The 144,179-nt window shown below is 46.1% G+C and overlaps 1 protein-coding gene across 1 annotated transcript; it reads right to left on the bottom strand.

Annotated features, from left to right (window-relative positions):
* Positions 1–301: 301 nt before the first annotated feature.
* On the bottom strand, positions 302–120,658 carry LOC146785205 (uncharacterized). Its single transcript, XM_085633006.1, has 4 exons — positions 120,517–120,658; positions 116,833–117,383; positions 881–1,243; positions 302–585 (listed from the first exon to the last, which is right to left on the bottom strand). The coding sequence occupies exons 1-4, from the start codon at positions 120,656–120,658 to the stop codon at positions 541–543; spliced, it is 1,101 nt and encodes a 366-aa protein (XP_085489132.1). The 3' UTR covers positions 302–540.
* Between the last annotated feature and the right edge of the window lie 23,521 nt (positions 120,659–144,179).

Here is a 144,179-nt window from a genome sequence, read left to right on the forward strand (position 1 = left end):
TGATCACACGCACTACCGGGGGGTCGCCGCAGGGGTGATTAAAGCTTGGTGACTTGACTATGGCAATCACGGGGGTGATTTGAGAAAGCACTATTTTTGTGATTTGAGAAAGCGCTATTTTTGTGATTGGGAAAACGCTACTTTAAAAAAAAAAAAACTTTATTTTGCATTTTAATAGTAAACAATACAATACATTCGTAGTATAGCAGTCATGTACGCAAATGACGATGTTTTACAGCTTACAGTTAATTGCATTTTCAACGCATTGATGTGAAGGGAAATATTCAAAATTTCTTATCGCCTACACATTAGCCAATCTCTAATTACACATTAGTTGCCCCAACTAATCTGTTGTAGTGTAATAAGAAGGTGTTTGTGGCGGGGTAGCAGTGACAGAGTCGGAAACCAGACTAGAGTGGTGTAACGTGGGCTTTATTTTTGAGAACACTTTCTTTTGACGAGCTGTCAGTCTGAAGCTAGCAAAGGAGGAAGAGTCCGGCTTGCTCCGTCTTGGGGACTCCAGAGTGAAACAGTTTGTGTTCAATCGGCTGGATTTAAGTTCGTCGTGTCCTCAGGATCTCGACGCTGTCCAGGATCCAAAGACCAATGAACCATACGAGAGAAACAACAAAAAAAAGAAAGAAAACCAAGGGTTAGGACGGTCGTCCTATGCTGTATTTGAAGGTGCCGGGAGTGAGGGAAACCGAGTGCTCTGGTGTTTCTACTAATTCCGGAAGAGAATGTGCTCCAGTGCTCGGTGAAAAGGGGGGGTAGAGGATTATACGATATTTACAAGCGAGAGTTACGCTGATGCGGGTACGTGCTCTCACACAGACGGGGGGTTCCTTCTTCCCACCCAGCCCGCTACTCTGCCCCGTACCTGTTCAAGCCACGCTCCTCCCCTGGGAAAGTGGCAGGGCGGCTCGAGGAATCGGTGGCCTCTTGGCTCGTCGGGTGTTTCTCCGGGAGTTCTCCCTTCGTGCGCGTCGTTCTCTTCTTCTGTCCGGGTCTCAGGTATCGCTTTTCTTCTCCACTCCGGTTCGCCTCTCTCCTCCAGGAAAACGCCGTCCGCCCCCTTCCGGGATTCTCCGATTTTTAAACGCCCCACAAATGTGACGTCGTGCAGGGGAGGGGCTTCGTCCTGCTGGAAAGCTGCGTTAAAGGAACCGCGTCCTGCTTCTGGAGCCCAGTCTTGCGGGGCATACGAGTACCACTCGTCCTTTAGGAAGGGAACATCCGGCTGCTGTAAGGGGATACAAGGGGGCAAAGAAGCATCTGTTGACCACCAGTTCGATGAAGACTCTTGTGATTTGGGAATATCACCTGCCCCGTCACAGTGTTTAACAGTTGTGATATATGGGAAAACGCTACTTTGGGTGATTCTCTGACTCAAAGAGTGCAGCTGGGGCATTTTTGAAAAACATCTCAGTCACATTAGTTTTGAAATAACGTTCCACACGCTAGGAGCAGGAGTCCTCCAAGCCGAAGGGCTCAGTTAATTTAATTAATTACCACGTTTAAGGGAACATTATCCAAGTGAGCATTTTTAAGAGAGTATTATCCAAGTGAGCATTTTTAAGAGAACATTATTCAAGTGAGCATTTTTCAAGAGAACATTTTCTAAAACAGGAGTGATTGTGTATGTGCTGTTTATGACGTTTTGATCTGCCTAATCTATTTAAAGTAATTTATATTTTTATAAATACTTGGTGTAGTGTCCATTTGTGGTGTTGCGCTATGTTACTGTGAGTGTTGGTACAAATACTTTACACATTGCCATGGGGATAAGCCTGTCTGCTCGTGCCAAGCTACTAAGGGGGTGAGCAGGGGTTATCTACAGTGTGTAAAATAATATTTATTTATTCGATGCAGTGATGCAGTAGGATGGCAGTGCCTCAGGATATTCTTTATTCCATGCAGTAGTCTATTCTTGTTCCACTGCACAATGAGAGATCCTTTCAGGAGCAGCACAAAATGAAAAGTAACATCTGGCTGCCAAATGGCACTCCAATTAAACATTGTTGATCACTGGAGTAAACTATTCAATTTTTGTTGCAGATAAGAGGCTTAATATTACCGTTGCGTGACGCAAGGCCTTATCACCTGGAAACCAAAATCAGCAGAGGAAATCAGCAGAGGAAAATTTTCTTTTCTTTTTCTGATATACCAGTCCAGCCTTCAAGAAGGAAGTTCTACATTTTACCAAGGCTACTAGTGGCTTATCTGCTTCTGCTCTGAAGAGCACGTCTATGCAGTCTTCAATTATTTACTTCCTACCGTCACTGAAGCGCCAGCGTGTCATAGGGGAGTCTTGTCCAGTGCAACCAACTAGTGATGGAGTTAGTAAAACTCAGCAAGAGTCTACCAAGGACAGTCCACCTTTACAAAGACTTCAACGTGTGCCAGAGAAATAAACCGTCAAGCTCCCTGACTGCTGGAGCACTAAACAGTGGTATTACTTTCAAGAAGAACATAAATGGTTGTATCTTAAGTCAGGCAATATTGGATGTTCTTCCTGCAAATAGGCTAAATCAACAGATTTGGGGGCAATGTGTGATGCACTTCAAGAGCTCAAACACTCATCACTCTCCTTACAGAGGAGGGACATTACAATTGTTAATGCCCACAGACTTTTGGTTAGTCGAGTACGTATATTTAGAGCAATGGAGGACTCACCAGGGGAGTTTGCTTCTGCGGCTCAGAGAGCAGTTGACGAGGGAAAATTCAAGAATGTTCCTCTTTTCCATGGTAGAAGTAACTCAGTTGCCCGTAATCAAAATCAGTTTTACCAAAGTCTGTCTGTAAATATCAATAAACTATGTGCCCCGGATTCTGAGAAAGAACTTATAGCCAGCTTCAGTGTGCTAGATGCAGGCAACTTGCCTTCTGGTGATGAATGCATTCTTTATGGTGAAACAGATATCCAGAAACTGTGTTCAGAGTTTCAGCTGCCAGCAAGAGACACTATCCAAGCTTTTAGACTTTTCAAAGATTTTGGTGGAAAGAAAACCCCTGAAGCATTAAAAAAGATAGTAGTTTCCATGGAAACCCTGCCAGCAAGTAATGCGGATTGCGAGAGTGGTTTCAGAGCAATGAACTTAATTGCTAGTCCAACAAGCGCCTCTCTTCTTGTAGAGACCATTTCTTCATGCTTATGGGTAAAACTCAATGGTCCTCCATTTGAAACATTTGACGTAAAGCTGTATGTAAAAAGTTGGCTGGCAAAAGGTAGAAGGTCTGCTGAAGAAAATTGTAGTGAGAAACCCCAGCAAAATAGACACAGCGAATATCTTCAAGGGTTTTGGGAAATCCTGCATTAGATTTCTAAGTAATGTAAATAATTTTTGCATGTTTTTAAAGTGTTTGGTATTTTATGGCTTATACTTAATAAAAATACCTTTTTGCCTATTTTATTATCCTTTGCTGGATGCGACTTCATGATTTTCTTAAGCACACAATGCTAGTTATCTTGATTTAGACCATGCCCCTACTCAGATAGGCCACACCCCTTTAAGAAATGTGCCACGCCCCTTTTACAGCACCCCCAGTTTTTCCCCCCACTTAAAGCCCTGTTCCTATCCTTTCAGGACATTGGGGACTCTTGTGGCATTCCAGCAGGACATTTCCTGACATGTCGTGCGATATACCTGGCGGTAGCAGCACACTGAGAGCAGGGACGTGCCGAGCTTCCCACGGTGCCCCCGCTACATATGGCCCTAACCAATGGGGGTGCGTGCAGATTCATAACGGCTCTCTATATGGCTCTACTAGCTCAGGGCTGCCTGCCAGACACCTAGGCTCGCGATCGCTGGGCATGTGATTTGTGAACACATCTGACAGAAGAGCACTGGGCTCAGACCCTCCATCAGGTTTGCTGGGTGTTGCACAATCCGTGCTTCCATTACACACAGTTTAACTTTAGTTAGTATAGTGCTCATGGTTACACCTGAAGTTTGCTTGTTGGGTATACGCCCAAGAGCTAAGGGGAACCAATATCTACATAGCTTTGTAGACTTGGTGCTCGTCCTATTCAAACGTCAGATCTCCGTGTCCTGGATACCTCTTGGCTCGTTCTCTCACGTGATTTATTTCACCTTATTTCCAGGCACTTTTCTCATTTCATTTATTTTAGCTTATTTCCAAGCACTTTTCTCTTTTCATTTATTTTAGCTTATTTCCAAGCACATTTAACGTGCTGATTTTTAGGGGCTCTCTGAGCCCATTTTGATTTTATAGTGTACAACTCTCCGTGGCTGATCTAATAATGTGTTTATTTAACTATGCCTTTCTAATCCGGCTTGTTTATTCTTTCCTTAAACAATTTATGTGCCGTGTGCATACAATTTATTTATTGAGTCCCACTATTTTTGCTGGTTTTCTCACTACTGTAATGGAAATAACATTTATTGAATGAATGTATTAATATATAAAAAGAACAAGTGAGAGCCTTTGGTAAATTATTTATGGCAAACTTTCTGAATCCACTTTGTGTTTATCAGGACTGACGACTTATAACCAGGTGGCTATCAGGATTCTTTGCGAATAGAGTCCAGTCTTTCTCTGCAAATATGATCTCCTAGTAAGCTAATGGGGTTTGCCTTGAAAGAAATGTGTGAGTATTTGCTCTAAAAGAACTACTGGATTTCTGTCCATCAGTCGCGCTGCACTGATACCACAAGCACAGTTACACACCTTGAGCCAATGTGGTTTTGGGCCGCTGAAGGACCACAGTTGTGGAGTTGTTTGCTTTGCCAGGAAGGGAAAACCATTTCATTCTGCTCCCCACTCTTTCCCTCCATTCTCTAAAGATATGTGTGTACAGTGTGGGAGCACTAAAGGACATTTCCCTATAGATTAAAAACACACAGGAATCACAAGGAGTTACGGGGCAAGTTGGGAAGTAGGTGTGAATTTAAGGTGGAGGCATGAAAATACATTTTTAACTAACCGTGCTTTAAATGAAAGTGCAATTGAATGCTCTCTTTGGTCTGGGGAGCAAAATATGCTGGGTGAAGCTGTGGATGCACATTTGGAGAAGCCTGTAGGATCGCCGTGGACAGAGGAGACACGGACACGGGGTTATCTTTGCTCAGCTTCTTTAGTTACCTCCTTCCTCATACAGGGCTAACGGCTAACTGCCTTCCCTAGCCCTCTGCTCCTCCCTTTCCGCCCGCCCTGGTCCCCACTCAGGCCGGTCCTAGTGCCTGACCAGTTTGGTCAGTGTACATCATTACATCTCCCCCCTCTGTAAATAAAACCAAATATGCACAACACCGCAACTGTCTCTTTTTTAAAGTTCCTCAATAAGGCGAGACGGTTTTGTGATGACCCGTCTAGGGCGTGACTGTAGTTCAGCATTGTCACGCTCGTTCTCGTCGGCCATTTCCATCAATGCCTGACTGTGGTGGGGCAGTGTCTCTGGTTCTCTCTTCTCCATTTTCAGTTCAAGTTAAAGTGCGTCACATTCCTGGTGAGTCTTCTTCCGTCAGTCTCTGCAGTGATCATAGTTCCTTTTTGTTGTATCACCTTCAGCGGAACCTCATGGTACTTGCTATCAGTCTTCCGGGGCTGCTCTTGTCGAGCAAACACCCAGTCTCCTTCTTGTATTTGAGGGGGCGTAGCACGTTGCCGTTCATCAGCATAGTCCTTCATCTTTTCTTTCTTTATCTTGTCTCTGGCTGCCAGCTCCTCATGGTCAGAGTCGGGATACTTTTCGTTCGCTGCCATAGTCATCATTGGTAGTCTGGTGCGCACTGGGCATCCCAGCATGAGAGTGGCAGGACATTTGCCTGTGGTGGAATGAGGCATGTTTCGGTATGCTCGTAATACCTCGTTGAGTGCCATTGGAATGCTCTTTCCGGTGAGTTCTGCTTGCTGAATGGCTTTCTTGATTGTGGACATAGAGCGTTCGACCATTCCGTTGGCCTGAGGCCATAATGGTGTGATCTTGCGGTGCTTGAAATTGAGGTGTTGAGCAAAATCAGCAAAGTCATGGCTGTTGAATGGAGGCCCGTTATCTAACTTCACCACTAGGGGAATGCCCCATGCGGCAAAGACCTCCTCTAATATCGGTATGGTACTCAATGCTTTCGTTGATGAACACAGTTGTGCTATGGGGAATCTGGAGTACTCGTCCATGATGACTAGGACATATTGGCTCGATTTTATTGGCCCAAAGAAGTCAATGGTAATGTGTTGCAAAACACCCTCCGGTAGTGGAGACATTTGTAGTGGTGCAGGAGGATCCGGACGGCTCACCAGTTGACATTGCGGGCAGTCTTTCAGGGTTGTCTCTACCATCATGTCTAGTGTCGGAAACCAGACTCTTTCACGGAGTGCTCTTTTTGTGGCTACTATGCCCCGGTGTCCTTCATGAGCTAAATTAATGACCCCTTGTCTGAGTTGTCGTGGGATCACTATTCTGGTGTCTCGTAGGACGAGACCATTTGCCGCTATTGACAGTTCGTCGTGGACATGTTTGAACGCCGCCATTTCTTGGTCGTTTTGTTCACTGCTTTGCGTGTGTCTCCAGCTGTTTGTTTGAATCCGACGTTTCACCTCTTGCAGGGTGGCATCTGTTTGCGTCGCTTCCAGTGGAACGGCCGGAGGTCTCGCTTGGTCTACTACGAAGTGAATGTATTCATCCGCGATTGATTGTTCTGATTTGCTGGATCTGATGGGGTGCCGGGACATGTAATCTGCAGGGTTTGCAGCTTTTCCTGGCTTGTGGATGATGGTGTAGGTGTATTCCTGGAGCCGGAGGCCCCATCGCTCTATTCTTGGTGGCATTTTTGCCCGCGGGTTTCCAAAAATTGTGGTCAAGGCTTGATGGTCAGTCACTAGTGTAAAGTGTTTCCCAAAGATGAAGATGTGGAAGTGTTCACACGCCCAGACAACGGCCAGGCTTTCTTTTTCTGGCTGTGAATATGCTCTCTCCGTGTCTGTTAAACTTCTGCTGGCGTATGCTACTATGTGTCGCTGATCTTCTTCTCTCTCATATTGTGCTAGGATAGCTCCTAGTCCTACAGGGCTGGCGTCCACTGTTATCTCTGTTTTCTTTTTTGGATTAAAGTAGGCCAGATTTTTGGCCGACTCTACAGTTCTCTGAACGCCCCTTCACATTGGGTGGACCACTGAAAAGGTTGTCCTTGCTTGGTGAGCATCCTCAGAGGGTAACTTAACGTGGCGTAGTCAGGTATGTATCTGGAACAGTAGCTGGCCATTCCTAGGAACGATCGTACATCGCCCACGTCATCTGGCCGTGGTGTGTCGTTTAGCGCTGCTACCTTTTCTGGGTCTGGTTTCATGCCACTTCCAGAGAATATGTGTCCGAAAAATTTCAACGTTGTTTTGTGAAATTCACACTTGTCTTTGTTGAGTGTGAGGTTGGCTTCCATGAGTGCATGACAGACCTGATCTAGTGCTTTGTCGTGTTCTTCAGTCGTTGCTCCATATACGAGGATGTTGTCGCTGTAGTTTAGGACATGTGGGATATGATGTATTGTTCTCCTGATTGCCTTTTGGAATATTTCCGCTGCTGATGACACTCCGAAACTTAGTCTTTTGTATCTTTTGTTGAGATCTAGTTTTGAAAATATCTTCGCTCCGTTGAGTGAAGTGATCATGTCACTGATGTGAGGGCCTAGATGTCTTTCTCTCTCTATCGCCATGTTGGGCGCCCTCATATCCACACATAGGCAGACTCGGCTGGTTTCCCCTTTCTTCGGGACTACCACCACCGGGGAGACCCAGGGAGTCGGTCCATCTGTTCTTTCTATGATGCCTTCTTCCAGTAGATCCTGGAGCTCCTTCTCCACGACTTCCTGCAGGTGAAACGGGATTTTCCGGTGATGCTGCGCTACCGGTGTGATTTGTTCGTTTGTGTGCAGTCTTATTTGGCAGTCCTTCATTTTTCCCAGGCCTTGAAAGAGTTTGGGGAACTTTTGGATGATCACTGGTTTGTCAGCCACTCGGTATAAGATATCCACCAGTTTCAGTCGTTCTGCGGTGGCCAGGCTCAGGAGGCAGTCGGCCTCAGGCCCCTCGATGACATGGATGTGGGGTAATATTGTGCGATTTTGGTACGACAGTTCGGTTGCAAATTTCCCAAGACACGTTAGTGGCTTTTTGGACATCCACGTGTATACTCGTACATGTGCGTTATCCAGCTTGGGAGGTGATTTCATTCTTTGGTATTCCGTGACGGGCAGGTAGTTTAGTGATGCCCCACTGTCTAGCACGAACTTGGTGGGGTGAGTCCCAATTCTGATGTCCAATCGCGGGTACTCTTTCAGCCGATCAGGGTCAGCTACACAATAAATATATTCCTTTCGGTCTTGAGAAATCGGTGATGTGGATCGGGATTCTCTTGATGACGACCGTCGAGATTGATATGTCCTGAAAGAGTGGCAGCTGGATTGTGACGACCCCGTGGATGAGTCTCGTCTATCCTGGACTGCTCTGACATGTGATGACTACTTGAAGGCTGATGTTGCCGGTGCCTTCCCTTTTGATCACCTTTGGGTACCGCCCCGCACATGCTTTCAAAGTGGTTGTCTCTACCACACTTCCGGCATTGTTGTCCTAGTGCTCGGCAGGCGTCGGCATGTGGGAAGTCGTAGCCGCATCTGTAACATTTGAGTTGTCTGTCTGATCATTCCTTGGTGTGGGTTCTGCCTTGGTGTCCTTTGCGTGACTGGTGGTGGTGTCTCTTGGATCTGGAGGAACGCACCTGTGGTGGTGATCTTCCATGCATTTGCCGAGACTGCATCCTGAATGCTTGTTCCCGTCTCTCACCTTTCCCGGCTTCTATTCTCTTCGCATGTTCATCGGCTTGTTCATCTACTCTCGTCATCTCTTCTATCTCTTCCAGCGAGTAGCTTCTCTTGAGCAATTTGCGTCTCAGTGGTTCAGAGAGGCAACCTTCTATGACTCTCAGCCGAAGGGCGTCTTCAGTTGAAAACTTGTCAAAGTCACAGTATCTCGCCAGTCGTCTCAGACGTGTGACAAACACCCCCATTTGCTCACCTTTCTCTTGCGCGGCCAGATTGAATGTGTACCGCTCATAGTCAACATTCCTTTTGTGTAGGAAATTGCGATTTAGTGCTTCGCGAACTTTGTCATAGGCACCAGAGGACTCAGCAGGCCGTTCTTTTATGATTCGTCCAACTTCCATGCCAATCAGGTTCTTGAGGGCAAACAGTTGTTCTTCAAGGTCCGTCACCTTGGGCGCTTTCATGAAGTCCTCGAAATCTTCTATCCATTCTTGCCATCGCGGACCCATGCCCCCACCCGATTCAAGAACGAGGGGCTCGGGACGGCGCAGGAATGAGGCTCCAAACATACTTGCGGGAGCTGGGTCGGGCATTATTCAACTGTTATTGCTGATTGCTTTTACAAACTTTGTTTGCTCTCCATTACACTCACCAGTGCTTGTTTCTACTATTTGTTGCAATCGCCAGTGCTTGTTTGTTGTGCCTGTTGCACTCACCAGTGCTTGTTTTTGGGTTTTTGTTGCACTCGCCAGTGCTTGTTCATTACTTCTGTTGCCTTTACCAATGCATATTTGTTGCTTCTGTTGCATTTACCAGTGTTTGTTTGCTATTTTGTTTTCTTTGCCAATGCTTATTTGTTACTTCTGTCGCATTTACCAATGCTTGTTTGTTGCTTCTATTGCATTTACTAATGCTTTTTTGTTACTTCATTTCATTTACCAATGTTTGTTTGCTGTTTGGCTCATCCGCCTGACTTAAAGATGGCCGCTGATGGTCCTTGACAGGGGATTGGGCAAATCTCGCGCCTGACCTCAAAATGGCCGCCACTAGAATCTCGTGTGCAAAGAGATTTCGTCTTTCAAATCACCGGAGACACCGCGATCAACAGCGCTTGAACTCACTCACCGGGGCTCTGCTTTTGGGCACAGCTGCCATGCCAGGTGAGATTATTTTCTTCTTTCGTGGGCACCTTTCACCATTGCCGCCGGGGTGGGCTCCCGGTAGGCTCTTCTGAGATCGCGCTCCAGCCCCACACGCAGGGCGAGCAGCTCCGGGCCAGACGCCGCCGGGGTGGGCTCCCGGTTGGCTCTTTGGGCTTCACGCTCAAGCCTCCACACGCGGGGCGAGCTCCGGATATGTTGCCGCCGGGGTGGGCTCTCGGTGGGCACTTCTGTAATCGCGCTCCAGCCCCACATGCAGGGCAAGCTCCGGTCCCTTGTTTTTTTTTTCTTCTTCGTCGGGTATCTTCACGCACACGTGAGGGTTCTTAACGCCTCGTCGCCAGTTGTAGGATCGCCGTGGACAGAGGAGACACGGACACGAGGTTATCTTTGCTCAGCTTCTTTATTTACCTCCTTCCTCATACACTGCTAACGGCTAACTGCCTTCCCTAGCCCTCTGCTCCTCCCTTTCCGCCCGCCCTGGTCCCCACTCAGGCCGGTCCTAGTGCCTGACCAGTTTGGTCAGTGTACATCATTACAAAGCCCATAGCTTGTTTGACATGTTTATTGGAGGCTGCAACACGTAAAGCATTGCACCCAAAGCATTTGATTTTTCAATAATGGGGGGCGGTGGTGGGGCGTGAAACGTTTTAGTCTGTTACAGTATTTTAGAGCTTGACAATTGGAGAATTATATTTTTCGGCAAAATGAGCCTCGCTCACATTTGGGGATAAATCTAAACCTACCCCCTTTGAAACAAGTTTCAGAATTGTTACCAAATGAACAAACACCAATTGTGGCATATTCAGCCAGTCCTGGCTTTTTAGTGAGCAGCATGCTGCATCCTGGGACTTGTGGTTCCACTTTTAACATGGAATCAATAATACAATCTTGGAAAATGCTGTGGTTAAAAAAGCAAGGACTGATTTAAGGTGTAACTCATGAAATGAAGACACGTTCCAGGTTTGCATCAAGAGTGGAGTTAATGTTCCTGGAGTATCCTAGGTCAGTACTGGGTGGTGAAAATATTCATAATGTGTGTGACAACACCACAAGCCCTGTGACATAACAGGATCAGGCACTCACAGATAGTTACTATCCAGTTGTTACCAGGAAGTCTCAGAGACAGCCACCTGTGCTCGTGAGCGGTCTTTAGACAGTAGTAAATGGTCTTCCATCTTGCACAGCCTAGGGAACTAATTTACCATTGGTGGATAGCTGAGAACCCCGTATCTCGAAAATAGACTACTCCTTTGTTAGGGAGGGTGGAGTCGTTGAGGAGTAGACTTGCGCTCAGGTGTCTGCTCACAGACACAATAGTTAACTGGACAACAGGTAAGTAAAATATACAAAGCAGAGAGCATAGAGAATGGAGAGTTGGTTATAGAGAGAGGGATGCTCATGCATGGTGAGCACAACCCACTGCAAGGTATAAACAAATCTGTCATAAATATTGACTGGCATAAGTACATTTTTTTGCACATTAGCTGTTGGCTAAAATGGACAGCTGTAGGAATGGGATTGTCCCCTGCTTGATGTACCATAGTGACCCCTGCCATGTGTGCCCAAACTGCATACACCTGTGATCCTATTTGTTTTATTTTTGATCTTGCCACACACTAATCTAGTGTGCATACATTGACCTAGGCCTGGTTTTGGACAATGATTCTTTCTGGGCAAAGTTCTGAACTGGGAGCGGCGCATCAAGCACACCCTCATAGTCATAGAGGATTCCCTGTTGTGGGCTTCATGCCTGAAGTGTGGTAGTGGCAGCATACGGTGCTAGTGAATTATAGTAACAGGCCTTTTTCATGTGAGACATCTATGCACGCCCACGGGCCCATCCTTTTAAAACATTCTGCTACTTAGGAGGAACCCTGAATCCTGCCCGCCGACATCTTGATGCATTGTCCATGTGCATGTGTGCTAGGATTAATAGTATGCCATGCATGAGTTATACAGGCCTATGAGTTCCATTTTGAAAGCCCGTAGCCTGGACCAGAGTACAAGATGGAGGAGAGGTTGCTTTCCTCAAACAGCATATGTGTATTGCTGGCATCTCCTAGATGGGAGGTGGGAACACCAGATGCTGTGGTTAGGAAAGATGTGACAGGCTTTCATTAGAAGTGCCAGGGCCCTTCCCGATACATTGGGCTCTAAATGACTTTGACTGCAGCTGCCATTGGTTAGATGGCAAGGGGTGCAGGGTGAGGTCTCAAATATCTGTTAACAAAAGGAGTCTTTTGAAGGGGAACAAATTCTTGTCTCTTTTTCTGATTTCTGTAAAGAAAGGACGTCAATAGCCGAGTGCAGCCTGCTGAGACTTCTTTGTACTTCTGTGGTTGGCACTCCACGAGGTACTGGGTACAGAAGCATTACAGAAAACAGTCAGATCTGGAAGATGGCCTGAGAGGGACACATAAAAGGGGAACTGACCCAAACCGGCTCCAAAGAAGCAGACTAGAATTCACATCCTCTGTCTGTGAGATCGGTATAAATATGGGCACCCAAGACCCATCGTTGTTCATTGTTGTGGTCTCTTCTACTGAGGAGGGGGTACTCCACAGAGTACTCAGGAACTACTATACAGCCACGGGTTGGTGTCGCACTGACAGCCAACACCCCAGAGGAGAAGGAACATCACCTAGAGTCCAATCTTAAGGAGGAATTATTGGACTGTCCTGGGTGCCAAGACATCCTACCTATGAGCAAGGAAGGAAATGCTAACCCAGAAGGAAAAGGGAATAGTTGTACATACTGCGGTACTTCACCCTGGTGTAGGGTCCATCCAACAGAGTCTCACTAAGCAGCTGCATAGACGTAATCGCAGTACTTCTGGACCAGGAAGTGCAATCGTCAACACTTGTCCCCATCATAACTTCCAAGGCACCTGGAGCTGTGCGCCTGAGTGGTGGACCAGACTGAAGCTGGGATATGCTCCTGCTCGTGGGCTGTATGCCCCACGTGGACTGCATGGCCCCAGCACTGCCATTGGATTGGGACCAGTCCAGAAGACCACGTCACCAGAGGGGTGCTGTGGGGTGCCTCAAAAAGAATAAAGCGACTTCCAGGTAAGTTGGCGACAAGGTCAGACACGTAGCAATCTGCTCCCCCCTGACCCGCTGCCCTGTATCTATGCAGCGCCCGATGTGAGACCCAGAGTACCGACGCTGGCCCTGAAGGAACCACCCACCCCTCAAGAGAGTGGTTACCCCCAGTTTGGGGGTTTGGAGAAGGAGTGAGATCTGGGGCCGCACTGAGCTGCGAGAGACCGCGTGCTATTACAGAGAGCTGCTCTTGGAGGAGAGAGGGACAGCGCAGAGGGAATCAGTTTGTGGTTCTATCAGATGGGGTGGAGACCCCAAGGAGCCATGCACACATGCCTGGAGGAGGCTGGCTGAGTGAGTGTGCGGTCTTTTTGACCCCCTAAAATAGAGGGAGGGCACAAACTGTTCAGGAGGCAGAGACAAAATGAGAGCCACTACGACTGGATGGAGCTGCAGGGAGAGGTGAGTCTCAACACCAACCCCTGAGGGGCAGAGGTATCCTTCTGCACCAGTTCAAGAACTATTTTTCAAGTAAAGAGAGACTAGTAGCTGTGGGACTTGGAGGATCGCAGTGTCCCATGCTCCACCAGCGGCCCTACTAGCATAGATGGGGGGAATATCTGATGCAGCTGTGTGAAAGAAACAACAAAATGTCCAGAACCCCTAGAGCACCCTGAGAGGTAGGCCACTGGTTCTGGAAATCTTTAGGCCCACTGACTCACAATAAGCTGAGACTGATGGGGGTCTGCCCGCTCATGATCAGCCCGGTCAGTTGACCGAGGGCCCGCCTGGTGCTACAGCTAGAGTGTGCACACCACTGGCACATGGGGGACATGCTGAAGAGCAGGGGATTGCGCACAACCATGCAAGTGGTGGCAGTGGATGACGATACATTTCTCGCTCACGGAAACAACATGAAAAGGAGATCAAAGGCTACTTCTACAGGAAGTCTAGTGTCAGCGCAGACAATCAATACCTACAACAGGCCATGAAGGGGAAGGGGCAGTCCCTGATGAAAGTGGACGTAAAACTTGCCTTGCTGAGGTGAAGTTAGATATGGAAAAAACCTTTCATGAAACCCTTAATACTCTACAAGCTGAAACTGTAAGAGAAGTGGCAGAGATAAAAATGGGCCTGCAGATGCTGGGCCAATGAATTGAAAGCATGGAGGTCTATATAGCAATGGCGACGAAAGCTGACCAACTGGTCACCATCACCATATGTCGTTTTGAGTCCCAAGTGTGGTGGTTAACAAGCAAATGCGAGGACTTGGAGAATATATCCAAACAGGAGATTATCCGTATCTGCCATCTGTAGGAGGGTACAGAGGGAGATGATATTGTTGAATGTGTTACGGAGCTCTTTTTAGAGATGTCCTACAGGCAGATGTGATTCTCAGCATAGAGCAAACCCACAGGGTAGGACATAAAATGCAAGTGACTAAAGAGACGCCGCAAGACATCATTGTCAAGCTCACGTTTCCCCCTGAAAGAACGACTAATGATGATGGCACGCAAAACAAGGAAAGCTTCCTATGGAGATAGTGAAGTTTTCCTCTTTCAGGACCTTTCTCCAACCACTCTTCAGAAATGTAGAGCTTTCAAAATGGTGACAGTGGGAGTCAACAAGTGACAGATTAGGTATTGCTAGCTTTTTCCAGAGAGTCCTCAGTTTCTATGGAAGGACTCATAGAAATCTGAGAAAATTCCAGGGGAAGGTTGTAGAATCCTAGGTATTTCTACCAGGAGTGAAGATAGCGATCACGAACGGAGACCGCTGTGCTTCAAGAGGAAGCAACAGAGGAGACCACCACTGAAAGGTGATAAACGTCAGACCCTGCACTCGCTCTGCTGTTGAGAATAGGAGGAGGGGGGCTTTAGTGAATGGTCCTCCAGACTCAGCCGGATGGTGGGACTGGCCTTCGAATAGACATACAACTTGCCAGAAGACAGAGCCGCCTTACAGTGGAGGTAAAGGGGGGCCAGGAGGGGGGCTAGACCTCGTGCAGGGGAAAACACTGTGTGTTTGGGGGGTCTTGAAGTTGTCAAGAGGCTGAGGGCAGGGATTTTGCATATGCACCCTACAGAGTATGGGACTTGCTGAGTTATGAAGCGGGGTGCAGGAATGGTGGGGGTATGATGGCACCTTTTAAATCTTTCTGAATGCCAGATACACACTTAAATACTGTGCATACCAGCTGCAGGTTATCACCTAGAGGCCGAGAAGATCGAGTTGGGGATCAAATTTGCATAGATTCAGGTGCCCCCCTACCTATGGAGGGAACACGGTAGTTCTGTTAGCTGTTTTTGTTTTGTTATAAGGGATTGACTACATCACACTACTTTTGAGAGGAAGAGCAGCAGGGACTATGGTCCCCTGGGCAGTATAATATTGCACACCGCACTAAATATATCACCTTGAATGTATGGGGTCTATATTTGCCACGCATAAAATGCTGGCGGTATCTGAACCAACAACAAGCTGATATCATTTTCTTGCAGGAGCCCCATCTCTTGAAGCAAGACCAGTTTAGAATGAAACACAAAAAGTACCCAATTCAGTACTGGGCCTCAGGTCAAACTAAAACTGTGTGGGCAGAGATCTTTTTCAAGAGAGACCTTCCTGTCCATATTCAAAAGGTGAAGAAGGACTGAGAAGCCTATCATTGCACGTCTTAATAGCTAACTCTCTTTTCACAATCATCAATATTTATGCACCCAATACACACCAGGAAGCCTTTTTAGAACATATACTATCTACTTTAGTGGGAAGGGTGGAAGTGAGCATATTTTTCGATGGATATTTTAATCTGTAAGGGAACCCAGAACTGAACAGATCTCAACACAACACGCAAGCTACCAGGGCAGCTTCCCATGAACTGAAGGCAAATTTTGAGGAATTCGGCATGATAGCCTGTTTCCACCCACACACAGATGAATTAACCTTCTATTCTCAGGTCCACAAGTCGTATACTACCCTGGACATGTTTTTAATTTCCAAAGGCATGATTAGTTGAGTTGCAGATACCTGTATCAAAGGGGCTCCATGTCAGATCATAGTCAAGTGGCTATCCAGGTGGAGAGGCTCCGATGGAGGCTAAACACATCATGGAGGTTCCGCCCTGATATTGTGAGGGATTAGGTCCACCGAGAACAAACGATTCAAGACTTTTTTTTTAGATATTGATCCCCAAGATACCGCCTACAATACGCACTGGGATGCTTTTAAGACAACCTTTAGGGAGCAACTATATTGGTAATGACAGATAAGAGGAATCAGCCTAAGCTCAGGGATTAGCAGCTCCAAACAGAGCTGGAAAGAATAGACGGCCTGCTTAAGCACTGACACACTAGGCAAAGTGAAAGAGATTGAAATAAATTGCAAGACAAACTCAGGGCCCTGCGAATTGAAAAGGCAGAGATAACCTATTGAGACTTAAACAAGATTTTTATGAAAAGGGAAATAAAGCACATAAATTCTTGGCCAGAAAATTCTGGGTCCAAAAAATGAAGGAACATATATCTACATTAATCTCACCTGAGGGGAGAGAGGTACATTACGAGGTGGGAAAACGAGAGGTATTCCTTAACTTCTATAAACAACTCTACACTGCAGGTGGGGAAGACAGGTCAGCAATTGCTTCTTATCTTGATAAACTCCCATTACCACAAGTTTCTCCAGAGTGGAAACAATTCCTGGAGGAGCTTAGAACACACCAGGAGGTAGCTTCACCCCAGGCTAAGATAAGGAGAAATTTCATAAATGGAAACAGGGGGATGCCTTACAATAAGGGACGTGTTCCACTAAGGCAAGATAAAGTCCTTCGTCACCAGCAAGAAAGACTTTAAGCTGCCGAACATGGCCTGCTGCAGTATGCTCAAGTACGTCACTGGGTCATGCAGCCGGATATCAAAAGTCAACCATCCAGAAATCTTTCACCATTTGAGAAATGACTGTGAAGGTATGATACCACAAAAGGGCTTATAGAACCAAGGTATGTAATACCGATAGACAAGGCAGCAAAGCCACAGTGGTCCTATAGAGGGGCATGGGAAAGGGAGCTGGAACAGGCCTACCGAGATAAAAAGTGGTCGTCAATTATGGCAAGCTATCCAAAAGCCCTTCAGGTGCCTGAATCATAAAGAGTCGGAGTATAAACTATTCATGAGGTGGTACCTCATGTCCAGCAGGCTCAGGCGCATGTATTCATAAATGTCGGATCATTGCTGGAGATGTGGACAAAAGAGAGTGCGTTTAATCATATCTGGTGGGCGGGAGGGGAGACAGAGGGATAAGGGAGGGTAGACCAAGAGCGTTCTTGGTACATCTCTTAGGGTGCTGCCAAATGGTTGTTCACAATATACTGTATAAATCAATTGGCAGTGCCACCAGAGGTGTGGATATGGAATCCGTGGCAAACTAACATATAACTTGATGGACAACAGTGTAAACTTCGAGAGAACCTGCCCCCCTACAACGGTATCTCACCTCTTTACCTAGGAGACAGTCTATGCCGGGCTATGCCCCCCACTGGGCTTGGTCCTTAATTGACTTTAGAGAGTAAACACTCATATAGGAGAAGCATTGATGTGGGTGAGGAACAACTCCGCTATGACATTGAAGATGGACAGAAGGCAGCCGGACCGTGTCTGCTGTGGGGTTGAGGGAGGTGTGAGGGAGGTTGTGGGGTTGTTTGTTGTTGGTTCTTTCTACATGTAATGCAATGAATCAAGAAACGGGGCATGGGGAGGTGGCTGCTAACTGTGGAAGATGGACAAAACCTCTGCCCATGCCCTGTTTCGTAGCTGGCTAGTTTATTTACAAAATATTAATAACATTTGTTAAAAAAATGTAAAAAAAAAGATCAAGGTAGTCCCTGGCTACCACTGCGCCAACAATCCACCACCTGCGGGCATGTATCCATCGCGCTACTTAAGAAGCGCCAAGTACCCACAGGAGTGTCGGCGTGAGCTGCTACCCACAGAAAGCCACCTGCAAGTGGGCCACCAACAAAAGCCTCAACTCCTGCTGTGACCTTCCAAGTGACATGCTACATGGCTGTTTGCCACTCAGCTATCCGGAAGAGTGTTGACTGCAGACTGGATAACCTGAGACCGGTAAGATCCTGCTACTATGGAAGGATGAAACATTGCCCAATGCTGCTACTACGAACTGGGCAAGAGACTGAGCAGGGCAAGGCATTAGAGACTAGGGGCCTTATTTATGAAAAGGGACGGATCACTGCGTGGAAACAGTGATGCATCTCTTCTCAGTGAGTCCTCCTTGCGACATGAAGGATGCATCATATTTACTGTGTGACACATCAGGTCGCATGGAATGACAGTGGCGTCAGTATTACTGACGTATCTGCTGGCGCAAAAGTGACGCATTGCTGGGGTTTGTCTGAAAACAGACGCAACTCCAGAAATGTGTCCTTTCACATGGGCCAAGCCCCATGTGAAAGGGCCTGAGTCAGTCTTACACCTGCTGGGAGGCAGGAATAAGATATTGACGCAGTAGCATCCTAGAAGTCGGCAGTGAAATCTGATAGATTTCACTGCGCCACTTCTACAAAACTTTTTGCAGAGGAACGCCCACCCTGCATACATTATACCTGATGCAGGTATAATGTAATGCAGGGTTTTACAAAGTGACGCATCTGCTTGGATGCTTCACGTTGTAAATAGGGCACAACGCGGCGCATTTTTTACACCGCCGGTGCGTCTCAGAAAGTTACGCGATGGCCGCGTAAAAGTGTCCCAAGGCCTCATAAATAAGGCCCTAAGGGCTAAGACCAAGAAGTACCTATAGACCTTACCTTGAAATCTGAACCTGTGGGGTGGCACCCCGGGAAGGAGGGAACCCACAAAGGGACAAGTGGAGGGGTAATTGGATTAGCCGGCCTTGGAAAGCACACAGACTCACACCCGTGAATTGAGTATTTGAACATTACTGAGCTGTGGAATTATATGTTTTCTGAGTAATAGCGTACTTGTCTTTACTACGAAGCACTGGGCTGATCTTATTGCACTGCTGGGCGGGATTTGATAGAGGTGACTGCGCTTGAGTAGCCCCATCCTAACTTCCTGAGAAGCCTGTGACCGCTTGCTTCGCGACGACTGAAAGTTAAGTCCAGAAAGAGCTGGGTTTGGTGCAGTTTGGGTTAGCCATTGTACGACACGCCCCATATCAACAGAGGCAAAAGGCCTCAATCTCCACAGTTGGGACCCAGAGGCCCCTATCAGCCCCCTGGACTCCTGAATGCGGTCTGACAATAGCTGCATACAGTATTCCCTTTGGTGTTTGAGAGGGGTCAGATTCAGCCATATAGCTTTCCCAATTTTGTCACACATCATTCCATTGGCTTTGTGGTCAGAGGAGGCATTATCTGTAACAATTTTACTGGTGGAGAATGCTCCAGTATTCTCTATCCCACTGTTGCTTTGTAACGAGGCTTCTCCAAGAATATCATCTGGGTCAGGATTCATAAAGTCATGTTAGATGGCTAACATGTCATGTGACGTCATTCTTACGGTTTCATCATCGTGTCCTTGGTCATGTAATCTCATTTCCTGTGATGTTATGCTAATTTATATTGAAACTGAAACATTCCTACCTCTTTTTGGCCACTGATAGTTGGAATGTACTTCCATATTGAAAAACACAGAAATATTCTGTACAGCATCTGTAGTTGGGATTTAAATCTTGCAAATGCACGATACTTCAGAATGTTCTAAGTTATACCAAATTGTGAGCCTAAACATGTATTACTAGCACCAAAAAATAAGTAACTCTAACGTTTAATATTTATCCAGTAGAGAGCAATGTTACTCTACGGATCAATGATTGCAAAGACTTGACAATCTGTAGATTCACTCTTCAGACAGTGTAGTGGGTGTTGATGACTTTAAATAGTGGGAGGCCAAATATATTGTATAGCGTGGCTTGTGTGACCTTGCAGATCCCTCCCATGAAAGAAGCAGCTCAAGATCTAGATCTAAAAATGCAAAGGGATGCTCCAGAAAGGAAAAGGTCACTGCTGGTTTTATCAATAACAGGTGCTTAGTGTAGCTGAGCCTCCTGACCGCCTAACACATTTTATCGGCTAAAGACACCCTACGTCATAGATTTGCAAGCATATTTTGCTGGGTTTGTGCAACAAAAGTGACTCAATCTGTCTAAAAAGTTTTTTTTCGATTTAGGAGCACATTTGTGACAAAGTAGCGCAGTGCAGCGCAGCAAGTAAGCTTGCTGCACTGCATTGCAGGGAAAGCGCAGGAATGCGCCATATTTATCCCAATACAGTGCATTCCTGTAGTGCATTCCCATCCTTTCCCCAGTGCAGGCGCACAATAGACTGCCAGCACCAATGCAGGCACTCTTACACCATAGTTCAGGGGTGCCTCTGCTGCATGCAGGACTGTTTTGTGCCGGAAAGGGCACCTTCCTGCACAAAGACAACACCCAGAGGCATATTCCTGTAACTCTGTGCACTGCAGAATGCAGCACACAAAGAAAGAGAAAGTAATGAGGGGAAATGAAGAAATTCCTCCTCGTTATACCTCCCCTCGGAGGGTGTATCATTTTGGCACATTCTCCAGCAAAGGTAAGTATGGGAATGCGTCAAAATCCATGAGAGTTGCATGGAAACACCACGCGACAGCCTTGGAACGCCTTCCCAGGGCAGAGTAACACAATGCAGCGATTTGTGCTGCGCTGCTTTACTCCTGATTTATCAAGCCACTCAGGGCCACGCAAGGTGGCCTTGCACTGCTCGATAAATCACCACTTTGCATGGCGAAAACACGACACAAATCCCCCTCATAAATGTGCCCCTTACTTTTCAGCACAAAAAGTATTTTGCCCTGGAAAGTTGCTTCAACGTAATGCAGAGCAGTGCAAAGCACTCCTCATTTCCCCCTGTATTTCTCGAACAATAAAAGTAGTTTTGCGACTAAGGAAGAACTTTTGACAAAAAAAAGATTGCGAATTTAAGTTACGTGTAAAAAGTAAGCATTTCCTTCACTACCTTCACCTCATTTCTGCAAACTCAAATAACTTTATTTGCTTTGGATAAAAATCGCTACAAAATCAGGAATTTTCTGTGGGAATTACCAGGAAGTTTAATATTATGCATTCATATGGTTTTGAAAGAATCGCTGACGTTTGGCTTTTAGTTAAATAATTCCAAATTAGAAGAAAAACGTCACCACTAAAATGTACAGTTCATTGGATGTGAGAAATGCTGGAAATCCTCATCCAGCTATAAACATATTAAATCAAGCTCCTTAATGGGCAACGCACAGCTAACCTGTGATTAAACCAGTAACAAAGAGCAGTTATTCTTCATGTTTTGAGGAGAGCCACACCCAAAAAGTGTCTGCGGGCTAAGATATATATGCATTAAATTTACTGGTGCAAGTTAGTGTGGGCGTTTACCTTGTCAGAGTCGTGTCCTTATAATTGAGTGGAAAATTCCATGTGTAAAGCTGTGTTGTAGCCTTGAGATTATTAATGAATGTGTAACATATGGTGGACGCGCGTGGCCTCCTGGGTAAAATGGACCCTTGACTTGCAGCCCCCTCTGATGTCCCACACAGACACTGACATTACACGAGCCAGATAAGTCCATACAAAAGACGCTACTCTGCCTTACAAATTTAGCCATAAGGAATCCATCAGAAATGCAGCTGCAACAACGTCAAGGGGAGTTTTGACTGGCAAAATTACAACTAAATTCTCATTTGTTAATGTTATATATCAAAAGTATTTCTTCCAGGAAAAAATCCTTTCTGTGATATAGAGGTCCATTAGGTCTTTCAACAACATATACAGTAAACCTTGGCTCAGGTCCCTCTTCTACGTGTCATCACAGAGAGCTGAGTGAATCTACGTTCCATATGGAGTCAGGCAAACAGTTGTCAGTGCTGTTTAATTTACATTATTTATGCCTGCCTTCCTTATCATGCAAAAATACATCAATATTCTGTGCATACTAGAAGTATGTAAACACTTTATGGGTGTGCACAGACAGAGTCAAGTCTGCCTTCACCTTTCCCGACTCAGTCTAATCTACTTGATTGTTTGCTGACGGCATTTGTCAAACGTTTTGTCTTTCAACTCGGAACTTCCCATTACGTTTGTTTGTTTTCTACTGATATTTCAATGTATCTCGTTTTTTTCTCCTGCATATACCCCTTGAGAATACGATGCTTTGAGATGTGCTGTCATTATCGTGGCATATCCCTACACAGTGACTCTGCGCATCACTGTATGCTAGCACAATTGTACCACTGTTACTTTGAGAGCACAATACATGGTATGATGCGACTTTTTTGGAGTATGCACCAACGACTGAGGCCTGCATCGATATTTGTGTTGTGAATCATGTTGTTCGACTATCTTCTTTTCTTTGTCTCAGCAGAATTTAAAGCTTTCAGTAGCCCTGATTGCCATTTAGAACCGTAAGTCTTAACGGTTTTAGACTCCACAGGTTAGGGTACGCCTTAGCGTGCGTATACCGCCGTGGTAGTCCCCCAGGTCCTGACGAATGCTTCGCTCACCCCTTTAGAAGCAGAAACATGTTGACCTTTTTTCACCAATTTCAGGGTGCAACTAGTCTATTATAACTAGTTTATACGCATCCGACATTTTCTTTTAACTGTGTCCAGTTTTCCAGTATTAAAATTGTTTATGGTTAAAATTGTGACACCTTTTTAAAACTTGCACTCTTCACATTACCACCACCACTGCACTGTCTCCCCCCAAAAAAACCCAGCTCCGCTGTAGTTCAGGCGTCGCAGCACACAGGAGAGGCACTCGACCTCTCTGGTGGGAACCCGATGATGAAGCATGTCACCAACCAGGTTGGTGAGTGAGGGTTCTTTTTAAACACAGTGAGCACTTTTTTCTAGCTAGTTCATTCTAAATTCAGGATCCACTCTTTTGTTGTTTGATTCATGTGCACAGACAGAGACTGGCACAGGAAGTGAAACCATTGGGCTCAGTTTAGGAGACAGGAACTATCCACATAGTTAACCTTCAGCTAGAAACCTCCTCAAGGTCATTGTGCGGCAACAATGGGCCCATTAGTTGATACTGGAATTAGGTTTCAATATAGCCTTAGCTGCCGAGGGCTATACCTGTTGTTAAAGGCCCTGAACCTGAGTTATAGGCCGGAGCTGCAGGTGAGGTTCTATAACTAGGGAGAGGGCCTTGAGCAACTGGTAAAGCCCAAATTACAAGGGCTAACCCTTAGAACATTCCATCCACTGAGGGTAGAATGTTCTAAATTAAAGAGGTTGAAAAAGCAAGAGAATCTTTGAAATGTTGGAGCAGAAGGCTCACACCAGCCATTATTAACCCTGAGCTATTTAAATTACCTTCAATGGAGCTTCCAACTAGTGTTCTAATTGTGAATTCCATATCAAATTTACACTAAAGTTTGAAGACGTTTTTTAACCAGGGTGCTTATATAGGACGCAAAATATGTCCAATCACGCTGTAACTTTTAGGGGGATTGTACAAGTCGTTATTATCTCTAGTGTGGGAGAGCAGGAAAGAGCATCAAGGTGCAGCTTGAGACTTTTAAACTTAGCTGGGAGAAAGGGGACCTAAGGTGGCCAGATCTTGAAGTCTATCATAGGGCCGCACAACTACAGCACATGATAAGATGGATGGAGGAAGGGGACAATTGACAGACATGGTAGCTAGAAGACACATGATCTGATCTCATTGCGCACCCTGCTCATAATGGGAAGTAAAGTGCCAACTTACCTCTGGTATTTTACCCATCAAGTAGGGTGGACCGGGGAGAGAGTAAGATGGAGGGTTAGCAATAGGCCCCCATACGCACTGGACAAGGACTTATAAAGTTTGCAGCCATTTCAGCAGCTCATTAAATGGAAGGACATGTGAAACTATGGCAGATTATTACCTGATAATACGTTTATTTCCTCTTCAGAGATCCTGGAGGCATTCAGATTGGGACCAGGAACGTTTCTACAGCTTGGAAAATTAGCTCAGACAGCAAGGGAAGTCTGGACTGCTCTTTATGCTGAATATTTATGAAGGGTACTGAATGAAATGACCATCTTTTGTGTGGTGAACTTCCAGATTTTAGCCTTATCTGTTTTTGCTGGCTGTAGAACTCTGTGCACTTTACCCCTGCTCACCAGTAGTAAAGTGCTTGTTCTCCCCGTTTTAACATGGTCTAATTGGCTAAAGGTTTGGGGATGACGGTGCAGTAAGGGTCAGGTCCAATAAGGTTGGCGTACCGTACAGACAAATTCATTAAAAACACTCATGTCACAATTAAATAAAGAATTAATTTCCACCGGGGTTATAACTTTATCAATTAATTATGTGAGCCATTCTAGTTATCCATTGACACTCCATAATTTTTGTGGATCTCTGGTGCGAAGAGTAAAACAACGAAAACAGTACAACAGATAAATACAAGACATCAACATTCTACAATAATTCAATAGTTCTGTACACTACAGAGCCATTATTGTCCATTTTTGATTTTCCTTGCTTCCTTGTTATTATAAGCAAAATACATACTATTGTTTTTGTCCCTGTTATTATAAGCGCAAAGTGGTTGCATATTCATTCCGATTTGCAATCCACTAGGAGGAAGTAACCGGGTTAAATGAGTTCTAAGGCAACAGTCTCCTTGTTTTCCCTTTGTGACTGTAGCAATCATACCATATTATGCTTTTTTGGACTCCTCCATTTGTATGGCCGACACATTTCGGCCATACTCATTAAAGGCCTCCTCATGACTAGGAAGACTGGGCAAGGTAAAACTGTAAATTATCCGTATTATCAGTGCCAAGGTGTAGCGACTACACCGCAGTCCGAGTGTTACCAACTGCAGGAATAAATTCTGGTCACAGGGACATGTCACTGTGTGAAACCTGGAGTGCTAATTATTTCTCCTTTTCACAGTAGCCTCCGAGTCGATGTAGGTATATGCAGTTTCCCTGCATACAAAGATCCAGAAAAAGTGACTAAATGCAAACAAAGAAATCTTGGCCGAAGTATTTGACTGTTGAGGGGCCTTTCCTGAGCACAGAATTCAAATTTCTCCTGCTTGGAGCTTTCACACCGAAAAATCAACGGCTTCCAGAGACTTCGTCAGATGACTATCCAACACTTGTGGAGCCCTCTTCAGCTATAGCTTGATGCGTTGCCCCGCTGAAGACTTTGGACTTCCATTTTTGAGACTAAGGGCAATATTTATGGCAAAGTCATACAGCGCAAATGGGCACCTTCCTACACAAAAACAATCTCCTTAGGCACTTTACTCTTTCCATGTGTGCTGCAAAATGCGAGTAAATAAAGATATTTCTCCTCATTATGCCTCACCTGGGAAGGCATAGCATTTTGGTGCATTCCCAAGTCTACCACTTCTGGGAATAAGTCAAAATCCATGGATGTTGCGTGGGAACACCCCTGCAAGACCCATGGATGCCAGCCTGGTGCAGAGTAACGCTATGCCATGATTTGCACTACGTTGCGTTACTCTGGATTTATGAAGCCACTCAGGGCCACACGAGGTGGCCTTGCATGGCAACAAAAATCAAATTTTGGGCTTGTGTCACACTTGATAAATATGCTAATAAGTCCCATGATAAATCCTGGTCTCTATATCTGACCCATGCCCCATCGCAGTCTGACCAAATCGCACCTAGGTCCTAATCTATTACAACCAATTTACTGCGATTAGCGTATAATGCTTGATTGCACTATTTTTAATTATAAAATTAAGCATTCATATATCAGGTTCCCCTTATTAGAATTTTGTTGTTGTTGTCATTTTATCTATTAAAATGTACTCGATTTTTCTAAATTGGTTTGGAGTTTTATTGTGATTTTTTAAAATGTTATTACTATTTTGGTGCTGCATGAATATTTTATACATTGCCTCTAAGTTAAGCATGTCTGCTCTGTGCCATAGCTACCAGGGGTTTGAGCTCAGGTTAATTTAGCATTTTCAGCATAGGGGACAGTATTGGCAATGTGCTACATTTAAATTAACTACATGTAAACTCAAGGGCTGAAGGTACATGCTACATTTAAATTAACTCCATGTAAACTCAAGGGCTGAAGGTACAGAATTGTACTTTGCGGAGCAAGAGATGTTAAAGCCTCCAGGAGAGATGGCAAGCAGACAGCGGACCTACCACTATGGCTGTACTGTAACCAAAATGATCAGATCCACTGGACAGAAGTTCTCCTTGAAACTCTAGCTGGAGAAGTAGGACTAGCAGCAGGGCTGTGCGAAATTAACATAATTTGCTCTTGCGTAGCTACTTGAGATTTTTGGTAAACTATGCGAAATTTGGGGAAATTATGCAAGAAGAGAATCCCTCATTTAGCGTTATATTTTAGCGCAAAATGTGTCCTCCTGTCAATTGTTGATGCTAGTACGTATTTTGTGCTAAAAAATTAGCAGAAAAGGCGCAATTGCTGCATACAACCGTCACTCACATTCTGGTTGTCTGCGTTGTTCCTGCTCTCCTGTGCAATATGTTTACCAAGAACGATGGTGCAATTACGCAACTGCTATAATGATGTAACTTTGGATATTTTGAGTAACAAGAGTGATGCAAAATTTGCCAAATTATGCAATTTATGCTGGCATAACTTAATTTCTTCTGGGTCTAGCTAGCTGGACAGAGGAAGAACAAGAGGGACACAATCTGCAAAGATGTAGAGAATATAGGGACTGGAAATCAACACAAGAACATTTAGCTCATGGGAGGTATGAGGAGGATAATCCAAAATATGGGCAGGTGAAGACTGTTGAGGGTAGAGTGTTACTGAAGGGGCCTAGAATGTGCAAGGCTTTAGAAGCTGGTACTTTTGATTGGAGAATGCTGGCCCATGAATAATGCAAATCACATTCTGGCGGTGGGGAGGAGGGGGCAAGGGGGGCGATCCTATAGCTTGGAGGGGACCGAGATCTCCACGGTTAATGCTTTCCCATATTTGGGGGTTCTCTTTGATGAAAAGGGTTCTTGGGTACCCCTTTTAAAGGCTAAAAGGAATGTATTGGCCAGGTCAGTGGCTTCTGTGTTCGATTTTGCAAGCCCATTGAGAGCAAAACCTATTAAGGCTCTTATCTAAATTAACCAATCAAAATGCTTTTCTCAGGCCTCATACGGAAGTGATGTTTGGGGCTATACAAAGGCCACTGATCTCCAAGCCAGTGAGAACAAATTCCTGAGAGATCTCTTGACAGTGCCCCAATTCACAGCTTCTTTTGTGGTCCATGTAGAGCCAGGGCTGCGTTACATCTCCGATCTATTGTTAATCCGCCCCTATTAAGATGAATTTCATTCTGGATCAATCCTGAATTGGAGCTTAATAGGGTTATTCTGTAGGACTGTATGCTTTTTGAAAAGGCTACATGTATCCCATGGTTGAACTTACCTGTCATGATCTAGGTCACACAGATGTATACGACCATCCCAAAAATATAGTAAGAAGTGACTTAACCAGAGTAAAAAAACATTTTTGTGCCACAGCTCAGGCTTCCAGGGAGTGCAGGGACTTAGTTAAGCCCTCAGTCCGTGCACACGTTATTATTTCAACTTATGGACTCATCGAACCCTACTTCACCCTTGTCACAAATCCCCAACATCGTTTCATGCTGACTCGTTTGAGTCTGAATCAACTGCATTGGCTCATAGCGGACCTATTGGCTTGAACAAAGTTGACAATTTAGCCCCATGTAGCTACGACACTTTTTCAGAGCCGGACACTTTACACTTCGTTTTGTTTTGCGATTCGTACTGGGTTCCCCGTAGGCAATATATTTTTCCACTATTAAGAGGGATGCAGTTTTCTCAGGCTAGACCCACTCACATGTTTTATAAATGTTACCCAATGAATATGTTTGTTTTAACGTGGCAAGGTTTTTAATTAACGTTGTCTGGATCAGAAAAAGATGAAGGTCTGCTCTCTATTACATGCACCTATGGCTATTTTATGACTTTTTTTTTAAGCTTATTGTGTCACTGTCATGTTTTCCTATATATGTTTGAAGTGATTTTATCCAATACTACATTTCAGTCATCATTGTGTTTTTAATTGGTGACATTAATTTTGATTTTAAGTTCTGTATGTCTCTTTGCTGCTATTTTTGCTCTTAACTTCAGCTATAAACTTTTATTATTGTGCCCTATGTTTCTTTTATGGTTATCTATCAACCAATTAACGATTTCTTTGACTGACTCAATAATGTATAATGGCTCTGATGTTGTGTTAACTTTGAAATTGATGGTGGTCTTCTCTAGTCTGACCAAATGCAAGCAATGGGATATTGCTCATGAAAGTGTATGAACTTAAACAAATATGTGGCAATATATGTGGCATGGCTCACGTACCTAGGGAAAATGGGCGGAGGAAGCAGGATCCGCGATTTCCTCTAGAAAGAGTAATTATTTGCCAGACATTAAAGCAGCCTGCAAGGTAGTGAATGGAACTGAGTCAGTGCTGTGTCTCTAGATCTAGAGAGCTGTTTCCACCTTGACTGAGTGTAAGGAAACAGCTTCAGGAGAAGTTCAGACAGGGATCGTCACGATTAGGAAGGTGGCCAGCAGCTCTTGACCCAGAAGCTAAGAAGGATTATGAGTAGAAACAGATCAAATTTGTGTGGCAGTTTGTTTCTGCAGAAAGTATAGATTTTTTGATTCCGTATGGTTTCTTGACATTTGATAATGATTTTAGGCTATTTTCAAAATTTTATTTACATTTTTTATTTCTGCCTGAATTACCAGAGCAAATGCTTTCAAAGGCATACGTTAGCGAGGAATATTAGGGCCAAATATGCATGGAGAAAGCTGCAGCTTTCAGTATAGATGAAGGACAATGGGACTCAGCACTGTAGTCAGTTTTTGTAAGGCCAGGTCAGGTTGCGGGCTGGATTGATCAGTGACCAAAATGCTTAGTGCGACCTTATATGGAAGTGGCTTAGCCAGTCTTGTTGCCATTCAGAAGGCCAATACAACAAGCATTGGCATAGCCAATAGGTCTCGCTTTTGGGACCTTATAAGTGTTTAGCCATGCAACAGTTGCATAACTAAATGCTTATAAGGTCCCAAAAGCGAGACCTATTGGCTATGCCGATGCTTGTTTTATTTCCTGCGGGCACTTAGCAGAGGCGCATGGCATCAGTCACAAGCAAAGCTGTATGTAAGGAGGAACAATTCCAGGGCCACTTAACACCTACACGGAAAGGCCACAGGGTGCCGCCACAGCACAATAAATATTTTTAAACCGCGAGTTAGTTCGGGATTTGGGAATGTTGTAGAGGGGCAGCAGGGTTACATTAACCTGGACAGCAGACAGTGTGGCATGTTATATCGATCTGCCATTCTGTAGAGCTAAATAATATGCATAATGTACACAATATTTTAAAAAAGGAAACATGACTTAATCGGAGAACGCGCAGGAAACCAAACAGAGAGATACAGTTAGAAAGGAGGAGTAAAGAAGACAGACGGGGAATGAAAAGGAATGAATTGAGGTAAAGTAAACAAGCATTGGCCGCGCGGCCGTGAAATTAACGCCGCGCGGCCTTGAAAGAGAAAGTGAGCCACACGGGTAACATGGAAGGGGAGGGGGGGTGGGGGCGGTGAGTGCTAAAGCAACACAGGGAAAGCTGGCATATGGTGAGCACTTTCGCAGCCGCTTTGATGTTCTCAGTGGCCGTGCGGCTCACTGAGAACATCAAAGCGGCCGCGAAAGTGATCAGCAGGCTGACAAATGGTGCGCGCGCCCGGCGCACATGCACTGTAGTTGGCGGCCTGAAAAGCACTAGTTTGCACTTCCAAATCCCGCTTTCTATAGCTCTCGCCAGAGCAGCGCTAAAGTGCTGGCTCAAGCGAGACCTAATGAGGTCAAGCAAAATAGGGTGTACAGACTCTGATATCAAAACACAAAGAAAAACACAAAGCTAAAAGGTGGATAGCTAGAATTAATCTAAGTCACTGATAATTACTCTTGGGGGCATTCCAGTCCATCACACTGTCTGTCAGCAGATGCATATATGACTTGGTCCTGCTCTAAGAGGAAAAGTCTAGCCAGCACTCCCAGGCCACATCACCAAAATTGTGGTTGGAATGCTGGGATTGTTCTAGCTCTCATTCCAAGCCATTGCTTTTTTTGCTTCCTGTGACACCACAGACAGCGGCTAACCTTATAGAAATCAGAGCGGGTCCTGCTTCAATAGGAAAAGTCCAGCCCAAACTTTCAGGCCACATCCTCTCAACAGGAACAAAAGCAACCCTCGTTTTGACTTGCTGGACCTCATCAGTGATGTGCAGTATGAGTTGAATGACACATCAAGGTCCCATCACACTTAACAGCATCTCTCTGAGAAACGTGTGATGGGTGGAATGCTTGATTTAAAACCAGCCACTGATAAGTACTCACGGTTTGTGTTCCCATTTAGAGGGGACGTGGCCTGACGGTTCAAGTTGGGCTTTTGATTTTGGTTCATGGCCAAACCAGATTTACAAGTGGTTCATCCTTGTTTATAATAGCACAGATAAGCTAAAAACAATAACATGGCATGAGGCCCAGAGTAATTCTTATGGTCTACGTTTAATTTAAGCATTTTTGTCTACATGAGTCTTTCTAAATTGCAGGGGTATGTCCAGCCATGGGGTTTAAGTTCCCTCTGCTACTGTACTCACTGATGAGGAGCAATCCATGCTGATTGAGGCCTATGCTTCCATTAGAAGGGATGTGGTCTGGCAGTTCTGAATGTCTTTTTCCTTTTAGGATGGGCCAGACTAATTTGTATGTTGCTGGGCCAGGTCTGTGACAGCAGAGGCGATGTAAAAAGAAACCGATGGTATGGAATATGGCCGAGAGGTTTAAACAGGGGCAGCGATTAACTGAAGCGCTCCTTTCTTCACTTTTTGTGTGCTTGCAAGATAGATCAAAGCACAGAGAGTCTAGGAAGAGATGTGTATGAGTGGGACAGAGAACTTGGCATCAAAGAGCATAAAGAAGGTCTGAAGAGAAATGTGCAAATGAGGGAAAAGTCACTACATATTTCAATTATTTTGTTTTCTTTTTTCCCATGTTCACATTTTTTCGTTTCTACAAGTAAACCTGTAAAATTGTCAAACAAAAATACTGTCATAATCAAATAGTGTAACTAATTTTCAGTACAAGTACAAAGTCCTTAAGTCAAATGCCTAGGGGCCAAATTTACTATTTTTTACCACAACGTAGCACACCAACCAACGTTGCTGCTTTCCTTTGCGTTGAAGGGAGACAGCAAGAAAGCATAATATATATTAGTATATATATCAGTATACGGCGTGGCTTTTGTCCACCCCTGTGCTGGTAGACATTCTTGCTGTACAGCGCAATCCGCGCACCTTTGCAGCATAGGGTAAAGGTGTGTATGTGATGCCTAGCATGGGTTTTGTACAGGTGTTGTACCCATCCAGTACAAAATCCTATGGATAGATAGATTAAAACTTTCCCACTTCATATGTGTACTGTACAGAAAAACACACATGCGAAGTTAGGTTTTAATATTTATTCACCTTTCACACTCTGTTGCTACTGCTTTATTAGAACCGCGGAATATTCAAACGCTTCAGATGTTATTGGTGGTATCTAGTGGTGCATATGGGTAGACTAAGAACTATCATTAGAGAATATGTAACCGGTGTCATCCTCCTCGACCCATATAATCTTATTATTTTTGTTTGTTCATAATAGATAATGATATCATGTGAAATGATGTTTCCGTTAATGGTACAGATCTTTTCTGTCTTATTATATAGTGACACATGTGGAAACACCTTGGAATCCCGGGTGGTAAACCAAGGGGGCGGCTGGCAGGAAAAGGGGGCGGGAGGATGAAAAAATATAAAAATAGAACAGTTACCTCCTCTCAGCCGCCTCCGTCTCCCCTCCGTCATTGCCGTCCCCGGTTCGCCTCCTTCACTGACGAGTCCGGAAGCACACAGGCTCCCCTAGGCCAATCACAGCGCTGCAATGCAGCGTTGTGATTGATCAGAGCGCCTTGGTTTGACGCTCAGACGAGGTCATGCATCCTGTGCATGTTCTCCACCCAGGCTGTGTATTACAGCCTGTGGAGAACATGCAAAGTGCGCATGACTGTTTGGCCAGGCCAAGGTTGTCGGCCAAACCGTCATGCACACTTAGTGCATGAACCACTCCTCCCCCTCTGTTACCAGCCCCGCCCCCCCAACCCAGCCCCATAGCTCGGAAAAATATAATTATTATAATAATGTTTATTTTCATTTTATTTTTCCTGCTCTGCGAGCAGTGAGGCGAGGCTTGTCTCCCTTAGCTGAGCATCCACCCCAGGGTAAACCCATGTTAGTTGTGTTGATAATGTACAGTTACTTATTAATTTGAAAATAACAATGCACTGCATTGTGTTAGAGACAGATTTGTTTCTATTATTCTGTACAATAAGATGTATGTTTATTGATATTACATAAAATGTATGACTCGTTCTGTAAACTGTTCTCTTTAAAGCCCTGAAGAAGCGGTGATGTAATGGTGAAACACGTGTTGATTGTTCTTTTTCTACAGTTTTTGGGGGGAATCATTAATAATCTGTTTTGAAGAATATAAATTTTTCTCTGAGAAGCATATTGTATCAATTGGAAATGAGTTTGTTAACTGTATAAACAGTTTATTATTTATATGAAAGAGAATGTTTCTGACTGATCAACTAATATACAAACATATTACACATGATTTTATTAGCTGAGTAACATTTTCTGTAATGGATGCTTCTCACACCCATTCCAAAACTTTTAACCTGTTTTCGTCATTTTTGGTGGCTTTACACCAGCGCAGTGTTGATAAATTTGGCCCCTAGTCTAAGCCATAAAGTGTCACAAATTCGTTTCCACACATCTTGTAAACGGCCGGATCTATTTCTCAAGGAAAAGGTAACTCGTCCCATAGTGGCTAATTTTGTAAGAACAGTTACCCAATCTTCAATTTTTGCAGGTCCACTCAATTTTTGTGGACCTCACTCCTTCGGAGAAATACCGCCTCCAACAGAACAAGTAAAACAACATTACAGATAATTGAAAGCTGATGTCAGTTTCTAGAAAAGAAAATCCAGGAAAGCAGATTAAGGGAACAAAGGTATTCAATTGGAATTCTGTTTTAAATCGATAGGTTATCAAGTTATTTTCTGGTATCTTCCAGGAGATATTTCCAGAATCTGGGAGCAAAGCAAGAGAAAGCCTATTTAGCAGGTTTCATCTATTTTGTAGTACAATTTGCAGAATCAGTCGGGGCTTGTTACTTGCCGAGTGTGAAACTGGGAATTTGAAGGCATCTGTCAAGACGGACAGTGTTACCCTACTTAGAAGGTGCAGCTGGAAGGATGCTCTTGCCATAAGATATGAGGTTCCACCAGACAGTCTAATGAGCTCAGTGAAGTGAACATTTTGGGATTCAGGGAAAGTTGCTCCACTCCGTAAAGAAAGGCTTGTAGCTCAGAAATGCTTTTCCCAATGTGCTCCTTTCAGACAGCCGCGGCCCCTCCATTAAGGTGGAGGAGCGCAGCCACCACTCTAAAAATAAAACGATAATAAAATGGGCATTAAAGCGGTTTTATTATCGTTTTATTTTCATCCCCCTGGACCCGCCCCTAGGACTATGACGAGTCTTGGGTTCAGGTCCAGGGGGATGACACTGTGGCGGGGGAGTGGTAGTGCACTCCCTTGTCCCTTCTCTGAGCATGAGGGTTTGGCCTGCTGTTTCAGGCCGACCAAACCCCCATGCACAGTGAAGCTTTCTCCACCCCCAGCTGCGTTGCTGGGGTTTTGGGAGAGCAGGCACACGCTCCCAGTCTGCCTGGAAGAGCAAAGTCCCAGCGCTCAGTTCAATCCTGACGTTGCTTTAATGCAGCGTCAGGATTGGCCGCAGTGCATTCTGGTAGCCTGTGCCCAAAGGAGCGCGATACAGTGGACGGTGGCGGCAATCAGGTAAGTGTTTTGGTTTTTTTTAATTAATATTTTGTACTCCGACCCTCCTACCCCCCTCAGCTCACTCTTCCAGCCCACCCTGCCACTTTGGCAGGTGACGGGCCGCTACTTCTTTCAGAGTGTCATCAATATATTTGTGCATCGTGAAATTCTGATGCAATGGAGAAGGCATGCCATGGATGTTTCCTGATCTAACAGAGCAGCTATACTAAGATTTAATGCAATGCAGCAAAGCAAAGAGAGACAAGAGAACAATGTCATATCAACTAAGATACAGTGCTAGTTTTCTCTCTGTGCTGGCGCACTTCAGGCTGCATGCGCCAATGCATATGTTCTTGGACCATGGTACAAAGGTGTGCGCATGATGTCAAGCATATATTTGTTTTTTACTGGAATTAGAACCTTCTAGTACAAATGATTATGCTTGGCGTAGTTTAACACTGATATAACTTTGTATGTTTGTGGTAACAGTGCAGCACACATGGAAAGTTAAGAGAAACAAAAATATTTTTCTAGGATTATGCCTGCACCGAGGAGGTGTATGTTTTTGTCACACATCTCTGTATACCAATGTTAGTTGGTATATGAGGGCTGCTTTCCAAAGGAAATCAGGATTTTCAGTGAAATATATGTCCAAGCATCACTGTTGTGTCCCTTTGCAACTTTTTGGTGTAAATTTCCCCCTAATATTCCCAAGTAAAGGTTGTTAGTTTGTTTTCCAATCTGTATACAAAATACATGTCCCGCTTCTCTAAGATTTAACCTGGAACATGATTATTAAAGATGAGTTGAAGATGTTCTGTCATTTGCAAGTTGTTTTTAGGTCTCACCTAGTTTTGCAGTGCATGTGCTGCACGCTCAGCGAGAGATATTGTGGATGAGTAGATTTCAGAAGGGGACTTGAAGCCCCGACCATCCTTTTCATTGGATCGTGTCAGCATTTATGCTAAACGCTGGCTTCCTATTGAAAAGGATGCTTTTTTGTTACCACCCTTTCCCCTTTTTGTCAGGCCCATCCGGACTGCATCGTCTGCTTCACAGCTGTCGTGAAGCAATTTCTTATCTTTAGGGGGCCATCTGTTTCTAATTAGTTCATCGCTTGGTTCATTCTACAGAGTGAGCTTTCGGGGGCCATCTGTTTCTAATTAGTTCATTGCTTGTTCTTTGATGTCACTAGAGTTTTTCTCTGCCTGTCTCCACTTTACCTCCCCGTTCTCTTCTCTCCCTATCATGGTTCATTACACTCTTCCTCCCACGTCTTTTTCTGCGCCCTTTCCCTTCATCTGTCTCTCTTTGCTCTCCCTTTTTTCTTGGGCGCATCTCCTCGCTTTGCTCCCGACAGGAGGATTGGGAGCATTCCTCGTATTTTATTAGCTTTCTGTTATATTACTTAGTGTGTGCTGTGTGATGTTATGCTCTCTCGCTGTGCCATCTGTACGCCTCCACGCAAGCAGCGCAAGTCTTCCCAATAAGCCTTGTGCCACACACACAAGCCCCTGTCCGGCCACCACTAGAGGCGGAAATGGGGTCTCATCCACCCCAGCATCTGCCCCAAAAGGTGGGTGCAGCCCTACACTACACCCCCTCTCTCTTGTTATTATTGGTCACAGCCACTAACTTTTGACGGTGCCGCTTTGCGTTTAGCGTCTGCAGAAGTCGGATTTAGTTAAGGGCAGCGCCATGAACTTTGGTCCGCGGCTCTGGCTGTGGGCGCCCTTTCAGCTCAATGGGTGGGTCGACCAGCTTTGACTGTTGGCTCTGTGACTGCATACATTGTTTCTTGTGCTTTGACGTATGCAGACTGCCGCCCCCACCTCTCAAGCTTCCCTAAGCAGAAAGGACTGTGTTCGTGTTTTTGACACCCCCTTTCGGTTCGAGCTTGTGAATGTCCACTCAGAATGAAGAGCAGAGCTAATGGCAGAGCTGTGTGTGTGTGCTTCACAGAAGGAGGGGCGCGGGCTGCTGTGCGGAAGCTTCTAGCTAGTAATGGCTCTATTCATCGGCACTTTCACTAGTTAGGTCATGGCCAGTTTTCCCATTATTCGTTTTTTGTGTGTTAAAATGGATGTGAAACAAGTGCATCAACTACTAATGAAACTAACCCTCGGTATGCAGGGCACTACATTTTTCTCTTTTTTTTCCTGAAGCCCTTCTCTTCATATTCCATCCCACCCATTCTCAGTCTGTACACCCACTGTCTTGTTGGCACATGCTTTCTTTTCTCTCTCTTTATCACATTTGGCATTCCTGTACAATTTACGTGTGCTGCTCTCTAGCCGAAGCTTCTTTCCGTGTTGGCTCTAAGCATACACATCTGCTTTTAATCTAACGTCAATATAGTGCCTCGTTGAGCTTGGAATCAGAGCAGCATAATTTGCACCTTTTGCAAAGGCCAAAATAGGCCTTTGCCAAGTACTCATAAGTGCACGGTCTGCTCTACTGGTGTGATGTGTGGGAATCAACGGTAGGATTAAAAGGACTGGACATTTGTTTCTCTCCTCAGTAACCAAATCTGCTTTTCTTCTCTCTGTTTATGATGTTATCTGCTTTCGCTCTGGGATTAATTTTACTAACGTGACAGAGAGTTTAGTATTGACGTGTTAAACGTACAGTTAAAATACACTAAAACCGAGCTAGAGTGGTGTTCTGCCCCATGGGAGAAGATCTTCGCATGGGTATTTATATAGCGCCTACTACCACTGATGAGGCGCTGAGGTGTTTAGCGCAGATATTTTCAGGGTTATATCTCTGAGGAAAATAGTGGACTGGACAAAAATATTCAAAGCGATCTGAGAAATATAAGAATAGTGCTAATATTATGAGAATATATATATATATTTTTTACAATTTAATTTAGAACCGTGGAGAAACTATAGAATTATTGCAAAATGTTTAAGATGCGATTGTCAGATATTTCTTTTTATGACGGGCACATGCTGATGAGCTTTGCGGGGGTCAACAGGGGGTAAAAGACATTGTCATTTACAACGCCATTTCTTGATTAATGTTTCATGAAGGGAAAAAAAAACCAATAACATTTTCAATGCCAATAGCTCAAAACAATGTCATTGCGAGACCTATTGCATTGTAAATGCTTTTTATACTTCACTGCAGGAGTTGTAAACTGAGTTACAGTGTGATTCTCAACTATAGTGATCTGCAAAGTATTTGCGGATTCGCAAAATAGCTACAGTGGAGGAATGTTGCGGTTTTGTTGTTAATGACCTGCAGAGCTCTCAGAGTAGTTTACCAGCTACTGTGATCTAAAGTGTTTTTGAGGCTTGAACACTGGCCACCACTTGGAAGTTTGCCAGAAGCTGTGGAGCTATCTAGTTTTAAGTCTTTCTGGCAGCTGCAAACGTTTTCCCTTTTGAAGCTGGCATATGGCGTGAATTCAGTTTATGCTTCAGCACCAGGGCTCCAAATCAATCATGACTCTTTCACAAATTGCCACAGGGTGGGGTGGGGTCAGCAAACCTCTCTGATTCCACTTCCCCCTGTGACGAGTTCTGAAGGGGTGGGTTGATAGCAGCGATTACTTATCTCATTTGTAGAGGTGCATCATATTCACATGTAGAGCTCACCCACATATAATCACTAGTTGTATTAACGTGAAGTGTTAGGATTGTGAAATATACTAACATGAAAACATAATGTATTTTAGGCTATTGAAAATTAACTTAGAGAACCAATGTAGAAGATGAATGTAACTAGCAGAAAACATTAACAAGAAGAACCTGTGTTGTGCAACTGGCAAAATACATATACTAGATGTGCTTATTAATCATGCCATTTCATACATAGGTAAATATATCAGTTGAAATTTCATTAATGTTATGTGAATTCGCAAAGTTAATATGATGCTTTCTTATGTTTGCTAAATTTCGTAGGACTGAATAGCTAGCCCCTAAAACTCTCACTTTAGAGTTAACAGTTTGAATGTCATGTGTTCTGTGGAATTTGTTCTTTCTCACATTTTGTGTTGCAGGTGAAAGAAGCGCTCTCATTAGATAGAATAATGTCTTTGTTTTACTAGTTAGGCCAGGAGAGAAGAAGAAACTATTGTGTGGCTTGAGTCGATAGAGGAAGGTCGTTGTGCTTCACAAAGGAGAAGACCTGGGAACCAAGGACAAGTTGTATCCAGAAACACGCACCGTTGTTCCATGGAAATCTTTCCTTCGGGAATGTGTCCAGGGTGGATGGCATGATCCGAGTTGCACCACAGGAGTGCCACCTGAGAATAATTGTATGTTGGAGTTGGGGATAGCAACCCACTTCTTCCTTGCCTTCACAGAGAGAGCTTAGAACAAGCTCTGTCTTTGGTAGCTTTATGCTACTTGGCCCATTGATCGTGGAGAGGCTTTGGAGGGAGACTCCATATACTGACACCTTTTATCTGTCCTCCTGAAAATGCTTCATTAGGGATGTCACCATAGTGCTTTAGTAGGGATAGATTTAATGCTTTTTACTCACCCACCCTCGATGCAGGTAAATTTGGATTCAGGTTTCCTGATTTTCTGTATTGTACTTCTTGAATTAATCGTATTGCTTATGCTGCACCGTCTAAACTGGATTTGCAGATTTGGCTTTATGCTGATTCCCCAGAACTTATATACTCTCATGTTGAGGTGTCTTTATGTTCAGCTGTTTTTGGCTTTGTAATAAATTAACTAACCTTAAGTAGTTGTCCGCAAGTTATTTAGTATCAAAAGAAAGTGTTAACAATTTCATGCTACGAAAAAGAACCATTGAATTGAAACTCCAGAACTGGTCTAGAACTTATGGGCCCGGCCCTTTCAGTGTTAGAGACTGCTGGAGGCAAGATGAGCACAGGAGTCCGCGCAGTTTATTCACCACGTGTTTGGTGATACTGTGCAGGTTGCGGTGCTCAGCATCTTTAGAGCGCGTCACTGCACAGGAGGGCAGCCTGCATTGAAGTTCAGCTCGATGATTTTCGGTCCTGTCGGTGTGTTGATTCCAGCAGTGGAAGTTGAGCTAATGTGCAGCAGCAGGTTCTTATTTTTCAAGCACCACCCCCACTTTGTATGTTTAAAGTGTCAGACGTAGCTCTCGTTTGTATCAAAATGTGGGCAGCGCCAGAAATAATGTGACCTGGTATTTGGAAAACAAAATTGCAAAGACGTCTGGATTTCATGAAAATAGTTTCTCCTTGGAGAAATCCAGCCAATTACCACAGCAGGACAGTGAGATAAACAAGAAAAGCAAAACATTGCTACTGCCTGTCGTGCTTAAGCAATGTACTGCATTCTGCCCTGTGATTACTTTGTGTGAAAGATAGTGTGTTCGATGGGGGTTTTAAGGGGCAGCCGACCGGGGGGAGGTTTGCCCCCCAGGAGGTTTGGGGAGTTGGTGCAGTCTGTTTTGGGCTATTTTGTAGTCCCATTATAAACAGTAATTATTTGCACCAGCCACCATTCTGGAAGTAGGTGACATGGCTGGTAGTGCTTTTTGAATTCGGTAGTGCTGTTGAGGTAGGTTTGATGGCTAGCAATGTTCTTGTGCATTTGGTACCTGCTTTATCGAAGACTGCGGCGTTATGGCAGATACAGTGGCCCAAGCGATCAAGATGTTGTGGGAGGCAGGTCGGCTCAATCTGCTGGCTGATGGTGTGGCTGCATCGCAGGGAGTCATGGCCACAGTGCTGGTGTGCTTACCTTCGCATCACACCCCTTCAATGCAGAAGGAAAAGGTAAGCGTAAGGGGCTGCTCAAAAGGGAGGAGAGAAGGTCCTAAAACAGGCTATGCGGAACAGATGCCAGAGCGTGAGGCTGTGCGGCTGGCCGCATCGAGTGGTGTAGAGGGACTGTGCAGTCAGGAGGCCCCGCGGGCAGAACTGGCGCTGGAAGCAGTTGGAATGCTTGGGTAGCCTCAGTAAGGGGGAGGGGAGATAACGCCGGTAGTTCACGTTGTGCAAAGCACTGAAAAAAAGAGTTTCTGTGAAGTGGGCAGGAGTCCACCAGAGCAAGAGCAGAGGGGGAGTGGGCCGAGAGTGAGGCTGAATGAGTAGTGAGAGAGAGGCATGCTTGGGGAAATTTAGCACAGTGGATGGAGTGGCAGCTGCCACCTCTGAGAGAATGCATAGGGGCAGGCAGGAGTAGGACAACACAGGGGGATGCCCATCTCTTTACAGCAGGGAGGTTGATGGCAGAGGGCACCAGAAGGGGTGAAAGCTATATGGCACAAAGGGGCCCCAAAGGAGGGGGGCCAGGGGAGTCTGAGGTGGCTGGGGGGAGGGGAATAGAAGGGATCCGGGACAGGGGTTGGGGAGACATCAGGGCAGGGCTCTCCTGGGGGATAGGCCTCTTCCATTGTGGCAGCTCTCCTTGAGTGGAGCGGGGGAGAAGATTACAGCAGCAAGGTTGAGTCGGAAGAGGAGCTGGAGGGGTAGGGGGGAGGCAAAGTGGTAAAGGCAAAAAAAGCCTGTGAAAGTGTACTCCACGACCAGGTGTTGAGGCCGAGGCCAGGTTGGCGGGCATGGAAGCAGATAACAAGAAGATGCATGCAGCTAGTATAGTTGAGTGAGGAGCACAGCAGTTGGTGGTGGTCATGAGAGGTGGGGACAACGCAGGTTTTGCGAGCTGTAGGGACCAGCACGCCGGGCCTCTGGTCTTCCTTTTTGCAGGTGCGACCAGGCAGCAGGAGGGCAGACTCAGGAGAGCTTAGGGCAGCTACAGTGTACAGTGTCCTGAGGAGCAGTGAAGGCAGGGCTTGGTGTGGCCAGCCGGATGGCATCGTTGGACCGCACGATCACTGACTCAAGAAGGTCCAGGGTGGCCTTGTCAGTGCACCTGGCGAGAGGGTTCGGAACAACGACTGGCGAGGCACCGCGCGAGACACACCGTACCACGTCAGCAGAATGGCTGGGAAGGTACAGTATGGCCTCCCAGCACAATACAGAGCAATGGGCATTTGTAAGGCGTGATGTACAATGATATTGGCAGGCAGTGAGTGATGAACAATGTGTTGAGGGTATGGAGGAATTAGAGGACACTATTCTGGATTATGATGCGGAGAGCCTGGGGAAGGGTGAATTGTTGAATGACAACAACATAGACTGAGATGAATAGGTGCTGGCAGCAGGGGGAGGGTCAGGAGAAGAGGGGATCTAACCAGCATGCGCATAGTATCTTACAGGAGTCAGGTACTGGTCAGAAATGGAACAGAGGACCCAGTGTGCCAGAAAACAGGGGACAGCTGGCAAGGCGGCAGGCTCCAGAATGAGCACCAACCTTGTCAACAGGTAAGGAATCGGTGGATGGGCAAAGGCATCCAGGATGGTTTCAATTGGTGTGGATGAAAGAGAGGTGCTGGAGAGCGGGAAGACTAGGTTGAGGAGGGTCCTTTTTGTAAAATATACTGGTGTGGGCACAGAGGAACACAGTGAGCAGGCAAAGGGTTACACGGTGGGGCACGAAGATAGTAGGCAGGGAGTTAGTATGCTGAAAGGGTTCAACTGGGGATAGCCGACAGCGAGAAAAGGCTCAGAAAAGAGCACCAGCAAGGACACAGGGGGGGGGAAGTGGAAGGTAAGACCGATGGGCTCGAGAGCAAAGATTTGAAGATTAAAACACTGTCTTATATAGGACTGTAGGACTGTCTAAGCCTTTGGACATGCATCTAATGCAGGCCATCAAAGAAAAAATATGGAAGGGAGAATATGTAGAGATGCTAAAACCCTTACACAGGGAATGGAGGGCCAACAAGGGGTCAACGGAGGAAGAGTATGAGTCATCAAAGAGGCCTAAAGTGCACATGACCATAGAGAACTGGACCAGAGCTTTCTTGATATACCCCAGTGTGTACTGTGAAAAGTACCCAGAGAGGTGCGTGGCGCTGTTTAAGTCTACAGCTGTAATAACGAAAGTGCAGATTGATAATGAGATATATGCATGGCCCGATAAGATGATGAGTTCCGTCACGCATGGCACTGAATCCCGAGACACAATGGTGGGAGATAAACTCTGATTTGTGGCAACATACCATAGAGCCATTCAAATTTCAGGAAGACTATCTTTATTACAAGTGGGCTGCCAATAGTGTACCAGCCTTTTCAGGGGTGCATCACTCGGGTTGTGGTAGGGGCAACAGGTAAAGGACAAAGTGGTCAGAGGGGAGCCTGTTGGGACTTCAATAAGAGCTTGTGCATGAGGGAATACAGAAAATGCCATCATTAATGTTCCAAATGATCAGGAAGGCGTGCCCTTATCCATTGTTATGGGGCAGGGGAACAATCAGACTCATAGCAGGACAAAGGAAGCAGCAGCAAGGGAAGACAAGGGGCTCAGCAGCACGGGTAAGCGTCATGTTTATGGGGAGGCAGGGGGACACATGCATCTGATGGCAAGGGATCATATACCAATTAACTTATAGAGGTTGGATTTCTGGCTGCAACTATACGGCCAAAAGGAGGAAGCGGGCTTACTTAGAAAAGAGTTTCACAGGGGGTTCTGATTTGGGTACGAGGGCCTGGGGTTCTTAGATGGGAAAACAATCTGAAATCAGTGAGTGAGCGCAGGTTGTGAGGGATAAGTTGCGTTTAGAAATTCAAGAGGGTTGGATAGCTGGATCGTTTGGTGAGTGGCCCATGCCAAATTTGATTGCGTCGCCAATTTGCATTGCTCCCAAAAAAGAAAAGGGGCAGTTCAGGCTCATACAGCATTTATCCTGGCCGGACAGAGCCCCACTGAATCACTTTATTCCGGAAGATCGAGTCTCAGTGACTTACTTCTCAGGGGATGTGGCGTTTGGCAAAAAGCGACATCAAGTCAGCTTTTCAATTGCTACCAATATATCCGGAGGATTTTCAGCTGTTGGGCATACAGTTTGCAGGGAAATGATATGTGGACAAGGCCCTGCCCATGAGGTGTTCTGTCTCTTGTGCCCTCTTTGAACGTTTTAGTATGTTCTTACTGTGGTTTTTCTCTTGGTGCACAGGTCATGTACCTGCATGATTTCTATTATGTGAGTAACCCTGGTGCCACAGACTGCCAACAGCTGTGGGCAAGTTTTCAAGAGCCAATGGGGTATCTGGGGTGCCATTGGTGCCTGAGAAGACAGTGGGACCCAGTACGGTCCTGTCTTTCTTAGAAATTGAGATTAATTCAGTGGCCATGGAGGTGCGCTTCACAGCTGATAAGAAATTCGGGATCATATTTCTCTTGGATTCCATGTTGGCTAAGGCTGTCAAGACTGTCAAGGAGATACAAGTGTTCCTAGGACATTTTAATTTCACCTGTAGACTAGTAAGAGCGGGGAGGACTTTCTGTAGGCATCTGGGTCTGTCCATGTTGAGTTTACCGCTATTGCAGCACCATGTACAGCTGTCAGCAGGGGTGTGAGAGGATTTACGCATATGGCATTTTTCATGGAATCACTCAACGGATTGCCACTAAGGGCACCTGAAAAAGGGGAATGTGATGCACAGATCTACTCAGCTGCAGCAAGGGGTGGGTTTTGGTCTGTATTGGCAGGGGGAAGTGGTGCTTGGAGAAATTGCCGCAGGGGAGGAGGAGCATTGCCTTTCTGGAGTTCATTCACCTAGTGGTGGCAGTAACTTTATTGGGCTGTTGTTGGCACACAAGAGGGTGCTGTTTCAAATTGACAACATGCAAGTTGTGCAGGTAGTGAACCTGCAGTCTGCAAGAGATGCGCAGGTGTTGAAGATGCTGAGGGTCTTTGTATTGAGGTGCCTGAAGGGTAATTTTGGGATTAGAGCAAAGCATGTGCCTGGTGTGGACAATGACATTGCCGATCAATTGTCTCATTCACTCTGGGAGAGATTCTGTGGCCTGGCCAAGGAGGCAGACTGGGGCAGGACACGGATGCCACAGGCACTTTGAACAGTATGCAACAGAGGATGCTCCAGTTGGTGGAAGGGTCGTTGGCAGTGTCTACTTGGAAGTCTTATATGCAGGTTTGGATGGAATGTTTGGACAGGGTGCAAAGGAGGATGGGGACCTGGCCAGGACAGAGGACGTGGTGCAGTTCATTCTGTCACTAATTGAGAACAGGAGCTTGAGGGTCACAATATCAGGGAAACTAGTGGGCATCACGTTTATGCAGAAGCTTTTGTGGGGCTACGTGCCATCGGCAGGAGAGCTAGGGAGAAGAATGTTAGAGGGTTGGACCATGGAAGCAGACAGCGAGGGACTGAGGAGGTGGCCACTGATTTTGATTTGTTTTTCTGAACTGCTTCTCGGTCTGCCAGTGATATGTAGGGGGAGAACAAATCTGTGTTTTCAATGTTGATGACATCAATGTTTTTGGAGCTTTGCTTGTAGGCAGCAGAGGCAGTAGGGATTTGCTATGGGAAGAAGTGAGGTGCTCAGGGTTAGGGCTTGAAATTTGGTTACACGTGTCAAAAATGGATCAGAAGGGAAATGGTATGTTTGTTTTGCTTCAGGAATATCCAGTTAATAGGTTTTGCCTGGTGAAGTGGATCTTCTCACAAAGGGGAAGCATCAGGGGCAGTTTTCAGGCATAAGGATGGGAAGTCAGTGACAGCATTCCAGCTTTTGGCAGTTCTGCACAGGGCACTTACTCATTTGGGAGTGGAGGTAAGGGGCTATGGAACGCATTCATTCAGGTTAGGAAGGACCACAGAAGCGGGTAGGAGGGGTTGATGTCAGGAGAATATCATGGGGTTGAGAAAGTTGTCCTCTGAATGTTTCTGACTGTGATTTCGGGGTGGAGAAGGTGATTGTTAAGTCATTTCCATATTCTCATTTGCTATTGCTGTGTTTCAGGTTCAGTTCCTGGCCAGACGCCACAGGTTTCTCCATATGGATTATGGGTCACTCATTCGTGAAGTGGGCAGAGAGGCAAGAGTGCCAGCAGAGTCATGGAGTGAATTTGGGGCTAGATTACAACCTGTTCAGAGTGTGCTGCCATGGCAGGGTAGGCATGCTTTGGAAATAATTTTTGGCCTGCCTTAACAAGCTTCTAGTGAGAGGTACGTGTCCAGATGTACTAATCCTGCATGTTGGTGAGAACGAATTGGGAGTGGAGAAGGGGTTAGCATTGATGAGGGCAATGAAGGAGTACATAAAGGAGATAAAGTGACAGTGTTCAGGGTGTTACGTCTTGTGGATGGGGTTTATCCCTCGGAGATTGTGGCGGGGGCTATCAAGCTGGCAGTGATAAATATGGACAGGAGGAAAATTAACAAAGAAATGAGGGCCATTTGTAGGGACTTTGGAATTGTTAGGATTGAGCATGCCGACCTGCGATACGACAATGTTGGGACTTTTGGGGTGCAGGGTCCGCTTGTCGCACTATGGTGTGGAGTCATACTTGTTACAACCTAGAGTGTTGCCATCCACGTTGAATGTGCATGTTTGAGTGTTGGTGGAGGGTCAGAAAAAGCCCAGCTAGGATCTTTTTTTTTCGGTGGCTGAAAAGTTGCCATGATTTTTAGCTAACTTTATTGTTGCTGACAGCAGTAAATCAGTCTGAAAGGGAAATTGTGGACAAGTTCACATGTGGATGAGGCAGGAAGTTTATAGTTCATTAGGAAGTTAAGTTTTGTAAGTCGAGAGGCCCAGGGATTATATGTGATTTGCATACGTTTCAATAAAGCAGCTTTTTTCACACAAAGTCGATGTCAGAGGTTTGTGCTGCGCCCCCTCTCCGCCAAGGGAGTTTTGTGGGGCAGCCGACCGGAAGGAGGTTTGTCCCCAGGTGGTTTGGGAGAGTTGGTACAGTCCAATAAGTGCAACCGTGTTTTTGGGCTAGCTATTTTGTAGCCCCCTTGTAAACAGCCATTATTTGCACCAGCTACCATTTTGTCAGTAGGTGAGACGGTTGTTGATATTAACTGGTTTTGCTTTTTTGCTCACCCGCCCTCTCCTTTTATTAGAGGTTTTCTTGGAGTGCTATTGGGCCCTTTGCCTATTTTTGGCTGGTCGAAATTGGAACAGGTGGGCAGGGAATGGGGAAGCATATATTTTATCGTCTCTTTGAAGCAGGTGCAGAATTGTTGGCTGTGAAGTTGCCATGTGTTTTAGCGAATTTTATTGTTGTTGACAGTGGTGAGCCACGCTGAAAGGTAATAGTTCCACAAGCTCATGCCAGGGTGAGGCAGGCAGTTTAAGGTTCATTAGAAAGTTAGTTAGTTAAAGGTCAATAGAGGCAGTAAAACTGTATGGGAAGTTTAGGGTCTCAATTGCTGAAGATCAGCCCAGGAGGAGATAGAGGCTTAAATGTTTGTTTTGTGCAAGGGGAGGGACATTTAGGGATGGGGGTAGTTTAACATAGGTGAATATCTCCGAATAGTGAGGTTTTAGTTTTGTAGGGCGAGAAGACAAGGGATTTTATGTGATGTGCACCTGTTTCCATAAAGCAGCCTTTTTCACACAAAGCCGGTGTGTGTGATTTGTGCTGTGCCCCCTCTCCCCCATTATGTGCCTGTGTGCACGAGGGAGTCAAACTAAGGGGTCTATTACGATGGCGGGCGGACAAAGTCCACCCGCCACCGTAACGGAATGCGGGACCATCTGCCAGGAGTGCAGCGGTCCCGCACCTGCAATTAGGATGCCACCGTGGCATCCCCCATTCCCATCATTGTGGCGGGCGGAGCTCACTGCACCGCCCACCACAATCCTGGGAATGCATGTTGTGCATTGACATGCACAAGGTGACAGGCACCGTGCGGTACCTGCCACTTTGTCCATGCCAATGCAAGGGGGTACCTTAGGTACCCCCCATATGCACACCCCACCCCCCAACACCCTGGGGGCCCACTACGTGCCCCCAAAGGCAAAGACCGCATGCCTTTCCATGGCGGCAACGTGGCCATGATGGATGGGGGTGTCTTGCAGACACTGCCACCATATTAAATATGTTTTCCGCCCGGTCGACGAGTCGACAAGCGGAAAAGCGGCAGACGGTCTTTCCGTCCGCCGCGGACCCTCCAGCCATCCTAATATGGCGGGGGTCTTTGAAGTGTGGGTGGCGGGCAGATCACCCCAGCCGGGCCATCCGTGACTACCGCCGGCCCGGCGGGAGCGATCCGCCCGCCATCCTAATGGGCCCCTAAGTGTGTGCTAACGAGTCACAAAGCCCTTTAATGCCAGTGATGTGGAAGACCTCTTAGATTTTGAAAAGTAGCCTAGGGGTCTAACTCTGCAAACTGCAGCAGACATTAGGAATTTAGGCATCAAATTTGATTCTGATTTATCATTTCACCCACAAACCATGTCAGTTACAGGTACTCAGTTCCTAAGGGCCTTGCAAAAGTTCTTAAACTTGTTGCCTTTGGAATCCTGTAAGATTCTGGTCCAAGCCGTCATTACCTCCTGAATAGACTATACTAATAGTCTTTATCTTTGCCTCCCGAAATATATAATTAACAACCTGCTGGTAGTTCAAGAATGTGCAGCGAGTATAGTGTTAAAACTCCTCCGACATGTATCAGTAGCATCCCATCTAAACTACTTAATTGTCTGCCCGTGCCTAAACGCATTCTTTTTAAGCCCTTGATTATCACATAAAGAGCATCCTATGGTTCAGGACCAAAATATCCATGGTGCAAGGGTGCCATCATTGCAATGTTACAAAAGAAGAGGGGGACAAAGAGCTTTTTAAAGAGGTCCAGCGCACTAGCCCTATCAAAGTTATAGGCAAAAAGAGGTACGCAGTTCCTCTATATGCAGGTCGTGTCCCAGGCACCCAAAAAGGAGGAGGAATCCTCCTTTCGGAACCAGGGCTCTCACACACCCAGCAAGCTAGGTGTCATGCTTTATCATATGGGCCTGCGCCTCGTCGGATCGGCGCTGCAATACCCGACGGGCACCCATAAAGGGGCTCTTTGCCGGAGACCTTATGTTCCTGCTGTATGGGTGCAGTGGGTGTGAAGGACCTAGTGTGCATGTAGATGTTCTGAGTAGTGAAAATAAAACAAGTGGGGAATCCTAAGAGCAACTTTATTCTAGGTGGATCCCTGCTTGATTAAAAGTAGTAAGGAGAGGCGACTATCAAGCTATCAAGAGTCATAAGGCGCTCTACTCCTTGATGGTCGACATGTTTCACGTCAATTAGTCCTAGGGATCTGGTGGCGTTTCTTCAGGACCGTGAGAAGTGACTATCTACAACAAGTGGGGTGTACAACGTGCCCCTAAGCTAACATATAATGTGAAAAGGTGGTGTGGAGGATATTATCTGCCACTCCAAGGATGTACGGGATGCTACCCGCAATTCCTGGGACGAACCTGCATATAAAGATTGTGAAACAGGAGTGTTTTGGTGCAGGAAGCGGCACCTTCCTGCACAGAAAGAGGCATTTTCTCTTTCTAAGTGTGCTGCAGAATGCAGTACACACAGAAAGAGGAATAAAGTAGGAGAAATAAACATTTCCCCTCATTACGCCTCACCTTGGGAGGCATAAGGATCTGGCGCTTTCACAGTTTTACGTGATTGTGTAAACCTGAGCCAACACCAAAATCAAGGGGTGTTGCGTGGAAACAACCAGCACACTGTCATGGAACGCCTACCGAGCACAGAGTAAGGGGACACAGCGATTTGTGCTGTATCACCTTACTCAAGTTTTATGAGGTCACTCAAAGTCACCCAGGGTTGCATGGCTTTTCATGGCCTTATAAATATGTGCCCCTTTCAAGCTGAACACTGAGTAGAAGGAGCGTTCCATGGGTATTGCTGTGGGTGTTCCCATGCAACCTGGGAATGTGTCAGATTCTAACTCCACCCCAGGGGTGGCGTTAGGGAGGCGCAACAACGAGAAGCATCCTTTTTTCTATGTGTGCTGCATTGTGCAGCACACATTGAAAGAGGAAAAAAAACTCTTGTTATTGTTTTTGTGCAGGAAGGTGTCCCTTATTGGACAAAAACAACCCTGCCCTGTATTTGTACATGCAATGTCCATGAGACCTTAGACAAGTACATGGATTTAGGCCGAGCTTTACTAACTTTTCATGCAATGCAACACAGCAAGGCAGCTTGCGGCACTGATTTGCACGTAAAGAAGAGAGCAGAAATGCACCACATCTACTAAGATATGACACTCTCTTTGCACTGGCGTACTTCAGGAAGCCTATCATCAACATAGACACCCTTGCACCATGGTGCAAGGGTGTCTGCGTTACGGGCAGGATTGTTTTTGTGCAATAAGGGACACCTTTCTGCACAAGAACAATCCTGAGAGACATATTCCTCTTTCTATTTGTACAACAGAATGCAGCACACATCGAAAGAGGAAATAACGAGGAGGAATGAAAATATTTCTCCTTGCTACGCCACTCTCGGGTAGCGCACCATTTTTGTGCAAACCCAGGGTTACTGCCTTTAGTAAATCTGTGTTTGCTTCAAAATACATGGGTGGATGGATGGGAATGCCCAGTCTCCACCCATGTAATGCCTATCTGATGTGGTGTAATGCAGCACAGTGCTAGGCGCTCCTTTACATTACTTTTTTTTAACATAGCCATGCAAGATGACACAAACTTGCATGGTTTTGCAAACCTCAACAAGCATTTTGAGCTATGACTGCAACAAAAGAGTGGCACAACCACAGTGCAAAATGCAGCAGAAAGAATCATCTTGGAATGCAAAGTTGTGAGCCATTAAGAGGCCCCTACACGGTGCACGAATACTTTGGAGACATGCAATATATGGGAAAAGTACTCTCTGTCCTTCATGATGAGGAAACAGCAAGTGATCGAGAAGTTCCTTTATAAGGTTAAGGAACTCCGAGGTGTCTTGCAATATCCTTTAAATGTAAGGAAGCGGATGAATAAGTATGACTGCAAATAAGTACAGAATCTCTAGTGTGAAATTCATTCATCAATATATAAGCTAATAATTTGATGCAAAAACATATATACAGTTTAATGTAAATCACTTTAAAAATTAGGAATAGTTCAGAGATTACTGGGTTCCCTGTAATGACTATAGTTGGACAAAAATAAATATATTGCCATGAATGGCTCCTTTCTGGTAATGACTGTTTATTTCAGGAAAACCATTCAGAAAAACAGAAACACGAGTTCTTAATTTCCTGTTTAACCAGAAGCTGTAATTCTGCTCGTTGACTTTCCTTTCACACTGTCAGCTGACTCTGGCAGCAGGCTTTGTGACTTTACATAATAAATGACTACACTTGAGCAGTTTGCTTATTTGTTTCTTATATGAAATGAGCAGTGAATGTCATAATTAGACTGTGATAAGAAAAGTGGGCAAACCTTTTTATACAGGGGTTGCTATGGACATTGATTCACCAAAATACTAGGGGCAAAGTAAGTGACCTCACACTCATATTGACCTACATGACACCACCATAAGTTACATCATATCACCGTTGACCCTGAATGTCCCCAGGAAGTAGTCAGATGACCTTAACCTTGAAGACATCACATTCATTGACACAACTGAAGTTTAATAATAACTTCATGATTAATTCAACACAACACAAACAAATATCCTTTTTAGATACCACCTATATCACGGTGCTGACATGATCTTCACAAGAGGTGGGTTGTAATACTTCAGTGCTTAATTTGTAAAATATTAAGTGCCAGGGCGCTGACCAGGAGGCCACTGCAGCTTGCACCACCCATCGCCCTTGTCATCACTGCCAAAACAACTACTAACCATCTCTCTCGCATGAAAATGCGACAGTTCAGATTACTCCAGGTCCACAAAGGTAAAAGAATGGCTGGGGAGGTAGGTGTTAGCAATTTTTTAATGTATATTGTACTCCTAAACAACCGTTGTTCTGCTCATCTCTAAATTAGCAGTGACACCATGTGGTAGACTGTTCCAAGTGTGGTGTTGACAATTAGGTGACGAGCACCGGGAACCAATTAAGTACCGGTGCTGAGCACCGGAAAGTACCGGCTCAAATTAAGCACTGAATACTTCCCATCAATTGTAGCAAGCGATTAAAACAGGCCTCTTTTAAATGGGGCTTGGGGTTTCTCCCCCTGTGTAAACTCTGACCAGAATGGGGTCAAATATTGCATTTGAAAACACAATTTTCACATACATTTGTTAAAAGGTCATAGGCCCTGAAAGAGCATTAATTAAATAATCAATGTTTTAATGGTGTGCCGAGCTACTTGAATTTGACATTTCCTAGGAAATTACCCCATTGATTTCAGTGTGTTTTGGGTGTCCCCATATTTCAAAAGTGACCTCCTTGTGCTCGGACCTGCATTTTGTTATGGCTATCCCACATTTGCCAAAATTCACATACTATCTACCAGGGTAATAATTTTGCATTAATGCCATCAATGTACCATAGGTCACCCTTGTATAAAAAATTAGCTCTCGTATTCCAGCGGCAGTATTTTGTCATAGTCGCCACACTCCTAGACATCACGGTTGTCCTCCCTTCTGCCAAGAATTACCTCCAATGACCTAGCACCAACATTTTGCGACTGATGTCACTAAGCGACGTATTGACTCAAGAATGCAAGCACCAGCATTTATCCACAGGTCTACCATATGTCAAGAATTATCTTCAGGGTGCCAGTACCAGTAATTTACCATGGTTCCCGATTATGTCAAGAATTAAATCCAGTATTCCAGTGCTAGTACTTTGTCACAGGTGCCTGTTATGCTAGCAAATGCCTCCAGTATTTAAGGAGCAGTATTATGCCATAGGTGCTCTATACATCAAGATTTAGATTCAGTATGCCAGGGCCAATGGCCGACTTGCAAGCAAAACACAACATTCTCATTCACGCTCACTTGCATTCACTCACTCACATTCATTCTCATTCACTGATTCTCATTCACTCCCTTGCCCTCACTCTTAGTCTCACTCACTCATTCACACTGACTCACTTTCATTCTTACTCTGACTCACTCATATTTACTGGCTCGCACTGACTTGCACTAACTCTTGCTTCCACTCCCTCACTGTCACTCACTTTCACATAGGTAAACATGATTTGACTCACTCATTCTCAGCCATTCATTCTTATTCATACTCACTCTTACTCTCACTCTTATAATTTTTCACTGACTCACTTGCACTGACTCTTCCTCGCAATCATTCTCCCTTATTCTCACTCACTTTGATTAACGTGTTATCACTCACTGTTACTCACTGTCACTCATTCTCACTAACGCTCTGTAACACTCCCTCACACTAATTTTCCCTCATCCATTCTCACTCACCCACTGTCACTCATTTGCAGCCACTCTTACTCTCACTTACTCTCTCTGACTAACTCATACAGACTTACTGGCACTCAGTCACACTCATTTTCACGCGTTACCTTTCACTGACTCTCACTCATTTTCATTGACACGCACACAAACCTACACATATAAACATACATACAGATACAAGCCATCACAAATACACATGCTACCTCTCAAACACACTCACCCCCAAGCATACACACAACATGCATTCTTTCTTTTTTGTTTTACTTAACTGAGCTGGCAGTGGAGATCTCGTCCCAGCTCCAGGTCCTCCATTTTTTATTACACTAATAGTAAATAATAGCCAATTATTCTGCATTAGTATAATAAAAATGTGCCAAAAACAAGGAGGGCAGAGCTGTAATGTCCCTGTTGGAGATCAATCCCAGTTTTGTTGGCATTGATTTCACAACCTCTGAGACCAGGTTTCACAGGAGGCAAGCCAGTGTTCGCAGCTGCTACCCATCTTGTGACAGGTTTATAAATTAACTAGAGGGACGTTATTCCACATATTTCGCATTATCAGTTTTAGTTTTTGCCCCAACAGCAATTGCACTGTGTTTGCAAAATCTCTTGTAATGAAAAAAAAAATATTAAAGGGGCTTAGAGCCCGCCCATTACTTACCTTTACTCGGCTCCCACATCACTCTCATTTCCTTTCTTCCTGTTGGTCAGCTCCTCCTCCTGCCTCCAGCTTCCTGCTCAGCTTCACATCTTTGTCCATGCAGTGGAGCTTGGACCTAGTACTGCTTCCGGCGGCCAGTGTCCTTCCTCTGGCCATGCACTTGTAACATACTTTACTTTTTTAAATGTACTTTCCAACATCCACATTCTGGTTGTTGCTTGTCCGTCCCGACCATGATCTCACTCCCATCGCTCTATGCCCCTTCCCCGCATGCCCCTTGCCATTACTTGCTGGCCTGTCCCTCCGACCACCTCACTCTTGTCACTGCATGCCCCTTTCCCACCCAGTTGCTAGTTACCTCCCTCCTACCTCCATCACTGCTTGTTTTATATAGCTGAAAGGACTTGGAACAATTTTCATGAGCGCCAGATACATTACATTAAGACACATTAATTTTTACAGGCACTGGGGAGATTAAGTGATTTGCCCAAATTCACAGGATGTTGAGTGGCGCTGAGACACAAACCTTTTTCCCAAGCTCCAAAGTCAGCACCTGTGGCCATGACAGGGCCTCTCCATGCTCAGTGTTCCAGTAGCTACACTTTGACACGCTGGTAACTGCAATGGTCAATTATTTGTTCAAGAATATAAACTGCATATTAAGTATATGGAAAATAATAATTGTAACTTGTTTGTACATGCATAGCTTAAAGTAAAAAAGCACTATGTTGCCCCGTCATATTTTTTTTTTTTTTTTTTTACTTTAAGCTATGTAGCACAGCAGCCCGCATCACTGGGCAACATTTAAAAAATCCAATTGATCCCTCCTAAGCAAAGCATATTGGCTTTACCAAAGCTTGTTCTTAATGCGATCGTTTCCTTGAATGATAATGATAATTTATAAAGTGCATGAATCGCCCCGGGTGGGGTATCTCAAGACCTCGAGCAGCGGCTGCTCTAGTAGAGAAATAGATTGGTCTTGAGACTCTTCCCAAATTGAAGGTGTGCACGTCTGTATGTGAGTCGGTAGTTTATTCCAGTAGTGGTAGGTGTTGCATCCTGCTAGATGCAGTCTAGTGTTCCACCACTGATGTACGACACTATACACCCACCCACAACAGGCGTCACCAGTCAGGTGACCCTGTTAATAAAAGGGGCCGGGCGCACGTGCCCTGGGCCAGTTACTGCACCATACCAGCCTGTGTCCGCGTCAGTCTTTTGCCCAGCATGAGGGCCTAGCGCCCAACACAACAATGGCGACGAGGCGGGTGCCCTACCCCGCGTGTGCAGCCCCGATCGGCGCACCGACGAAAGGAAAACGAGGGGGGAGAGAGGAGTGCCCCCAGTGAGGACACCCCCCCTGTGGGAAGGCGCGACGCGCCGAGAAGCCTGCGGGTGAGGCAGAGCCAGCAGCACGCCCCGAGGTGACCAGGAGCCCACCCCGCACCTCAGGCGCCTGCCGGTGTGACCCTGGTGGGGGAGAAGCGCCCCGATGATAAGCGGACCGATCGGAGTCCACCCGCATCGACCGCAACGCCGTGATTCTCTAGGCGGAGGTCGGGTGCCCACCCCGACCCCGCCGCTGTGCCCGGAGGTGCCCTGAAGTTAGAAACACGCCGAGCGGAGCCCACCCGCATCGGCGGCGACCCCAGCAAGTGGCGCGACCACGCGGAGCCCACCCGCATGGAAAGAAGAGGCCCGCCGGCCGAAGGAGAGGAGCCGCGCGAGGAAGCCAGCAGGAGCCCACCCCGCGTCCGAGAGTGAGGAGGAGATCCCGGTGAGTGACGCGCTAATAAAAGACAAGCGCAAGGTACCCCGGGCAGCCGAAGTGAGTACAAGCCCCCAGCGCGGCCCGGGAAGGAAACACGGCCTGCAGCGTTATTGGCCCGCAGCGGAGTAAGTAAAGCGGAGCCCACCCGCAGCAGTATGCGTCGGCAGGCAGCCAGCGCTGCCAAGAAAAAGGCGCCGTACCAGTCAAACCAGCGGGTGCCTACCCCGCATAGTAACGGACATGCTGGTGAACTCTCCCTGCCGCGCGAAGACTGCAGGAAGCTGCCGCGGGCAGGGAGGGCGATCGCTAAAGTAAAGAACAGCCGCCACCGGCCGTCCGGAACATGCCCCCACCTCGCAGGACCCACGGCGGCATGGAAGTTCTGAATCTGCGGGGAAAACCCAGCGTGACAAAGGAGTATGTCCCCCCAACTCGCGCACAGCAGAGTGCTGTTTTGTCTTCCTGGGCAGCTTACTGGCCATGCCTGAGCCCCCCTGCCTCTAAACAAATGCAATGTAAAAGACTTACCTGCTGTTTTGGCCCCGTGTTCTGCTCCCAGTGTTCTGCTTTCTGCTGTAGCTCCAGCTCCCGGACCGATGAAGCCTGGATAGTAGAAGGAACAACACGGCTGGGCTCAAATTGACAGCCCACAGCGCCATCTAGTGGCCAAATAGCGGTACCGCACCCGCTAATGCAAACAGGACATCAGGACTAGGACAGAGCCAAGCATCACGACTAGGACAGAGCCAAGCCGGCCAAGGAAGGCCGAGGGGAAAACGGGCCATGGGAATCTAGCAGGAATAGAAAGAACAGAGGCAATACTAACAGGAGAAGATCAGTTGTTTGCAGCACATGACTGAACGACAAAGAGCACTCAGGCAAGCGCCGACCAAGTTCAGGTAGCAACACCAAAGACGCAGCAACATAAGCCCCACGAGTAAGAATGGACGACCAGCTAAGACAGTGGTGTCTCAAGAGAAGCTGCCCCAGCAATAGCGCAAGACAGACTGGTGCAGAGCACGCACCACACGTGGCTGCCCAATGCCACCAATGGGTAAGAGGTCGCATCACCCACCCTTACTGGTGAACAGGCGCAACCGCCAACCACACCACAGGCACACCAGTGCCGGAAGGGAGCGCCCAAGACGAAGATGGAGCGCACGTGGTCCGAAGCGTGTAGAAGACCACACCAGCGAATCCGACAGCACGGGCAGGCGCCCGGGAGAAAGAGACTTCTCCGCCAAGAAGCACTGCTGAACCCAGGTAGGAGAGCAACCACAACTCCACTGCCCCAGCGAAGCCCCGCAGTGGGCCGAAAGCAACAAGGTCCTCCTCAACACAGCCTCAAGATGGAGTCGGCGGTGACCCACAACAGGCAAGAGAGGAGTCGCACACTCTACGTGGCAGCCGCCACGGCAACGGACACTCCTACAGCACAGCGACACGTGACCAGACGTCACAGCGCACAGCAGGCAAGGAGCCCTTCACACAGAGTGAACAGTACGGACAAGCACACTGGAAACCCAGAAGGAGCAGCCGCAGAGATGGCGCAAGCACGAAACTTCTTGAGGGAAGAGAAGAGGGATCCCGCAAAATCCCTGAGGATGGGTTTGGTGCCATGGGAAGCCCCCAAGAGGTACACGCAAGTCCTATCAACCGGACAAGCCTGCAATAGGCCGCAACAGAAAAGGAAGAGCGTCACAAGAGAGACGCGACCGGTGCAATGTCCATGTGGAGCAACATGTGACAAGTGGCAGGACGCCACATCCAAAGAAGAGCCTGGTCAGAAGAGGGAGAAGAGCATGGCACAATGCCATTCCGCAAAGGAGGACAGAACAGTGGCATGACGCCGCAGGGCAGACGACCAACACAGGGGTGCACGATGGAACAGAGAAGAGCGACAGGACCAAGGACTCGCATCAGCACGCAGAAAGGTGTTCATCCACACAAGCCAGCCACCGGGGTGCAGAGACGTCACTGGAGACAGCTCCGCAGGAGGACCTACCGTAAGCCGCTAGCAAGCGCAATCTGCGTCCTGGCCCCACGCTCGGGAGGACCTACCGTAAGCCGCTAGCAAGCGCAACCTGCGTCCTGGCCCCATGCTTCGCAGTTTGACCGTCCTCTCACCTGTCACAGACTGCCTGGTATCGATAGCACCACACCTCGCAATGCACCTGCCTGAAGTCAACGGAGAGGTGCCACGAGGTCCATCAAGTCCTTCTCACTCCCTAAGGTCACCCAGACAGAAAATCACCGCCTGTCTGCCCACTGAAGAAAACCAACATCCTGTTACCACCTCCCAGGTACATCATCAACAAGGAGCATCGCACCACCCGTGTGAATCCACACACGCCCCGAACACCCGGAGCGCAATGAGGCGAATCACCCAGGAACAGTCTGTGCACCCCAGGCAACCTACAGCCTGCCGAAGTCGAGCACACCCGACCATTGGAAGAACCGCCCTTGTGGACTACACAAGACCTGGCCGTGGCCCTGTTGGGAGTTCTGCAGCGACCCCCTAAGCGTGGCCTACGCAACGGCCCGCACAGCCCACGCGGTCACGTGGCAGTCCAGGGGACAAGGGCCTCAACGGAGCTCCCGTGCGAAGGGAGTCCGAGCAGGAGAGATGTGTCGGCCGCAGCTCCACGTCAGGTGAAGGAAACACGAAGGTCACGGCTGAAAACTGGCCACCCACAAGATCACCAGAGGAAGGTGCGGAACCCTAGTCCAGACTGCGAGGATGCCCAGACAACGAAACCACCCTCGGAGGCTACATGAGCGACTTGGCTGTGAATCCGTTGGCCGTTCCTCAGCGACGCCTTTGCGCGGCTCCCACGAAGCCCCGCACGGTCCACACGGTCCCATGGCAGCAAGCGAGAGAAGCCACCCAAGAGGCTCCAGTGGCAGAGGAGTCCCGGCGAGGGAGGCAAGTCGAGCATCGATCAGCAGTCAGAATTAGAGAGGTCACCGAGCACGTAATCCCCACAGGAAGACCTCACTTGCAGAGATCGTCTCCGACACCAAAGTGGATTTCACCACAGCTCCAGATGCATCAACACTGAACTTGTAGATACGGACTTCGACACCGCGAGACCAGGCCGGTCTAAAGAATACCACCAAAGCGACTGAAGGCATCCCGACCGTGCGGTCTGAGGTTCAAGCGCTGACTGGCTGACGGCCTGTATAGACTCACTTGGTGTTTTTGTGTTACTTCTGTGTTTTATCACAGGTTGGACTTCTGTTTCGTTTTTCATTAAAGTTTGGGAGGGATGTTGCATCCTGCTAGATGCAGTCTAGTGTTCCACCACTGATGTACGACACTATACACCCACCCACCACAGGCGTCACCAGTCAGGTGACCCTGTTAATAAAAGGGGCCGGGCGCACGTGCCCTGGGCCAGTTACTGCACCATACCAGCCTGTGTCCGCGTCAGTCTTTTGCCCAGCATGAGGGCCTAGCGCCCAACACAACAGTAGGGAAACAAATAGGAGAAAGCTCTACCCCCAGAGCGTGTTTTCCTAATTCGGGGAATAGTAAGAAATTATTTGATTGAAGCTGCTTTGGTTAACTTTATGGAGGAGTCTACCATACATCAAGACAGAGCTGCACGATTTCGCTCTTTCGCATGGGCGCTAGCTCCTTTTAGTATTAAGCACGGATCTACCGCCACCTGCTGGTTAATTATCAATACTACGGTCGGGGTTCATTCATTCTATTTATGCATCTCCTATTTGTGTCCCACACCATGAATACAGCAGAGAAACACTTTTACCCATTACATTTTCCGCTCGTTTTTGTCCTGACAGTAGTACCATTAAAAAAGCAAAGACAGCGTTCTTCTTTCATCGTCTTTTATTTAATTCTTGGTGTGTTTCCATTTCCACATAAACTTTGCGAGTTTAGAATGCGTTTTATGCACTCTCATTTTGATTTCCATTTTTTTAAAATTATTTTTTTAACGAGTCTCCAACGGTGTTGCTCTTCCATTTGTCTTGTGACCAATTAGAAAAACAGATGTATCTTCGTTCCATCTTTTAATAAAAATATTTTCTCATAATCTTCACTTTTTATAGAAATATTTTAACGTGTTTGATGCCAATGTGCTATATAGCTCTTTACTTTGACTATGGAGTTTCTATTCAAAGTGCACAGCGCTTGATTGTTAGGGATGCACAAACTCGGTAAATGAGTGCACTGAGATAAACTCGTACACGAACATCAGTGATGACATGGGCTGGCTGCCGTTGTGCAAAAAGCAGATGTTGCTTGACATTGTACTAACTAAATTAAGGAGTGAAGGTGAGTCACCCTCCACACGCGTTACGCCTTCTAGTGCAAATTTCAACATGAGGATCAAAGTGCAAGGGTTAACCAGGAAATGTGTAATTTCGGGGGCAATTCCAGTCCTTAAATGTAGGAATATCACGCGATGTTCCTGTGAGAAGGTGGGCTGGTATATGCTGTCCACTAATTAAAGTGGGCACCTTGTACCAGTCCACACCCTTATGCTGTATGAGGTCAAAGATAACCTTATTGAAAGCTATCCTAGTGGTAGCTATGGAGAACAGCCTTGAAGGAATGTAAAGCAGCTTGTTTTAGCAGAATGACACCGCCTAAATGACTAAATGAAAGGAGAACCACACAGTGTTGATATAAAAATATGTATTTATTAATATAACACTCTCTACTAGTCTCCACACGAGACTAGAGCACAACGCACACAATACTAAATCAATAGAACATTCGTGAATAGCAAAATACACAGCGGGCTTCAGGGGGAGAACAAACCATATACTAAAAAAATGGTATAACAACAACCACTTGACTAGACATAGTGTCTAGAGCACGTAGAATCGCTGGGACCACAAGGAACCACCCAGAGGAGTGACACAGGGAGCCCACAGAGGACGGGTGCAGTGAGGAAACACAGATGCGTGCTCCGTACATCTCTATGGGAAAGTCGCAGTTGGAAATTTACAAGTTAACAAGTTAAGGACACTTCTAAGAGGACTTCGAGCAAACCCTTTGGAACTTAGGAGGTTCTAAGGCCAACCCACTAGTGAGTACCGAAGTACCCGTGTTACCTATCCCAGAGGAGCCGGGTGCATAGGGGTCAAGTGGTGTCGGAAACCTTTGTCATTTTAAATGGAGAGGGCAAAGAATGTCTGGTGGAATCCATGCCTGGAATCGAGGTGAGAGGAATCGGAAAGCAGAAGGGACAGAGTCTGGGTCACTTCAGGTGACCAGGGGCTCGGTAGTCGAATGCCCACCGATGTTGGGTGCTTCAGGTGTAAAGAAGGGTTGCTTGACTCTGCTGCCATGGGGACCAAGAGATGTCGAGGACAACCAGGATCCAGAGGTGAGCTGTCCCACAAAGGATGTTGCATACTGAGGGGTCGATGTCCTGCTGGAGTACCAACAAGTCTTGGCAAATACAACCCACGCGGTCAGAGATAACAGGTTATGGTGTAAACCAGCATGGTCCAGGGGACTCTCCAAGCAATGGAGAGTCAGGGCACACCTGGAGCAACCAGGTAAGCCTAAGAATTAACAAGGAGACCCTCGCCAGGACCCACAGGCCAGAAGAACAGAGATCGCGAGGAGACCTCAAGCAAGTTTGCAAAGTATCAGCCCACAGGACACTCGTGGAGTGGATGCCAGAAATCTTCAGTGCAATTACTGCTCGGGGTCAGGACTATACGGAGTCCAATGCACAGGCTCAGGAATTGTCACTAAGCATATGCAACTGCAAATGTATCGGGTGTACAGGGGTTCGGGTTGCACAGTCTCCACGAGGGATACTGGTCTCAGAATTGCTGAGAGGGTAGATCGACCTCAGGGACCTTTAGAAACCCACCTCCTGTGTTGCTAAAATCTTCGGAGTCCTCAGGAGCTGGGGAGAGGCAAACTGGTCAGATGCATTTAGGTGCCTGCTTTTGCAGGGGAGTAACACCTTTACTCCAAGGGAGATTCTTCAGTCGTCCAGCGTAGTGCAGGCAGTCATAGTAATTGGTTTCTTTTTAGCAGAAGCTTATCCAGGTAAAATCTAAATTCCTGTAGTCAGGTAACCCACTTTAAACCCATGGGAAGGGGTTGGAAAGATTCTGTGGACCCTCCTAGGGGAGGAGCAGGACAGAGGGGTAGCTCCACCCATGTCCTTTGTCCAGTTTCGCACTAGAGCAGGAGTTAATGGCTCCCAGAACTGGTTTGAGCTTGACTATGCACAGGGACACCAAATGTGGCCCCAGTGCAGACTTTCTGGCACTCTCAGAGTGAACCCACCCAGCCCCAATACACTAAATCCTTTCTGGGAGGTGGTAACACCTCCCTGTGACAGAATGCCTATTATCATGCCTTCCTCTGCGCAAGCTTGGCTCAGCAGCAGGAGAGAAGAATCGTGTGTGTGGCTGGCAGCATCCATTTTGTGCTGCCCAGGTCTAGAAAGCTGGTACTGGGTAGACCGGTGACCCACATATGTCCCTTTGGAAGGGTGGACTCATACCTCCCTTATGATTCCAAGGTGTTTGACAGCAAACACAACATGTTTCTAAGTAGCCGTTTTAAAGTTAGCATTTACCAAGAGGTTATAATGCACTTAAACATGTATGTCTGGCTGCATCACAGACAACCCCAGAGAATTGTCTCAAAAGGCTGCAGAGGGGCTTTGCTCATGCAGGGGCACCCTCTCACATAAAACCCAGCACCCTGCCTTCAGGATTGTAAAGGCCTACCATAGGGTTGACTGATAGGTATTTAAGTGTACTGATTTAAATAGATATAGTAAACCTATATCTTAAGTAAAAGGTGCAAGCACCAGCTTACACAGTTTGCTGTAGCAGGCTGGTCGTGTCAATTTGGATGGCCTCTCAGGGTTGGCATAATACATGCTGCAGCCCATGGGAGGCCTCGGGGGTACCTAGGCCCTGGGTACATGGTGTACCATATACTACGGACTGATAAGGGTACCCCAGAATCCAATCTGGAATGTACCTAAAGTACATGCATATCAAATTTAGTGAGAAAGCAGATAGGCTGGGGTCCTGGATAGCAGGATCCCTGTCAGACTAGGCCAACAACAGTGTGACATCAGCAAGCTTTTGAGCAATCAAAGGTTGCGCTTTGCTCTGCTCCTGTGCTTTGTACTCCTGATTACCAGAAGCCTTTTGTGCTCTACGTGCATGAGGTGGACGGTTGTGCGCTTTCTGTTCTAACACAGGGTTTCGGTGGTAAGCAGAGACCCTGCGCCTACTTCTCTGCCATGCTCAATAATGTCACCAGAGCTCTCCCGAGCTGTCTGAGAGCAGCCGTGGCAGTGGCAGTTTCAATCAGAAAATCATCATGGCTCGTCCTTGATACTGACCTCACAGTAATGGTACCTCATGCTGTGGATACGCTTTTGAACAAGACAAAGACACAGCACCTTACTAGTGCATGTTTGACTGGATATGAGCTGACCTTGTTTGCTCCGCACATTAACATCAATAGATGTGCCACTCTGAACCCAGCCATATACTACCCCTCCCTTCGGAAGAAAAGGACAATGATGTCCATGATTGTTTATTTCAGACTGAGGAAGAAACGAAAGGACGGGTAGACCTGACTGATGTTCCCTTATCTGACCCCCAAGCAGATGGCACCACCACTGCAGCCTATGCAATCACAACATTACACACTGTAGTTGAAGCATCCCGTATCCCACACCAATCGGCCCAAGCTGCAGAGTTGGTTGCCCTTCTCAGGGCTTGTGAGTTGAGTGAGGGACTGGCTGTTAATATCTACACCGACTGCCAGTACGCCTTTGGCTTGGCCCATAATTTTGGGCGCCTCTGGGCAGAGAGAGGGTTCTTAAATTCGCACGGACCGCGAATACAGAATGGCCCATTGATACACAGATTGCTGTCCGCATTGACACTTCCTGATAAGTTGGCAATAGTAAAATGTAGAGCTCATAAAGCCATCACAGATGATGTTGGGAGGGGAAATGCGTTCGCAGACCAGACAGCTAAGGAGACAGCTCAGTCAAAGATGAAAAAGATGTTTGTAGCAGGTCCCACTAGGTGGGTCTCAGACAATGGAATGTTCGAGGACACATTGGAAAATGTCAGGGAAATCCAGAGTGTGGCGACTTTAGATGAATTGGCAATGTGGGAAGAGAGAACAGGTCGTGTGGATGAGGATGGGTGTTGGACTGACTTGTCTGGGAAACAGCAATGGTTACTGCCTAATTCCTACGTGCTCCCTGTTGTTACCATGGCCCAGCGCATATCAGTGCCAAAGGAATATGCAAGCTACTAGACCCAGTATGACAGAATGATAATATCGCTAAGGTAGCCACACATCTAGTGAAGCATTGTATCATTTGTTTGAAGCATAATCCTGGAAAAGGTAGTCCTACACCCGCTGGTAATTTTGCACTGCCTTCCTTCCTTTCGAGGTTCTCCAGATGGATTTCACCGAAATGGAACGAGTGAATAACTTGAAGTATGTGCTGGTAGTGATTTGCGCATTCAGTAAATGGATTGAGGCTTACCCCACTAAGAGAATGCAGCTATGGTGATGGCGAAGGCACTCTTAAAAGAGCTCTTCCCGCGCTATGGATTGTCATGCATGATTTGGAGTGACAAAGGAAGTCACTTCAATTCAAAAGTTATTGAATTGGTGTGCAACAGATTGCATATTAAGCAGAAGTTTCATGCAGCAAACCACCCCCAGTCATGAGGCTTGGTTGAGAAGTACAATGGTACTCTCAAGCTGAAACTAGCAAAGATTCAAGAAAGCACAGGATTGCGATGGCCAGATGCGTTACCATTGGCTTTGTTGTCTACCAGAGCGACAGCGCATTTTAGAACAGGGTTGTCCCCGTACGAAGTAATCTTTGGAAGCCCTGCTAATGTCTGTGGCTTCCCAAGACCCAAGCGCTTTTCCGAGATGGAGTAGCCCCTGCTTGTAGACCATTTGTGTGAATTGTCTAAAGATCTTCGTTCTCTTCACCAACAGATACATGCCGCGTTGCAGCCAGTGCCAGAGGGGCCCAGGCACCGAATACAGCCCGGGGATTATGTATTAATTTAAAATGTTCATTGAAAAAGTTGTTTGGAGCCAAGGGGGAAGGGGCCTCTCATTGTTCTTCTCGTCACTCGTACAGCTGTAAAGATAGACGGCAGAAAACACTGGATACATGCATCTCATGTTAAAAGGGTGCCTCTCCCACTCCCGTATGACCATTGGGTCAATGACGGCATAGCTGATCAGGAATGTGAGAGGGTGGCCCGCTTTGTTCCCTTCTCTGACGCCCGATTGAGGTGGGCGCAGACGGACGAAGAGAGTGAAGCAGCCCTGTTTGAGGCGATTCCCCCAGAGATAAGGGCTGCCTCGGATAACTCTGTTTCCAATACACCCGACTCTGAGTCTAGATGCCCACCTGATTCTGAGTTTCTGCCCCTTTTTGTTGATGAAACAGTGCCTGGAGTAACAAAATATAACCTGAGGCCCCCAAAAGAAGAACGGTGCACCAGCCGAACAGTCTAGGAGTTAGGGAAGGACTGGAGCTTAGGGAGCAGGTGCTGTCCCTAAGGTGCCAGTATTAGACTAGAGTGAACAACACTGGTGCACTGCCCTTGATGCTTGACAGGATAGTTGAGGGCACTTGCCTGGGTGGGAGGGTGCCCTATCCTGAAAGAAGAGGATTTGTTTTTTTCAGCAAGGGCTGCGATCGTGCAACTCCCCTTGGGAGTGCTTCATAGCATTGTCGTTGATGAACAATAGGAGCCTAGCAGTGAGGCTCTGAAGGACACTGGGTGACATTTGCCCCCCCTGGTACTGTTGCAATAGTGTATCTAGCCCGAGAATATTTCTTCTCCCTTGTGATGCATATAAGTTGCCCTTGAAGTTTTCTAAATGTATCCCTTTGGTCGTCCTATCCCTGATGTGGAGCAGCCCTTTGCGGCTCCGTGTCCCACTTCAGATGGGCCTGTTTGGTCCACTAAGAGTAAAATAGTGTTTGTTGTCATAATTTAGCTTTCTATGCTATTCAATTCAATTCAATAAATCTTTATTCGATTCACAGAATCATAAAAGCATTACACAAACAAGAAGATAAAATATAAAACTATTTACAATGCTGGAGCTAATCCTTCGTCAAAATATGCCTACCAGCATTTAAAACCCCGTGGTGATACAAGGTGCAACATGTTTGGTCCCTAACAAAGACACATAAAATGCTTGTTACTTGCTTATGGGCTAAGTATTCATATATAAACAGAATTAATTTTCATCGAGAGGAGAGTGCGAGGTAGAAAAAACAAAGTGCAAAGTGCTTTATCATAAAGTGCTATGGTTTGAAAAAGTGTAAACATGACTTCGCTAAGAATTATTGCATTCAGACGTAAACTTTAAATGCACACTAAGTACAAATTTAAAAAAAATTTTTTTTTTTAAATTCCACATTTCTCAATAAAAATGAATTTAAAATCTGAGTCCCTTTTTAGTCCTAATAAAATAAACTGACAATAAGAATCTACTGGTACCAAATACAATGCGTCTTGATGAATCAGTTTTTAGGATGCGTAGCATTTCAAGGTATTTTCCAACACCTAATTTCCGGGCCAGCGGTTTTATCCATTTATTTCTCGGTACTCTGTACACAGGGCAAAAAAAATAAAACGTGTGCAACATCCTCTTTGATCCCTGTATTGCATTGGGAACACCTGTCATCGGCTTCCCCTCTCTCTCTCTGGGCAGGTCCCCATTTAGATGTGAAAGACTTAATTTGGAGAGTGCCGTACCTGAATTTAAGATATAAAACTTTAGCGAGCTGAGGCTCGATCTCATCCAGAAATTGTTCAAAGCAGGGAGTTGTTTTGAACATTATAAATTGAGAGGTGAGGGGGCCAGCATCACAATTCAAAACAGCATTGTGCATTATAAAGTTCCAGTAGATACTTTTTATTTCCTGTTTTGAGTCAGAATTGAGCAGATTCGGGTTGGCCCAGAATCTGCTCAAACCCAAGTCCAGCAACCATTTGCGAATGTGTGCCAACCATGGAAAACTAAGGTTGGTGTCTAGGGCCAGAAGTTCAATTAAGGCTTGTCTGTACACGTAGAGTTCCTCTGTCGTCCAGATTCTTATCCAGTAAGACAGGGACATCCACACAGCTCTATGACCCAAGCGTTTTATACCTAGGTCCATCATGAGGGGGGTTAGTGGTGTGTTTTGTGGAGGTGTAGCAAAACTCCTTAATATCTTGTTCTCCCCCTTGGTTAGAACACTAAGCGAGCCCCCCCCCCATAGCTCTGAGCCATATAGGGCAGCAGTCTGGGCCCTTGCCTTGTAGACTTCCAGTGCTGGAGTGATTGCCCTAGACATGGTTGCGTGCAGTTTTTTTAAAATTGGGACTGAGTTTTGCATTAAAATTGTACTTGATTTGGTAATCTGTGGATTCCAGGAAAGTTTGGAGTCAATGTTCACACCAAGGTAAATAAAATTAGGAGCACACTCTAGGCTCATTCCATTCAATTTAAGGTTGTGCTTAAAACATTTATGGGGTCTGATTGACATATATTTAGTCTTTGCGGGATTAATTTCCAGACCCTTTAAAGTGCAATAGTCGTTAAGTGAATTCAGAAGGTTTTGCAGGCCCTTAGGTGTTTGCGATAATAATATTGTGTCGTCTGCGAATGTTAGAGCACAGACATGGTTCCCCCCCAACTTCGGGGAATCGTGGTTAGATCTTTGGAGGAACTCCACCATATCATTGACATAAAGGAGGAAGAGTGTCGGCGCCAGGACACATCCCTGGCGCACACCTCTGTTGACTGGTATTTCTTCGGTGAGTTCACCCGCCTGTCCCCAACGTACTCTAGCGTAATTGTTCTCATGGAGCCTGACCAGCTGTATTAAGATATTTTTGGGAACTCCCTGTTGGAGCAGATTTGACCACAAAAGCTCTCTGGGAATTGAATCGAAAGCGGCCTTTAAGTCTATAAAGGCCACATATAAATGGCCGTCTCTTAGCCTGGTGTATTTCCAGGCTATTACTATCAGACGAAACACCTGATCTATGGTGCTTGTCCGTTCCCTAAAGCCTGCTTGGTAGGAGGAAATGATGTTGTTTGCAGATATCCAGGCTTTTAATTTTCCCAGAATTTGTTTTGCATAGAGTTTTTGTAGTATGTCCAACAAGCTGATAGGCCTGTAGTTAGCCGGGTCGTCTCTACCACCCTTTTTATAGATTGGAACAATCTCTGCTCCCTTCCAGGAATCGGGAATTGGCTGGCCTCCTGCAATTGCGTTACTTAACAAATTGATGTATGGAACCCATACATCTGGTGCGTGTTTAAAAAGGTCACCTGGTATTTTGTCAGGACCCGGGGCTTTTGAAGATTTTATTGAGTCCAGAGCCAGTCTAGTTTCTTCGATGGTGAAGCACAATGGGGCAATCGTGGTTAGTGCTATAAGACTACCAGTGGCGCTGCTATGGCCGCCCATCGTAGGCACTTGGGAAGCGTATAAATTAGCAAAGTGTCTATGCCATGTACCTGGGTCCAGGTTGAGGTCAAGAGCCGGAGTACCTGGATTCTTACCCTTAGCGATAATTCGCCAAAATGCTGATTGATCGCCCAATTTTGCTGCTTTTAATAGTTCTCCCCAACTCGAGTCTTCCCAACTCCTACGCGCTACGTTCAAAGTTTTATTATATGATGTCCTTGCTTCTCTAATGAGCAAAGGATCCTTTGTGTGGAGTGCCTTCATTAAAAGTTGTTTTTTTCCTGCACAATCATTGTTGAACCAGGGGTTAGATTTCGTCGCCTTAACAGGGTTTTTTAGCTTAGAAAGCCCAGGTTTTGTCAAATCTGGTTCGATTCTTTTTACCAGTTCTAAGTGGGTCTGTGTTATCAAGGTAGACCCTGGGGGTTCGTTTAGGTGCAACGACATAAGATCACTGAAACTAGTATAAATATGAGTGAGTGATTCAGTGTTCCCCATTATAGACGGCCATTTCACCGCCCTTCTGTTGTTACTCACAATGGGCTGGATTACTTTGTGACCAGATCCCAGTTGGATCGTTAGATGTTTTAGAAACGATACTTCTGCGAGATCTAGGCAGAGTGGGAAGTGGTCACTTTCTCTTCTAACGTCTATTTTGAAGTCTTTAACATAGGCCCAATAGGCTGCGCTTAGCATAATGTAATCGATCCTGGATGTTGCGGACCCCCTTGAGAAGGTGTTTGATCCAAGCGGGTCCGAAGGCCATTTGCTATGGTAAAATTCAATAGCTGTAGTGCGGATTGAGAGGTTCTAGAGGGTTTAGGTATACCCAAAATGGGTATGCCCATAGCAGTGTCTTCATCTTCAAAAATTTCTTTCAGGCCTGACAGGGGTTCGTAACAGCAGTTAAAATCACCGCCAATTAAAATAGGGCCAGAGGAGAGTAAGGGGACTAAAACATCTTCCAGTAGCTGTACTGTCATTGATTCTTTTGAGTTGTCTCTAGGCCTAATATATACATTGAATAAGAATAACCTCGTATTGTTTTTAAATTTGAAGCTTAATGCCAAAATGTCCTCTGTGTCTGAGCGTATTATCCCTATTGATGCGTTAATACTATTTGCAACCCAGATAAGGAGGCCTCCTGATGGTCTACCCCTGGCTGATTGACGCGCCTCTACACTGAATGTTCTATAGCCCGCCTTATGCAAAGGTTCCCTGGCCCACGTTTCTTGAAATAGACAGAGATCAAAGGTGTCTATGTATTCGTGCCAGTCAGGTTCCTGCAATTTCCTTGTTAGGCCGGCTATGTTCCAGCATACCATCTTCACGGCGTTTAAGGAGGTATCAGTGGGGTGGATACGGTCTACTACAGGTTGAGTTGGCTGGGTATGGTATGATAATAATTCAGAGATGTTGACCAGCTTACCCGCCTCCTCTGCAGTAGAGCCTGATCCTCCCTCAGGGTAAGTTTTTTCACAATGTGTGTCATTCTCAGGTACGGGGGGAAATACGGTAGGAATTTGTTGTGCCAAGACTTTAGGAGATTTTTCCCTTGTTGGCGGGGTACCAGACCACTGTTGAGTCAGTCAGTCCAGGTCTTCTAAGTTCGAAAGCCCCCCAATAGTATGGAGTGCTGTGTCCCTACCAACTAGACAAGTTCTTTTCTGTCTAATGCCAATGCTAGAGTTAAAAAAGGAATGGGATCTCAGATTCATAGTTATTAAGTTATCTGCGATGTTTTTAGAATGAAAGGTTAACTTAATATCATCTAGGTCACCCTTATCTTGTTGGATCCTTTCAACATTTTTTAAGTCAGATCTTATTGTGGATAGACACTGCCTTTCCTTTCTAATCCAGTGGACTACTTTGTTTAGTAGGGAATCCTTGTCTTCCCTGGTGCCCACCTTCAGTCTTGGGACATTTGTGAGAAATACACAACATAGCTCTGGATCCTCCCTTAATACAGAGTAGTTGGCCTGGTCAAGGTATCGGATATGTTCTTGCTCGTTGTCCATTGTCCCCCTCCAAGAGGAGGAACGCGGGGGTCTATCTGTGTGGTAGTTACTCGGGTTTACCTGGGTGTTTCTGGGGTGTTCGTTGTTGTTATGCTGTACTCTACCCTCATTAATCTCGGGAAGTTTTTGTGTACTTAGGTTTTTGCACTGTATAAGTTTCTGGTGCTCTGGGTGGCTATTGGGTGCTCGAGGCAGGGTTTTTGACATTTGACTACCCCCAGTCATGGCTGCTAGTTTGAGTTCAGGTGCAACAATTATTCCCATGTTTGGGGATGGGACCCCTTTGTGATGCGATAAGTGGGACGTTAGGGTCTCAAGCATTTTTTTGATTATCCTAACCTCCTCTTGGAGACCATCGAGTCTGGTGTTTAGGGTTGCCACCAAGCTGTAGGTGTCCAATGTTACTGAATTAGTTGATAGCTGTGCCTGGAGATGAGTCCCCGTCATATCTAGATGTTTGGAAGTTGTTTCAACACTATTTCTAGTAGAGATTCCAATGTCAGGCACTAAGTTATCACAAAGAGGTGCAAATCTATTTGAGCACTCAACTGTGGGGACCGCTCTGCGTATGGGACTATCTGGCTGCCTGGTCACTATCTCCGTGATGTCAGGAATTTCTGGGCCAGATAAGGGCTTTGTGTTGGGCCCCCTTCTTTGCATTGGGGATTGGGGGATTAATGGTTGAGATTGTGTCTGTGGGGGAGAATAGGGTTCATGTACTATGACAGTGGATTCTAGGGACTTTGCCCTTGACACTTTCTCTTTTTTGCTATAGTAAGATGAGATTTTATTACCCTTGTTGTAAGCCCCCTTGTCGCTAGATAACATGGACTCTACTTCTTCAATTAAATTATCAATCTCAGCCAATGTGCAATTATTTACGACAGTTTTTGCTTGTTTTTGCGTTTTGGCTAATTTCCTTTTCCCAGTCATGGGTTCGGTGGCCTTCCGCTTCCCCATCGCAACCCCGTCAATGAAGCAACGCTGTTAACCCCACAGCCAAAATGGGTCTTTAGCCAATCACCAACGAATGAGTAAAACCAAAGAATGTAAAAGAAAGCCAAACTGTCACTATATCATATATATCGGTCTAGGATAAAAAGGTCTCAAAGATGTATTAGGGGCCCAGTCGGTATATCAGAGCTCAGAATTGCACAGACCCCCTGCAAAGGAGTAACTACCTTAATTTCCAGGTCGGATCACTAATACCAATAAAATCACAGGCAAAGGTGTACCTCAGTACGTGGATATTACACTCTTCTCTATTTGCTCTTACTTGGAAGGTAAGGAGGGTGGCCCAGTCCAGTCTTGTCCGGTCTTTGACGGGCAAGCCCTTGGCCCGGGCTTCGCCAGGGCGCTGCTCGCGCGCGTCCCGCGCTGCAGGAGGCGTGCAGCGTTGAAGTAGGCAGGTGACGCCTGCCACTGACGTCACCTGCGGCGCCACTCGGGTGAGCCTGGGAGCTGTAGTTCACGTTGGTAAGGCCGTTTCCCTCACGGCGGATCTGGAGGTTGTCCGGTGAGTGACCCTTGTAAGTAGACCCTTCAGGAAGTGACTGCAGGTCTCTCGTTGGCCCCGTAGCACAGGAAGGGCGATTAGGGTCAGGCCCCTTGCAAACGCGTCCCCTCTGCTATTCGTATTTGGGGTGCTATTCTTCCTAGAAGAGAAATATCCTGTGCATGCTTGGATAAGTACTACACCAACATCCACATATTTTTGGTACCTTAGCGCCTCACAAAGAGGAACACCAGAAGTCCTATAAGGATAACGTTTTTATTCAAATGTTGCATCAAACGCATGCTGTTTATAATACGAAATGTTGGGTTTGTGGGTTGTTACCTTCTGTCACGCATCGAAGTGAGAACTTGTTGCCTATGCCCTTATCCTATATTCATAGTTGTGAGGGATGGTTCACCTTACTTAGTTTGATCTGCTCATTCTCTCAAGTTGACTCCCTGGACAAAAGAATTACCAGTTCCCGTTCTTTGACAATGAATGTGTATTCCCATCATAGGTCCCCACCTGGTGTTTCCGCTGGGGATGGGCAGTTTGATCGAGTATTCTTGAGTTCTTGCCCCATGGCGGCAGATCAAGGTAGAAAGGCAAACAGAACAGAGAAGGATAGGGATAGGTTTTCACAGTTCAATGAATCAGAATATTACCAATTCTTCCCAGCACGCAATGTCACTGAAGATAAGCCCATACCCCTGGCAGTGGTAGATGTACTGGCTCCTTTTTGGGTTCAAGGGGTGAGAGACATTGAGGTGGGGGACAGTATATGAAACACCACTTCCATATTGAGAATGCCCAAAAGTCCGTCCTTGATCCCACCACCTAATGTTTATTTTGTTTGTGGTGCTCGTGGTTATGTGTGGCGACCTGTGGGGTGGTTTGGGAGGTGCTATCTTTCCTACCTCCTTCCCCCAGTCTATATAGCCCCTCCCAGCTATCACAAGACTCATGCCTACAGCGTAGGAGTGTCCTAGCCCCCCAATTTAAGAGAGTAATCAATACAGACGATATTGATCAGACAGATACCTCTTTACAGCAATTCACTGACATAATGAAAGGAATTCTGCCATTCTGGGGTCCCATGTTCAATAGCCGTAATATTCGGCGCCTGGCCAGAGTAGTTGAGGGAGTCATTAATACTACTGCAGGTGTATTAACTAATATTACAGTCAGGCTTCAGGCTACGAGGCTCGTTGCTCTTCAAAATTGGATGGTTTTAGACATCATACTGGCTGATAGGGGCCTGTCGCGTCATCAGCAGCATTTGATGCGTGTACATTCCTGATAGCGCCCCTACTGTATACTCTACAATACAGAAATTACACAGACTTGCTTCAGAAATCCACCAAGATAACAGTTCATGGTCCCTCACAGGGTGGCTCTGGGTTCTATTGACACCATGGGGCTCGAAGATACTAATTGTCCTCATAGCCATCGCAGGTGTCATCTTTACATGTTGCTTATGTATTCATTGCCTTCCAGCAAGTTGCACTTACTTTATGACCAAGCTCACCCCTAATCCTAGGTTCTCAGGACGTGAAATAAGTCCTCTACTATGATGATGCAGGGAATACAGGATCTGATGCTCATAGATGAGGGCATATTTGAGTATTAGTTGAATTTTCATATTAAGTATGTTGCTTCCTTTTCCAGTGTACATGAGTGTCACATGAGTACCTATGCATTTGCCTCCTACCTTAGAATTGTAAAGACCCTACCGGATAACCAAATAAAGCATTTAGCCACTTCTGCTAAAAGGAGGGTCTGTTAGGTTTGAAATTCCCATCCCTGCAACGCACTCGTTTCTTGCTATATTAGGTTAGCAGTGCGTGGCTAAATTGACGCCATTTGTATTCACGTTATGCAACCCACTGAGTTATCCCTGTAATGTGCAGGCCTCAATTAGAAAGTGTGACTCCATTTTACATTTCGTAATCCCTATTAGGCTGCTTAGATTGTGCCTGAGTTAGGCCTCATTGCTTATATTGCTTGCCTCAGCAGACCACTGCATTTCGTTATTATTTTCTCTGCTGCTCAAGTCTGTTTTCTGACTTACTAATGAATAGGCCATCCTGCCCTCGCATACTTATCCGAATGTGTGGTTTCTGTCCCACGTTAGGAGATGCTGAGACCCAGCACCGTGGCCTTGAAGCCCTGATAACATGTACCCATCTGGCTGGTGTCAGCTCAGCCTACTGTGCCTCTTTGTTCATGTTCGGCCCAGGCCGGTAGTTTTCCAGTGTAGGCGTGGTTGGGGCTTCTCGGGAGGAATGATTATCCACTGTAGACTGTTGGGGGGCCAGTCCCTCAGCAGACATCCTAGGGTGCAGGTCATGATGGACTCCTCTGCAGAGTATTGCTAATAAAGATATGTTTGTATGCTCTACTATCTGACTGACTCTTCATTCTTGGGAAGACATAGCAGGTGGTTGTAAGTAACCCGGGTGGCCCCTAGGGCTACTTCCTTCAGAGGAAAGAAGAATGAGGAGGAATCAAGGCTAGCTCACATTGATGGGCACTGCTTGATTTGAGCCGGTGGTTGCAAGTGGGGCCAACCGGTACTGCTTATTTTTCATCATCACACTTTTACCCGGAATAAAAAAAGGGAAAGACAGAATGGGGGAAATAATGGAGAAAGAGAGAGACAAAAAACAGTGGCAAAGGGAGAAACCAGAGCTGGGAAAGAACCTGTAAGAGTGAGATAAAGGAGCAGGAAGTGTTTGGTGGGAGGTGAAAAAGGCATGAGGTGAAATTAATAATAGATAGTCTTGGTGTCAGGCAACTTCAACATTCAGCAGCACTGGCCATGGACTACTGAGAAAAACATTCGGGACTGGCACTTTTCATTTTTCAATTTAAGCACTGGCTGTGGGCTCTGACATAAAATTTTATACCACTGCACTTGTTGGTTTTTTTTTCAAATAAATTCCGTTTCTAAGTCTAAGCTGCATATTAAAAGAATGTGCTCTACAGTTATTTCTTTTATATCTCTTTTTGTTGAATCCACTTATTTCAAGCCCACTGACAGGCTCACTGCTAAATTACGATGTTGGTGTTGTAGCTCAAACTCTAAGTGATTTTCATAAAATAAAAACCTACATTTACCACAGTGGTAGAAAGATTCCAGTAACTTCTGTAAGCACATGAATTGTATGAGGCAGACATGGCCACAGCTCTGAGGTAAATGTAACTTTAATTAACTAGAGATCATGCATTAAGGGAGGGAGACGAGCAGCGTCTTCACCACTCCTGAGGCCCTGTGTCAACTGATGTCCTAAGACTTAAACCCCGCACTTTACTCTCTGACCTAGAATGTAAGTGTGAACTTGCTAACACAACAGCTATGAAACACAGACAGAACACACATTCCCTTTCAACAAATGCATAAGTAAAGTGTACATTGTATAAAACATTTACAAAAGAAACAAAGGAAGACAAAAAATATAACAGAAAGTGAAATGCTAACAACCAAAAAACAATCATAATGCGCAAAGCCAATAAATACCCACAAAGGAGTGGGCGACCCCTAATTCGTATTTTTTTTTAATCAAAATTCATCGGAAGTCTGCATGTGCACTTGGCACACTGATTCGAAACATTAGGCAGACATTGGTTGGTACTTTGAATCCCAACACTCTTTCCTACATCGCTCTCCTTCTCTCTGTTCAGCCCAGGAAAGCCAGTGCCACAAGCCTTGTTGGTTTTTCAGCACTTTAACCACACGTGCTACATTCCACCATTGACCATTAAGTAATTTCACAGCATTACTAGCCTCACTCAGTCAGTCAGTCAGTCAGTCAAAAATGCTTTATTCGGCAACTTAATGTCATAAAAGAACACAGTACATTCAAAATTACATTTAATTTATAAATGCCTATCATAGTATTAACTTGGTGGCCTGCCCATAAAAATCCAAACATAAGAAAGAAACTTTGTAAACAGGGTTCAATGTGCAAATATGCAAGCAGAATTAAAGTGCATAGAAACTTTGCTAAGCATACAGTACATATTTTATGTAAAGTGTGAAATGCAGTCAAATAAACTCGTCTTAAAAGTAACACATATTCGTCCTCATGATTAAGGAGTTTAAAATACAAAAGAAACAAAATATATTAAAACATTAGACTAAAAACCCATCATATTTTAACACCCATATAGGGTACCAAGGCCTATGCTACCTACAGATAAAACATTTTATAAAATACTGAATACAATAGAAAGATTTTCGGGGCTGAAATGATCTTAAAAAATGTGAGCACATTTGAGCCTCCTAAAAAAACATACTAAACACCGTGAAATCAAGTTAAAAGATCATTTTTTTCCTACGCCTAATGGCCCCAACTAGAAAGCTAGCCGTTCCAAAACAGACCAGGGCTGGTCTTACTTGTGCAAAATTGCAGTTTCTAAGCAGCGGTAAGATGAATTTCTTACGTAGGGGGGCATAATAATCTTAGAAAAAGACAACATGGATAATGTCCTGTTCAGAGAAATCGTCACAATGAAAGGGATCTAAAGTGCCGGGTTTCGAGAAACCCAGCGGGACAGATAAGAGCCAATGTGCCATCTGCAGACGGAATTTTGTTAGAATAAAACGATGGAAAGGTTTACTAACACTTAATAAATAAGGTTGGACTTGTTTATTCAAAGATAATGTAGCGTACCGTCTTACAGATGGTTTTTGCAGCTCCTCTTCTTCCCTCAAACCCTGATGCTTAGACAAAAACTGTAATCTTATATTTTTAATAACAGCTTTGTCCATGGGTTTGGGGCTTAAAAATAAATCCAGGCAACCTAACCAGGCTGTCAAATCCTTTAGGTATCTAAACCAAGGGAAATGTTTGGCTCTGTCTAGTGTCAAACAATCATTGATTATTATTTGATTTAAAATTAGTAGTAGGACTAGCCCAGGTTCTCATCAATCTCACCAAGGGGGCCACTGCGATCAGATCTGTAATATATCCCATCCCTAGTTCCTCGTGTGTTATGTAAGAGGCGGTTGAAAAAGGAACTGCCAAGACCTTGCATAAAAATGTATTTTCTTCCTGTTGAATGCCCCTCCCCTCTATGTATCCCCAAATGTCGCTGCCGTAAGTGGCCGTTGGGACGCATTTTTCTTTATATATTTTCATCAGGGCCGCAATAGGTTTGACCCCCACTTTTTTTGCACAATTTAATGTGGCCCCTGTCATTCTTGCAAGAATGTTCTTTTTTTGCACAATTTATACATTTTCATCAAATAATACTCCTAAGTAAGGGAATGTTGGAACCTTTGTTAGCTCTATCCCATTACAATAGATTTTTTTCTTTTTTTGGGGGACTTTTCAGGGCCAATGGACACGGTGTGTGATTTTAAAAAATTTGTGGATAAATCTAAGAGTCCATAAAAACTATAAAAGCATTTAAAAGAGATTGGAGGCCCATTGTCGTTCTTGCTAAAATAACAGTATCGTCTGCATATAATAATGCAGGAATCATCTTGTTGCCAAATCTAGGAATATCTCTACAGTTAGCTATTAGGTAGTCTCCCTATTTATATATAGTGTGAATAAGAGAGGGGCCAGGATACAACCTTGGCGTACCCCTCTTTTCACGTCCCAGGTCGATGTTAAATCCCCATTACGATTATACCTAGCAACTGCAGAATTATTTTTATGAATAGTATATAAAAAGTCCACCAGCTCTGGTTCGAGGCCCAAATCCCTCAGGATCAACCGCAACTTTGACCTGTTTACACAGTCAAACGTTTGCGTTAAATCCATAAACGCCAAATGGATTGTCCCTTTTTTTGCGATAGTATATTTACTTATCACAAGATGTAAATTTAAACATTGTTCCAGGGTCCCTTTGCCAGGTCTAAAGCCATATTGCAGGTCAGGGATGACGTTTCGGTCATCCAGCCATGTCGCTATGCGATTTAATATGACTTTTACCATAATTTTGGCTGCGGAATCTAAAAGTGAAATTGGCCTATAACATATAAGATCATCCCTGGCACCTTTTTAAAAAAATGGGAACTATAACTGCTTGCCCCCAAGACATTGGATATCCCTGTAAACACCCAGCATTAAAAACATTAGTTAAGATACTTGCCCATACATTTTCGTTGGCTTTGTATAAATCAGCCGGTACCCCGTCGGGGCCTTGTCTACAGCTATAGTAACAATAGCATCGTAAACCTCTTCTACCTTAAAAGAGAGTGGCATGTTGATTTGTCCACCCTCCCTTAGCTCCTCTGTTACCATCAGGTTTGCATCGCTAAAGATGTTCCCAAAATGCGATACCCATTTATCTGCTGGGACAAGACAGTCAGTATTTGAATTTGGAGTTTCGGCAAGGAATGGACTATCCACTACTGACCAAAAGTTTGCACTGTCTTTCACAATACTTACTTGTTGTAAGGCGTCCCAGGCTTGTTCCCTTAACTCCTTCTTCCTATTTTCAAGTGCTAGCTTATAAACTTTCCTTTTAAATCCGATTTCTATTTTATCTCTTGGAGACTTTTTCAGAGCCAATATAAGCTCCGTATGTTTTACTGAGCATGTTCTATTAAACCATTTTACGGCCTTCAGATATCTAAACCCACCAGTAGTTGTAAGATCTGAATGGATCTGTTTTGTTATTTTCTCGAAGGCTTTTGTGGTAGCACTATCCTGCATAACGGGGTCTAGGCAAAGCTTAATTTCAGGGGCACAAACTGTATATAGATTAGTTCGGAAGTGTTCTGGGATTATCTTTGTCCATTTTAGCCTACGTGCCTGGTCTTTTATACTAATATTAGTATGTGTCAGGGAGGAAGCTGATTCTCCCACTTTGGTGATAGTAAATAGTATATTAACCACAAGCGGGTTATGGTCACTTAAACTTGACCGCGTAACCAGTAGGTCCTCAGCAAAATGGACTAAAGGCACAGATATTAAAATGTAATCAATAGTGCTCTGCCATTTCCTATATATGTGGGTACTGGGGACACATTATCCGATTGTGAGAGGCAGCATACATTTTGGGTTGCTAAAAAGTTCTCAAGAAAATTTCCTGCAGATGTATGCTCAAAATGATAAAGCGGTAGGTTTGCACTCCCCGGATCCTTATTTGGGAAGCAGTTAGAAAGACATTGGTGAGTAGTAAAATCCCCCAAAAATTATTATTTCAAAATATACCGAATTACTCTCCTCATAATGTTCCAAGAAAACTTTTAAATCTTGCAAATGTTCCAACTCATGTCCTCTAGTGAAGGAATTATAGAAGTTTAGCACTAACACCATAGGGCGATCCTTAAAAGACATTTCCACTGCCAGAATATTCTGAGAGTTACAGTATAACCAAACGTGTCTTAGAGGAAAGTTTAAGTGAGAACATTAGCAGTAGCCCTCCTCGCGCTCTGCCCATACTTGACGGAATAGCACATTTGTGAAAAGAAGTAAAACCATCTAAATAGAAATAATCATTTGCATCCCAAGTTTCCTGAAGGGCAACAATAAGATGTAAAGCTAAAAAAATTCCCAACATAAATAACCTCTTTTAGCTCTTATGCCCGCTATATTCCAAGAAAGCACATTCCCATACTTAGCCCCCGTAATATTTTGTGGCTGAGTTACTTCTAAGGTTACAGTTGGTTTTGTATAGAAAGCCTCCGGTATTGCTGTTAGTGCATTTAAAGACCTATTAATTTGGGAGGAGACTTGTTCAAATTTATCATCTTGCTCTAGTCAGTCACTTTCTTCCAAATTTTGACAGTCTGCCAGAGCTTGGAATTTATTATATATAGGCAGCTCATTTCCAAAATTACTTTTAATCATCAGGTTCCTTGACTTTCGTGATATTTGCCATTGTCCTTGCATGAAACCCCCATGCTGTCTTGGTGGGTAAAAGTATTGTAATGGAACTGCATTTATTTGAGTATTCAAATTGCTCTGGGATGCACTATCTATTAGCATCTTGGCTCTCTCTGAATCCTTAAAATTGACGACTATACAGTCACCTGTACCAATCTTATTACTTTGATGGCCTATCCACCCCACTCTTCTGGCCATTATAATGTTAGATGATAGATACTGGCCATGTATAACGTTTTTTGTACACCATTGGGTCACTTTATGAATTAAGTCTTGAGTGGTTTCCCTAGTTTCTTGAGAGTAAGACTGCTACTAGCGGGGCAGATGCGGGCGGTAAGTCAAGAATACTTTGGTTCACGACTTTAGATGGGACAATGAGTAGACTGGCTGCACGTGGGTAGAGATAACCTATGTGGGGCCTGAAGACCTTTGGCCTGGGCTGTCTCGATAATCTTAGGTACGGATTCTGCGACTTCAGAAGTATTTGACTGACTTAGACCACTTATAGCCCCATTACTCCCATTAGTGGCGAGACTTGAACTTTGGGGCAGGGGGACAAGCTCAGTGTAGATTTGAGAATTATTTTGCATTTCATTTCCATCCCCAGCCCCTACTGGATTTAACACAATTGACCCATTCTTGCAATTGGATAATAGATTTTGAACCAAAATCTCAATTTTTCCTACTTTCAGTATTATTGGTGCTAATAAAGTCTTCGTCATATGTTCCAGTTTTAAGAATAAAGAATCCAATAACTGCCCCTGGCCTGGATCTGTTTGTAAAGATGACTGAGTCCGCATCTTCAGATGGGGTGATTTCCTTATGGATTTGTTAGGAGCAGTTCATTTCTTTTTGATGGTGGTAAGTCCGGGGCTGCTTCAGTGCCTTCTAATATATTTTCGGTTTGGTTTTTTGCAAACATATCTGGTCGGGAATGAGTGCCTCGCTAGGTGATACATCAGATAATGGAACTGCAGGGCATTCTAAGGGGCCCATATTTACAACAGAGTCCCTTTATGCTCTCTCTTCACTGATGTTTTGACTTTGGAGGCATTTATTAGCCTCAATTGATAGTCTATGCTCAGTCAAAGCTATTTCTTTCGTAATAGCTTGGGATGCTTTTATCAAAAAAGAGTCAATTTCGCCAGTCATGCATCCGCCCTGCGCGCCCCCTTGTGTAGCGAGTGCTTTCCTTTTGCCCATATCGACGTAGAATGCGTGGAGACCCCTAACTCGGTCCAAGGCCTTCTATGGGGGGGGCTTTAGTTCAGGTGGGCAACATAATAAAACAAAAGAGAAATTGTTTAAAAGTTACCTTGCTATATTTGACTGACTGGTATACTTGGATATGAATGTTCAACAACCAGGGTTTCTGGCCCGGCCTCCTCCGGTAACTGACGGGTGCAGACGGGCCCGCCCTTGGCCCGGACGTGGCCCGGGCCCGCCCATGCGCGTCCCGCGCTGCGAGAGGGCCGCTGTGCTGTTATCACGCCCCCCGGCGCGGTGACGCGGTGACGTGGATGCCGGTTGCCAAGCCAAGCCCTCTGGGAGTTGTAGTCTCGTGTCTCGTTGGGCCGTTCACCTCACGGCCGGTAAATCAGGGATTCTGCCGATTTCCCCGCGGCAGCAGCAGAGGCTGCAGAGAATAAAGGGCCTGGTCACAGCAAGATTCGCTTCCCAATGCGTCCCGCCTCACTCATTTCCTTCACCAAAGAAGGAAAACCAAATTTCAACCTACCTTTCATCACTTTGCACGCAAGTGCTTTGACACGCACCTTATCAGCTTTAACCAGATAACGCACCCTAGTTCCTTTGACCACATAAAACCTTTTTTTACTTCTACTTTGACCCATTTGAATGTTGGATCGAAACGTCTCCATGTCACAATTAACATCGTCATTGATCTTGGATAACTTACCAAACCACGAAGGCTTAAGAACATCGTATGCCATACTTCCCCTAAAAGCTGCAAAGGGTGAAACACCTGTGACACTATGTGGATAAGATAAGACCAAACCATAGTACAGACTGCATCAGCACCATCTATTCCTGCAACACAGCAAGCCATGATACTTTCCAACACTAACCTGTTTATCCTTTCAACGTGACCATTGCTTTGAGGATGATAGAAACTGCACTTCTTGTGTTTGATGCCTGCAACCTGCAAGAATTCTTTCATCTCTGTACACATAAACTGCACACCATTGTCTGTGCCAAACTCAGAGAGAAACCCATCCCTGCAAAAACATCAGTGAGAAAAGCGACAACCACTTTAGTACTTGTCTCACTCACAAATCTCACGTCCAGCAATTTTGACAAATTGTCTACCAGCTCAATAAGAAACTGTTGTGTATTTGGAAAAATATAAAGGTGTATTGTATTTTAAAAAGTAGGACATGCACATTCAAGTTTTACATGACCTGGTAGTGAAAAACTCCTAAATTAGTTTTTCAGTACTGCAAGGATTACCTCTTCTATAGGATAACACTAGAGTTACCTTATTACATTTGATAAGCGGTAACATCTAATTAGGAACAGATAGACAGTTCAAGTTTGGTGTATAAGGAATTGGCTTTAAAAGGCCTCTTTAATTATAGTGTCAGATTTTTAATCACAACTTTACCAACTTTTAGAAATTGGCATTTTCTTGTTCTAACCATTTGGTGCCTGAAGCCTGACCCTGGCTCATATGGCTAGCTGTAGCTGGCAGTTGGACTTTGTTTATTGCTCCCACACCCATGAGACAGTAGCAATAATGGTGTTGACAGGATGGGCCACTCTGAGTTAACAAGGGGGAGAAGCTGTCACCTATCACACTTGCACATCACAAAGGCTCTGCCTTGGCACTCACACAAGGGGTTTGTCACCAGTTTTTTGTGACCCCAGACAAGCTGGGGCCTGGACAGGGAGGAAGGGGATGCCTAACACCTCAGGAGGGTGGAAACCTCTAGACGCTTCCACCACTTCAAAGCGGGCACCAGGTACAAATATTGGACCCTTAGATCCAACTCTTCTGTACATGTCTGGAGCTGTGTACTCTGTCAGGAAGAAGGGCTGCTGTGCTGCTGAAAATACTGCCACTCTGCTGGGCAGCTGCTCTGAAAAGCTGCTAACCTGCTGCCCTCTTCCGCTGCTAGATGCATCGCACTCGAACCCAATGCATCACCTCTACTGTGTGGACTTCCCTAACGAAAGGACTTCACATTGCTCACCAGAGTATCAACACACAAGGACATTGCCTCAACCAACGCAGATCTTGGTTCCGCCGCTGCTAGATGCATCTCAGCGTCAGGACATCACTTTGCACTTCACAGCTCCCTGGAACTGCTGCTGCATGACACATCTCTGCATCCGGCCCTCGCATCGCGTCTGCTGTGCTATGAATCCTAAATACGAGACAACGCATCTCTTTGCAACCAGGATTAAGGTACTTTGTTCACCAAGCCTAACTAGGTCCCTATAGCCGGCCTGCGCTCCCTCTCGGTTGGCCTGAACTTGCGACTTTTTCCCAGTCTAGTGCAACCAGATAGCCACAGTTGCCACTTTGTACTTTTGGCACTATCTTCACTATAAACTTTCAAATTGTATATCTTCAGTTCTACTGTTTGGATGTTTGCCATTTTGGTATTAATGTATTAAAAAGTACTCTTTTTCTAAATTGGTGTGTGATTTTTCTTGTGTTGTGTTTACACTTCATTACTGTTTGAGGTGCTGCATAAATAATTTACACATTGTCTTTAAATTAAGCCTGACTGCTCTGTACTAAGCTACCAGAGGGTTGAGCACCGGTTTTCTTGGGGGTTGCTTGTGATTTCACCCTGACAAGGATCGTAGTTTCTGCTTCCAGTGCTGAGATGTAGTATTCTGCTAGGAAGGATGAACTGTTCATTGAATTGGAGCTCCCTGCCTGAGCGGAGAGCAGTGTATCTTCTTACGGCCTGCCCCGAGAGGAGCTGGCAGACAGGAAGGCCAAAAGGTATTTCAGGCTGCTAATGTCCAAACTCAAGCTGGAGGCAGAAGAGAAGAAGATTGAGGCTAAGAGGGAAAAACTGGCATTGGAGGAAAATAAATTGGACATGGAGGTGGAGGAGAGGGAAATGGCTCACAAGAGGAGCCTTAGAGAGCTGGACATAAGAGCCAGGCAGGCAGAGTCCAGCAATATTTGTAGCAGCATACCTACAGTGCCCTGTGGGGACAAGAGCGTCCACATGCCTAAAGGTCTAGTGCTTGACTTTGTTGTGGAGGGCGACATTACATTGACAAATGGTTTAAAGATTATGAGGTAGCTTTGCAAATGCATGGGATCCCTGAGGAGAAATGGGGGGTTAGCCTCTGAAACAGTGGCGGCCGCTCCATTTGGGCGTTGGAGCGCCGCCACACTGATTTCTTGCAGTGCGAGAAGCAGAAAATGAAATGGTATTTTAAATACCATTTTATTTTCTGCTTCTCGCGCTGTGAGAAATCAGATGTATGCCTGTTTGGGGCGGGTGGGAGGATATGCCTGGTTGGGGGAGGGGCGGGGAGGAGTGGCTTGCACCACTCTTGAGTGCGGTGACTGCTTGGTCGGCCCTGGGGCCGACCAAAGCAGTCATGCGCATTCTACATTTTCTTTATGTAGGCTGCATGCAGCCTACATAGAGAAAATGGCGTCCCTACTGGTGCCCGGCTGGGCGCCGCCCGGGACTCTGCACCAGTCACAACACTGCCATTGTAGCGTTGTGATTGGCTACAGGACTCAGGGGAGGGAGGAGGGAGCATGCCTGTTCCTGTGAATACTGTTCCGGCTCCGGTACGGCCCAGGAGCAGGGGCAAAGCGGGACCAGGTACGTTTATTATTTATATTTTACCCCCATCCCACCCCCGAGAATTGCGAGCCGCGACGACAATCATGGCATACCCCCACCACCAAGCATTGCCCTCGGTTATCACTGCTGCTAAGGATCTGTGCCGTTTGATGGGTCGGTAGCTTCTGTAACTGCAGAGAAACCTAAGTGACAGTAGAATCACGAGACATCATTAACTCCCATTGGCAAGCCTCATGTCTCCTTTTCAGGCACCAGCTTTAATTGGTTCAGTGGAAGAGAACCATATTACACGTTCCTGCCCTCTGTGACGCGGACTTTTTCCACAAAACGTGAATGATGAGAGGGGTTTAGTGCAAAGAAGTTGACTCAGTGTTGAGGGAGAACATGAAGCAAAACATTTCAGTAGACAAAAGTGACACTCGCTTGATGTCTATTATTACAGACCCACAACTTTTTATTTTTCCTAAATAACAGCTTAGAACTGTGCATTAAACCTGTGGTTTTACCCAGTCAAGCTTTTATTTCGGTAAGATACCATAAAAAGACATAAATAATTATGTACAATAAAACATGATTAAATTAACAATGCATAGAGTATAATCCATCAAAACATTAAAAAAAAAATTTTTTAGTGATACAAAGATTACACAAACAAATAAGAACAAAAAGTTTTTTCATCATAAAAACAAATTGTTAAACAAATTGTTAAAACTAAATCCAAGGCCCATTTTTTGGGGGAGAGGGGGCAAGATATGCTCTAAGGTGTTTGAAATAGTTATCACCTCAAAAATGTGCACGATAACTAAAACGTGTTGCAAATTTTTCAGGGAAGTTATGTTAGAAATAATTTGGCTCACTTTTTGTCACTTCTTTTCAAGGTAAATACTACTGGGTTTAGGAGATTTGATTCAGCCATTTGTCCACCCGCTGTTCAGTTTATGTACTCCTCTAGTGAGAAAGTTTACCGAATGCATTTGATAGGTGTTTCAATTAAACACTTGACAGGAATGCAGCGCGGGTTTCCTTTGAGATTAATCACAAATTGCCCCAATTATTCATGACTTTTTCTTGGCACGAGGTCCACTACTGGAGAGGTCACATTTATTTATTTCCGTAACGTCGTACAGAAAATGCTATAGTTCAGCCCCACGGATGCCAGCTTTCACCAAAATAGATTATGTTTTGCCTTGTAGTGTGGGGGTGTAGGGAGGGAGGGTAAGACGCACATTACATGCATTTTTTTCTTGAATTACTGTCTATGAAAAGCAACAACATTACAGCTGCCACACCCTTACAACTCTCTTATGGAGGAAACGCAATTTACGCTTTCTTAAGGATAGGGCCACTGGAATTATGAAATTCTGCGGCTGCGTCGTTTTCCGCATAATGGCGACATAACTATTTTCTTGACCCGCTCTGTGTGGTTGAAAACGATCGCCCCAGGATCACGAAGTTTAGTGACATAGTGAAGCCGGGATGAGAATTAAGCTATGATTGTTCCAAGGCTTAATATGTCATCTCAGTTTGCTGTACTCGAATTAAGCACCCTGTACACAACATTTACTTAATGCTTTATTTGTTTTATGTTTTTTCCCTCAAAACATTATTAGTAATGACGCATTTGGGATCCTCTGGTGCCTGCTGGTACCACTCCTGGACATAATTTTAAAATATGCAAATCTGGTCACAAAATATGCCGTGAATGCCTTTTCTTTCACGATTCTGCTGCGATCCCGCTGTTTAGTGTATTTCTCTCTGCAGTTCGCTGAGTGCTCCCCTATGTCCTCGTATGTCCCTTCACTGACATCGGTGGGCTGGCCTTTACCCCTCACTGGCGTCAGCAAGCTGCCTGCCTCTCTTTCACTGACGCCACTAAAGAGAATTATCCATGCACGGGGAGACCACAGTAACGGACACTTGTACAAAGAGAAGGTGTTCAGACAAGGATGCCAAACAAAGATACATTGTGTGTGTGTCTGCAGGTGTGTGTGCGTGTGAGGAACATCGAATGTGTGTGTGTGTTTGTGCGTGTGTGTGTGTGTAACCTCGAATGTGTGTATATTGGGCTGTGCTTTTAGATTTACGCGTGTCTATATCTGCAGATTTATAGTCATGTCTATATCTCCCTTCATATATTAAGAAAGGGAAGGGATGAGAGGAATTCCGGTCCAGCACACGTCGTCCCTCAAAGTATGTCATAAATTGAGTGTGCAGGCTCCGGCTCACCAGTGCCAGGATCCCCTATGCCCCAGCTATGCCCCTGGAGGGTTCCCCTTGCGGCCGGGACACGCTCGGGGCCGCGGAACTGAGGGACTGGCATGCGGTGGATATCCACACGTTGGAGGATCTCTACCGTGAGGGAGAATTGTTGTCGTTCGCGGCCCTTGCGGAGGAGACGGGGCTAGCGCAGGGCCAGTTCCTCCGCCATCGGGCTCTGGTAGAGACGCTCACAGGGCACTGGGGAGACCTACGGGAGGAGCCGGAACAACACTTGGTGATGCAGTACCTCCATGTCTTGGGCCGCGGGGGACACCTGATCAGGTGGTTTGCTGCGGCGCTACGCGCGTATGCTGTGCCAACTCTGGGTGCACTACGCGAGAAATGGGAGGGAGACCTCGCCCGCCCCATGGCAGACAAAGAATGGGACAGGGTGTTGCAAGGGCCGAGGAGGGTACCTAGAAATATGAGATTCCGCCAAATACAGTTCTTCGTCTTGCATAGGGCCTACCTAACGCCTGCCGCCATTAATAGGTATTTCCACCGTGTGGATGCCAGCTGCCCCCGTTGTGCGGAAGCTGATGCTGATCTGCTTCACATGCTGTGGGGCTGCCCGGAACTGAGTACATACTGGCAGGCGATACACGGGATGCTCCGTCGGTGTACGGGACGGGAGATCCCCCCTGAGTGGCCTACCTACCTGTTGCACCTCTTTCATAGGTCGCCCCCGGTCAAGGTAGCATCTCGTTTTATAGACCTGGGGATCATAGTGGCAAAGCGACTCATCACTAAACGCTGGAAAGCAGATGCTGCGCCACACGTGCGGGCGTGGCGCGACTCTTTTCTAGTCTGGGCCAAGGCGGAGGAGGTGGCACTTCGGAGAGAGGAAACGCTGGGCCTCCGGATGACACCGATCGCATCCCAATGGGGAGAGATGCTGCAGGTCCTGCTACAATCTGATGGGGTGACTCTGGCTGGGGTCGAGGGTGAGCTGCAGGACCCGTGTTAGCTGCAGGGAGGTGGTCCGATCTGATGGGGTGCCGCAGCGCTGGGGCTGATTTGCTTGGATTCTGGCAACCCTGCGCGTCGCAGCCCGGATGTTACTACACATGACGTTCCTGGGGTGGGGGCCAGAGGGGGGACTCGACGGGAGGGGGGTTTGAGGGAGAAGGACGCCTGGAATTGAGACAGGAGAGCTGCTGTTAGATGTTGTTTTCGTTGTTCTGTGGCAAGAAGGACAGTTCCCCAGTTGCAGTGCGGGTGCACAAAGCTGTTTGATTATTGATCAAGGGGTACACTGGGCAGCATACGTTTATGGCGAATAAGGCGGTGACTTGCTACCCTCAGCCGACACAGTGACTGCAACATCACGCGTGATGGTAGTTGTCATTACAGACTCACGGGTCACAACTTTAGTCCATACTGAATGCCCCTCAATTGGTGTAAAGTGTTATGCTTATATGTGACATGCTCTGAGTCCTTACTGTGTATCAGTCATAATTATGCTCTTTGCCATTCTGTACTACATTGTATAATTTTCTTGCTGCAAAATTTTAAAACTTAATAAACAGATTTCTAAATAAAAAAATAAATAAAATAAATTGAGTGTGCAGGTCCGCAGTAATGATCCTTATCACCTTATTCTGCAATAGGAGCAACTGAAGTCATCAGAGGTGTCCTACTTAGGAAGCACAAGTTCTCACCCACCAAAAGGTGGCAAGCTTCGTCATCGGACTGGGCTTGTCAGGCTAGCGCTGCAATGCCCAACAGGCCCCTCTCAAAGGGCCTGCAAAAAGACCGGTGAGCAAATGTATTGCTTGCATTACATTCAGGACCATAGAGACAGGTAGGCCCAAAGCAGAGATTACTGGCAGGTCAAATGGCCACCAAATAGTCCTTACCCCACTCATTGGTCCCCCTTGTCCCAGACAGTCATCACAACGTGAGGCGGTTCCATCCACCACAGGTCTTTTACCATGCGTTAAGAACAAGTCCTACCTCTATGTTCATGACCTACATGTGTTTAAAGCTCCTCCTCCTGAGTGCCAGCACTGGGCCTAGCTTAAAAAACACAATAGAAATGTTTCTGACGCTAGGCCCTGCTGGCACACATTGTGTATATTGCTCAGAGGTGCGTGGCACTGGCAGGGTCTAGCTTCTGAAACATTTCTATCTACATGTTTTTATATGATGTCCCTTTATTAATGTAATAACTGCACTTTCACAATTGCTTAATTAACCTTCTTGCTTCTCAAATTTGCTTGAAAATGCACCATTTACCCACTCTTTTTTCAACATTTTCTCAGGGGAAACCCCCTCCCTGAGCCCCACTTAAGATGTTCAGGCTTCGCTCGCCACGGTGTACTCCGACAGAAACTTTACGCCTCACCACTTTCAAATGTCACCAGCCACCACTGCTCTGAAGGCATATTGCTGGTGAGGGAAGGGACGCCCTACTGGCCCTAGAAAAGAGGGATAGGATGAGGCATCCCCAGATAAAGGGAACTCTTGTCAGGAAATATGGTCTCACCCCTGAAAACTACAGGCAAAACTTTAGGGACAGCCAGAAGCTGCCCCATCAGTCCTGGGTGGATTGTGTAGATTTCTTTTGCAAGACACTTGATGGCTTGGTGCAGGGCAATGATGTGAAGGATTACCAGGGGCTGTACAGCTTGACTGCATGAGAGCACATGTTCAGTTTTTGTTTTGCAGATCAGCGCCAACACCTGATTGATAGTAAACTCAGTGTCCCAGGGAACTTCCAAGGACGTGGACTGCTGGCTCAGCACCAGGGTCTATAAGAAGGTATCTGGGGGGAACAACACAAGCATCGGAAGGGTCCCCACCAGAGGAAGGAAGGGGAGACAAACATAAAAACAAGGAGTTCTCTAAAGGTTCCCAAAATAACATGCAGATTTTGATGCTTAGCGCAACAAAATATGCTTGATATGTTAAATACCATACACTTTTCCTCTGTTAAAGACCTACAATAATTAAATAAACTGTGAGATATTGAACACATCTGGTAATTGCCAGATATGGTAAATGCCACCTAACTGGTCATTTCGACTCCTGCGCAAATAGGGGTTTATGCAAGTGTCGGAAAACACTGACCCACTGCAAATCGAGACAGAGTTTCTGAAGAATCGGACTTCAGTTTAGCTTTGCCTACAACTTTTACTATCCTAGAGCTAAAGCATTTAGCAGAAAAATTGCATTGTTCAATGGGCGAACGGCAAACAGGCATTTAATGAAAATTTGAGATAAGGCTAAACCCGCTAAGAATGCCTCGCAGCTGTCAACTGCAGAGTCTGCCTTTGATTTTCTTTGGGGGGGGGTGTTTGCTGATGATGGGACGTGGGGAAAAGTCCCTCTCTGTGGCATACATAACTCACAAACCTGTACACCTGCCTACTGAATGCTGAACACTGGAGCAACACTAGCTACCAAAATGGTAAGAAATGCAGGCAACAGACCAGAGAGAGGAAGATACCAAAATAGCTGGATAAGCTACTTGAATTAGTATAGCTTAATTTACAGGTAATGTGGATATCAAGGTTATACTCAACTGCAGGTGATTTGAACTTGCCTTTTTTTCAAGGAGGTTTGGTCGAGAAAAATGTCCTGTTTTTAGCTGTGGAGCAGCATCATTTTGGCTCCACCCTATAGTGTTTAACTAGTCCACATGTATGTGTATGTACTCGTGTGATGTAAATTTTATAATTGAACAATTATCGAGAAGTGCATCTACTGTGGAATCTCGCCATTTATATGAGTGTTAACTAATGTTTTCTTTACAGTAACGAGTTGCCGTTTTCACATATATTTACACTTGCGTGGTTTGATTAACATTATATTTCTTATATGTTTACGTATTTCTTAATATAACACTCTCCATCTATTTTAGAACTGAAAATGTATCCATTTGAATAGTGATCTACACTTATATCGTAACTAAATATGTACCTGTAATCATGCATTTAAAAGTGTATTGATAAGCGTGTTGTATTGAAGTTGACCAAAGGCCTTAAACTAATGGATTTCTTAATGTGTAGTTTTAATCTGAATGCTTGCTTCATGTGCAATGTTTTCTCTCCTCTGCAGGTAATCTCATGGTTAAAGAAAGGCACATTGTGTGGAAGAGATAGTGAGGTTTGAAGGAGTATCTCTTGGCAAAGATAAGAAAACTAATGGAGAAAGGGAGGGCTACTATCCGAGCAGAAAATTAATGGAGAAAGGGAGGACTACTGTCCGAGCGGAGTACGGTGACAGGAGGAATTGAAGGAAGTTTAACATGTGGACCAAAGGAAATAAATCTCGAGTTTAGCTGTCAAGTTAGTTGCTCGAATATAAGAAAGTATTGGACATGTAACCTGAGATTCTCGGAAATTCTTTGGTGGGTATAATTGGGTGTTGCAGTTTTGTTTTGTTCATATTTCCTTTAAGACTCTAAGAGGTACAGACCTCTTTGCGACCTCTTTGTTGTGTGGCTTTATGCCATACATAGGATTTCCTGTTTTCAGTTTCTATTTTTGGTAAATTCTAGTGGGGCTTTTCAGTGTTTTCAATACCTTAAAAAAACAGTGGTTATCAGTGGTTACACATTTTCGCGCCATTAAAAACAGAAACAGTGTTTTTACGGTGTTTATGCAATGTTTTGCTTTTATTATTGCTTGCTTTCTGCACTGATTGTGCATGTGTATAGATAGTGTGCGTACAGGGTTTATGAGGTCCAAATATATTTTTACCAATCAAACATACTGTAGTACACCATACAATACTTCTTTAGTGAGTCTTTGGTCATGTACACTAGTTCTTTCCTTCCCATGTAAACGTTTAACTGTGAAAAAGCCCTCTCAACATTGCCACTTGAGATGGGCGATGCCAAAACAGCCAGTACACAATTTGCTAAGTCTGGCCACTGACATAGCTTTCCATGCCAATACTAGTGCACCTGAAGATTGCAAATCTCTGGGACCGGTTCTGCAACATATGCGTTGAACGGGGTGCATGTGCCCTCAGTTATTTAAGCAGTCAAAAAATGAATCAGTACTTTTCAAAGTCTGGAGAAAGTTCCTTTTAACGGAAGGGATCTAGAACTTGTGCAGAGTACCTCAGTGAGGCTTCATTGACTTCAAATGCCATGGTTGATGAAGGGACATATTTATTCATCATTGCAAGCCATTTGTCATGCACTGTAAAATACCATTTTCTGAATTGCTCCTCAACATTTCTTTGCTTACCAAGTGGCAATAATTCTAACATGGAACATTTTGCAGTGGCAAAGTTACTAAAAGTGTTGCCCAGCCTACTCTCAACTAGATGTTTCACATCTACACAAATTACAATGAACGCTTGGTGTTTTCAGACTCTAGTTTGTTGAATATGTCCACTACAGCAGCCGCATTTTCCTGTAAAAATCTAAGAATGTAGTAGAGTGTACTTTTTTTACATCACTATCAATATGCCTTCGTTATCATCACTAAGCAAACATTCTGTAAACAGTTGCCACATGGATAATGTAGCATTCACAATCTCCAGGACTGAGAACCACCGGTTATTTGACACAGTTGGGATGACTCTTTCTTTGATGCCGCACAAAGCACACCATTTGAAATATTTCCATTTTAGTTCCCGTGCATAACGAAACAGTGCACCAGAATGGACTACAAAGTCATTAGCATTCTTCATTAACTCTGAAGATTGTAAAAGATGCTTTCAGCATACCATCTAGCAAGTGGCTAGGATCTCTTACAGGGAAGCACTTCAGCTCAAGTAACAATTTTGACAGGTCATCACATAACTTTTTCATATACATAGCTGAATTACTGCAAATAAAAACAATATCACTCCAAGCTTTGTTGAACTTGGTAAGAACTTTTTGCAGCAGCATTCCAAATGACACTCCATTTCATGTTTTCCAAACGTCTGGTGTCATGTTTTCACCACTATCTCAGATGCTTGGTGACAGCAGTCTTTTCACATATACCTGTCACTACACCTTGCATTGAATGTTTAAAGCCTGGAGTATTTGGCAATTCACCTACTATCAATACTGCCTCGCTAGAAAAGGTGGCTGGTATATCAAAGGGTTTTACTCATTCTCTGTCTGTGGGTAAATGTGATGCTACATATTGGGAAAGATTCTTTTGAAACCAGATATTTTACCTATCATTGAAAGAATCAAACATAGCCAAAATATCAAATATGATTTTGATCTTTCCTGATTTTCTACAGTTTATAAACTAATTAATTAAGACCTAAAACAAGCTTCTAAACCCTGCATCTTTAGACCGACAATCACAAAACTGTAAAAAGGAAGAGGAAACAATATTTTAGTGACATTCTTAAACAACAAAACTCAAGCAGAATAATGTTAGCCCAGTCTTTCTTGCTGCTGCCTTGTATAACAAACTTAGATTGTATTGGCCCCTCCAGGAAGAAATACAATTGACTCGTTGTTTAATATGTCCGTATAGTCGGACCCTGGAAAAATATTAAGTATTAAAAAGAAAGAAATTAAGACCTCTTTTTTGTCATTTAGACAAAACCGTAGAGCAAAAATGGAACTGAGTAAACCAATTGTGGCTCTATACAAAACATATGTGATAGAAGAGGGAATTAATGGTTATCTGTTGCATGTGACTAATGCACAGCATCGGTTTGTTTTATTGAGGCTGAGATGTGGTATTGTACACTATTGTGTCGCTTTCCCAAAAATGAAAACACGTCCTTTAGATAAGATACCCTGCCCGTGTGATAATAAGATTAAACAAAGCACGCTGCACTTTTTATTGTTCTGCAAATTTTATTGTAATTTTAAGAATTTTTATCTGAAGCCCCCGTTTGTTTACTGTGGAATCAGGTCCCATAAATTGGCTATGAAATTCCTTGTAAGCTTAGAGGATCCTTTGACATGTTATAACACTGCCCTGTTTATCTTAAAATCAATTACCGCAAGGGAAAGTATTGTGTTATAAACTAGTAACGGATGACACCAATGTCTGTATCTTTTAATATGCGCCAATTTTTATGTATTATATTGTCTGTGCTTTTATGGCTGCTTTTTAACCCCTTGGATGCTCATGACGGAGCGGTTCCGTCATGAGCATCAGTTGGGCTGTGCTCATGACGGAACCGCTCCGTCATGAGGACAGCCCCTGGGGGAAGCGCTGGCGCTCCCCCCCTGGGGCATCGATCGTGCCCCCACAGACGGGGATGGCAGCGGAAGAGTTTCCGCTGCCACCCCCGAGCCCCCCCACGCTTCCTGGTGACGTCAGCGCGCACAGCGCACGCCGGCGTCATCAGGAAGTGCTCAGACGCCTGGAAGCCATTTGCTTCCAGGCGTCCACAGAGGCAGGGTGAGTGTTGTTTGCTCCGGTGGGGCGGCGGGGGCCTTTTAGAGTGTATTGAGGCATCGGGGGAGAGGAAAGAGTATTTCCTCTCCCCTGATGTCTCAATAAAGGGCATTCCTGCTCCACGATCGCGCACAGCGTCGCGATCGTGGAGCAGGGATGCCCCACTAGACACCAGGGATGTGTGTTTTTTTTATTTTGGAAGCGACCCCTTGGGTAAGGGTCGCTTCCTGGGGCCATATATTATTTGAAGACTTTTCTGCCAGATCGGTGTCATTTTTTTGCCGTTTCTGCTCCCAGGGGGGGCAGAAAAGCCCACTAGACACCAGGGATATAAATATTATTGTAGGAAGCGACCCCTTGGGCAAGGGTCGCTTCCTTGGGCCCCTAAATTTTTTGAAGACTTTTCTGCCCCCTCTGGGGGCAGATCGGTGTTATTGTTTTGCCGTTTCTGCTCCCAGGGGGGGCAGAAAAGCCCACTAGACACCAGGGATCTAATTATTATTGTAGGAAGCGACCCCTTGGGCAAGGGTCGCTTCCTTGGGCCCCCAATTTATTTGTAGACTTTTCTGCCCCCTCTGGGGGCAGATCGGTTTTATTTTTTCGCCGTTTCTGCTCCCAGGGGGGCAGAAAAGCCCACTAGACACCAGGGAATTAGTTCAATTAAAAATAGAAGTGACCCCTCGCTTCCAGGGTGCAATTTGTTTTCTGCCCCACCTGGTACACAACCCGATTGACCATTTGGGTAGTGACATAGCATGTTATAATGTTTATTGTTATATTTTTTGTGAATTGCAATTGTAATGTTTTTTTTTTTTTACTTTTTTGTTCTAGGTGAAGGCTTTTCCTCTTTTCACGTTGCCGTTTTGTGACTGGTGATTCTGCTGTTTGTGTAGTTTGGTAAGAGACTTTTTTTTGTACAATGTAAATGTGTTTGATTTCTCTGCCTGTTTTTTTTTTGCAAATGGTGTAATAATAGCAGTATGTTTGGTTTTTGAGTGTCAAAAACTTTTTGCATTGGTGCTCGATGTGTATTTTGTGGTCTTGTGAGCAATTTGTTTTTTTTTCTTCTTTCTAGTTTGATATCGTTGGTTTTTGCTGTGTCACTGCAGAGTTGGTTTCTGGTGAGTGCAGCTGTCTCTTGTAATTGGATTGTATAGTTTTTGAGTACATTGATCTTTGTGATAAAGGTACACATTTCTTTACTTACTTGGTTTGCACATTGTTGGTTGTTGTTGACTTGTTTGTGCAGTCTTCTATCTTAGTAAGTATAATGGCTAGCCGCAGGATTACTGCTCAGCAGGTTGTTGGTTTGCTGTTTGAGTCTTCCTCTGACCATGGTTCAGAGACTGACTCTGCATCTGAGGGAGAGGAGGCAGGGGACGATTCTGGCAGTGAGCTTTCTCTCCGTATGGGGTCATCGGATGATGAAGATACTCTTAGTGCGGATGAAGTGCCTGTGTTAGAGGAAGAGACTGATGTGCCGATAGTGCGGCAAGAGGCATCTGGGCTGCAGCCTGGGGCTGCAAGGCTTCCCGTTGGTGTAGTGTGGCAAGAGGCTTCTGGGCTGCAGCCTGCGGCTGCAAGGCTTCCCGTTGGTGTAGTGCGGCAAGAGGCTTCTGGGCTGCAGCCTGCGGCTGCAAGGCTTCCCGTTGGTGTAGTGCGGCAAGAGGCATCTGGGCTGCAGGCTGGGGCTGCAAGGCTTCCCGTTGAAAGTGATGACCTCTGGGTTGCCCCTGGCATGGTGCAGCCGGCATTGCCAGAGTTTACTGGTGTTCCAGGGTCTAGAGTGAATACTGAAAACTTTTTGCCGGTAAATTCTTTTCAGTTGTTTATGGACGATGTGTTTTTGGCAGAGATTGTTGAGCAGACTAATTTGTATGCCGAACAGTTTTTGAGGGACAACAGTGCCAGTCTTAAGCCATACTCTAGAGCTACCCGGTGGACTCCCACAAATGTTGAAGAGATGAAGAAGTTCTTGGGTTTAACTTTTTTGATGGGCTTGCTAAGGAAGCCATCAATGTCTTCATATTGGTCTAGCAGTCCCTTGATGGCAACGTCTATTTTTCCGGCAGTCATGACTCGTGACAGGTATTTGCTTCTGCTTCGGATGATGCATTTTGTTGATAATGGTTTAGCGTTGCCACAAGATCACCCTGACTGTGACCGTCTTTTTAAGATTAGGCCTGTCCTTGATCACTTTGTTGATCGATTTTCTGAGATTTATGCCCCTGGGAAAGAAATTGCAGTGGATGAGTCTTTGGTGTTGTTCAAGGGCCGCTTGGTTTTTAGGCAATACATTCCTAGTAAGAGGGCACGCTATGGAATAAAGCTGTATATGCTGTGTGACAGTAGGACTGGATATGTCTCTAATTTCAGGGTGTACACCGGTAAGGAATCTAGGATTAACCCCCCTGGTTGTCCGTCCACTTTTGGAGTGACTGAGAAAATTGTTTGGGAACTTGGTAGAGGATTTTTTAACAAAGGCCACCATTTATATGTAGATAACTTCTACACTGGTGTGCGGTTGTTCAGGGAATTGGCCAAAGTGGACACTCTTGCTTGTGGCACAATCCGCTCTAACCGTAAAGGTTTCCCGAAAGAACTGGTTTGTCAAAAGCTTGGGCGGGGACAGTGCAGTGCGTTGCGTTGCCAGGAGCTTCTTGCTGTGAAGTTTACAGACAGGAGAGATGTCTACATGCTGACTACCATCCATGATGAAAGCACTGCACCTGTGACTGTTTGGGGTCAGGTCGCTGAAGCGCGCAAACCTGTGTGCATTTTAGACTATAATAGGCACATGGGTGGTGTTGACAGAGTAGATCAGAGGTTGGAACCTTACACTGCTCTTCGTAAGGCTTACATTTGGTACAAGAAGTTGGCTATCCATCTTTTCCACTTGGCAATGTTTAATGCTTTTGTTGTGTTCCAGGATTCTTGCCCTGAGTCAAAGATGACTTTTGCTAAGTTTCAGGAGTCTGTAATAGGCAGCCTTGTTGTAGTGGAACAGGCAAGTGTTCCTAGAGTTGGAGTGGTGGAGGATGTTGCTAGATTGAAAGAACGCCACTTTCCAGATCACATTCCTCCCACACCCGCAAAAGATTTTCCCAGTAGGAGATGTAGAGTCTGTTGGCGAAGAGGTTCGCGGAAGGAGAGTCGTATGTACTGCCCCGACTGTCCTTCTCATCCTGCACTGTGTCTCCCTGCTTGTTTTAGAGCGTACTACACGCGAAAAAAAATTTGGGAGCATTCATGAGTGGTAAAGTGAACTGCCTGGTCTGTATTCTTTGGATAATTTGATTCTGTTTCAAGGTTGGTGTTAGTGCAATGTATTTAGTTGCTGATTTTCTGTTAGAAGATTTGTATCTATTTGCGATTTGTTTTTGTTTTTATTTTTTTCTAAAAAAATCCTAAATGTGATGACGGTGTGTGTAGGCTTGCGCTTGGCTGTTGGTGTGTGTGGACTGGCACTTGGTTGGTGGTGTGCATGGAATGGTGCTTGGCTGGCGGTGTGCGTGGTCTGGCGGTGTGCATGGACTGGTGGTCTGCGTGGACTGGTGCGTGGCTGGTGGTGTGCGTGGACTGGAGCTTGGCTGGCGGTGTGCGTGGAATGGTGCTTGGCTGGCGGTGTGCGTGGACTGGTACTTGGCTGGCGGTGTGCGTGGACTGGTGGTGTGTGTGGACTGGTGCTTGGCTGGTGGTGTCCGTGGACTGGAGCTTGGCTGGTGGTGTGCGTGGACTGGAGCTTGGCTGGCGGTGTGCGTGGAATGGTGCTTGGCTGGTGGTGTGTGCGGACTGGTGCTTGGATGGTGGTGTCCGTGGACTGGAGCTTGGCTGGCGGTGTGCGTGGATTGGCGATTGGCTGCCGGTGTGCCTGGACTGGCGATTGGCTAGCGGTGTGCGTGGACTGGTGTTTGCCTAGCGGTGTGTGTGGACTGGTGCTCGGCTGGCTGTGTGTGAGTAGTGACTTTCTGCTGGTCACTACACACACTGCTAGCTGAGTGCCACTCCACGCAATCCATCAGCCTGTGTACTTGCTGTGTCTGGATTGTGGGCGTGTGAAAGTGATGGGCCCTTGAATGGCGCTGTGCGCTGGTGTGAGTTTTGTTATGTGATGGGCCCGCGGCTGGCGGTGTGAATGGTTTTGTATGTCTCACACGTATGAAAGGTGGATGAATGGCCTGTAAAGAGGTTGGTGCCTTGTCGTGGCTTTACAGCTCACGAGCTGTGAGTCAATGGTTCAGTTTTTCGCCCTTTCAATTATTACCAGTGCATTTCATTTATGTGAAATCACTTGCTAATACAATTGTATCTACTGAACCATCACTCACCCTCGTGCCAAATCCAACCAGTATGTGTGTGTGCTTGCGGATTAGATGGCTGTGCAGTAACATTTGTCTTTCTGAAGCAGGGTGTACCTTGTCCCTTTTTGGTGAATTTTGTAATGTGTTGCTTTTGTGCCTGGTGGTGCGAATGGTCTTGTTTGTATCACGTATGAAAGGTGTGTGAATGGCCTGTAAAGTGGTTGGTGCCTTGACGTGGCTTTACAGCTCACGAGCTGCGAGTCATTGGTTTGGTTTTTTGTGAATTTAATTATTGACAGTGCATTTCATTTTTGTGAAATCTCTTGTTAATAACATTTAATACACTGAACCATGACTCGCCCTCGTGCCAAATCCAACCAGTATGTGTGTGTGTTTGAGGAATAGATGGTTGTGCAGGAATCTTTGTCTTTAGTTTCTCTGCCAAGGTACACTTTCCATGCAAGAATAACCCACCAACTGTAGATATTGTCGAAAACCCATGGGAGTTCATGGTGATGTCTCTTGTGAATTCCAAAAACTTTTTTATCCCCAATGTCCTGCAAACCTCAACATGTCTGCCACATTTTCTTTGCAATATTATTCCAAAATTCTCACGCTGTAGGAACAATAGTTAATCTGGTTTTGCAAGGGGGGTCCCTTTGGTTTTTGGCCCGGTGCTCGGCGGCCATCTAGGGAAACCTACCAAACCCACGCATTTCTGAAAACTAGACACCCGGCGGCTTCCAGGGAGGTATGGCTTGCGTGGATCCCCCAACGTTTCCTTACCCAGAATCCCCTGCAAACCTCAATTTTAGCTGAAAAAAATCACTTTTTTCACACATTTTAGGGTGGGAAAGTTGTGGCATCACCGGGCTCACACAAATTTACCACCACCCAGCGTTCCCCCAGGTCTCCCGGTAAAAACGGTGCCTCACTTGTGTGGGAGGCCCAAGTACCCGCGGCAGGCAAGGGCCCAAAACGTAGTGAGGCGACATCAAAATGGCCTATCGCAAAACCACCAGGTTTTGCAAGGGGGGTCACTTTGGTTTTTGGCCCGGTGCTCGGCGGCCATCTAGGGAAACCTACCAAACCCACGCATTTCTGAAAACTAGACACCCGGTGGCTTCAAGGGAGGTATGGCTTGCGTGGATGCCCCAACGTTTCCTTACCCAGAATGCCCTGCAAACCTCAATTTTAGCTGAAAAAAATCACTTTTTTCACACATTTTGGGGTGGGAAAGTTGTGGCATCACCGGGCTCACACAAATTTACCACCACCCAGCGTTCCCCCAGGTCTCCCGGTAAAAATGGTGCCTCACTTGTGTGGGAGGCCCAAGTACCCGCGACAGGCAAGGGCCCAAAACGTAGTGAGGCGACATCAAAATGGCCTATCGCAAAACCACCAGGTTTTGCAAGGGGGTCACTTTGGTTTTTGGCCCGGTGCTCGGCGGCCATCTAGGGAAACCTACCAAACCCACGCATTTCTGAAAACTAGATACCCTGCGGCTTCCAGGGAGGTATGGCTTGCGTGGATGCCCCAACGTTTCCTTACCCAGAATCCCCTGCAAACCTCAATTTTAGCTGAAAAAAATCACTTTTTTCACACATTTTGGGGTGGGAAAGTTGTGGCATCACCGGGCTCACACAAATTTACCACCACCCAGCGTTCCCCCAGGTCTCACGGTAAAAATGGTGCCACACTTGTGTGGGAGGCCCAAGTACCCGCGACAGGCAAGGGCCCAAAACGTAGTGAGGCGACATCAAAATGGCCTATCGCAAAACCACCTGGTTTTGCAAGGGGGGTCACTTTGGTTTTTGGCCCGGTGCTCGGCGGCCATCTAGGGAAACCTACCAAACCCACGCATTTCTGAAAACTAGACACCCGGCGGCTTCCAGGGAGGTATGGCTTGTGTGGATCCCCCAACGTTTCCTTACCCAGAATCCCCTGCAAACCTCAATTTTAGCTGAAAAAAATCACTTTTTTCACACATTTTGGGGTGGGAAAGTTGTGACATCACCGGGCTCACACAAATTTACCACCACCCAGCGTTCCCCCAGGTCTCCCGGTAAAAATGGTGCCTCACTTGTGTGGGAGGCCCAAGTACCCGCGGCAGGCAAGGGCCCAAAACGTAGTGATGCGACATTTGGGATAGGCAATGTTGATGTCGCCTCACTACGTTTTGGGCCCTTGCCTGCCGCGGGTACTTGGGCCTCCCACACAAGTGAGGCACCATTTTTACCGGGAGACCTGGGGGAACGCTGGGTGGTGGTAAATTTGTGTGAGCCCGGTGATGCCACAACTTTCCCACCCCAAAATGTGTGAAAAAAGTGATTTTTTCAACTAAAATTGAGGTTTGCAGGGGATTCTGGGTAAGGAAACGTGGGGGGATCCACGCAAGCCATACCTCCCTGGAAGCCGCCGGGTGTCTAGTTTTCAGAAATGCGTGGGTTTGGTAGGTTTCCCTAGATGGCCGCCGAGCACCGGGCCAAAAACCAAAGTGACCCCCCTTGCAAAACCAGGTGGTTTTGCGATAGGCCATTTTGATGTCGCCTCACTACGTTTTGGGCCCTTGCCTGCCGCGGGTACTTGGGCCTCCCACACAAGTGAGGCACCATTTTTACCGGGAGACCTGGGGGAACGCTGGGTGGTGGTAAATGTGTGAGCCCGGTGATGCCACAACTTTCCCACCCCAAAATGTGTGAAAAAAGTGATTTTTTCAGCTAAAATTGAGGTTTGCAGGGGATTCTGGGTAAGGAAACGTGGGGGGATCCACGCAAGCCATACCTCCCTGGAAGCCGCCGGGTGTCTAGTTTTCAGAAATGCGTGGGTTTGGTAGGTTTCCCTAGATGGCCGCCGAGCACCGGGCCAAAAACCAAAGTGACCCCCATTGCAAAACCAGGTGGTTTTGCGATAGGCCATTTTGATGTCGCCTCCCTACGTTTTGGGCCCTTGCCAGCCGCGGGTACTTGGGCCTCCCACACAAGTGAGGCACCATTTTTACCAGGAGACCTGGGGGAACGCTGGGTGGTGGTAAATTTGTGTGAGCCCGGTGATGCCACAACTTTCCCACCCCAAAATGTGTGAAAAAAGTGATTTTTTCAGCTAAAATTGAGGTTTGCAGGGGATTCTGGGTAAGGAAACATTGGGGGATCCACGCAAGCCATACCTCCCTTGAAGCCACCGGGTGTCTAGTTTTCAGAAATGCGTGGGTTTGGTAGGTTTCCCTAGGTGCCGGCAGGGCTAGGGTTCAAAATCTACAGCTAGTCACTTTGCCAAAAAAATGGGTCATTTTTCACTGCAAAACCACGTTGCGTTTTGCGCCGATTCCTGTCGCGGGCACTAGGCCGACCCGCACAAGTGAGGTTCCATTTTTCTCGTAGGACTTTGGGGAACGCGGGGTGGGTGTAAATTTGTGGATCCACGCAGATTCCAGAACTTTCCATCACAGAAATGTGGGGAAAATGTGTTTTTTTTGTCAATTTTTTACGTTTGCAAGGGATTCTGGGTAACAGACCATGGTGGGAGGCAGTCAAGTCACCCCATCCTGGATTCCCCTGGGTGTCTAGTTTTCAAAAATGTATAGGTTTGCTAGGTTTCCCTAGGTGCCGGCAGGGCTAGGGTTCAAAATCTACAGCTAGTCACTTTGCCAAAAAAAGGGTCATTTTTCACTGTAAAACCACGTTGCGTTTTGCGCCGTTTCCTGTCGCGGGCACTAGGCCGACCCGCACAAGTGAGGTACCATTTTTCTCGTAGGGCTTTGGGGAACGCGGGGTGGGTCGAAATTTGTGGATCCACGCAGATTCCAGAACTTTCCATCACAGAAATGTGGGGAAAATGTGGGTTTTTTTGTCAATTTTTTACGTTTGCAAGGGATTCTGGGTAACCGACCATGGTGGGAGGCAGTCAAGTCACCCCATCCTGGATTCCCCTGGGTGTCTAGTCACCCCATCCTGGATTCCCCTGGGTGTCTAGTTTTCAAAAATGTATAGGTTTGCTAGGTTTCCCTAGGTGCCGGCAGGGCTAGGGTTCAAAATCTACAGCTAGTCACTTTGCCAAAAAAAGGGTCATTTTTCACTGCAAAACCACGTTGCGTTTTGCGCCGTTTCCTGTCGCGGGCACTAGGCCGACCCGCACAAGTGAGGTACCATTTTTCTCGTAGGACTTTGGGGAACGCGGGGTGGGTGGAAATTTGTGGATCCACGCAGATTCCAGAACTTTCCATCACAGAAATGTGGGGAAAATGTGGGTTTTTTTGTCAATTTTTTACGTTTGCAAGGGATTCTGGGTAACCGACCATGGTGGGAGGCAGTCAAGTCACCCCATCCTGGATTCCCCTGGGTGTCTAGTCACCACATCCTGGATTCCCCTGGGTGTCTAGTTTTCAAAAATGTATAGGTTTGCTAGGTTTCCCTAGGTGCCGGCAGGGCTAGGGTTCAAAATCTACAGCTAGTCACTTTGCCAAAAAAAGGGTCATTTTTCACTGCAAAACCACGTTGCGTTTTGCGCCGTTTCCTGTCGCGGGCACTAGGCCGACCCGCACAAGTGAGGTACCATTTTTCTCGTAGGACTTTGGGGAACGCGGGGTGGGTGGAAATTTGTGGATCCACGCAGATTCCAGAACTTTCCATCACAGAAATGTGGGGGAAAATGTGTTTTTTTTGTCAATTTTTTATGTTTGGAAGGGATTCTGGGTAACAGACCATGGTGGGAGGCAGTCAAGTCACCCCATCCTGGATTCCCCTGGGTGTCTAGTTTTCAAAAATGTATAGGTTTGCTAGGTTTCCCTAGGTGCCGGCAGGGCTAGGGTTCAAAATCTACAGCTAGTCACTTTGCCAAAAAAAGGGTCATTTTTCACTGCAAAACCACGTTGCGTTTTGCGCCGTTTCCTGTCGCGGGCACTAAGCCGACCCGCACAAGTGAGGTACCATTTTTCTCGTAGGACTTTAGGGAACGCGGGGTGGGTGGAAATTTGTGGATCCACGCAGATTCCAGAACTTTCCATCACAGAAATGTGGGGAAAATGTGTTTTTTTTGTCAATTTTTTACGTTTGCAAGGGATTCTGGGTAACAGACCATGGTGGGAGGCAGTCAAGTCACCCCATACTGGATTCCCCTGGGTGTCTAGTTTTCAAAAATGTATAGGTTTGCTAGGTTTCCCTAGGTGCCGGCAGGGCTAGGGTTCCAAAACTACAGCTAGACTCTTCGCAAATAAAGTGTAAATTTTCAGTGTGAAAATGTGGTGCGTACACCTTAGGTTTTGAGCCACTTCCTGTCGTGGGCACTATGCCTACCCACACAAGTGAGGTACCATTTTTATCGGGAGACTTAGGGTAGTTCAGATTTGTAAAGCAACTGTTATTACCTATTGATTTTTGATGCATTTCTCCCTTCCAAATGAAAGACATTGTGTAAAAAAAAAGTCATTTTGAAAAATGACCAATAATTGTCATGCAAATATGAGTATTCCCAATTTCGAAAATGTGCAAATATGCACTGTTTCTAAACTCTGTAATTTGTTCCCATTTCAGAAATACATAGGTGTCTTTCATACCGATTTTTCCATGTATACATTTTCCCACAATAATTGCTATATACCCGGAACAAAAAAAAAAACATTACAAAATGCTGCTCAGTTTTCTACTCTGGGTTCGTTCGGCTCTGGGTGAACCTACAAGTCCTATATGTCCCCACAACCAGGAAGGTTCACCGGATGTAACGGTACATTGCTTTCAAAGAGATGTCATAATTCGAAGAAGTTACAGGTGAAAACGTTGACTCAAAATGCTGCTTTTTTCAACAAAATTTAAATTTTTCCTATATTTACCTGTAAGTTTCTATAAAGAAACCTTGATGGATCTACACAAATGACCCCTTGCTGAATTCAGAATTTTGTCTACTTTTCCAAAATGTATAGCTTTCCAGGATCCATTATTGTTTTTGTACCCATTTCTACCATTAACTGGAAGGAGGTTGAAAGCACAAAAAATAGCAAAAATAGGGTATGTCCCAGAAAAATGCCAAAACTGTGTAAAAAATGTTGGTTTTCTAACAAAATTCTGTCATTCCCTAAAAGCTGGAGAAATGGGGATTTCAGTCCCACAAACCCTTTTTTGATACCATTTGCAGAGAAAAACCCAGAAGCTTTCATTTGCAGCCCGTTTTTCCCATTTTTCACAAAAAAAACAAAATTTTGCTGTATTTTGACTAATTTCTGGGAACCCTCTAGGAGAATCCACAAACCCTGGGTACCTTTAGAATCCCCAAGATGTTGGAAGAAAAGGACGCAAATTTGGCATGGATACCTAATGTGGTCAAAAAGTTACAGGGGCCTAAGCGCGCACTACCCCAAATAGCCCAAAAAAGGCTTAGCACAGGAGGGGAAAAGGCCTAGCAGCGAAGGGGTTAAAAGTCGAATAAAGATTTTGATGATGATGACTAGTTCACTCACCTGTTCCTTTCTTTGAATAGCATTTATGTTGTGGTTGTGAACATGTTTTTTCAGTGTTTATATGTATACACTAGTGAGGGCTATTTTCCTTTCGGTTGGGTTTTATCAGTTATTATAGGTTTAAATCTAAAACTGGATAGCCTAGCTATACAATATACTTTACCTTTGAGAACTTCTACAGAAGTTTTGCTATGCTGACACCTTTCTCTGCTTCCCAGAATTAATAGGGTTTCCTTGATCCAGAGTTAGAATACGGTTTAGTAGGTTTTCTTCGATGACCTCATCTATAGGCATGAGGATCAAAACTTTCAATCTACTCATCAAACTGTTTTCCTCATTCTATGTATTGTGGCTACTGAATTCCTTATTTGCCCTCTGTTATTGCGGATTTATTATATTCGCCGTTTCGGCTATACTATTTTTCTTCGACTGATTTATATCAGCTTGGCTTTGAATTTGTAATAAATCCATACTTAATCCCATCAATTGAATCCACTTTTTACTGTGTGATCAAATGGGTTACACTGTAATTTAGTTAAATGTAGTTGATCCAAACTCCTTTTATTCCTCAGGCACCTGGAACTTTCCATTGCAGGGGGACCAGGAAGAAGGAGTTCACTTTAGATGCCTTCTCTAATGGTAGCAGAGGACGTTAGGTCCTGAGATAGGGAGTTAGGAGGTCTTACATTAAAATAGTTGAAGTCCCAGTCCTAGTTACAATACGCACAGTTCGAGGCGGAAGATTGTCTGAGTTCCAGTGGTTTGTGGCAGAGTCGTAACAGTGGAGGAACGAGTATTAATAGGGTTGCATGTGTACCGTTTGAGCTTAGCTTGCGGTGTCATAACAATTGTGTGATGTTTGGCGGAGGTATTTTGAGTGTGGTGTGAATGTGGTGTTTTATGTGAAGAAATTGAAGTTGTTAACAGGTCTGATGTGGCCTAAGGTACCGGGCTGGTATGAAAAGTGTATTGTAATTGTCTGCTAAGGTTTTGTGGAGTCTGTCGTGAGACGTCGTCGACAGCCCAATTGAGATAGGGACGTTATCTTTATGAGTGAAAGTGAGGTATGATCAGCATGGTGAACCTTTTGTGCAGAGAGAAATTGTATTGATCAGAGTCCCCGCAGGTCAAGGTTTCATTTGAATGCATATTAGAGTAGATACAAAATTTTTGTGTGTGATTGCGTTCTGTCGATTGCTTTAGTAAAGCAAACAATTGCTATTTGTTGCTTTCTGCATTGCATTTATTTGTGTGCATATTGCTGAAGAGAGTGTGTCCATGAAAAAATTATAGCGGAGGGTGAACCGCTGCAAAGAGTGAGACTGTCATCATAGAGTGCCATGCTGGGAGTGGTCGGTTGGTGTAAAGTCGCACAGCTATTGGTTGTCTACGTCATGGAGTGCCGCGCTATTATTATCAGTTGTTGATTTGGGACATGAATTGTGAGCAAATTATTGGGTTCCATTCTGAAATAAGTATTTTTAATTGAGATTATTAAAACTTTGTCAGAAAAATGAAATGTTTTAAGGTCATATGAGATCTGGTTACAGGAGATGTGACGATACCTGTTAGAGAAGGAGAAGAAGCACTAACTGAAGATTCCACAGGTCATTATTTGGCGATAAATGTAGGGCTACATACTTGCATTTGGCTTACACATGGCACAAGATCACTGAGAAAGAAGGTGCAATGGCGTTTCCACACTATGGTACATTTATTGTGAGAATCATTGAAAATTTGAGGCAGATTATATGAGATGAAACCACAGCATAGACCAACAAAGTTCGAAGTGCCCAATGCTAGGAGCATGCAACTCAGGCCAAAGAGAAGGAAAGGTATAAAGGAAGAGCTAGAAAGGCAGTGCGTACTTAGGCTGATGCAAGGTGGGACGCAGAACAGAAGAGGTGGAGGACGGACATGATAGAGGGAGCTAAGTTGTATCCAGCGTTGACAAGTAAGAAGTTTGAGAATGGGAGACTAGAGAAAAAAAGAGCAAAGGAATGGGGCAAAGGAATCAGTTGAGGAAAAACAGTGACAGATAGTAGTGATAGCCTCTTAGATGTGTTTCTGTCAGAGCAGCTGCCCCCATACAATGAGACCCAAATGAGGGGAGGTGGAAGTACTAATATTAGTGGACATTCTGGAATTGCTAAGGCATCAGTAACTGTGAGTCCTAATATAATGGGGACCACTCCCGTGAACGTGAATCAAACTTCAGTGGGAGGGAATTTAGGGAATTGTGCTCCCTGTCCCTCCACAGTTCCAAATTATACCGCAGCTTTGAATGTTCCTGATGCTCGCACTGTTCCCATTACCATTGGGTCTGTAGTACCCATATATAATCCCAGCTCCGCAGGGAGTGTTATGGATAATTTAACTGTTCCAATTGAGTCAAGGGCCCCAGAGACAGCTCCTACAAGTATGAATGTAAGGTTTATTCCCTTGGTCCCAATTAATGAAAGTTTGCTTTGTGGTACAAGTGCAGACCCATCAGCAAATGAGATCAGATTTGGGCCTTTGAGGTCATTCTCGGGGTAGCCAGATTTGGATTTGATTACTTGGGAGCAACCCCTGGACCGGCATAATAGCGCCCTCAAAGAAGAACTGGCACGAGAACTTCTGAGGGGACACAAATACTTGATGCTCAGGAGCTAGACGATTAGCTGAAGGTTCACAGTGCCCCTCCGAATGAAAGTGGAATTATAGAAATAAGTCAAGGACCAATCAGGTCATTCTTGAAAGGGAATCTAGTGGATGTAGCTAAATTAAAAATTTGAATTAAATGAAATGATAAGTGGAATTTTTGAATTGGCTTGGATAGACATTTATCAACAAAATGAGCTTCTGTTTATGAGAAAGGATGTTACTAGGAGAGCTTATGATAAATTATCTGAAATAGCTCAGAAATATGAAGTAGATTTGGAGCAGACGAAAGCTTTACAGAAAAATCACTGGCTCTCCTTTTGTAATCAGGATTTGGAAAATATGAGAATACCAGAGTTAAAAATGCAAATTCAGGAATTGGTTCAAAGCATCCGAATTTGGATCGCGCTGGATAAGTGGGAAGTTATATGGTCAAAAAGGGAAAGCCCCAAAAGGGCAATGGGAGACCTGACTCCTTCCGGAGAGGGGGGGGGGCGGGAACTGCAGTTTTACCTTTATGAGAGGTACCAAGTGGAGGTTATGTTCAGGTTCCTTGGAGTAGATGTGATCTTGAGTCATTCACTAATGAATTCCCTAAATGAAGAGAAAAACTTGTGAAATAGTACAAAGAAGTTGACCAGTTTGTGAAAATTTTGAAGGTTTTGTGGAGTGATTTAAATACTCTATTTGACATTGTGGTTCCAAGTGACTTGTGGACAGCAGGTAAGATAGCTACGAAATGGCCAGAGAGAGGAACACTAAGGGATCCTTTGAATATTGTTCCGTCACTCAAAGACATGAGGAAATGTGATCAGGTGATGACATGGTTAAAGTCTAAAGTGTCACCCCAAGATATTGACTCAGGAACCTAAAGAGATGATTCATGCATATTATGAGAGATTGTTGCAGGCATTCAAACAGTATAGTGGGATGGAAAGGTTTGAGCCTAAGGACATGGGACATTTTGTGTCTAGGTTTGTGACAGGATTGAGACCAGAGATCAGTATGATCATTCAGCAGCATTAGATTTGCTGGCAGAATACGTCGATTGATGAGATTTTGGGATACGCTAAGTATTGCAATGACGAGATTGACATGAAGCAGAAGAAATTAAAGGAGAAGCTTATGGTAGCACAGATGAAAGCTGCTCAGAGGGGAAGTCAAGGTCATCCATTTGTTGGGAATGTACCCCCTATGCAGGGAGTGTATCCGCAAGGAGCACCAGCTATGCACGGTGGAGGTGGGTTTTAGTCCCAAGGTACAGGTAGGGGCGTTCATATTGATACAAGTACTGGAATTGATGCAGCCACATTGAAAAAGATCACGAAGGAAATTTACAAGCTGATTATACAGTCTGTACAGTTTCAGGAGTAGTGTGCTATGTTATGTTATGTTATTTGTATTTGTAGCGCGCACAGATACTCCGAGGAGTGTTCTGGCGCAAACCTTGTGGAGTGAGGGAAACGTTTACAGATTTATTTTTAAAAGAATGGGATCCTGAGTGCTAGGGAGAGCGAAAGGCAGCGAATTCCAAGCCAGAGCAGCCTTCAAGGCAAGGAAACAGCCGCCCATCCTTTGCAGTCAAAAGTGGGGGACATGAGCCAGGAGTTGAGAAGCAGAACGCAGTTGTCTAGTAGGAGTGTAAAAAGTAAAGCGCTTACGCAAGTAAATTGGACCTGAAGCATGCGGGGCACGGTGTGCTATGACCAGAGCTTTGAACTTAACTCGTTCGGCCACGGGCACCCAGGTAAGTGCACGCAGATGTTGTCTCACACTGCTTCTGATAGGGATATTAAAGAGCAGCCTGGCCGCCGCATTCTGAAATACTTGTAGTTTGTTAAGCAGGTAGCACGGGAGGCCAATGTACAGGGCATTAGGGTAATCAATACGTGATAAAATTAGGGTTCCGGTGACCGGTTCTTTACCAGCCCTGGGAAGAAGTGGTAGAAATTTCCTGAGGGATTGAGTAACCCAAAATAGTTCGGCTAACTTTGTGATCTGGGTAGAGAACGAGAGATTCTCCTCAAACCAGATCCCCAGATTCTTGGCGGGTTGCCTCATTGAGACTGGCATAGAGAAATTAGCCGGCCAAAGTGTTTCTCTAAACTGAGGGGGGAAACTTCCATAAAGGAGGATTTCAGATTTTTCCTCATTGCATTTAAGTTGGGCAGAGGCCAGCCAATGAAAAACTGTTGTCAGGCAATTTTTTGCAGAGGAGGTAGAACACTCAGTTTTTCAACAAGTAAACAAGAACTGGGTATCGTCTGCATAAGCAATAATTTTTATTTTGTGTTCTCAGCACAAGTGGCTGAGTTGACTGCTCTTACTAGAGCACTCTGTGTCTCAGACCAGCAGAGAGTGACCATTTTCACTGATAGTCAATACTGCTTTGGGGTAGTTCATGGTTTTGGACAGTTATGGTCCCAGAAATAGTTCATGACTTTTTTGGCCTCACCCATTCAGAATGGGGAGAAAGTCCGAAAACTACTTGAAGCATTGCACTTGCTGCACAAATTGCTGTTGTTAAGATTGCAGCACCTTGTAAGGGGGATGATTATGTGGCTGTTAGCAACAGATATGCTGAGAAGGTCGTCAGATACTGTGCTTACAATGCTTATACCTTTTAACAGAGAGTATGCAAATGAGGGAGCAGACCAACCACAACCTTTTGTTTACTACAGCTGATACTTGGAAGGAAGACAAAAGGTTGCAGGAAGAAGCGTCAGGGGCAGAACAGCAGAGTTGGGTCAAAGTACGCTGCGTCAAGAGAGATGAGAATGAGATTTGGATTTCAGGAGATTGGAGGCCAGTGTTGCCTAACAGCGTTTTACCCCTAGTGGCCAGACATTATAATGGTCCTACTAATGTGCGGAGGAATGCGATGGTCAGGTTGTTCAGACAGACTTGGTTTAATCCAAGGTTTGGATCGATGTCTGAAGCATTGTGCCATAGATCTGTTGTGTGTCAACAGAATAATGTGAGGAAAAGGACTTCAGTAACACTGAGTCATATAGGGAGGTCAGGAGGTCCTTTCAACAGGATGCAGTTGGATTTTATTGAAATGCCTGTGTGCAATGGATTAAGGTATGTGTTGGTTGTTGTGTGTATATTTTCACGATGGCTTGAGGCATATACCACATGAAGGAATGATAGGCTTACAGTAGCAAAGCTTTTGTTAAGGGACTTCTTTGGAATCGGACCGAAGTACGCACTTTAACAATTAAATATCGAGGATGCTGTACGTTGCTTTACAAGTTGAACAGAGACTGCATTGTATCTATAGACCTGAGGCTTCGGGTCTGGTGGAGCAGGTCAATGGGACTTGAAATCAAGGCTTGCATAGTTGTGATCTTCCACATCCTTGAAATGGCCTGATGCGTTGCCGCTTGTGTTGAGGAGTATCTGCAGCATACCTGATCGAAGGACAGGATTGTCCCTCATGAGATCATCATGGGCAGGGCAACGAGGTTGCCAGGTCTGCCTGCAAATGCACTTGTGAACATTACTGATGATCTCATACTTGATTAGTGCAAAGGACTGGCTGATGTGGTGCATTCTGTGTCTCAACAGGTTGAAGTTGCCACAGCGCTGCCTCACCAGGAGCAGTGCCATGACATCAGCCCCGTTGAATGGATCCAGGTGAAAAAGCATGTATGATAGAGTTGTCTGCAGCCTCGTTGGCGTGGGCTGTACCAGGTGATCCTAATCACCATGACTGCTGTGAAGTGCGGAGTTCTTCCCAACTGGGTGCAAGCTGCTCATACTTACAGAATTCAGTGTCCCCTTTATGATGTAATGGCACCTCTCCCAGAAGTGCAAGTGGTGGTTGAGAGACAATGGGAGCAGGTTAGTCAAGCTGTTGGGGACCAGCAAGAATCTGAAAGAGCACTTGTTCGGCCTGAGGGGGGTCCTGAAGAGTTGGATGTCAAAGCTAAAAACAAAGGGGCTAGTCCTGTGGTTGTGACTGAGCCAGACTCTGACCCTGACAAAGGGTCTAGTGCTGTAGAACCACAAATGGTAGCAGGAGAATGTTGGTCAAAAAAGAAGGAGAGGGGGAGACTGGTGCTGCATGGAGAAGGTGAACTTCCAGTCATTCCGGAGGAAACTAAGGAGTCTGACCTGAGTGATGAAGAAGGAGAGGGGAATACAATCAGAAGGTCAAAGTAAGCTGGAGTGTCTTGTCGAAGGTACTCTTGCCCTGAATGGACTTACAGACAGAGGGAACAAGTTATGGGAATTCTTGAATTATTGTGAAAATTCAACTGAAACGATGGCAACTTGATCTCCAGTGATCTTACGTTTGAACTTCCTCCGTTAGTGAAATTGAGTGCCTTGAGACATCTTATCCTGGATGTGGCAGAGTTTCCTTTCTTGGATGCAAATGAGTTTGTAGTGCTAGTTGATGAACTGAAACATTTTATTCTTGAACTGATTGTTAGTGAACTTGAACCCTTTATTATTAGAGACATTAATTAGACTGTTAGGGAAAAAAGAAGATTCACAAAGACTTTGTACATAATTTTGTTGCGCATCATATGAACTTTGGTTTTGCTCCTTGTACAGGCAGAAATCGATAGGAAAGACTGTAGCTGCTACGTTCCACCCAACGGTTTAGACTCTAACGAAGAAATGGAAGCCAATTCTAATACCAATAGGTGTAGATTAATTACAGCAGGCACACTAATAGCTATAGTTGTTGCATTAATCATCATGCTTGTAGGGTTATATCCAGCTACACACAAGTCAGTAGAAGTTAAACCTAATATTGCTCATATTACACCATATCCTTCTGACACTAGCTTACAGTTGTGGGGAGTTAATAAACTGCACACAGAGTTATCACGAGGAGATGATGGCTCAAATGTTTATTGTAGATTGCTGTATGAATAAATTGACACTATGAATGCGGAACTGTTACGTATGCACTCACTCTGCGATTGAGTTTATTTTATAGACAGGGCAGTTTTTAATATTATTTTTTAAACTATAATTTAGTCTTTCAGAAGTCCCTTTGTTCAACATTTGAATAAGAATCCTTCTTTCCAAGATGCTTATATTACAGGCAAGTATTTTGAATCTCTTAAGTCACTAGATACTGCATATGCACATAGACATAATTTGCTCTGTTCTATGTCAGATGTGGAAAAGAAGTTCCTGAATTTGGTGGAAGATAGGAGAGATCTGGAGTCTAAATCGGAAACTTATAGAGATCTTAAGAAACATCATAAGTGGAATAGTGAAGAAATGGTGAAGGCAAATTTACCTGCCCTGACATTAGATAGGCAGCATAAGGGAAAGCTGTGTATACATGTTGATAAAAGTTATACAGATTTGTTATTTTTAGGACAGAGTGATACTGAACATGTTTTTGAGGCGAGAGAGAAGAATGACCTTTTCTTAGAGGGACAGGATTCTGTGATTTCTGGAGTGTATTTTATTTGTGGACAGTATGGATTTTTTAAATTGCCCCATTGATGGCATGGTACATGTTATCTTGGTATAGTTTTCCCAAACATTTAACATGTGGAACATTTCAATGATCCTGTATGGGAAACAAAATCTAGAGCTAGACGACGGTGCTAGTGCAGCGGAAGTGGTAGGAGATATTTTTGGCACCATAATCCCGTCTGTAGGTGTGATTCTGAATGACCTGAAAACTAGAAAGGGGACTACAACAGTGGATAAGCTGGCTACTAGTACTGCACATTCTTTATTGCTTGTAAATACTGAGATGTTGTGATAAGGTCTATGGTTTTACAGAACTTACTTGTGTTAGACCTTTTACTTACAAAAGAGGGCGGATTCTGCAGGATGCTCAAAGCTTAACAATGCTTATGTCCCATACGAAAGCCAAGATCTGCAGAAGTATATTCTGAACATATCTGGATTGACAAAAAGTTTGAAAGAGTTAGAAGTGACAGGATCACGGTAAGCCATTGAGAATGGATTGTCTGACGAAGGTTTATGGTTTGAAAATTCGGGAAGAGGAATCTTGGGTGCCATGTTGAAACCCCTTTTGATAATTACTCTTTCTGTAATATTCTTATTCATGATCTTTAAGGGATACTACAAGTATGCACAGGTTAGGTTGGAAGGGGAGTGAAGAGGAAGAAAGCAGGTGTAGAGTTAGAGCAGAGTCAGAGTAAATACCATGACTTGAAACATCTAGAGAATTCTAGGTGAAAGATGCTAAAGACTACAAGGTTTTTGATGGTCTGTCTGATAACATCAGATTGCAATCTGTATTGGCTTGATTTGCCATCAGAGGGGGGACTGGAGCAGCATAATTTTGGATGTTTAACTAGGCCACACATATGTTTACGTATAACCTTATGTAATCATGTGATGTAACCTTAATAATGTAGCACAATACACTTGAACAATCATTTAGAAGTGCATCTACTGTGTAATCTCGTCATTTATAGGCATGTGAATTAACGTTTTGTTTACAGTTACGAGTTGCAGTTTTCACATATATTTACACTTGTGTGGTTTGAATAAATAATATTTCTTATATGTTCACGTATTTCTTTAAATAATATTTTCCTTTGCTCTCCATATTTGATTGTGATATCAAAAACCCTGTAATATTATGTCACAAGGCCCTGGGTATGTGCAGAGGGGAGGTATGCACTGCAGCAGAGAGAAAAGAGACCACTGGTCGGGAAGTATGCCGGGTGGCAATGGTTCTTCTTTTCAGGGCCATGGCTACAACATATTAGTGATGTACTAGCAGGATCTTGTTAAAACATGAGGGGCATACTTACAAGGAGATTGTGCCACCACAGCATAATTTTTTTAGCGCAGCGCTGTCATTGCTCCATATTTACAAGGTGACACATCTAGGCTGATGCATCACTTTTTTTCGGCCTGTGTCGTTTTTTCCTAGGTCGGAATCAGCGGCGGCAAATTGGTTTAAATATATGCAAGGTGGGTGTTCCCACCTAAAATTCCCAGTAAAACTGACACAGTGGTATTTATGAGTTTTTCTCAAAGTGACGCTTATTCCGGAGGTGGCCCGCTGAGCTTGAGATGCATTGAAATTACTATGCCTCTAAAACCCAGGTGTGGGAATGACGCATTGGCTGTTTCAGAGGAATTTGACCTGCTGAAGTGACTTGGAACAGTGTAATCTGCAACCAAGTCACATCCCCGCAACAGGTAAGTGCACACATAAGGTAGGTAACACAGTAAATCACACATTACACGCCATTAATGACCTACGTCACACAACCATAGGCATAGTGGCACACTTAAGTACACTATGCCAACTTGTATGCATGACATCCAGGACCAATGTAATAGAGTGCAAAGTGAGTTTTTCACTTTTGACACTCTATTATATTGGCCCCCATACAGTGGACTACTTGCGTCAGTCAAAACTGACGCTTCACCTCTGTTTTTTGACGCATTGCAGTAGTTGAGCCAGTTTTATGACCAACTATAGCAATACTTTTGGGCCAGATATCTTGTTGCATCCTTCCCATAAATATATCAGAGTTTCTGACCCTCACGCCCTTTTTAAAAATGGGAACAATAACTGCCTTTCCCCAGGATACTGGGTATCCATGTAAGCACGCAGCGTTAAACATTTGCCAAAACGCTAGCCCAAACATTAGGATCAGCTTTATATAAATCGGCCGGGACCCCGTCGGGGCCCGGGGGCTTTCCGCCAGGTGTAGATGCAATTGCTTTATGGTCCTCCTCTACACTAAAGTGGAGTAGCGTACTAGTTTGCCCACCTTCTCTATACTCCTAGATTCACTCAAGTTTATATCACTGAAAATATTGCCGAAATGTGATACCCATTTATTTGCTGGGATTAGGCAATCAGTGTTAGAATTAGGAGTTTCGGAGAGGAAAGGACTAATAACTACCAACCAAAAATTAGAACTATCTTTCAGTACACTAGCTTGTTGAAGGGCATTCCATGCCTGCTCCCTTAGCTCCTTCTCCCTATTCTGAACTGCTAGCTTATAGGCTTTTCTTTTGTCCCTAATTTCTGCTACATCTCTAGGGATGGATTTTAGGGCCTGTACAAGCTCCGTATGGGTCATTGAACATGCTCCGTTAAACCATCTTACGACCTCCGGGCGTCTGATCCCACCCATAACCATGAGGTCAGATTGTATTTATTTTGTTAGTTTCCCAAAGGCTGTTAAGATAGAACTGCCCTGTGTATCGGGGTCTTAACAGGACTCAATTTGAGGGGTGCAGACTGTGTACAATTTATTCAGAAAGTTATCTGGGACTATTGTTTCCCACTTTAGCCTGCGGGCCTGATCTTTAGTGCTAAAATCTTTATTTGTTAGACAAATGGTAGGTTCTTCAGTTTCAGTAACAGGAGGTGATATGGCAACAGTAAGAAGATTATGGTCGCTAAAACCTGACCAGGTAATAATTAAATACTCAGAGAACAAAACTAGTCGAGCTGACAGTAAAATGTAATCAATGGTGCTTGGCCTTCCATTAACTACATAAGTGGGTACTGACGCCAAACTGTCAGTTTGCTGAAGGCAACATAAATTATGATTTGAGAGAATGCCTTCAAGTAAAATACCTGAAGGTGTGTGCTCAAAATGACTAAATGAGGAAAAGAACTCACACTGGTCCTGGTTTGTAAAACAATGTAAGTAACGTTGATGGATATTAAAATCACCTAGGATTATTACTTCATAATAAGATTGTTTGGTCTCCTCATAACATTCCAAAAACTCCTTTAAGTCTCGCAGATGTTCCAACTCGTGTCCTCTGGAAAAGGAATTATAAAAATGTATCACTAACACAATGGCACGGTTCTTAAGAAACAGTTCTACTGCCAAAACATTTTGAGATTTACAATCAACAAGACGTGCCCTATAAGAAAGCTTCAGTGAAAACATTGAGTAAACCCCCTCTAGCACTACCCATATCCGATGGAATAGCATGTTTTTGAAACAAGATGAAACCATCTAAGTAAAAACAATAATTTGCTTCCCAAGTTTCCTGGAGGGCAATAATATGGTACGGTGAAAGAAAGTTTTCCCAGAGTGAGTTTCCTCTTTTAGACCTTATTCCCGCTATGTTCCATGAAAGGAGCTTTTCATGAGTAGCCATAGTGGGAGTTAAAATAGGGGGAGTTCCTGGGGATATAGTGGTTATTTCGACATGGTCCAGGACTGGTGATATATGGGTGTTTTGAGTCATGTTAACTGGAGGTGTACCCTGACAGGTTTTATCTTCTAGCTCTAGTCAGTCATTTTCATCCAGATTCTGGAGACTAGCTAGGGGTTGGAACCGGTTACTCATTGGTAAGTTATCATCTATATTGGTTTTGTTGATAGGTCTACCTAGTTTTCGGGGTATCTGCTATTGCCATTGCGTAGGGCAACTGCACTGGCTAGGGGGCTAAAAATGTTGTAGCGAAAAAACTCTAATTAAGGAGTTTGAACTACTCTATGCGCAGCCTGTTAGCATCTTGGTTTTCTCTGGGTTCTGAAAATTGATGACTATGCAGTCTCCTACACCAATCTTTGTTGTTTGATGACCTATCCAGCCCACTCTACTGGCCATAATGATGTCAGATGATATACTCGGGCCATTTATAACATTTTTAGTACACCAATAAGTCACTTTATGTATTAGGTCCTGGTTAGTTTCCCTAGCTTCTTGAGAGAGCAAAGGGACCTCCAATAAGACTGCTACTAAGGGGGCAGATCAAGTATACTTTGGTTCATGACTTTAGTTAGAACATGATTGGGTTGGGTACGTGTAGGCAGACGGACCCTCTCAGAGTTCAGAGGTCTACTCGCCTGGGCTACCTCATAATTCTGGGCTACATATCCTATTTCCTCAGTTGCATTTGACTGACTAGTTCTACTAGGTGTTCCCTCAGTCCCTAGAACATTAAAACATGGGCCAGAATGAATTTCATTCATATTCCAAGATGGAGTTGCCGCCCCTACCCCCGTTGGTTTTGGCACAAGCGTCATAGCACATTTATTACAATGGGTAATCCAGTCATGGACTAGTTTCTCAACTTTTTCCACCTTTAGCATTATTGGAGCTAAAGGAGACTTAGTCATTGTCTCCAGCATTGTAAAAAAAAGTGTCCAGTAACAGCTCTAGGTTCAAACCAGATTGAAGAGACGTGTGTGTCCGTGGGGATTTCCTCGAAGACTTATTACAGGCAGTTTGTTTTCTCTTGGACGGGAGTAAGTTTGAGGCCATATCGTTCCCCTCTGTTATTTTACCTGCCAAAGTATTAGGTGACATGTCAGGTTCATCAGGGGTGAGGATTTGACATGAAGGCGCAGAGGCAGTTGCGAATGATGAACCATCTAAAGACCCCACAATAGCTGCTGATTTTTCTTGTTCCCCCTCCTCACTTGCAGCATGGTTCTGAAAACATTTTCCTGCCTCTAGTGATAACCTTCTCTCAGTCAGCGCTATCTCCTGCGTGATCACGTATGCAGTTTTAGTTAAAAAAAGAATCAATTTTACCAGCCATACAGACCCCCGAGGTCCCCCATGTGAAGCGGGTGTTTTCCTTTTGCCCATTTGCGGACGCTTGACCCAAAGCCCTAGTGTCCCTGTATGAGGTCACAATAAAATACTGGGATAATCAGGGCTTATGGGGTATTTAAAAAGTACCTTGCTTTGTTGACCGGCTTTCCGTCCTATTTTACGATATACAATGAAAGGGATCCGGAATGAAAACAGCCAAGGGGTCTGGCCTAGCCCAGCCTCTTCCAGTCGCTGCGCTGAGTTTTTAAAGCGCCTCCGACGATGAAAAAGCGGGAAGAGCGTCAGCGCCTCCTGGCGCACGTTGCAGCCTGGATACTGGAGTCCCCCACTGGTGCTGGAAGCTGTGTTGCTGTGATGCGGCGTCCCGCGCTGCGGGTGCCGGTCTGAGTTTTTAAAGCGCCTCAGGTGCAGGAAAAGCGGGAAGAGCGTCAGCGCCTCCTGGCGCGCGTTGCAGCCTGGATACTGGAGTCCCCCACTGGTGCTGGAAGCTGTGTTGCTGTGATGCGGCGTCCCGCGCTGCGGGTGCCGGTCTGAGTTTTTAAAGCGCCTCAGGTGCAGGAAAAGCGGGAAGAGCGTCAGCGCCTCCTGGCGCGCGTTGCAGCCTGGATACTGGAGTCCCCCACTGGTGCTGGAAGCTGTGTTGCTGTGATGCAGCGTCCCGCGCTGCGGGTGCCGGGCTGAGTTTTTAAAGCGCCTCAGGTGCAGGAAAAGCGGGAAGAGCGTCAGTGCCTCCTGGCGCGTGTTGCAGCCTGGATACTGAAGTCCCCCACTGGTGCTGGAAGTTGTGTTGCTGTGATGCGGCGTACTTCATTAGTTTTGCCTTTCGGTTTTAAAACTTTTAATCGCTAGGCCTGATTCTGTGTGACACGCTGCTTGCTTCTTGAGTTGACTGACTATTGCTGCAGCTGCGCAGTGCGCTGGGGCGGGCGGAAAGTGGAGACAGTAATCCAGTTAATTCAAACATCTCCTCTTCTTTTTTCGTTTTATAAACCATAATGAAAATAAAAAATCTGATCATTCTTGATCTTATGAAAAGAGCGCTCATTGCTTTATACTTTCACGTACTGACTATTGCAATGGCCTGTATCTCATCCTCCAAGTGAATATTATGCGGAAATTGCAAACTGTACAAAATTCTACAGCTAGAAAGCAAAAAGATTTACCTACATTTCACTCTGTTACCCCAGCACTGAGTGATCTCCACTGGCTTCCAGTGAAAAAGCAAACTGTTTTCAAATCTCTGTGTATTGCTTATAAGGCATTGAGTGCCATAGGTCCTGAATACCTGAAAAAGAAATTCTGCTGGTATATCCCCAATAGACCTATTCGTTCTAGCCTGGTGAAAACAATTGTCGTGCCACATCACAGGGTGGCTACCTGGGGTGGCAGAAGATTCGTGAAAAACACGTCTCTCCTCTGGAATGAACTTCCTCTTGACCTAAAAATGGTCCCCATCCTTCTTATTTGTAGGAAACATTTAAAAACCTGGCTCTACTGTAAATAATGTATCTTCAAACTGCTGTTATTCTGGCATTCTTTCCTGCGGAGTTCAGCACCAAGACACCTTAGGGCATATGAGTGCTCTATCAAACCCAAACCCAAAATCAAATCAAATGCATGATGACAAGTCTCCATTGTGACGTGTCCTCTGTATAAAAGGCGAGTAACCAGGGAGCTGCAGCATTGGACACAAGGACACCAGATGGGGAGGGCCCCTGCTGGTGACTGCATGGACTGAGCAGGCTGATGATAGGAAGGGGGCAGGGGTGGTAACAAAGCAACCAAGGTGAGTGAACGAACCAAATGAAAAATAAACTGGAAAACAAACTGAACTGGAAACATAACTGAAAACTGAACTCGAAACCAAATTGAAAACAGACTTGAAACGGGCTTGAAATCCCCATTTACCTTAATCCTTAATTACTTTACCCCACATTCTTCCACTCCCATTCTTTCAATCCACATCTCCTTCTAATGACCCCTTGCCCACCTTATCTTTTACTTTTCTTTGAGACCCTTACCTTACTTTGTCTCCTCTCCATTCCCATTTTCTTATTTTACTCGTTTTAACGCAACACCCTACAAAATCCTCCAGCCATCTCACCTCATCTCTTTCTTTTTCACTTCCCCTCTAACATTTGTTTCATTCCCCTTTCTGTTTTTTCTTCACTGTGCATGCACTCTCACCTCATTTGCAATCTAATCATTTGAACTTCCTCCCCTCCCCAGCCTTTCTCTCCCACTTTCTTTTTCTTACACTGTCCACTTCACCCTCTTTCCATCACCACACCTTCCTCTTCTTCCCTGGCTCCCCATCCTTTCTCTACTACTTCCCTTCATTGTATTCTACTCCAATTCACTCATCTCTCCTAATCCCTTCCCTACTCTGTTTTCTTTCCTGTTTCTGCAATGCTAAACCCCTGTCAGTTCCTCACCTTTAAATCCCCATTCATTCGTTCCTTTCTCTTCCCTTCCACTCTGAGTCCCTCTTCTACATACCCTACTGCAGGCACTGCTCTCCTTCACCTTCCCCATCATTTCCAGTACCATAACTACACTTCTTTACCCTTGCAGTGTCATTCTTTTATGCCCTATACTTCCTTTCGCCCTCTATCTCTCCCTTCTATTCCCCTTAACACTCCCACCCCTTATCCCTAAGCTTTCATTACTTTCCCTACCCATTTCTCTCCATCCCATACCCTTTGCCTACACCTCTTATTCCTTTCCTTATATATATACACACCTTCTCTTCCCTACACCTCTCTTCCCACCCTCATCCCTTTCCTCTCTTCCATCTTTCACGTATATAGCATCTGCTTAATTTCTTCCTCTCCTCTCTTATCTTATCTTCACTTACTTTCTTGTCTCTTCCTTAACACAGTCCACCCATTTGACCCCTCCTCTTTCTGTCTTCCGCACCTTCAATTCTCATCCCTTTAATTCAATTCGCTTTCCTTCTCCAATTCCCTTTCTTTCCCTTTTTTTGCCCTTACCCCTTTAAATCCATTAACTTTCCTTCTCCAGTTCACGTCCCTTACCCTTCCCACTTTTTTCCTTTCTTTTTTCTTTTCCCTTCTCCAATTCTCTGCCTTTTTCCCCAATTCTCTTCCACTACTCCCAATTTTTTCCCTACCCAAGTTCCTTCCCCTTCATCTTCACTTTTCTCTTCCTTTCCCACCCCTTAACTTCCTTTACCTATTTCTCTTTGCCTTACCCAATTCTCTTCCCCTTCCTTTCCCTTCTATTCTTTTTCCTTTCCTCAAGTTTCTTTCCCTTCCCTTTGCCAATTATGCTCCCCTTCCAACTTCTCCTTCTCCCCTTCTCTCCCCTTCTTTCCACTCACTTTCCTTTCCCATTTCCTTCCCTTCCCTATCCCTTCACCTGCCCCCTTACCTTCCCGCTTTCTTTCCCTTTCTCCACTTTACTTCTTTTTACCCTTGCTTTTTGCCATTCCATTTTCCTTTCCCTTTCCCAATTCTCTTGCCTTCCTCAATTATCTTCCCCTTCCCACTTACCCCGATCCTCTTACCTCTCTTCTTAACTTTACCCTTACCCTTCCCTTTCCCTTCCCTTTTCTCTTCCCTACATCTATCTATCTATCCGTCCCTCCCCTCCCCTACATCTTTCCTTCCCAGCCCCTTCCATTACCAACAAATTCTACTCCTCTCTTTTCTGCTCCATTTTTCTCTTGTCCTCTTCTCTTTTTCCTCTCTTATCCTACCCGACCCTACCCCTTCTTCATTCACAACATCTTCCCTTCCATTGAATTCCTTTCCCTTTGCAAGCCTACCATTCCGTACCATTCCTAACCTTTGCCCAATTCTCTCCTATCTTTTCTTTCCTTTTGTGTCCCCTTCGCTTCCCCAACGTTCCCCTGTCTTCCATTGCAGTCCCCTTCATTCCATTCCAACTCATCCTTTCCCCCGCTCTTTCTTTCCTTTGTCCATCCCATTCCTATGCCTTCCCTTCCTTAATTGTACTCACCTCAGTTTATTTCCTGTCCTCTTGCTCACTTTGCTTCTCATATGTTCCCTTCCCAACCTCCTCCCTTCATTACCTCCTCGTCCAGTCTTCCCGTCCCATTTCTTAACAGTGAGCAGCTTGTCTGCTCCCCAGAAACCCTATACCTAGCAAAACTTTTTAGCACTTCCCTCAACATGGCGCCACCTATCAGGCGACCATATAGGTGTCACACAACTTCCTGTTCGTTTTTTTCTGCCTTCGCAGTTTTCTCTTTGCCTAGCAGGACGTGGGTCCGGTAAGTGTATCGTTCCTGTTTTATTTTTATATTGTCTGTTGGTGGCCTGCTATAGCGGCTGCCTTGTTCTGTTGTTTTTGTCTTTGGTTTGCGCGGCCCGCTCTAGCGGCCGTTTGTGCCTGTTGTTCCTCACTTGGGAGTTGTCCGCGGCTTGCTGTAGCAGCTGCTCCTCTTCTGCCACTCCCGTCACGCCCTGCTATAGCGGGGGCGGGTCTTCTGTGGTTCCTTGCGGCGCGGAGCATCCTCATGGGTTCACTGCCTCCCAATGGGTTTTTCCGGCGGCCGGGCTCTCCTTTTCAGCACCCGCCCACTTTCTGGTTGCGCAAGATGTCGGGTGCCTTGGGACTTTGATTCTTTAAAACTGGTCTTTTTTCAGTTGTTCCCCGACCTTTTGCTGGGTGTTCCGGAGCCTTGTCTTGCTTCTTGCTTGTTTTCGCTGCCATGGAACAGGGTGCCTCGGGCTCTGCTGCTCCAACTTTGGATGCCCTGCATCTCAGTATTAATGAGGCTGTTTCTGCTGCTTTCCGGGTTAGGAAAGCGGCTGGCCCTCCTGCCAAGGTGCCTCGTGGGTCTGTCGATCCACCTGGCGCTCCTGCCGACGATTTGGGTCCTGAGGAGGAGGAGTGTGTGCATGGGCATTTTGTTCAGGGAGCGGAGCTCTCTGATATGTTCTCCCATGTGCGTGATAATTTGGGGTTTGCTCCTCCTGTGTCTGATGTCCTGGAGGATGACTTCTTTACCCAGTATCACCAGCCGACTCCGGAGTCCTTCCCCTTGCATGGTGCTGTGCACACGTTGCTGGATCATGAGTGGAAGGAGGTTGATATGTCCAACTTCCCTCACTTTTTGTCCCGATGTTATCCTTTGGAGGGGTTTGCTGCTGAATTTCCCCAGTCCGTCAAAGTGGATAATTTAATGGCTGGTCTTTCCTCCCAGGGTTTGGTTCTGTCTGATGACGCCCTTCCTTCTGACGCTGTGGATAAACATGTTGAAGAAGCGGTGAAGCGTTCCTATGCTGCTTCTAATTTTTCTGTCAGGGCGACGGCCTATTCCAATTACATGGTCCAGTCCCTGCTCAAAGATTTCCAGGCCCTGGCTCTTCTTTTGCGGGATGGGTAGGGTGCCTCCTCTCTCTTGGCCCTCATGGAGTTGCAGGTTCGCTATTTATCTGACATCTCTTTTGACAATCTGAGTGCCGCTGCAGCTGCTTCTGGTGCTTCAATTGCTGCACGGCGTCATATATGGATGCGCTCCTGGAGGGCTGAGGCTTCTCAGAAGGTGGTCCTGCTTCGGTTGCCCTTTGTGGGGTCCAAGGTGATCGGGCCCCAGCTGGAGGACATGGTAAAACAGTGAGCGGAAAACCGCAAGCTTGTGGCTCCTGTCCGCCCTCCTTCTCGGGGGCGTGGGTTTGGCTACCGGCGCCCCTTTGGTCCTTCTGCTTGGGGTGCTTCGCAGCACTTTTGTGGCAGGAGTCGTGGCCGGGGGACCCGTGGAAGTGCCAAGCCCCTGCCAGTGGTGCTGCTGCCGCTCCTTCCGCTGCACAATGACTGTCTACCTTTTCCGGTTGGAGGTCGCCTTCGTTTTTTCCTACACCGATGGTTGAAGGTTCTGGATGCCTGGGCGGTGCAAGTTGTGTCGGAGGGTTATTGAATCGAGTTTTCCTCCCCCCAGTCTTCCGGATGACCCCTCTGCCCCGCCATCCTCTGCATCGGGAGGCCTTGCTGGAGGGTGTGCGCCTTTTGTTGGAGAAGGCGGCTATCATGGAGATTCCTCCTCTGGAAAGGGGCGAGGGTTATTATTCGATCCTCTTCCTGGTCTCCAAGAAGGATACGGCGGATCTTCGCCCTGTATTGGATCTCAAGATGGTCAATCTCTTCATTCCCAGATGTACATTCAAGATGGTGACTTTGCTGTCCATCCTGCATCTGGTGCTTTTGGGGTCCTTCCTTGCGTCCCTGGACCTGATGGATGCTTATCTGCACGTCCCTATCCATCCTGTGGATCAGAAGTATCTCTGTTTTGGCATTTCGTCGGCGCCAACGGTTTTCACGAAGCTCTTGGCCCCTCTGGTGGGTATTCTCCATTCCAGAGGTCTTCATGTTTTTCCCTCTCTGTACGATTGGTTGAATGTTTCTCCTTCTTTTTCTCAGGCTCTGTCGGATGTGGACCAGGTGTGTCATCTTCTAGGGTCCTTTGGGTTTCTCATCAACCACCGGAAGTCCTCCCTGCTGCCCTCCCAGTCTCTGAAGTTCCTGGGAACTCTGTTCCGCATGGATCTGGGTTTGGTGTTCCTTTCCAGGGAGCGTCAGCTGTCTTTGTTCCGTCACTTTTCTTGGGTTCTGTCCCAATCCCAGGTGTCTGCCCGGCATGGTTACGGAGTCAGGGGGAGATGGCTTCCACTCTGCATCTCCTCTCTTGGGCCCGGCTGCATTTGTATCCCCTCCTGCATCACGTTCTGGCCCATTGGGATCCTGCCTCTCTGGACTACGAGACTCTTATTCCTGTCACCCCGGGGATTCGGGAGGCTCTCCAATGGTGGTTGTCCCCTCTGTCTCTTTCCCGGGGCTTTGACCTTCATCCTCCCCCGACTGTGGTGGTGTTGTCAATGGATGTCAGTGCCATGGTCATGGGTCCTTCCAAGGCTCAGGGTCTGTGATCCCTGTTCGAGTCTCGCCAGTCGTCGAACTGGAAGTAGTTGAGGGCGGTTTGGTTTGCTCTCCTGTGGTTTGCTCCTCTTCTTCTGGGTCGTGCTGTCTCGGTGCAGACCGACAACCGGGTTGTTCGGGTTTAAGTAAATCGTCAAGGGGCATGTGCCGGTCTCTATTTCTCCTCTCCAGGACAATCGGTCTTTGGGCTGAGCGCAATCTGTTATCTCTGACGGCGGTGTATCTTCGGGGGACGGAAAATGGGCCTGCGGACTCTCTGAGCAGGGTGTTCCCTTCCTCTGGGACGATGTGTCTGTCCCCTCTTCTGTTCTGTCAGATCGTCCTCCGGTTCGGCCATCCCTGACTGGATCCGTTTGCCTCGGAGGAGTCGGCCCTTCTTCCCCATTTTTGCAGCCTTGTTCCTTCTCGGCTGGCCTGGGCGATCAACGCTTTCACCGTTCCTTGGTCCCTGGGACTTCTGTTTGCCTTCCCACCTTTTGTGTTGATCCCCCGAGTCCTCCGGAAACTTCGGTTGGATCGGGCGGGGATTCTTCTGGTGGTGCCGGAGTGGCCCCATCGGCCTTGGTTTCCCCTTCTGTTGACTGTGTCGATGTGCCCCCATTGGCATTTTCCCCTCTAGCCGTCCCCTCTGCGGGCTCCTCTTCTCCGAGTGTCCTCTCTGCGCCGCCTCCGGCTGGTGGTCTGGCACTTGAGAGGTTGAATTTGTTGGACCAGGGTTATTCTGTCGAAGTGGCCCAGAGTATCCAGTTGTCTAGACGTCCTTCCACCTTGAAGTCTTACAACCGCCATTAGAATAACTTCTCCTCCTGGTGCCTTGGGAAGGGTATTTTATCCTCCTCCTGTGCGGCTGTGCGGTTGCTGAACTTCTTGCGTGATGGATTTGTCCTGGGGCTCGCTGTTTCAACTCTCCGTGCGCAATGGCCTGCTATTCTTGCTTTTAGGGGTTCTGATGTCTTCTGTCTCCCCTTTATTGGCTCGCCTTCTGCGTAGTTTTTTGATTCAGCGCCCTATTTCTCGCTCTCCTGTCCCGGCCTGGGATCTTCCCCTTGTTCTGCAGGTCTTGACTGGGCCCCCCTTTGAACCTTTGCTTTCTGTGGACCTTAAGATCCTTACGGCTAAGGTTGTTTTTTTTGGTGGCGGTTTCTTCTGGACGGAGGGTTGGTGAGATTGGTGCTTTGATGGCTTCTCCCCCTTGTTTGAGTTTCTACTTGGACAAGGTGATTCTTCGTCCTTGTCAGTTCTTTCTGCCCAAGGTTTTGTTTTCTTTCCACTGTCAGGAGGATATTGTCCTCCCTGTTTTTTTTCTGGACCCCTCCTCTCCGGAGGAGGTGGTTCTGCATTCTTTGGATGTGTTGCGGGCTCTCCGCATCTATTTGGATCGCTCCAGTGCCTTTCGTATGGTTGATTCGTTGTTTGTTACCTACGGGGCCTCTGGGAAGGGACTTCGTCCTTCCTTGTCCACCTTGTCTCATTGGGTGAAATGTGCTGTGGTTTCCGCTTATGAGTCCGCTGACTGTCCTCACCCTTCTTCGGTGCAGGGTCAGTCTACCCGGGGCGTCTCCTCCTCCTGGGCCATGTTCAAAGGTGCCTCTTTGCGTGACATTTGTAACGCTGCCACTTGGGCCTCTCCCCATACGTTTGTTTCTCATTACCATCTTCAGTTGGGGATGGCGGCCTCGGCTGCCTTTGGCTCTCATGTTTTGTCTGCTGTACATGATGTTTGATTTGTACTGCTTTCGTTTGATTAAATTGACCTGCTTTGCTTCAATTTCTGGTCTTTCTTATTACAATCACCGTGTGCTTGGGTATGGGCTCACTGTTAAGGAATGGGACGGGAAGACTGGACGGGAAGACTGGACGAGGAGGTACTGCCTGGTTACTCACCGGTAATATTCATTACTCCGAGTCCTGGTCTTCCCGTCCCATTCCTGAGCCCTTCCCTCCCTCCCTGGGATTTTTTATGTGGTGATTGTTTTTATTTTCTGGGTTTCTTTGGTATTCTCAGAAAGTTGTGTGACGCACTTCCCCCTATATGGTCGCCTGATAGATGGCGCCATGTTGGGGGAAGTGCTAAAAAGTTCTGCTAGGTATAGGGTTTCTGGGGAGCAGACTAGCTGCTCACTGTTAAGGAATGGGATGGGAAGACCAGGACTCGGAGTAATGAATATTACCAGTAAGTAACTGGGCATTACACTTCACTTCTCTTTCTTTCCTATCCCTTCTGCAGTCTCTTCTCCTCTCTTCCTGTCCACCTTTTATCCTTTTCCCTCCACCTCCTTTATCTTCTTGCCCATTTCTATCCCTTTACTTCCCTTCCATTTGTTACTCTACACCTTTGTCTTTATGGCACTTAATTTCACTTTACTTCTCTGTCCTCCCCACCCTACGTTACCCTACCTTAACTTACCCTCCCCTCCCTTTCCTTCCTACCCAACCCTTCCATTAAATTAATTTCACTTCCCCTGTCCACCCTTTCTATCTCTACCATGCAAGGTTCCTAATTATCTTCTCTTTGTTTCTATTCATGTCCCTTCTCTACCCTGTACTTTGTTTCTCTTCATGTCCCTTCTCTACCCTGTACTTCCCTACCTTTCCTTCCCCTGTCTTCGATTCCCATCCCCTTCCCTTCTATTCCATCCTCTCCCGTCTGCATCCCTTCCCTTGTCCATGTACCTCCCTTCCCTTCCCCAATTTTACTATAGTCTACTTTGGTTTCCTGTCTCCCCTTCCCCTCTCCCTCTCCTGTCCCTTCCTTTGGCTTTAATTCCCAATCCCTTTCCCTTCCTTCCCCTCCTTTCTGTCTCCTTCCCTATTTGTCCATTCCTGTCCCTTTCCATCCTCATACACACATCGCCAAAAACAGCGGCGGACCACAAGTATTTGCACCTCAATTATCTCGAGTAAAATGTAGTGTCCTGTGCATGCGGGATTTGGGACAGGTCTCCGGCGAGGAGGACTCTTCGCAGCACATCTCCGGCCTCCATGGAGAGTTTGTATTCTACGCGCTATAGTCTGTCTTCAGATTAAAAAATACGCATTTGCTCTCGTAGGGCGACTGCTCCCGGTGACTCCCTGCCGGACCACAATGCGCTATCTCAGCTCTCGAAGGTAAGCGTCCCCAGGGCCTCAGGAAATCCTCGTCTGTCAGGACTCGTTCAGTTTAACTCATTTACAACTGTTAAGAGCTGGGAGCACGGGGCATTCGGACGTCACGAGAAAGGGGCCTTTTTAAAATGCATGTGGGGTATTTCAGTTGCTTAGCGGTGATTTAAGGCCACTGCACTGCTGTACACACAATAGCAAAATCGCCTGCAAGCTGACGAGTCTGTCATTAAACATGTCTGCAAAGGATGCAGCTTCTCAAATCGTGACACAAAAAGACTACGTACTATAGAAGCCAATAGGTGTGAATTTTATATAGTGCATGTGCGCAGATACTCAGCAACCACACACAGACTGGCACAGTGCTTTATTTTTTTTTAAAAAGTGTAAGCACTTGAACGCAAAGCTTTTGTTAGGCTCCACCGCTGGGTCTGCCTAAAACCACAACTGCCTAGTCTTGATTCCACATCATGCCTCTTTCTTCTACCACCTTACACGTTTTTTAAGCTCATCCCTGCAGTTCTATCTGTCACTCTTTTTACATCTTTCCCTTTATTCCGAACCTCCCTCCCACCCTCCCATCTGTCTTTCCCTCCTCTCTTGCTATGGGTTTCAGTCTTATAAAAAAAAAAAAACTTTCCTAGTCCACAAGAATGAGTACCGAGTTCCGCCCGCCACAACTTAAGCATGGGGCAGAGAGCACAGACTCATGCACTTATTCAGAGGAATATGAAATAGAGAAAGAAAGGATGGTGAGAAAGCAAGAGAAAGGAATACATAAAGAGAGTGAGAGACTGAAGGTTGGAATAATGCGAGTGAATAGTAAGAGAAGAGGAAAGCAAGAAAGGATTTGCCAGCTGATGGAGAAAACGGGACCACAGAAGAAAATGGGGCAGAGAAAGGAATACAAAGCAGATAAAGAAAGATGCTATGGGTGACAGAGAAAAGGTTGAAAAGAGAAAAAAAGGGAGAAGGGGGCATATAAAAGCTGAGGTCATGGAAACCACAAGAAAGCATGTGCTGGAGGGAGAGAAGCAGAGACGAATAGCAAGGTAGGAGAGAGGAGGGAACAGATAAAGAATGTGGGTCCCAGGGCCGTCAATCTTGTAGCGCGCTAAAGCGCTCCCAATGACGGCCCAGGGAATCATTTTTAGCAAGACCCCGCGCTCCGGCAGGGACACGCACGCTGCGCACCACCACGAGCATGAGTGGAGGAGTCTCGCGCTAGCCTTAACATTTCAAATTTGCTGCAGACAGTCTCCTGCTCCTCTGTGGCTACCTGGCATTATCCATTTTCACTGTCCCTTGGGCTGCCCTGCGTCTCTCTTCAACCCCCTCTGGAGCATCTCCACTATCATTTGGAGCTACCAACATAGGACTTCAAACCAGTGATCTTGATGTCTTTCAGCTGCAGTGCTAGATGACTCCTGCTTCCTTGGCCAGAGGGTTTCCTCTCCATCTAGAGGTGCTCTTGGTAGCTAGGATGGATGCCAGCTCCCTGGGGAGAAGGATGCTAACTTGGGATTCCTTTTGCAGAAGGGAGGTTTATCTCTAGGGGAAATTAACATTCCTCAATTTGGTTAGAAATATCAGCTGTTCTTCGTACTCTTCGCCATTATTAGTTTCAGTCAATGGTCATTGTTTCAGGGAGACTGTGGCTTATGTCAGTCAGAAAAGGGTACTTAGTGAGAAGGTGGCCTGATATATGCTGTCCACTAGTTCTAGAGGGCACCTTGTATCAGTCCAAACAACCCCTTATGGTGATAGGTTAAAGACAACCTTTATTGAAAGCTATCCTAGTGGTAGCTATGGAGAGCAGCCTTCAGGCTAAGTCTTGAAGGAATGTAAAGCAGCTTGTTTTACCAGTCTATCATCTCTTGAATGATCAAATGAGAGGACAACCACACAAGGTATATCTTTAAAATATATGTATTTAAGATAAAACACACCCCTCTAGTCTCTTTATGAGACTGGAGTTCGAAGTACTTAATTTACAAGTTAGCAATCAAAAGTAATAGCACAAATACACGTTTGGGCCCTAGGGGCGTACCAAACCATATACCAATAAAGTGGTATGAGAACCACGACTGAACTAGACACAAGGCCTAGAGCCTGTAGAATGGCTGGGACCCCAAGGAACCACCCAAGGTAGTGACGCAGGGGACCCACGGGGGCCATGTGCAGTGTGTAAACACAACCGCGGGTTCCCATTAGCTTCTATGGGCAATGTCGCGGTTGGAAATTTAAATATTAGGGACACTTAGAATCGAGTTAGGATCAAACCCTTTTGGACCTAAGAAGTTCTAGGGCTAGCACCCACGGGAGCACTGGAGTACTCGAGTTACCTTACACAGGGAATCCGGGTGCATAGGTGTCTTTTGGTGTCGGGTTGCGTCGTCGATTACAATGGAAGCTGGCGAAGAACTGCTGCTGCCGTGAAGAGGAGAAGTGTCCGAAGAGATCCAAGCCTGGATCTACGATGGAAGGAACCTGAAAGCAGAGGGGACAGAGTCTGGGTCACTTGCCAGTGACCGAGGGCAGGATGGACCAATGCCCACAGACGTCGGGTGCTTCAGGTGAGTTGACAGGTGTCTTGACTCTTCAGCCACAAGGTCCAAGAGGCACCGACAAAGTCCACGAGCCGGATTCGAGCTGTCCCACAAAGTCTGTCGAGTGCTGCGGTGTTGGCGACCAGAATGGACCCAACAAGCCTTGGCAACGGCAAGTCTTGTGGAAAGAGAAGAAGGATGTCGGTGCAGACCAGCAAGGTCTGAGGGACTCACCCAGCAAGGGTAAGTCAGGCCACGTCTGGAGCAACCAGGGAAGCCCAAGCAGAAGAGGAGTTGCCTTCGTGGGGACCCACTAGCCAACGGGCTAGCGATTGCGAAGGAGCCTCGAGCAGTCACACTGGTACCCAGCCCACGGGTCACTCGTGGAGTGGAGGCCAGAGATCTTCGGTGCAGTCATATGCAAGGCTGGGGCTACTCAGAGCCCAAAGTAGAACTTCAAGGAAGGTGATGTACCAGAAATAGTATGCGGTGCCTAGGGGTCAAGGTTCCTCGTCACCCACGATAGCCACGGGCCTCAGCTTTGCTGTGGATTCAGGGTAGCCTCGGGGGAAACCAGGAAATCCACCTATTGTGATGTGGAGGCTTCAGCGTCTAGCGGGAGCTTCGGAATTGCAGACCAGACAGTTGCTTCTTTGGTGCCTGCCAAGCAGGGGAGTCACTCCTTGACTCCAAGGGAGATTTCTTCTAGTCAGGATAGAACATCGAAGATCCAGGATATATATTGCAGAGTTTCGTCCAGGGTAATCTAAAGTCGCAAGGACTGGGTTCCCATACTTATACAAAGTTTGAGGGTTGGACTTACTCTAGGGACCCACCTATGGGAGGGTTTGGAAAGAGGGGTGGTTACACCCATTTCCTTTGTCCAGTTTCGCACCAGAGCAGGGGCAGGTAGCCCCTGCAACCGGTTCAAACTGGACTATGCACAGGGACGCCAAGTGTGCCCCCAGTGCAGGACTTCAAAGCACCAGAGAGTGCTCCCGCCCAGCCCCAATACACATCTGCCTGTCTGGGGAGGTGGTTACACCTCCCTGGGACAGGAAACCTATTGTCCAGACCTCCCCTGTCAGAGTTTCGGTCAGCAGCAGGAGGCCAGACCCGTGTCTGTGGCAGAGGCATCCATTTTGTAATGCCAGGGCTGTAGAAAGTCCTACTAGGTTAGACCAGTGTGAACATGTCTCTCCCTCTATCTATCAGAACTGGAGGGGGGTAGTATTCCAAAGCGTTTGACACCAAACACGACATGTTTCTGTGCAGCCATCCCAAAGTTAGCATTTACCGCGAGGTTATAATGCACTTAAGAGTATATGGTCAGGCTGCACCACAAACAGCATCAGAGGAGATACTCCGAATGCTGCAGAGGGGCTCTGCTCATGCAGGGGCACCCTCTCACATAAAAACCAAGCACTCTGCCTTCAGGATTGTTAAGGCCTGCCATAGGAGTGACTTATAGGTTTTATATGTGTGTGCAATGGTAGTGATATAGGTAGCCTATACCACTGTAAGGTGTGCAAGCACACCCTTACCCAGGCTGCAGTAGCAGACCTGTGGTACCATTTTGGAGTGCTTCCCAGGGGTGGCATAATACATGCTTCAGCCCCTGGTAGGCCTCCGAGGTACCTATGCCCTAGGCTGTGGTCCTGATTAGCAGGGTCACGGCCAGACTAAGGTTGAAAAACAGTGAAACACCAGCAAAAAGTGGGGGTATCCATGTGAAACAGATCCTACTCTCCCACACAACCCCCCCCCCCAAACGCAGGGACATTAAACTAACCTTGACCAGTTGAGTCTTCATGTTCTAAGTGGAAATACCTAGAGAGTCCATCTGCATTGGCATGGTTACTCCCAGGTCTATGTTCCACTGTAAAGTCCATCCCCTGTAGGGAAATGGACCACCTAAGCAGTTTAGGGTTTTCACCCTTCATAAGAGGGGCTTATGGTCTGTCTGAACAAGGAAGTGAGTACCAAACAAGTATGGCCTCAACTTCTTCAGAGCCCAAACCACAGCAAATGCCTCCATCTCAATGGCTGACCAACGTTTCTCTCTAGGGGTCAGCCTTCTGCTTATGAAAGCTACTGGCTGATCCTGACCTTCATCATTTAATTGTGACAGTACAGCCCCTACCCCCAATTCAGATGCATCTGTTTGGACAATGAACTTCTTGGAGTAGTCAGGACTCTGCAGAATGGGAGCAGTGCACATGGCCTGCTTCAGGTCATCAAATGCCTTTTGACAGCTAGCTGTCCACTGAACCTTTTTGGGCATCTTTTAGGAAGTTAGGTCATCCAGGGGTGTCACTAATGATCCATACCCCTTGACAAATCTCCTATAGTACCCAGTCAGGGTAGTTGGAGTAATCCATTACATTATGGTCTGGATTTTGCTCTGCAATGGTTGAACCTGGCCTCCACCTATAAGGTGGCCCAGGTACACAACCTGACTCTGCCCTACCTGGCACTTAGTAGCCTTGATAGTTAGGCCTGCTTTTTGCAGGCCCTCCAAAACATTCCTCAGGTGGACCAGGTGATCCTCCCAGGTGGAGCGAAAGACAGCAATATCATCTAGATATGCTGCACTAAAGTCTTTTAGGCCTGTAAGGACTTGATTCACCAACCTTTGGAAAGTGGCAGGTGCATTCTTCAAACCAAAGGGCATTAACACAAAGTGATAGTGCCCACTAGGGGTAGAAAATGCTGTCTTTGGCTTTTCATCATCAGCTAGTCTGATCTGCCAGCAGCCAGCTGTCAGGTGAAATGTGCTTAGAAACTTGGCTGAGGCCAAAGTATCTATCAGCTCATCTGCACTGGGGATGGAATGGGCATCATTCTTAGTGACTGCATTGAGACCCCTGTAGTCTACACAAACCCTCATTTCTTTCTTTCCATCTGTGGTGTGAGGTTTAGGTACCAGGACTACTGGGCTAGCCCAAGGGCTAACTGAGGGTTCGATCACACCCAACTCCAACATCTTTTGGACTTCTGTCCTTATACCTTCCCTGACATGGCCAGGTTGCCTGTAGATCTTATTCTTCACAGGTAGACTGTCCACAGTGTCCACTTCATGAGTGCACCAGGTGGTCTGACTTGGAGTCAGAGAAAACATGTATCTAAACTGGCTGAGAAGTTTTCTGCAGTCAGTTTGTTGCTGGGCAGTGAGGCTGCCTGCCAAGGCTACACCATCAACTGACCCATCATCAGGGTTCTGAGAAAGCAGGTCAGGGAGTGGGTCACTCTCTTCCTCCTGTCCTTCATCAGTAACCATGAGCAAGCCCATGTCTGCCCTGTCAACATATGGTTTTAGTCTGTTGACATGGAGTACTCTGTGGGGACTCCTAGGGGTTCCAAGGTCTAACAAGTAGGTAACCTCCCCTTTCTGTTCAACTGTTGTATGGGGGCCACTCCATTTGTCTTGGAGGTCTGCTGGGGCCACAGACTCCAATACCCACACCTTCTGTCCTGGCTGGTACACAGTCAGTACAGCCTTTTGGTCATGCCAGGTTTTTTGCAGTTCCTGGCTAGCCTCAAGATTTTTGGTTGCCTTTTTCATGTACTCAGCCATCCTGGAGTGGAGACCAAGTACATAGTTCACTATGTCTTGCTTTGGGGGCTTGAGAGGTAACTCCTATCCTTCCTTCACCAAACACAATGGACCCCTGACAGGGTGGCCAAACAAAAGTTCAAAAGGGCTGTAGCCAACCCCCTTTTGAGGCACCTCCCTATATGCAAATAAAAGGCAGGGCAAGAGTATGTCCCATCTACGCCTAAGCTTGTCTGGGAGCCCTTTAATCATGCCCTTTAACCCCTTCAGCGCTGGGCGAATTCCGCCGCGGTGCTGAAGGGTTCGAGCGCGGGCGGGCTCATGACGGAACGGTTCCGTCATGAGCACAGCTCAACCGTGGCTCATGACGGAACCGTTCCGTTATGAGCATGGAAGGGGTTAAGATTTTGTTGAACCTTTCAACTAAACCATTGCATTGTGGGTGATAGGGTGTGGTGAATTTGTAGTTCACTCCACACTCCTTCCACATAGCAGTCAAGTAACTAGACATGAAGTTTGCATCCCTGTCAGATTCTACCTCCTTAGGAAAGCCTACTCTTGAGAACACACTCAAGAGAGCTCTTGCCACCACAGGTGCTGTAGTGGTCCTTAGCGGAATTGCCTCTAGGTACCTGGTGGCATGATCCACCACCACCAGTATAAATCTGTGCCCAGATGCTGTCTGAGGATCCATGGGACCAACAATTTCAATCCCAACCCTCTCAAAGGGAACCCCCACCACTGGTAGTGGTATCAGGGTGGCCTTTGTAGTGCCACCTGCTTTGCCACTGGCTTGGCAGGTTATACAGGAGCGGCAAAACTCCTTTGTGTCTTCAGACATGTGGGGCCAGTGAAAGTGAGGAACAATTCTGTCCCAAGTCTTGTTCTGGCCCAGGTGTCCTGCTAGGGGAATATCATGGGCTAGTGTCAATAGGAAGCCCCCAAACTTCAGAGGCTTAACCAACCTCCTGGGTGCACCAGGATTGGGGTCTCTACTCTCTGAGTGAAGGAGTCTATCATCCCAATAACCGTTATGGGTGCCACTAGCATTCCCAGCAGCCTCATCAGCAGCCTGCTTTCTGAGGGATTCAAGAGAGGGGCAGGTTTTCTGCTCCTGGCTCAAATCAGACTTGGAAGGGCCCCCTGTCCCCAAGAACTCAACCTGGTCAGGTTCAAGCTCTTCTGGGACAGTTCCTTCTTCAGGCTCAAGATCATCTCCCTGAGGAGACTGATCGGCATTCTGAGTCAGGTGGGAAGGCTCTGCCTTAACCCTACTGCTCCTCCTCTTGTGAGGCACCTGGTCCATTTTTCCAGAATCCAGGGCCTGTCCAGCTTTAGACATTTTGGCCTGTGACCTAGTCACAGCAAAGACATGAGCAGGGATCCCTAACATTTCTGCATGTGTCCTGAGCTCCACTTCAGGCCAAGCTGAAGTCTCTAGATCATTGCCAAGCAAGCACTGTACTGGTAGGTCTGCACTTACCACAACCTTCTTAAGGCCAGTTACCCCTCCCCAGGAGAAGTTAACAACTGCCAGAGAATGGTCTGTTCTGACATTGCTAGCATTGCTCACTTGGAACTTTTCACCAAGTATAATCTGCCCAGGATCCACAAGATCTTTTGTTACCATTGTGACACGTGCTCCTTTGTCCATGAATGCCCAAGCTTCTACTCCATATATCAAAGGCTACTGTCCGTATTTGCCCAGATTACTGGGACTCACAAAGGGGGACATATCCATGCCCCCATCACAGACAAGCACAGACTGAGTTGGAACTTTGACTAGGCCAGAGTCCATCTCAGAACCCAGGGTCAACCCTACTACACACTTATTCTGAACATTGCCACCACCTATTGAAGCTGTACTAGGTGGAACAGTTGACTTAGGGGCAATGGTGGCTGGAGTAGATTATTTGGACTTGGTGCAGTCACTGGCCCAGTGAGTTTTCTGTTTACAGATTTTGCACCAAGGTTTCTTTTGGTCTTTACCCTTACTTGACCGTGACTCCCCATTAGAAGAAGATTTGTGGGGGCCTTGTCAGAGTTCTTAGAATCCTGCTTCTTTGGGTCACCACCTTGGTTCTGTACATTCTGCCTCACCCTGGTTCTGACCCATTTGTCTGCCTTCTTTCCCAGTTCTTGGGGAGAGGTCAGATCAGAGTCTACCAGGTACTGGTGCAACAGCTGATTTTGACAGTTATTAAGAATCTGCTCCCTCATTATCAGATTGTACAATCCTATGAAGTCACACACTTTACTGCCCAGTAACCAACCTTCCAGAGCCTTAGCAGCACAGTCAACAAAGTCAACCCAGTCTTGATTTTGTGAGTTTTGGGTATCTCTGAACTTTAACCTGTATTAATAATAATAATAATAATAATAATACTGGATTTTATAAAGCGCGAACAGCTACCTCGCGAGGAGGTGTCCCGGCGCTAGAAGAACCATAGAAGACCTGGGGCGGAGATGGAAGACCTAGCGTGGCTGTGAGAAGAGCCAGGTCTTTAGCATCTTCTTAAAGCAGTGTTCAGATGGAGCTTGCTGGATTGCTTGAGGTAGAGAGTTCCACAGAACAGTGGCGTTTGCTGAAAAGGTGCGTCCGCCAAGGCGGGCCTTTTTTGCTCGTGGGACAGCCAGTAAGACACGGTCATTTGACCGTAGTGCCCGACTTTGGGAATATCTTGGGAGGCGTTTTTTTAGGTAAAGTGGGCAGGAGCCATGCAGAGATCTGAACGCAAGTGTCAGAGCTTTGAATTTTATCCGGTTGACCACAGGGAGCCAATGCAGGGTTCGAAGATGCGGAGAGACTGACTGCTTGAAAGGAATTCGCAGTAGCAGCCTCGCAGCCGCATTTTGAACTACCTGCAGTTAATGGGTTAGGAATTTTGGGAGGCCCAGGTAGAGGCCATTAGCATAGTCAAGCCGTGAGGTGACTGTTGCATGGACTACCAATTTCCTACAGCTCTCTGGTAGAAGTTTAAGAAATTTTCGGAGGTTTCTTAGTTTACTCAAACAGCAGCCAACCACTTGTTGAATATGGGAAGTAAAAGACATTCTATTATCCCATCTCACTCCAAGGTTTTTTGCCGAGAGACTGGGCGAAGGGGGGGAGCCCATCTCCGTCGGCCACCATAGCTCTGGGGCGGGGGTGGGACCTTTACCGAAAAAGATAACTTCGGTTTTATTGGCATTTAGTTTTAACTTGTTGATATTCATCCAGTGAGCAATGTCCTGGAGACAGCCTTTAAAGTTTGCGAAGGATCCCTGTGTCATCTCAGAGTAAGGAAATACCAACTGGGTGTCGTCGGCGTAGGAAATTGCCTTAACACCCCAGTTGGCAATTAGCGTAAAAAGGGGGGCCAGATAGACATTAAACAAGAGAGGGCTCAGGGCCGAGCCCTGCGGGACTCCACAGTTGAGGGTTTTAGGTGTGGAAGAAAACGTCCCAAGTGCCACCTTCTGCGTTCTCTGAGATAGGTAAGAGTTTATCCACTTCAGCGCGTTGTCTTGAATGCCTATCTCTGCCAGTCGACTAAGTAGTCTAGCGTGGTCCACCGTATCGAAGGCGGCCGACAGATCCAGGAGTACCAGCATAGCTGAACGTCCAGCATCCATCGACCACCTCACTGACTCGGCTACCTCTAGGAGCGCTGTTTCTGTGCTGAAGCCGGGTCGAAAGCCAGATTGAGTTTCATGGAGAATGTTGTTAGTCTCCACGAATTTACTCAATTGGCGTTGTATCACTTTTTCCAGCATTTTACCCGGGGCGGCTAACAGGGATATTGGGCGGAGATTCGTGAGGTCATCTGGGTCCCCGTTAGGTTTTTTCTTTAGGGGAAGAAGAGTGGCATGCTTCCAAACGTCGGGGAAGATTCCTGACGTAATGGAAGAATTCCAGATACTCTGAAGTGTGGGCGCTACAGAGTCCGCTATGGTGCTCCACAGTTTAGCAGGGCAGGGATCATCAGGGGAGCCGGATTTACAGCGGCTGAGTTCTTGCCTCACCTCGTTCAGAGAGGTATGCGCGAACTGGGTGAGGGTTCCTCCTGACTCGCCATTATTCGCTGTGTCCTGTTTCACCGTACTTATTACTGGGCCAAAGGAGTCATATACTTTTTTAATTTTAAGATCGAAGTATTCTGAAATTTGCTCACAGAGTAATGGTGTGGGAACAACCTCTCTTTCAATGCATTGAGGTTTGAAGAAGGACTGCACTACTTTGAACACTTGTTTGCTGGACTGTTCTGCCTGTATGATGGAGTCCGCATAGAAGCGCTTTTTATTTTTCCTAATGGCTTTGCGGAATTTTTTTAATGCTTCCTTATATCTTGTTTTTTCTTCTAAGCCATAGTTTACTCTCCAGAGTCTTTCCAGTTGTTTACAGGCCGCTTTCTCCTCTCTAAGTTCCTGCGTAAACCAGGGGGCTGAGGGGGATTCTCTTTTTGATAGGGCCCGAGAGGCTGGGGCAATAAGAGAGACCATCCCTCCTATCCACTCGTTGAGTAGTACGGCATCCAAATTGGGATTATTTGTCAAGGGGGGAGTGGATTGTGCCAAGACCGGGGACATAGACTCAGGGGTCAGTTTTTTCCATTGTCTTTTCATAAAGTAACATTTGCTAGGTGCCTTGGTTTCACTACGAATGTTCAGAGTGAATGGGACAAGTGAATGATCTGACCATATCAAAGGGAGAGGTTTTTCGGACCGCACATCTTTGATATTAGCAAAGATGAGATCAATAGTATGGCCCCCAGTGTGTGTGGGGCCTTTATTGATCAGTCTAAGGCCGGCAGCGTCTAGCGTTGTACGAAGCATCTCTGCAATAGCGCAGTCTACTTTATCCATGTGGATATTAAAATCACCTACCACTAAGAAAAGGGGGTGGAGGAGCGAACTCTGCACTATAGTGTCCAATAAAGTAGTAAGAATAGGGTCTACACTAGCCGGGGGGCGATATATCACTAGTCCTGCTAGTGAGAGCTGAGGGCTCACTTGGAAGCAGAAGTGAAGACCTTCAATTCCTTGAATAGTCATGGCAGCCGAAGATGTCAGTACTAGATGCTCTTTGAAAATGATAGCTACGCCACCGCCTCTTTTTGTCCCAGGCCGGTTGGCGAGGCATATTTTAAATCCCGAAGGGATGGCAAGAGCGATAGAGGTCAGGTTGTCCTCTTTAATCCATGTTTCAGTAAGGAACAGGATATCCCAATCCTTCTCTTGTAGTAGAAGCCAGACCTCATCTGTATGTTTGACGAGGGATCTACAGTTTAATAGGCCCGCCCTGAGGTTAGTTTGAGGAGGGGATTTAGGGTTGGGGGGTGTTGCAGGGGCAGCGTTATCAAACGTTATCCTGCAACTGCTACAAGTTTGGGCGGGGTCAAAGGTTGCTGGGTCTATAGAGTGAGGGCAGCAGTTGGATGGTGGGTTAAGTGCCTTTAGATCCTCACCTGACCAAGATATCTGTCCACCATATGTTCCAATTTCGGCAGCATGTCTGGCCCCGGCCGCAGTCTGGTCGCGGACGGGCGCAGACGGGCTTGCCTTAGGCGCGCCTTCGGCGCGCAAACGGCGCGCCCGCTGCGCTCGTCCGCTGCGCGACCGGAAAAGGCACATGTTAAATAGGAAATGGATGATAGGAAGGGGCGTGGCCTGATGTTGGTGGGCGTGGCCTCTGTGTCCCGGAGCTGGCGGCAACACAAACAATCAGGTAAGCCGCGGCAGCGTTGGCAGCTGCAGCGCGCTAATGCCAGGGGAGAATGAGGTAAAAACGTAATAAAACACAGTAAATACACTCAAATGTTAAAAGCACAAAGCTACTCTCCCAGCTTCCGCCTCAGGAGGTCTAAAAGTTCTGGGACGCGCTAGCCAATCAGCGCGTTTTAAATGCCCAGCGTCGGAGGGGGCGTGGCCTGATGTTGGTGGGCGTGGCCTCTGTGTCCCGGAACTGGCGGCAACACAAACAATCAGGTAAGCCGCGGCAGCGTTGGCAGCTGCAGCGCGCTAATGCCAGGGGAGAATGAGGTAAAAACGTAATAAAACACAGTAAATACACTCAAATGTTAAAAGCACAAAGCTACTCTCCCGGCTTCCGCCTCAGGAGGTCTAAAAGTTCTGGGACGCGCTAGCCAATCAGCGCGTTTTAAATGCCCAGCGTCGGAGGGGGCGTGGCCTGATGTTGGTGGGCGTGGCCTCTGTGTCCCGGAGCTGGCGGCAACACAAACAATCAGGTAAGCCGCGGCAGCGTTGGCAGCTGCAGCGCGCTAATGCCAGGGGAGAATGAGGTAAAAACGTAATAAAACACCGTAAATACACTCAAATGTTAAAAGCACAAAGCTACTCTCCCGGCTTCCGCCTCAGGAGGTCTAAAAGTTCTGGGACGCGCTAGCCAATCAGCGCGTTTTAAATGCCCAGCGTCGGAGGGGGCGTGGCCTGATGTTGGTGGGCGTGGCCTCTGTGTCCCGGAGCTGGCGGCAACACAAACAATCAGGTAAGCCGCGGCAGCGTTGGCAGCTGCAGCGCGCTAATGCCAGGGGAGAATGAGGTAAAAACGTAATAAAACACAGTAAATACACTCAAATGTTAAAAGCACAAAGCTACTCTCCCGGCTTCCGCCTCAGGAGGTCTAAAAGTTCTGTATTGTTCAGTGGTTAGGCCAAACCCATCTATCAGTGCACTTTTCAAGACTTTGTAATCATCAGCATCCTCTTCTCTTACAGTGAGGAGCTTATCTCTACCTTTGTCTGCAAAGGAGAGCCATAAGATTGCTGCCCACTGACCTTGAGGGACCTTCTGTACTTTACAGGCCCTCTCCAAGGCAGTTATCCATTTGTGGATGTCATAACCACTCTGGTAGGGAGGGACAATCTTACTTAGGTTTCTATGGTCATAAGACATCTCCCTATCTCTAGGGAAATTGCTGCCACCAAGGAACTCTAGTCCCTCCTTTTTACTAGCTCTGTAGAGCTCTAGGGCTTCCCTATCTAGGACCATCTGCTGCTTTCTGAGGCTGAACTTGGCTCATACTTCAGCAGTCTCTCGCTCCTCTCCTGGGAGGTTTCCCTCCCTCTGTGAGAAGAGACAGAGGTCCCTATAGAGGAGTTAGACTGGACAGATCCCCTTGAGAGAGATCTATCCCTTCTAGCCCTACTTTCAACTCTTCCTGGAGGAATAATGGAGGGAGCATTGTTGTCATCCTCCTCAACCTCATCCAGGAGAGCTGGGTTCACCAGATTCTGATCATTGTCATCAGTCTGGTCAGCATTAGAGGTAGGGTCAGGGGAGTTTCTACCCCTTGGCCCACCCTCACCTGCTGTCCCACCCACACTGCCTACCCCATCAGGCCCACTAGGCCCTGTGATATAATCCAGCTTGAGTATCTTTATGAGATGCTGGGTGGTTGGGCTTTTGCCTGTCTTCAGCTTCCTAATGGAACATAAGGCCCTAAGCTGTGCAAAGGAGAGATCCTCATATTTATAGGGGGGAAGCCCACTGGCTTCTGGCAGGGACCCACTGGTTCCTGGCTGACTAGACATTACTAATGTGGTGTGGTGTATTGCACTACCTACACTAGTGTGGCCTACTAAATTCTCTTGAGTTGTAGAAAGGATGTGCTATCCCTTAACACGCAACTCTAAGTTCAGAAGAACTTACTGTAACTAATCTTGATATTATATGTACCTTAGGTACCTTTAGTGGTTTTCAATTGATCAGTTCAATTGAGATTATCTGGTAAAACAATAGCAAGCTGGAATCCCACACGCTGCACACCAATGTGAGAAGTTGGCCTGATATATGCTGTCCACTAGTTCTAGTGGGCACCTTGTATCAGTCCAAACAACCCCTTATGGTGATAGGTTAAAGACAACCTTTATTGAAAGCTATCCTAGTGGTAGCTATGGAGAGCAGCCTTCAGGCTAAGTCTTGAAGGAATGTAAAGCAGCTTGTTTTACCAGTCTATAATCTCTTGAATGACCAAATGAAAGGACAACCACACCTGGTATATATTTAAAATATATGTATTTAAGATAAAACACACCCCTCTAGTCTCTTTATGAGACTGGAGTTCAAAGTAATAGCACAAAAACATGTTTGGCCCCTAGGGGCGTACTAAACCATATACCAATAAAGTGGAATAAGAACCACAACTGAACTAGACACAAGGCCTAGAGCCTGTAGAATCGCTGGGAACCCAAGGAACCACCCAAGGTAGTGACGCAGGGGGCCCACGATGGCCGTGTGCAGTGTGTAAACACAACCGCAGGTTTCCATTAGATTCTATGGGCAATGTCGCAGTTGGAAATTTAAAGATTAGGGACACTTAGAATCGAGTTAGGACCAAACCCTTTTGGACTTAAGAAGTTCTAGGGCTAGCACCCGTGGGAGCACCAGAGTACTAGAGTTACCTCACCCATGGAAGCCAGGTGCATAGGTGTCTTTTGGTGTCGGGTCACGTCGTTGATTACAATGGAAGCTGGCGAAGAACTGCTGCTGCCGTGAAGAGAAGTGTCCGAAGAGATCCAAGCCTGGATCTAGGATGGAAGGAACCTGAAAGCAGAGGGCACAGAGTCTGGGTCACTTGCCAGTGAAGTCCACGAGCTGGATTTGAGCTGTCCCACGAAGTCTGTCGAGTCCTGCGGTGTCGGCGACCAGAATGGACCCAACAAGCCTTGGCAAGGGCAAGTCTCGTGGAAAGAGAAGAAGGACTTCGGTGCAGACCAGCAAGGTCTGAGGGACTCACCCAGCAAGAGTAAGTTAGGGCACGTTTGGAGCAACCAGGGAAGCCCAGTAGAAGAGGAGTTGCCTTTGTGGGGACCCACTAGCCAACGGGCTAGCGATCGCAAAGGAGTCGCAAGCAGTCGCACTGGAACCCGGCCCACGGGTCACTCGTGGAGTGGAGGCCAGAGATCTTCAGGGCAGTCAATGCTCAAGGCAGGGGCTACTGAGAGCCCAAAGCAGAACTTCAAGGATAAACAGGAAGTTGATGTACCAGCAATAGTACGCAGTTTCCTGGGGTCATGGTTCCTTGTCACCAACGATAGCCACGGGCCTCAGCTTTGCTGTGGACTCAGGGTAGCCTCGGGGAAGTCAGGAAATCCACCTCTGGTGATGCAGAGACTTCGGCGTCCAGCGGGAGCTTCGGAATTGCAGACCAGAGAGTTGCTTCTTTGGTGCCTGCTAAGCAGGGGAGTCACTCCTTGACCCCAAGGGAGATTTCTTCAGTCTTCTAGTCAGGATAGAATGTCGAAGGTCCCGGATGTATATTGCAGAGTTTCGTCCAGGGTAATCTAAAGTCGCAAGGACTGGGTTCTCATACTTATACAAAGTTGAAGGGTTGGACATACTCTAGGGACCCACCTATAGGAGGGTTTGGAAAGAGGGGTGGTTACACCCATTTCCTTTGTCCAGTTTTGCACCAGAGCAGGGGCAGGTAGCCCCTGCAACCGGTTTGAACTGGACTATGCACATGGACGCCAAGTGTGCCCCCAGTGCAGGACTTCAAAGTACCAGAGAGTGCTCTCGCCCAGCCCCAATACACATCTGCCTGTCTGGGGAGGTGGTTACACCTCCCTGGGACAGGAAACCTATTGTCCAGGCCTCCCCTGCCGGAGTTTCGGTCAGCAGCAGGAGGCCAGACCCGTGTCTGTGGCAGAGGCATCCATTTTGTGATGCCAGGGCTGTAGAGAGTCCTACTGGGTTAGACCAGTGTGAACATGTCTCTCCCTCTAGAAGGGTGGAATGCTACCCCCGCCGCCAGAACTGGCGGGGGGTATTATTCCAAAGCGCTTGACACCAAACACGGCATGTTTCCGTGCAGCCATCCCAAAGTTAGCATTTACTGCGAGGTTATAATGCACTTAAGAGTATATGGTCAGGCTGCACCACAAACAGAATCAGAGGAGATACTCCGAACGCTGCAGAGGCTCTGCTCATGCAGGGGCACCTTCTCAAATAAAAACCAAGCACTCTGCCTTCAGGGTTGTTAAGGCCTGCCTTAGGAGTGACTTAGAGGTTTTATATGTGTGTGCAACGGTAGTGATATAGGTAGCCTATACCACAGTAAGGGGTGCAAGCACACCCTTACCCAGGCTGCATTAGCTGACCTGTGGTGCCATTTTGGGGTCCTTCCCAGGGTTGGCATAATACATGCTTTAGCCATTGGTAGGCCTCCGAGGTACCTATGCCCTAGGTACATAGTATACCATATAGTAGGGGCTTATAAGGCACTCCAGAATCCAATTAGTTATGTACCTAATGTTCATGGAAACCATTTTAGAGAGGAAGCAGCTAGGCTGTGGTCCTGAGTAGCAGAGCCACAGCCAGGCTAAGGTCGAAAAACAGTGAAACACCAGCAAAAAGTGGGGGTACCCATGTGAAGCAGATCCTACTCTCCCACAGACTTGTTCCCGGTCTCCACCTTATCCATCGAGTTAGAAGCACACCCCTCCCCCGCCTAATCAAGGTAAGTGAAAATGAATTAAAGTTGTATTTTTTTACACTACTTAGGAATGTTTTAGAAAAGGAATGGAGAAATATATTAAATGATGAGCATAGAAAGCTTGTCAAGTCTAGATGTATTGCGTTAAGTGTTCTGGCACGCGATTTTTAAACCTGACTCAGCAAGGGTTTATGTGAAAGACTCTGTGCACATTTCATAATGCTGTGACTAGAACTTCTATAGTTCTTGAATCTACTGAGTGATAAACGCCGATTCCGCTCTAGAATCCAAAGTAAGCGCTTCATTAGTAACTGGCAACTTTCCCAAAAGCACCTGTGATGTCCAGCCAAACAGGCCTCGTACAAAGAAAATGTCTGTTCACCATTGATGATGACAGTGGTTGTGAATACTGACGCTTAGAAGTCATAAAAGTAACTCTCAGACATGCACTAAATAAAAAGAAAATGCCCAGACACAGAACTGTCATAGTCAAAGCAGAGAGAAACATTATTTTAAAAGGCCATTCAAACATCCCCACCATTACAGCTCCCCTTAGACATTTTCACTCCTGTATTTCAGAGATATGATTGTCCTGTGCAGTATATTTGTGCATGGGAACATGTAGGTATAATGACAATACCCTCTCCATTTCCACGGAAAGTCAATTTAACAAACCACAGGCACAGAACTAAATGTTCAGGATGTGAAATTCGTTTGCAGGATGCAGATTTTAATAAAGTGAACACACCTCAAATAAACTTCCAGTTGCATTTCTCTTGGAAGTTTGTTTAGTGTGCGTTTAATTCTTGCAGCTCCAGCACGTGGGGTGGGCAGGGGACTATCCTAGTTAGTCAGTATGCAAGTGACATCATGGTGTGTGCCATCACAGCCTGTGATGTCACAATGC

This window comes from Triturus cristatus, chromosome 11 (genome assembly GCF_964204655.1).
Source record: "Triturus cristatus chromosome 11, aTriCri1.1, whole genome shotgun sequence".
Taxonomy (NCBI): Eukaryota; Metazoa; Chordata; class Amphibia; order Caudata; family Salamandridae; genus Triturus; species Triturus cristatus.

Excerpts from the sequence above, each read along its gene's own strand:
- LOC146785205 (XM_085633006.1), bottom strand. The coding sequence starts at position 120,658 with ATGGGATGGACAAAGGAAAGAAAGAGCGGGGGAAAGGATGAGTTGGAA. Across the intron at positions 117,384-120,516 it reads TAGGAGAGAATTGGGCAAAG|CCCGGCACCCGCAGCGCGGG; the intron begins GTTAGGAATGGT and ends TTAAAAACTCAG. Across the intron at positions 586-880 it reads GAGGAGCGTGGCTTGAACAG|CGTCGAGATCCTGAGGACAC; the intron begins GTACGGGGCAGA and ends GATCCTGGACAG.